This window comes from Populus alba, chromosome 1, assembly GCF_005239225.2.
Source record: "Populus alba chromosome 1, ASM523922v2, whole genome shotgun sequence".
In the NCBI taxonomy this organism is placed as follows: Eukaryota; Viridiplantae; Streptophyta; class Magnoliopsida; order Malpighiales; family Salicaceae; genus Populus; species Populus alba.
Window position 1 is genome coordinate 27,624,252 of NC_133284.1, and position 132,514 is coordinate 27,756,765.

At 34.1% G+C, this 132,514-nt stretch overlaps 10 protein-coding genes, 2 non-coding genes and 1 pseudogene across 21 annotated transcripts; 5 read left to right on the forward strand and 8 right to left on the reverse strand.

Moving 5' to 3' along the window:
- Positions 1–2,517: 2,517 nt before the first annotated feature.
- LOC118045623 (uncharacterized) lies at positions 2,518–8,196 on the reverse strand. The gene is made up of 7 exons (XM_035054300.2): positions 7,542–8,196; positions 7,042–7,088; positions 6,885–6,930; positions 5,284–5,361; positions 4,124–4,210; positions 3,868–3,947; positions 2,518–3,068 (listed from the first exon to the last, which is right to left on the reverse strand). Exons 1-7 carry the CDS (start codon positions 8,118–8,120, stop codon positions 2,960–2,962), a joined length of 1,026 nt encoding a protein of 341 aa, XP_034910191.1. The 5' UTR covers positions 8,121–8,196; the 3' UTR covers positions 2,518–2,959.
- An 8,444-nt stretch (positions 8,197–16,640) lies between these two features.
- Positions 16,641–17,831, forward strand: LOC118045625 (protein VACUOLELESS GAMETOPHYTES-like). Its single transcript, XM_035054303.2, has one exon. It carries the CDS (start codon positions 16,985–16,987, stop codon positions 17,555–17,557), a length of 573 nt encoding a protein of 190 aa, XP_034910194.1. The 5' UTR covers positions 16,641–16,984; the 3' UTR covers positions 17,558–17,831.
- Positions 17,832–17,869: 38 nt separating this feature from the next.
- Positions 17,870–38,060, reverse strand: LOC118045619 (callose synthase 2-like). Its single transcript, XM_035054294.2, is given in 43 exon segments — positions 17,870–18,471; positions 18,576–18,761; positions 19,161–19,211; positions 19,317–20,114; positions 20,204–20,433; positions 20,524–20,636; positions 21,166–21,249; positions 21,351–21,469; positions 21,553–21,672; positions 22,377–22,536; positions 22,645–22,834; positions 22,922–22,990; positions 23,129–23,254; positions 23,366–23,475; positions 24,100–24,251; positions 24,427–24,553; positions 24,639–24,736; positions 24,819–24,942; positions 25,047–25,207; positions 25,282–25,366; positions 25,460–25,568; positions 25,659–25,800; positions 26,767–26,853; positions 26,936–26,985; positions 27,067–27,148; positions 29,224–29,284; positions 29,384–29,436; positions 29,543–29,877; positions 30,668–30,785; positions 30,895–31,017; positions 32,060–32,153; positions 32,237–32,451; positions 33,484–33,610; positions 33,842–33,933; positions 34,024–34,116; positions 34,193–34,309; positions 34,411–34,521; positions 34,679–34,772; positions 34,870–34,991; positions 35,402–35,502; positions 35,868–36,097; positions 37,581–37,668; positions 37,772–38,060. Coding segments are annotated over 41 exon segments (5,865 nt in total). The 5' UTR covers positions 36,055–36,097; positions 37,581–37,668; positions 37,772–38,060; the 3' UTR covers positions 17,870–18,222.
- Positions 38,061–43,536: 5,476 nt separating this feature from the next.
- LOC118045626 (uncharacterized) lies at positions 43,537–45,874 on the forward strand. Its single transcript, XM_035054304.2, has 3 exons — positions 43,537–43,704; positions 45,284–45,391; positions 45,526–45,874. Exons 1-3 carry the CDS (start codon positions 43,642–43,644, stop codon positions 45,745–45,747), a joined length of 393 nt encoding a protein of 130 aa, XP_034910195.1. The 5' UTR covers positions 43,537–43,641; the 3' UTR covers positions 45,748–45,874.
- A 596-nt stretch (positions 45,875–46,470) lies between these two features.
- Positions 46,471–50,069, reverse strand: LOC118045627 (uncharacterized). Its single transcript, XM_035054306.2, has 3 exons — positions 49,883–50,069; positions 46,762–46,892; positions 46,471–46,660 (listed from the first exon to the last, which is right to left on the reverse strand). The coding sequence occupies exons 1-3, from the start codon at positions 50,008–50,010 to the stop codon at positions 46,548–46,550; spliced, it is 372 nt and encodes a 123-aa protein (XP_034910197.1). The 5' UTR covers positions 50,011–50,069; the 3' UTR covers positions 46,471–46,547.
- Positions 50,070–54,194: 4,125 nt separating this feature from the next.
- Positions 54,195–64,921, reverse strand: LOC118045628 (citrate synthase, mitochondrial). 10 transcript variants are annotated; one of them, XM_035054316.2, is made up of 20 exons: positions 64,784–64,921; positions 62,601–62,668; positions 62,431–62,505; positions 62,219–62,260; positions 61,974–62,039; positions 61,770–61,835; positions 58,392–58,505; positions 58,238–58,301; positions 57,948–58,030; positions 57,601–57,650; positions 57,444–57,521; positions 56,955–57,083; positions 56,786–56,828; positions 56,550–56,636; positions 55,544–55,645; positions 55,274–55,381; positions 55,106–55,156; positions 54,842–54,915; positions 54,679–54,730; positions 54,195–54,599 (listed from the first exon to the last, which is right to left on the reverse strand). In XM_035054316.2, the coding sequence occupies exons 2-20, from the start codon at positions 62,649–62,651 to the stop codon at positions 54,501–54,503; spliced, it is 1,434 nt and encodes a 477-aa protein (XP_034910207.1). In that variant the 5' UTR covers positions 62,652–62,668; positions 64,784–64,921; the 3' UTR covers positions 54,195–54,500. The 10 variants fall into 10 exon arrangements, with proteins under 10 accessions (XP_034910207.1, XP_034910199.1, XP_034910202.1 ...); XM_035054308.2 differs by having other exon boundaries at positions 62,431–62,523; XM_035054311.2 differs by having other exon boundaries at positions 62,431–62,508; positions 64,784–64,920.
- An 8,074-nt stretch (positions 64,922–72,995) lies between these two features.
- On the forward strand, positions 72,996–74,519 carry LOC118045630 (F-box/kelch-repeat protein SKIP25). The gene has a single exon (XM_035054319.2). It carries the CDS (start codon positions 73,067–73,069, stop codon positions 74,261–74,263), a length of 1,197 nt encoding a protein of 398 aa, XP_034910210.1. The 5' UTR covers positions 72,996–73,066; the 3' UTR covers positions 74,264–74,519.
- Positions 74,520–82,178: 7,659 nt separating this feature from the next.
- On the forward strand, positions 82,179–86,331 carry LOC118045699 (GTP 3',8-cyclase, mitochondrial-like; annotated as a pseudogene).
- Positions 86,332–93,556: 7,225 nt separating this feature from the next.
- LOC118045631 (uncharacterized) lies at positions 93,557–94,957 on the reverse strand. The gene is made up of 2 exons (XR_012171159.1): positions 94,059–94,957; positions 93,557–93,837 (listed from the first exon to the last, which is right to left on the reverse strand). It is a non-coding gene; the product is annotated as an uncharacterized protein (transcript).
- Positions 94,958–105,063: 10,106 nt separating this feature from the next.
- LOC118045632 (uncharacterized) lies at positions 105,064–107,628 on the reverse strand. The gene is made up of 2 exons (XM_035054322.2): positions 106,876–107,628; positions 105,064–105,298 (listed from the first exon to the last, which is right to left on the reverse strand). Coding segments are annotated over exons 1-2 (576 nt in total). The 5' UTR covers positions 107,451–107,628; the 3' UTR covers positions 105,064–105,297.
- Positions 107,629–107,798: 170 nt separating this feature from the next.
- Positions 107,799–107,880, forward strand: TRNAS-GCU (transfer RNA serine (anticodon GCU)). Its single transcript has one exon. It is a non-coding gene; the product is annotated as a tRNA-Ser (tRNA).
- A 2,008-nt stretch (positions 107,881–109,888) lies between these two features.
- Positions 109,889–110,685, reverse strand: LOC118045633 (uncharacterized). Its single transcript, XM_035054323.2, has one exon. It carries the CDS (start codon positions 110,589–110,591, stop codon positions 110,151–110,153), a length of 441 nt encoding a protein of 146 aa, XP_034910214.1. The 5' UTR covers positions 110,592–110,685; the 3' UTR covers positions 109,889–110,150.
- Positions 110,686–125,752: 15,067 nt separating this feature from the next.
- On the reverse strand, positions 125,753–127,670 carry LOC118045636 (AAA-ATPase At4g25835). The gene has a single exon (XM_035054324.2). It carries the CDS (start codon positions 127,487–127,489, stop codon positions 125,915–125,917), a length of 1,575 nt encoding a protein of 524 aa, XP_034910215.1. The 5' UTR covers positions 127,490–127,670; the 3' UTR covers positions 125,753–125,914.
- Positions 127,671–132,514: the final 4,844 nt, after the last annotated feature.

Genomic DNA, 132,514 nt, shown 5'->3' on the forward strand with positions numbered 1-132,514 from the left:
AAATGTGAAGACCATGCTCACTAGTGGATGTTCAAGATTTCTTTTCTATCCTATACATTTCAGAATTTCTAAAAGACTAACTATTTATTTAAAGGAAAAATCAAATTAAAATGGAACAGTAGCAGTGCCACCAGAGGCCGCCGCAGGGGATGGCGCAATGCTTCCATGTTGGACACGCAAAAGGCAATGATATGCGGGATGTTAAAGGCAAAACATGCAAGGCGTTGAAATCTGCAAAAAAGAAAATACTTTTTGACTCTGTGAATCCTTTCAAACCCCTCATTCTTATCCGTCGAATCCCTGCACTCGAAATAAAAATGATTATCTTAAAAGTAATTAAGGTGAAGTAAGAACATAGGTCATTAAAGACTAAAACAATTTTAAGAAAAGATTAATTAATGGGAGTAGTTGGGTGAAGTCATTGTAAGTATGATGATTATTGTTATGATAAGTTTATAATTATTATATATCATGACAAGATTGATGGAATTGTCTCGTAGGAATTTTGGTGCGTTTTGTGCTCTGCCTTTTGGGATGGCTCTTGGTGAGGCTTTGTGACTTTTTACCAACTTTGATTCCCATTTGCTTATTTCTCAAAGTTATTGAAGTCGCCTCGCAGCTAAACAAAATCAGGTAAATCAAAATTGTTATTGTTTTAATATATATATTAAAATACATATTATACTGAATCAATCAGATTTTTTCAGATTAATTCTCACTTAATTTAATTTAATTTAAAACTCGACCGGAATTGAATTCTAAAATAACTGATATAAAGGGATTTCTTGTGTGTGTATTATAGTAAAGCCTTTACAAGTGTTTTTTGTAAAGGTGTTTTTTCTTTGGGTTTTAAAAACTCTTGGATTTTTTCAACACCCTAATAAAAAAGAAAAGGTTGAATACATAAAACATCTAGAAAGCCATAAATTCAATGACCTTTCAACCAAAAATACAAGAAAAAGATTCACAAGAGTACTTGTAAACATGAAAAATCCCAAGTTATTCTAGTTGTTCAACAATAATCAGTAATTAATAGCTACACAACCTTTTGAAACTGGTAGATTTTAAATCAACAATAATCACAGAAAATCTTCCAACCAGCTAAAGTGGATGATGCTATAGCATCGTCGGTAATGGTTTGAGACCATGGCTGGATTCCATAAATAAAACAACTAATTAAACCATGAATGGATCGGATTCCATGCTAAAACACTCAGTATCTATGAAAAAAGTGGTGCCTTCAGATTTTTCCAACGATCCATTGAGCCATCTAGTTGCCTAGTTTTTTTTTTTTTTTTAATTTCTCTATGGCTGACGGAGTCCTGAGAGTCAGATTTTTAGTAAAAAGAAATATATCAAGAGTCCAAATGATAGTTTGGTCGGCTAGCTAGTCATGACTCCACAAGACCAAGTTGTAAGAAAATTCAATGGACCGTTCAAATTAGAAAAATACTCAGAATCCTTCAAATGACAAAGGAGTAATGACAACAAACAACATGTACATAATTAACTCCTAGCTCCTAAGGTCATAATTGCAACACTATAATGGGAGAGGCCAGTCGATGATGTTAATTTCTAGATTTATTCAAAGGGCCAATTACCATGAGATTTGATCATCATGGGTTGGACCAAAATGAGAAATAATGTTTTTAGTTTCAATAATGGAGGTATAACATGTTTGATACACCATGTGTGATGCTCCCCAAGATTCAAAACTTTGGCTATTGACTTGAATTCATGTGGGTTGAATCGTGTTGATTTATCTTTCTTACGTGTATTGCATGTAATCATGTTGATTTTGTCAAAACTAATTATGTTCATACAAAATAATTGCAACAAGTCAATTCTTGAGTGCTTAATCTCATGGCCACGAGATCTTTTCTTCCCAGTAATTTGTGTTTTTTTCTCGTGCAAACATCTTTAAACATGGCTCAAATTCAAAAAACACACGTTATGATTGTGTGCAAAAATACATGATATTTGTGTTCTAGACATTAAAGAGGTATTTGATATTATGGTAATGGTGGTATTTTAAAGTGTTTTTTTTTTTTTTTCTCATAAATATAATAAAAAAAAAATCAGTTTTTTGTGAAAAGGGCCACGTACTTGGGGGATTTCAATGCTATATAAGAGTAGTATGATGGCCAATGTATGGGATTTCAATGCTTAGTAGATGCATACATGCATAGATTTGATATTGAAAAGTACATACCTATATGCTTCTACACATTATTAACATTTCTTGGATTATCACTTCAAGCGAATTTAACAGCTCCTTTTATGTTACCAGGCCACAGCCTATAATTTTTCATGGGGGTAGGAGTGCTTGTAGAGGGGTAGGAGTGCTTGTAGAGGCCCATCGTCCGTCAATGGCTGCGAGACCAAAGAGAAACTCAATAATCAACATGGTACTTTTAGTTCAGGAGAATAGAGTTTGCTAATACAAAACATCGAGAAAAAAAACAAGAAAATTTCCAAAACATACACACAAGCCATTATATTTAGTAAAGCATCCCGTATTAAAATCACGATCTCATAGCTTGCAATATTCTTTTAAGTTTTTTTTCTTAAAAGGCACAGATATTAATATAGTTCATCAGAACACACGGAACACAGTTGAAGAACATGTTTGTTTTCATGAAACAAACCACCAAACGCAATTTACAACGATCGATTGGAAATGAGGCAACAATGAATATAACCATTCAGGGGAAATATTACATTTCTGATAACTCTTTCCAGCCCAAGGAGAAATAAAATTCATGTCTTTTTAGCTGTCCCAAGGGGATATTGCGTTTCTAATCTTTTTATATTGCCTTTGCTGGGATCTGGGTCACCACTCTCCGCCACTTAAGTGCTTCAATTTTCCCTTCTCTCAAGAAAACTGTTGTGTATTTACTGAGATTCAATGGGAGGGTGCAATAATATGTAAAATGTCTCGTTGTGCAGTATGGGTCGGTCAGTTCTCCGCAGGAGTATCATTTCTAAACTGTTCTACCTGTGGAGGGAGGAGTAAAGCAAGCCTACTTTTGTATCTTGCAATTCGTTTTAATCGCCCTTCCCTTAACCTACAACGCAAAAACAGTAAGTGTTTGTCATCATTTGCATAGTATGCTTAAGCAACCACACTGAAAACCTGCTTGCTTGGGAGGATCAGGAAATCCTGAACCATCTTGGAGGAAGTAATATACAAAACGATCCTTCTTAGGGAATATAAAATGCCATAAACGTTGAAATGCTGATTAAACAATTAAAGAAAATGGCAGCCAATGGATGGTATCGGCCAACTTCTGAGAATCTAACCATGGTAAACCAAAGAATATTAAAACTTCCTTGAGAGCAGTCAACTAAAAGATCACTTAAGCCTTTGTTGAGAAAGTTAAGTGTTTTTCTTTTCAAATACCTTGCTAAGCAATATAAATGGAAGGGATAATTACAAAAACCCTCTTATAGTTTGATCTGAATTTCACTTTCCCTGTGTACTTTTATAAATTACACTTTCCATCTTGTAGTTTACACTTTCAATAGCATTTTACATCCTCAACAATGCATTTTGTTTGATCCAGGATATAAAGTGTAATTTATAAAAGTAGAGGGAAAATGAAATTTAGATCAAACTATAGGAAGTATTTTGTAATTATCCCTAAATGGAACTAGAACTAGGACCAGCAACCATAATTATTGGTTCATGAACTTAGGATCAAGACAACTTTATTTGGTCGATGTGTTAAACAACTCAAGCTATCAATTTATTTTGGAAGATACGATTTTTCTTTTCAAGCAATGGCATCCCCAGCCTCATACAATAAAAGAATCCAGCAATTCAACAAAGATCAAAGATGGAACAATAAGTTCAGAGGAACTTACCGTGCTCTAACTTTTTTAGCATGCTTAATATGTCTCTTTAGGAGTTCTGCTGCTGATAAATGATCGACAGGGTCCTCATCCTGAAAGTAAACACGGGAAAAAGGAGGGGAACATAAATGCAAAGATGTCTTGTTTAATGGCCAACTTGATAATATATATTGATAGCAGTGCACAGAAGCCAGTAAGACTACAAAAAGACAGCAAATGAGTAATTAAATGATGTAGTATATGAGAGATGAGTAATCAGAAGACCAACCTTCTTCTCCTTTTCAACTTCTTCTTCACTTTCCTCCTTTGGCAAAAGAGGTCTTGGAAGAGGCTTTACACTATCTCCATAGTGAACCTACCCAATTCATAACAGAAATAAGAGAAGAATAATCTAAGTCTTCCAGTATAGAATGAAGGGTTTTTATGTAATTATTAGTAATTTAGCTTTTTATATTTAATTAGGAAATTTTATTAGTTTTATAACAAAAGATGATATTTTATTAGGATTCTTGTTTTCTATTTGAATTAGACTACTAGGGTTTCTTACTGTCTATATCTAAACCTCCTATTGCAATGTATTCAGACTTGGAAGTTGAGTACTGTTTCATTCTACTTTCTTCCAGCTCTCCTCGATGTTTTCTTTCATATTAGCCCTCTTTGTAGGGATTTACTCTCTTCTATAGGGAATTCTTCAACTTCTATCAATTATTAAACCCTTGTCCTGCATCAGTAAGCATGCACGTGGTCTATGCTTTGTAAGACCGACATGGTTCACAAAGTGATAAACAACCACAAGTATGTTTGAGCATGTATATCAGTATCCTGATTTTGTTTGCAGAGAGAAAAAAACACAAATGAGGATAAAAAACAATTTTGGAAAGTGAAGTGCACAATTTTTAAAGTCCAACCAGTCATTAGGGTTCATAATTTAAACATCTTCCCATGTCTTCTGTTCTATGTATACCAATGTGGAGTACTATTCATGAGAAACAAATGTCAATAAGTGACACATGCTTAAGAAAGAAACTCATATCAACCAAAAAGAAAATGATAAGAGAACTGGAAAACTAGCTTATATCCAGCTCAAAATGGTTTCCATGCAACCAGGTGGTGATAGCTGATGCCACAAAAAACTGATTTTGAGGTTCTAACATATAAGACTAGTAATTTTATTTGACTGTGGATATTATGTATTGTTCTTGATGGTGAAGACCAGGCATAAAGTAAAAGACACACCTAAAGGCACAAAAATAAAAGATACACCTAAAGCAGCAAAGGAGTTTCTCTTGTCACTGGCTCGCAGTAAAACAGCATATTAAAAGTTGTTAGGGATTAATTAACTAAGAGTGTCTTGGAAAAATACTTTAAAAATATGGCATTTTCTCAGAACATGCAAAATGGTAATCCCAACAAAAGTGTAATGCAAACCTCGCTTTCCTCAGGAAATCCATTTCTCAACCATGATCGGCAAAGAGAATAAAGAGGAGCTCCATCAGATATTCTTACCTACAGACAAAACACATCGGTAAGTAACAGCAATATGATGTCATCACAAAGATTCAACTTTAGTAGCATAGCACTAATCTACAGAATCTCCACAGACATTCCATAAAGGAAACTACCTTGTCTTATTAAATAATAATGATCAGTTAATATAATTTTCTATTAGTCTGAGGAGCAGGGAGCACCTCCTATTTTGTATAGCAGTAGGAGGTCTAAGCATACCAATTAACATAAAGAATTCATTGTGTACCTAGGACATCTCTAACTCAACAAAGGGAGGTAGAAAAAAATTGCTTTGAGAGAAGGAACTCTGTCAAGAGAAACAGGGCCAAGGGCCACCTTGGCAAATCAGAATCATTTTAATGCTGTCTCCTATATTATATTGGCACCCACTACCTCTCAATGATGGTCCATGGACCAAATAGTTTTCAAAACTCATTATAGCAAGAAAAACCGATGACTTGTTTTGATGAAAATCCTTATTTTGCTCCATTTTGTATCACAAATATATAAAACCTTACACAAGCAGACAAACTAAAGCTACACTATGATACTTCTACATGTTCTTATGGCCCTCAAATTCAACTTGCAGAAGCTGATGATGCAGGACTAGTTCTATGGGACAGTTTGTAATTGGCAGAAACTAGAGTTTAAGGTTTATAATAGGTGTTTTCGGGCTTTAGACAGGTCTGAAAGAAACAGAAAGTGAAAGAAAAACAGAATATAAACTACTAACCTCAAACCAGTAGTAATCATTCCTTGAATATGAACCTACGCGTCATCCCTAGGGTTTAACTAATCACTCCTTAATGAAAGGATCACACTCTCCATACATCAAGCAAAAAGGCAGCACTTCCTTCATAATAAATCTGCCATACTGAGATTGAAAGACTACAAGTTTATATAGGATGGAGTTATTACTAATCCTAATGGGACTTCGATTCAGATGCCTAAGAAAGATAACAAGTCCCCTTCTTTAATGACTAACTAGCACCAACATTTCCAGCAATCAGAAAAATTACATATTTGTCAACTAGAAGCAGCCTCTTCTGAAACTAAAAACAACCTGAAAAACTTAAACCAACTCCCATAACAAATAGTCTAAGCCTTTATTCTACCAAATACAGCTTGGATTGAATATCTCCTTTTGTCCCTTGCTTAAGCATGCACCCAGAGTCAAGTTTAGATCACTAGACTGCATCAGCTAACCCTCAGGTATGTTCTATAAATAATCAACAATCATTAAATATCTAAAAAACTGCAGCAATTTAAGGCTATTGCTTTAGGTAATCTAACATTATGAACTTCGAAAAGTAACAAGAACCATGATGTTGATATATGCATTACTTGCTTAACAAACATGCAAATCGTGCTCAGCTAAGAATCAACAAGACTATTTGGAGATGAGAGTGATCTCTCAAATCAATACATGTATATTTGCAAAATATTTATCTGAATTTACACATATAGTAAAGTATTTGTAACAAATGCTCCAAGTTCCATGAAAAGAAATGAGGTTTTCTTACTTTTCGATCTCTAACCACCATAAGATTGTCATCTCTGCTTCTATCCCTGCAAACACAAGAAAAAACTTTAAATGTTACTGCTTGCCCATATGTGCTGTGAAAGGCAAAATGCCATAAAGCATAACCCAATAACATTAACTTAACAAAAAAGAATCACCTCAAATTTTTATAGCCATTTGAATCGGAAACCGGAGATGGAGCAACCTAAAAGAAATAAAACAAGCAATAAACTAAAGATGCACGATACAATCAATAAGGACAATATCAGGGGAAGGTAAATTTTGGGTCTATACAAGAATACTTTTGACAATCAATAAGTTTCTAGCAAGACATAAATGCAGCAGCTATGCATAAAATCACTCAACACTGCTGTTACGCAAGAAACATAAACAAAAAGATACCAGTCATTCAATTGCATCAAAATCTCGACTCAACGCTTACAAGGTAAAATCCTTCCATTCAAAGTTAACCAATTCTTGAAATCCCACGTTCTACATCAACAATAATAATCCTACATGTTCACATTAGTGCAAACAATTCGAATTCGAGACCAAGATTAAACTTAAATCTTTAATAATTCTGCAAACGATGAGCATAAAAATCCAAATAAGAGAAAACCCATATCGTTTTTTACCAAAAAAAAATATAAAGATAAACCTTGAGTTGGCCGGTGACCGGAATTCCCTTTATAGGAGCAGCTACAGAGCCGACACCGAGACCAAGACCAACATAATTGTGATGCTGCAAATGAGTAGGGTGCTGCCTGCTCATCATCAAATGCTGCTGCTGCACATTATGAAGATGATGAAGATCCCCCAATTGTTGAGGATTTGGATGAGACCGTGAACTCGGGGACCCAACGCCTGCAGTAGGAGTATGGGGCCTGTAAGCAACCCCAGCTCCGCGTGGATGGTACGCGCCTTGGTTTGCTGGGGTCTGATCTTGTTGGGGGCGAACAGGTCTGGGAATGAACCCACGACCGGAGGAGGCAACTGGGTAGAGAACACCTTGATGATTGGGAGGTATTAGTGGATTTGGGGTTTGGGTTTGAGGTCTGATTACTGGGTAGATGTGTTGGTGGTGGATTTGGAATGGTGATTGGGGCCTCGGTGGGGTTGTTGTGGTGGGGGTGAAGGGGCGGGTTGTGCCGGCAGCGGCGGCGGTTGAGTTAGGAGTGGCTGTGGTCATGGTGGCGGGGAAATTGGAGGGTTTCTCTGTGTTTTTAGTTGTCGTCATTTTTTTGAAAATTGAAATTGAAAAGGAACGGTGCGCTTCGTTGGAGTTGGATATAAAAAAGAGACTATTCTAATCTTGATTGGTTACTGTGTTTATCTCTATTTTATATTATAATTATCTAATAATTACAGTTTGAATACCATTAAATTTCCTAGAGAGTTATCACTTAGATCTGAGTCTACTACAAGCAGGCCCAAACTATACTTTTTGAAACTCACTTATCCTGCACATCGATTCATGACTGAAATTAGGTTGGGTAAAAAAAAATTAAAAAAAAATAAGTCTTATTTACAGCTTTTTAATTAAGCTTGCACTAATCCACAAGCTTAATTGAGTCATCTGATGGACCCTAATGAGTTAAAGCTTAGCAAAGCTCAAACTCAACTCGTTTATACAGCAAGCTTTAAAACAGACTCACAAAACCTCTTTATATCTTAACAACTGAGTTCGATCCGAGCTTTTTGGCGAGCAAAGCTTAGCCGCTACGTTTGCAGCCCTGAACAGAGCTACGAAGATGGAAGAACTTGATGACATGAGCTACTCGTTTTTAAAGAGAAATCTCTCCTTTTCATTCCACACAATTTGGAAGTAGCTAGAGATCCTTGTTTTCTAGCTAGAAATTAAGTGACTTGTTCTTTGTTCTGATATAAGAATCAAGATTATACGTGTTCGGATTTAAACTTGATGAGAAATTGTTTCCTTGTTCTGCCCTCCATTCACAAATGAAGAAATAACTTCAGAAGCATGCGTGTTCTGTACACCCAGAAGGCACTTGAATACAGTAATGCTGCAGGTTTTTGGAAAGGATGCAGATAATGAAAATACTGCTGTGACCTGAATCTTGCAGTAGAAGCCATGGGAGCAATATATATAACCAGGTGTGCTTGTTAAAGCATTCAAGCAGTACCGTTCCCCACGTCAAAATGCACTGCCAAGATCAATGCCATCAAACTTGCTCTCACAGATGGCATTGTCTTCTTCCTTCTGTTATTATTTCTTTATTGATGAAAAGCGATAAGAGATCAAATCAAAAGAATTCAGTCAACATTTACAAATTCACAACATGCAAGCAAAGAACTACTGGAAAAGAATCCGGCACGCACCAGAATTCGTCTCTCTGTGAACACGAGCTTTCCTTATTGCCTTAGCTGGGATTGTTGTGCGGAATCCGGCGACCGGTGATGAACTGATTATTGCTCAACGGAGAGGTAAGCACACTGAGACACAATATTTTACGTGGTTCGGCAAAACTGCCTACATCCACGGGAGAGACAATATTATTTAGAGATTAGAGAAAGGATACAATAAATACATGGAGGAGGAGGATTACATCCACTCACTCATTGCTGCAATGGCAGCAGCTCCTCTTTCTCTCTTCCTCTCTATTGCACTCACAACTCTCTCATTTTGCTCTCTACACTTAGTGCCTATTTATAGGCAGGAATGGTGGCTTCTCTTCTTCATTTTCCAGCAGCTGCACATGGGTGTTACCATTTGTCAACAATGGTGGCTGCACCAGCAGCCCTCTTTGACTCTCACATGGCAGCCATCTTCTTTGACATAGGCAGCCACATAATTGGCAATATACCTAACAATCACCCCCTTTGCCATTCATGTGGGGCAATTGTCCGCTTGCTTCTTCAGCACAAGCTTGCATCTTGCAGCTCTTCCAAGCTTACCATTCTGAGAGCTTCTGTGGCCAAGTTTACAGGTACTCGCCAAACCTTTCAATCACCAGAGTCACCAAAGCACACCTTTTCTCACACAAAAGGATCACTACAACCAGATGGTCTGCCACTTCACATCTGAAGAGTGTTAACGCTTGTCTCTGGGACACAACATTCCCCTTCGAGCGTATCATCCATGCTCGGTCCGGAATGATTCATCAAGCCTTACACCAAGGCTTACAACACCCCCTCAAACGGATATTCCAAGTGCGACAGTCATTATTTGAGTATCTCAATATGATCACAAGCTCACCACTCTTCCAAGAGTCTACTCATCCAGGAGTTGTGCCTGCCCTCTGTTCCACCCTAGGAACCACGCCTTACTTCTCCATGAGTCTCTCGCTCTTAGTCGTAAGAGTCCAGGTAGCTCTCCACCTTTAACCATGGGGGCAGCCCATTAAAGGTTGATCCATATTTATCTCCATACTCTGAGTATTACAATGTCATTACCGAGCTCACCACCTTGACAAGAGTCAACTCGTTCCCGGAACCTGCGCATGCCCTTTACTCCTTCATAGCAGTCGCGTCTTAATGCTCCACAAGTTATCCACTTATTGTCCAAGGCAAATGTCTTCTAGCTCATTGATCTTTAGCATAGGGGCAATATCCATGAAAGTCAATTCTGCATTTGTCTTCATACTCATCATAGCCACTTCATTGGCTATCCATCTGTCCACTTATATCTAGCCATCACATCGGCTCTGGGGTGTTCTGAACTTGGGCTCCTATCCTGGCCCTCACACCTTCTCATGAGGTGTCTCCGCTCGTCGTCATGCGGCGGTTTGAACTGGGCTCACATCGTGGCCCACACCTTCCATCTGAGGTGTCTACGCCCGTTGTCTTGGGCGACCTGATCTTGGGCTCATTTCATAGCCCTCACACCTTCTCTCTAAGGTGTCTCCGCCCGCTGTCATGGGGCGGTCTCATCCTCCTTCATTGGGGATGACTCCAGTGGCTCCAAGATTCTCTACCACCATGTGGACTTGGGAGAGATTACTGCCACTGACTACATAGAAAGAGAAAGTTGTGGTATACTCCTCGCAATCCTCCACCTCGATTTCTATGTTTGGAGCTTCTATGCCTTTCTGCTTGACAGCTCCACCTACACCACTTCTCTTTGGTGTCTTCGCCTTTTATCATAGGCATTTGCACCCCCTCAATTAGGTGCCTCTGCAACAGCTCTCTTTCCATCCTTGCATGCATTGGAAAGGTCTTCGCCTGTTGTCTTCATCAAGAGCATAAAAGACTTCCTGTTGTACAAACTTTAACAGTCTCTGCTCTGAGCTTTATCTGGGAACACTTCTTCTCCTTGCACCTGTTGTCTCATTTCAGTACCTTGTTGGATCCCTCGGGTACTCTTGCACAATCTCCGTGTGCCCTCGTGCAATTTCTGTTCTCCAGATTTCTCCCTATTCCTTGCTTATGTTTGACAGCAGCTCATCCTGTCACAACACCTGTCCAAGTCAAAATAGGGTGCCAATCTTCATTCCTTTGCTGTATTTCTCTTCCATTATCAGGGTCTTCATCAATTCTCCCCTCGAGAAATCACAGTCACTGAATCTGCCTTCTTTGGAGAAATCACCACTCCATTAGATCCTTGATCATGCGGAACCCAACTGTTTCTTTGTGCCGTCATCCTGCTAGTCTTCAACCGTTTCATTACAAACTGCTATATATACGAAAATAGTACCGTATGGATAATCCTTCCACTAAGCAAGTTCCCAGGAAAGATTGGAGGGGTCACAACGGTCCCGCTTAAAACCCAATCTCCTAGACAGAACTTCTTAGGCCATATCTATCCATCGTATTGTCTCTTCGTATATACAACCATTTGCTAGCTTTGTTGCGGCTTTCCTTTACAGGTGATCTGGGATATACAGGTTTAATACATGATTTCTCAACATCTAGCGAGACTACTAGTGTTTAGATTCGTCAAGATTGGTCTTCATCAATTTCCACTCTACACCTCAAATCGTCCACATCTCGGGTGTCCTGAGTGTCCCAATTTTGCCTTCCATCAAGGCATTACATTTTTCCATTTAACAATTTAGCACATGTAATTGGGTAAACATGTGCACCTTCTTCTTCTTCTTCTCCATCGACCACCATGATGACCCTCAGATGCCTCCTGATCGGGCAATCTCTCTTCAATAATTCACCACTGCCATTTTCGGTCTCGAATCTCAACGATCGGACCGTACCATTGCATCCGGAATGATCAAATTAGTTGGAAACATGTCTTGAATCGTCCAAATCGCACTTCAGACGGCTAAGATTTGATCAAAACAATTCTGGCCTGATCAACGGCTCAGATTCAATCTCAGATCCGGTTGCACGTAGGATCAGCTACACTGGATCCTATCCCTCGGCTCGCGGCTCGGCTCAGTTCCAATTCGGCTCGGCTCAACTCATCTCGGCGTGGCTCGGCTCGCGGCTGATGACATGGCATGTGGGTCCCACTGTGCTGACGTGTCTGCTGGCATGGCATGCTGACTGTGTTTGCTGACGTCACCAATACATCATGCTGATGTCATCTTGGGTCATGCTTACTGTGCATGATGACGTCACAAAATACGTCATGATGACGTCATCCTTATCCGGGTCAGCCACGTGGGTCGGGTCGTCTGGTATTCAGGTCAGGTCAGCCCATCCGGGCGAAGAAGACGCGTGTGACGCGTGGCGCGCGTCTGCGCGCGTGGCCAGTCTCTTCGTCTGCGCGTGACGGCGCGTGTGGCCATGTCCGGCGTCCGATTTTGACGCGGTTTTCACCAGTGGCTTCGTCTCGTCCTCCTCTACACAGTGGTATGGTCAAAACACAATTTTGACAACTTGCATTTTTGAGCAAAAATCAAACACCACTTTAACCATATGCTCTGATACCAATTGTTGTGCGGAATCCGGCGACCGGTGATGAACTGATTATTGCTCAACGGAGGGGTAAGCACACTGAGACACAATATTTAACGTGGTTCGGCAAAACCGCCTACATCCACGGGAGAGACAATATTATTTAGAGATTAGAGAAAGGATACAATAAATACATGGAGGAGGAGGATTACATCCACTCACTCAACTCACTCATTGCTGCAATGGCAGCAGGGCTGCTGCCCATGGCAGCAGCTCCTCTTTCTCTCTTCCTCTCTATTGCACTCACAACTCTCTCATTTTGCTCTCTACACTTAGTGCCTATTTATAGGCAGGAATGGTGGCTTCTCTTCTTCATTTTCCAGCAGCTGCACATGGGTGTTACCATTTGTCAACAATGGTGGCTGCACCAGCAGCCCTCTTTGACTCTCACATGGCAGCCATCTTCTTTGACATAGGCAGCCACATAATTGGCAATATACCTAACAGGGATCTGGATCCACCGCCACCTCTCTCGGCCACTAAACTGCTTCAATTTTCCCTTCCCTTGAGAAAACTGCCGTGTGTATACGGAGACTCAACGGGAAAGAAGAGGAACGGTGGAAGATCAGATTCATGTCGAATACAGTTATAGTGGTACAAGGTGCATGAGCATGCTGACCCTGTGCCCTTCTGAAACTCATTTGAAGTACCAACCATCACCTTGACATTAACGTATCATCAATTTATAACTTGAGCATAGGAGATGATTCGTCGAAGATGATCAGAGAAGTGAAACAAAGAAAGACAACAAAGCTTTTCAAAACAAGGATAAATCAATATACGTGTTTACAAGAGGCAGCAAGCTTGCTGCGATGCTTGAAGCTTTACCACCACAAAATTAAGAAACACAGCTCCTTACGAATGACAAATTCAAATCCTAAACAGAGTATGAGGCAGCCCTCCCTGCCAGTAGACATGCAGAGCATCAGCAACAGAGTCTTTGAGCAGACTCTAAGATCAGGAACACGAAAAGAGTAATTTCTTCTGTGATACACATACGCACAACCAACGCTGACTTGATGCAGTTTTAGATAGTGAAGGAATGCAGTATTAAACTTTCGATGGTGCTATGGCAATCCTGTGCTCAATGTCACCGATTTAGCGGGTTGGTTCAGGTTTTATTTTGTTTTTAAAACTTTAAATTTTACTATTTAATATTGGATTGTTTGGTAATTGTCTTCATAATTTTATATAGTTTTATTCAATTTTTTTTGTTAATCAGTTTTTTTTCCTTTTAATTTGCTTTTATTATCATTTTTTTTTTACCTTTTATTGGCACAAATAATTATTTAATTAAACAAAAAAATCTATTTAAAAAAAAAGTTATTAAACATAACTAAATACAAGACCTGTGTTACAAGATTAAATATCTTAATCTTAGTTATATTTTTATTAAATATTAATTTATTTAATTAAATACATGTATAATCATTTCAGGTTATGATTAAGAACTTTTTGTATCCAAAAACATATTGAAAAAACATGCATATTCATATATTTTTTTTCTTAAAAATTATATGACCCATAGCGAGCACGACTCAAATAGCCAGGTAACAAAAACTAAAAGAGATGGTGATTTTATTATGCAACATCTTATAAAATACTATTCATTGCAATAGTATGTTTTTTAAAATTTTATCATTTAATATTTGATTTATTGAATATCAAACTTTATGATTTGTTGCAGTGTGCCTTCCATGTGGTTATTTAATTCTCATAACCCTTATCACGAGTTTGGTGGATTGATATGATTTTTTTTCTTTGTTTTTTATTAGTTTTTTTTTTCAACTTTATCTTTCAACATTTTGTTGACTAGGAATTAAGTTTTATGATTTGTTTTGGTTTATTTTCTAAGAGGTTATCTCGATCTCATGATCCGGATCACAAGTTTTACAAGTTAATGAGGTAGATCCATGAAACATTTAGATTGAGCTCTTTTGTCGTGTCCTTTTTCTATATTAATTTTTTTTTCAATTTTATTTTTCAAGAACAAGTTTATTTGGAATTAGGCTTTATAATGTATTTCGATTTGTTTTATATAGGGTTATCTTAGTCTCATAATCTAGGTTGCAAGTTTGGCAGGTTAACCAAAGTCGACTCGAATCATTTTCTTACTTACTTTATACGAGGTTATTTCGGTCTCATGAGTTTCGTTTGTTAAACCGAGTTGACTCAAGTCGTTCTTTTGTGTTCTTATTTTAATTATTTTTTTTTTTTCAATTCCAACCTTCAACATTGAGTTGTTTGGAAATTAAGATTTATAATTTATTTTAATTTATTTTTTATGGGGTTATCTTAGTCTCACGACCCAAGTTATAGATTTTGGCAAGTTAACTCGTGTTTTTTTTTTTCAATTACATGCTTTAACATTTGGTTAATTAGAAACTGGACTTCATAATTTATTTTAGTTTTTCTTTATATGAGATTATCATGATCTCATAACTCGAGTTACAGATTTGACAAATTATCACAAATAACCTGAGTTAATCCAATATTTCATTGCTTCAATATTAAGAAAAAAAAAGATATCGTTGTGAATTTCTTAGTCGAACTATATTTTTAATAATTATCCAGATTGTCTTAGAACCCGTCAAGTTAATAGGGTTAGTTTGTCAAAGAACCATCTTAACCCAAAAGCTTAAGCTGTTAGGTGAGGTCCCAGGATATGATTTATATTATTCTATAACACACCCCCTCAAGTGAAAGCCCTTTGGGCTTGAAACTTGCACAGGCCCACATTATCTTGTGCTTAATTTTTATCAAATAAATAGGGATGGTGAGATTCGAACTCGTGACCGCTTGGTCATTAAAGCTCTGATACAATGTCAAAGAACCATCTCAACCCAAAAGCTTAAGCTGTTAGGTGAGGTCCTAGAATATGATTTATATTATTCTCTAACATAGTTCTCAACTTCTCATACAATTTATTTATTTTTTTACAAGAAAACTATTAACAACACCTTAATATTTCTTTACATTAAAATCTTTATTGTTTTAATATTAAAAAAAAAAAGATATCTTTGTGAGTTTCTTAATCAAGCTATATTTTTAATAATAATCTAGCTTGTCTTAGAACGCGTTAAATTAATAAGGTTAATTCTTGTATGATTTAATTTTTTATATATAAAAAAACCATTAACAACACTTTAATATTTTTTTACATTAAAAAACAAAATTATGTTACCTGAAGCATAACAAAACATATAGTTTATACACCAAGAGAAACTTGAATGAAACATATTCGTATCCACTTGAAGAATAATATTGATGCTTTCCTCTACTTAGAGAGTCTAAGTAAAATTCTTTATATTTTCTTTGCCTAAGCCTAAGTGTTTTGATTCCTTTCTTGGTCAGTGATGTATAGGAATTAACTTCATTTCTGATCGATTACGCTTTCTTTATTCTTTCATTTGTCAATCTTTGCTCTCTTTTCTCTTTCTCCTTTTCATTTTGCTTTGTTGGCGCCATATAAATTTCTTGATATTCAATACTACGTGAAAAGGTGAGATATTGATGTTGCTAAAGAGTTAAATCATTTTAAAAATCACTTAATAGATTTTTAAATTAAAATAGTTCTTTCATTTAATACTCAGAGAATATTTATCAAGTGATAATTTTCCATCTCAATTCTTTTAACTAAATTAGAATTTTTTTAATTAATTATGTAGAGAGGGCAAACATTTTTTTATACCCCCCCCCCTGCGAAATTACTGGATTTAATACATTCTATTTGTTCTGACATGAAGAGAGAGAGATAGGATCGCATCAATCTTATTTCCTTTACAAGCAAAAAAGCTGGATTGCAGATCAATACATTTTTCTTTCGAAATAATGGCAGTATTCTAAGATTTCATGCATTAAGTTTTGGTCAGATATTCTTGAAGGAACGTGTCCACTGTAAAGGTGCAAGCTCAATTTCAGGGGAGTCAACTCAAAGAAAAATGAAAGCCAGCTAAGAACTTACAAATTATTATAAACTAATGTTTGAGCCTCAAATTGCTTGGCTTAAAATGGTGGCAGACCTAGAAGGAAAAGGAAATTAAAAAGAGGACTTGGAAATTAAAAAAAGGTGCATCCATTAAAGGGATCTTAAATGTATGCCTAGAGATCAACAAAGCAAACCGAGAAAGAAATAACTTGCTTACTCTCCTCCAACCACCATATATACATAGGTTTGTGAATGATGGATCATATATCAGAAGGTAACCTTCAGAAAAGAGGAGAGATATAATGGCAGCAAAACCATTGATCAGTCGCAAGAACTCTCTGCGTCCTTGTGTGAAGCATTTCAGCCATTCCCATCCATTACGTCCGGTTGATGTGAAAGAAGAAGAGGAAATTATTTGTTCAGGTTGTGAGCTAGACCTTTCAGGTTCTGCTTACAAGTGCACAAAGTCCACATGCGATTTCTTCCTTCACAAGTCCTGCTTTGAACTGCCGCGAGAGCTCGAACACACCTCTCACCCTCAACATTTACTTGTCCTTCTTTCTTCCCCTCCTGGCGATGATTCCAAGTTCACTTGTAATGCTTGTGGTGATTATGGTACTTCTTTTGCTTATCATTGCGCTACTTGCCAATTCAACTTCCATGTTGGGTGTGCTTTCTTGCCCAAAACCATGAAGCATGTAGACCACAACCACCCACTTACTCTTTTGTATTCCACTAATTTTCTGGACAAGGAGGGCCTAGTCTTCACCTGTGATGTCTGCAGGAAAGAAGTTTCTCAGACCAGCTGGGTCTACTACTGTCTGGATTGCGATTATGGTACTGACCTCCATTGCACAACTCCGGCTGAGTGTTGAAGAGAAGCCAAAAGGAAGCTCTAGATCATGCTTGAAAACTAGAAGCTGCTGCTGCCTCAGCATTTTTGTTGATGTGCTTGGATTGTTCCGTGCTTATCTTTATTAACCCTTTACATATTTGGCTTGATATTTATTTGATTGGTTTTTTCCTTATTTTCTAGCTTCGAATGAATGATTTACATTTTGTGGCTTATGATCCAAAGAAAGTTCACAAAAACCATGTAAAATAAAAATATCCATCCTGAATATATCTCATGTGTCATCAGTCCCTCAACCCATGTTGACCATTGCAAATGAAATAGTTGGAGTAGATTTGGTAACGAAATTTAACAAATGCAATTCACATTATGTTTCAATAATCCTCGTGGTAGGATTTACAACTTTTGACAGAACAAATATAACACTTTTACAGCTCTTGAAAGCTCTGTCAGCTCCGAAAGACCCTAGGAACAAGACACAAAACACTATAGGCATAATTCTGAACTGTCTTGGTATCTAGCCACACTGATACATACTGCGTATTAACATTTAACAGCCATTTCTGATCTACAGTAGAAATTGTAGACAGGAACTATTTGAAATGTAGCATATTTTCTCTTAGATGTGGTCATGCAAGTAGCATGGAGTTGTATATACACGTCCGCTGATGAGATCTTGGAGATGCATTACTCCTTGTTTCTAGAAGTGCGGTCTTTTCTCGGCCCACCAAGAATACGGGAGATCTGAAGACCTCGACTGAAAGCTTGGTTGAACAGCATTCGAGTTTGGAACTCGGAAACAAATGGGAACCAAGCCAAGAATGCAACGGGTGTGAACAGAAGCAAACCCATGACTATTTCATAACCACGAGCAAGTGTCCGGACCGATCCCCAGAAGCCAGCGCGCTGTATAAGTGGCTTGCAGGCCTGTGCAATCTGTAATAAAATGATCGACCAAAAAAAGCCGTGAAAAATAAATATCTTTTCCAGAACAGTATCCAACTAAAGCGATTTCTTACAAGGCACCATGATTTACTAACCAGCAGCAGTCCCCATCCAGAAGGCAAGAATGCAAGAATGCAGACTATGATATCCCGTATTGTCATGTGAGGGAGTGCTATCAAGGTGATGAATACGGAGATAAAAGTTATGAATATGAGACCCTTAATAAGCCGAAACAAGAGTTGGAAGTTTGCACTGAGCTGTTTTCTTCCTACAGCTACACCCTGTAAAATAATTCAACAGAATTATCAGTACTAGCCAGGTCGGGGAATTTAGTTTGCTTAATTTTATAGTTAAATGTGAAGCCCTAAACAGAGCCAGTAAAATTGGGGTGCAGTAAATAGAAAATAAAAAATCTTTGAATAACTAACGTCCAGCAAGCCAACTTTACAATCAATTGTACAACTTATGACGTGCAAATACGATTAGCATCAGGATATTTGGTTCTAACACTGCAGATATTCAAGGCAGAGGATTTGCGCAAACAGGTACCATAGGAAAATGATCCAAGTGAGAAAAAGGACATAATAATAATAATAATAATAATAATAATAAAAAAAAAAAAAAAAAAAAGAAGCTATTCTTAGATACATAATAGTAGGCTGAAGATCTTTGTGACTAACCTTCATTAAAAACAATACTAGAATGATCACAATCCATGAAACACCATAAACCTGTAAGCCAGAGGAAATTTAAGTTCAGAATAATTTTAATTATTTCTTCTTAAACGTCATAGAACACACAGACATGAAGAAGAAAAATGATGATAGACAGTATACCAGAAAACTTTTGGTCTTGTCAACAATACTGAGATGGTACACAAGGCCATACTGAAAGATGAAAAAGCGCAGTGACAACAGTATCTCCACAATGATGCCTCGCTTCCCAGAATAGCGGAGATGCTCTTGCTCCTTTTCCCACCAGGATTCCCAACTTTTTTCTGGATGAACACCAATCCCTCCACGGTTATTTATCCACTTATTCCAATCTGTATAGTCATCAAGAATCTTTTGCCACTCAAACCCTGATGGATTGAAAAGGAAAGGAGCAAAAAGCCATGTCCCCACCATGAACCACATTGATATAGTGATTAAAACATATGCAACTACACCTCTGTATGAACGCCCAAATATATGGAATACAAGGAGCAGAATCATCAATTCAATCCCTTTGACGAAATGGCTGCGAGAATACAACCTGTAGTTATCAGCAAACTTAGCATGGAACACTACAAAGCCACGGCCAGTAGCTCTGTATGCTGAACCTCCATGCAGCAATGTCCTTCCATAATAGTGAGTCTTTGTTCCAAGAGAAAATGTGAAAAATACAGGGGCCAATTGTAACTGCATCAATATGAAATCACTTAATGCATTACGAAATCCTTTCTCCAGACCAATTTCCATCATCATAGGCAAAGCCATCAAAAATCCAATTTGCACAAAAGACTGAGAAGCAAGAGCTACTTGAAGAGCCTTGTTGTCTCTAATAGCTCGTTGAGTACTTAAGCCTTTTTCGAGTCCACTGAGAACGAGATATAGGCGGCCATATAGAAACACATAGACAGTGAGTACAGTTAGCTGCCAAAGAAGAATCAGGGACTTTTGGATTAGTATAGAGAATGGTAATGCATATACCACGTGAGAAAGAATCTGCATTTCAGACATACCATGGTACTAAAATAGAAACCAATTGTGGTGAAGTAGCATGACAACATTCGGAAAAAATCAAAGCGATGTCCAAGCCTATATATGTCACGACTCAATGTCTGCTCACCATTCCCATTGGCTATCTTTGCCTCGAACATAGATATCTGGTTAAGGCCCACATCCCTCCCTTTACCAACTTGGATATATTCATGATGAGTAATATTGCCTTCACGTAATGTAGAATTGAAACCTGATGACAATTGAAAAAAGAAAATGATGGGTTGCAAAGCCAAAAAAAACATATACTCATTAGTGTAAAGTACATAAAATATCACAATGCCTGCAAATATGTCCTCGCTTAAATTGATGACTTTAGAAGCTTTGCTGACACCCCCTCTCGTCAAGTGAAATAGTCTATCAAAAACATCCGGGTGACCATAATGGAACCGTACTCTGGATGAGGAGCAGATATCATTAATTATAAAGGTAAGAAACAAAACAGACAGCAAAAGTCATACATACAAGATTAATAGTTATGTATGTAAAGTAATGAAAAGAGAGAAAATGTAACACCAGAATGCTATTGCCCTCTCTTTTACAGATGAAATTAAAAATGTGGCACATATATAAAGTATAAACACATGCTAGCAGCAGATATCTGCCAGCCTGAAAATTTAGAGGCTTCTCCATAGCCCAATCAACACTGTGTTAACAAAGCACAAAGACTGCACCATATCCAACCCAATCTCCCACCAAAAAAAAAAAATAATAAAAAAAAAAAAAAAACTATTATAGCTCTAGCAATATATATGTTTGGGAGTTAATAATAGGATGCTTCAGGTACTTCCTACAAACTGCAAACCATACAGTGGTCAATACACGGATAAAGTTCTTTTGCTGCATTGACATGATATTGTCCATTAATTTAATTAGTATATAAACCATAAACATGAGATTTTCTGAATTGAAGCTGGAATCTTACTTCAAAGGGCTAGCCAACAATCTCTGACCAATAGTCACAAAACTAGTCTCCTGATTTGACATAAACCATGCTAGAGATGAAACACTGCACAGATCAACCAAAACCTTTAGTGAATGCGGAAATTGAATCTTAATATTGCAGCAGCACAGCTATAGTTCATTTTCCAAGAAAAAACAGCACAGTACCTGCCAGTGAATATGTGCTCCCTAAGCCCAAGAATTGTCGGATATCTCACACCGTCATGCTTTTTAAGAAATTCTTGAAGCAAGTTCCTCACTTTGAAGGCTTCTTCCATGTAGTTATCCTATCGCATGGATACATATCAATTGAGTTTCTCTACAGATTGACTTTTCCATAATCTATTTTCTTTCTTACTGAATGGAGTACCTGGTTCATGTCTATTGTTTGCAAGGCTTCCCCGCGAGTGAAAATAATGGCATGGTTCTGATTTTCTGGCTTTCCCTCACCTAGCATTGCAGGCCCTGGAAGTTTTATCCGATAAATTACCTGCAGAATGAAATTCAACAGAGTAATTGCAGGAATCATGCTAATAATAATAAAATGCCTTCAGTTAAGTAAAGAAGAATCACACGATTCTCACACTCCACACCACAAATTTTCATGGACACACATACACCAGTTATATGAGTTTTATCATCGATGACACTCAAAATGCATGTCATAGTAGGTTTGGTCTTCAAGTGTTTGGGGTGGGGGTGAGAGGAGAAGAAATCATAAAAATCCCCATGTATTAATAATCTTTTTCAACTAACTTTTAGATCAAACCTTCTGAAAACAGAAGCAGCTTAAATGACTTCAACCGATTAAAGTTCACAATAATACTTGATGAATAGAATAAGACAGGAGTTATGAGGCTGTAGTAATCCTTTCCCCTTATTATGTTATATTAGACAATCATGTTCAATAAATAAATTGCAAAGAACAGTACACGGATTTGAAAACATTGCCTGCCTCACTGACACTGCATCAAACATTTTTCCGTTTTCTTCCTTGATCATAGAGTTTAGCATACAGTGAATACTTAATCAATAGAAAATAGTGTGACAGTAAATCAAATGTCTATCAAGCATTTCATGCATTATTTCATTTAAGAATAAAGCCAGCAGTAACTTTCTCAAACAATTAAATTAAATTAGATTCCTGAATATTATCAAATCTGAACAAGCTGTAAAACACACTAAGACTGGTACCTGGTCTAAATTTTGAACTGGCTCGGAAGAATCAATAGGTTTGGTTGGAGGAGCAACTTTCACGAGAGTTGAATAATAAACCTTCTCAACCATCTTTTTGGATTTATCTTTTCCAGTTTCTTCAACTTCATCAATATAAGCCACGCGAAGTGATGGATATCTGCCTCCAGGAAAACAATGAAATGATACAACCAGTTCCTCACAAATGCCAAAAGAAGTCAAAAGGATAATGTCAGAAAAATAGCCAAAGAAAAATTGGGAAACCTACGTTGTCATGAGCTTCAAAATGTCTTTGGCAAGAGAATGACCTGCACGTTTGTGCTTGCCATATTGTTGGCATGACACGACATATGTAAATTTCAAGTCAGCTATTGCTTGACATTGTTGCCAAGTTGAGTTATCACTCTTGGATGGTCCCTCACTATTTAATTCAGCAGCCTTGTAGCCCTTCATTAGTTCTGATACAAGCAACATTAAATAGGATTTGATTCAATGTTAAAGGGATGACATAATCTGACATTTACAATCAAGCTTTGGCCAAGTACCTTCATCATTTGCCATATCAAGGAATGCTTGAAGTTCCAAAGCTTTTCGGTAATACATCATTCCTCGTACTTATTTGTCAAAGATATCAGCAGAAAAGCATAGAATGCTTATTGTCAATATAATGTCAAAATAAGAATTCTGCTCTATGAATTCTCAAAAAGATACACAAACGCTGCAGGTCAGGGTGGCAGGAGAGAGGTTCCTACCTGTTTTTGTTAATGTTTGGCCTCTATATGATGCCCACAAACGGAGTTCTTCCTCCAATACATCATTTGCACGGAGTTCTTCCTCATTGTTACATCCGACCCGCTCGAGGAAGTTTTTCCATTCATCTGAGTTGAATCATAAATACATAAAGTATATTATTTTTCTGTACAAAATTTTACCAAGGACAATCAGTTGAAAAGAAAATAAGATTAGGAAAAAGAATAGATGATGTTAACCTGGAAAGATCTTTTGCAAGTAAAAAAGGATAGAAACACCATCATCATTTTGCTTTTCCAGAAGATTTATAGAGTAATTAACCTCTTCGTGGTAATAAGGAGTTAGGACACTAAAACAGAAGACAAATGTGTCACATTACACATGCAAGTAATAACAGTCATCTGCAAGCAACCGAGCAATAATGCAAAGAACAATACAGCAATGGTAAAACTTGGTTCTATAGTGCTTCAAGTTTCACAGCAGGTACCGTAGTTAAGAGACCCAGCCAGGCCAAGGAAACCCAGGTCAAAAGCAAAAAAACATTTCAATTTTTTTTTGTCTTAAACTTTGTTTCGAAACAATTTAAAAAAAAAAAAGGTTACAAATGACTTTGTTTCGAATGAAAAAAAAATTCCACAAGTCTCACCCAAGTTTGTCGGGTCACAAATTGACCCATCAGGTCAACTACATGGCTGGTCCAAAAGGAAACCCAGCCTAGACCAAGGCCTGGGTCAGCAAGTCACCGGGTCAACCCACCAGGCAAGGTTGGGTTTCATAACAATGGTAGGTACAAAGTTCATAAAAAAAATTTAAATAAAGAGGGGAAAGAAGAAGAAGATTCAGGTAATCACAGTGCCAATCCAAGTCTAGCTAAAACTTTGCATTTGACATTGCTAATGTATATGCCAGAGTCGATCATGAAAACAGAAGTTTAATTTATGCTGTAAAGAAGATGGATGTGAAGACAGCTTACGTGAACGAAAGCATATTTCGAACTTTAGGTGCACTGGGCATTTCCATGAACAATGAATTCGAGAAGAAAGAAATGCGCCTTCTAGCTTCCAAGTTAGATGGAACATCCATAGCAGACTCCTTCACAGTAAGCAATAGATGAAGCCTTCTGATCTATTGGAAATATCAAATTATACACATGAGATTAGAATGTCATCTGTAGTTGACTTGCCAAATTGAAAATGGAAGAAAGGAATTAGGTCAAATGAACCTGAGTGATATTTACAAGCTAAAAACTAGAGAAAACAAGCGCGGCCACATGGTGGACATACTAGCAAAAGGGGCTTACTCTTTCTTTCCAATCTTCTGTCTCTGGAACTGGAAACCCGAGTTTGCCGAGAAATGTATGTTGCTGATCAATTGGTGTCATTCCCTCATCATTTCCATAAGATCCACCATGGTTTGAATCCATCAAACTACAGCCGGAAATAATAAATGCATAACACAATTATACAAAAGTTAATAATGTATAGAAGAAACAGTTGCATTCAAATAATATACCTAGGAAGATCATCCTCCAGTATATCCCTGGTCACGACCTCTAGCATGTCAAGCAAGAGGATGACAACACGATTCTTGTCTTCCTTGTTATTGATTATCTGTAATATATACTGTTTCAGTTAGGAGGGGTATAGCTTGACCCAACAGATATACATACCAGTTTCTGTCAGAAAATGATACCAGAAAGTCAATTAGCTTCACAAATTGTTCATTGAGAATTGGTAGGGCACTCATATTTAATTCTTGTATCAGGGCGTCCTTTTCTATATATTCATCAACTCTGGTGAAGATATCTTCTATAACCCTGAACATAGCAAACAGTTAAGATGATAACCAAAATTATCTTGACTGAAAAACACAAGTCCTCCTTCCAATTTTGACTAATAATATACATAGCATTGAACTCACTTTTTTTCCCGATCTCCCTGAACCAAATAATTGATGATACTTTTAAAAGAAGCATAGCACTCACGAACTGCACAGTGCATATAATTGTCTGAAGCCAACCTACTTTTCAGTTCACGGTCATTTCGATTGCTGTCTTTTGCCATATCCAATGCTATTGGGATCTGTATGGTATGTAGGTTAGATTTATATGTCTGAGTGAGGCTAGAAAACTAAAATAATTCAGGAACAAATAAACCTTGCTAGCAAGCAAAAATGGAGGCCATTGAATGAGGTCTAGTTCACGATCAGCCCAATAGGGAACAAGCATCAAATTCATTTCCCTGCAGATTTGACAGTTATTAGAATCTATAATAACATTCACCCTAATTCTAAGAAAGGCAGCAAAATATTCCACTTGCAAGTCCTTACGATACCTATTATCTATCAAATCCTCCTCCCAGAAGCTAGTGATTATTTTATTCCACATTTGTGCAAACCTTGCTTCCTCCTTCTCTTTGTTGGACTTGTTGGATTCAGTCTGAACTAACAAGCCAATTGGTTAAGACTCTAATATGGGCATTTCAGATAATAAAATGGCGAAAGACATTGAAGATGTGGGTCTCTAGCACCTACAGGCGGAGTAAATCTACGAGAGAAAAATGGCTCTCAGTCCTCTCTTCTTGATAGTCTCAACCTTTTCAGGAGGAATCAAGCATTCATTAAAGGCCTCTGGTAATGATTCGAATCGATACCTCAACATTCCTAATGTCCGAATCTGCAAATGAAACAGAAATAATAATTATGGAATTTTACTAAAAAGTATGATCAAAGAGTATTTTTCTTAAATGCTGAACAAATGTTACCGACGCCTTTTCTTCATAGTGAACTGATTAAACACCCAAGGGATTAAGGCACCATTTGGTAGCGCACGTCGGGTGTTTTTGAGAAATGCTTTTCAAAGTGCATTTGGGTTTTAAAGGCATCAATTTGAAGCTTTTTTTGGTGATTTTCAATGATTTGGATGAATGAGAAAGTGACTTCTCTCAGCTCACTTGTTAACATGACCATGCAGTGATTGCTATAGAAGTCAAAACACCTTTCTTTAGTTGTGTAGGCTAATCAACTATTAAGCATTCCTAATATCAGTTTGAATACCAGTGAATCAATTTATCTAACGATCCACAAGTGCCTATATATTTTCTTTGAGTCAAATTTTCAAACAAACAACATTTACTGCATGTTTGGTAAATTCAGAGGTTTTCATGAAATTTTAGGTTTGGAATCCTTTTGAGTTTTAAGAATTGAATTTCAAATACAAATTAATCTCTAAAACTACTACAAAAGTAAATCAGAGACCAACCCCTCTGATTCAAAATTTCAAAGTAGACAAATTTAATATTAAAACTAACTTTCTCAAAATACTCATCTAGCCCTCTTATTTTTAAAGACATTTGAAGAAATAAAATAACAGCAATGAATTGAATTTTATCTTTTCCAAACATGTGAATTCAAATTATTTATCAGTTGAATTCAAATCAAACACTATTTCAATTGCAGTAGAGAATTCGCTCCAAACAACCTATTATTAGAGATAAGATCCCATCAATATGCTTTAAATGGGTATCAAACAATCCTTGCCTTCATGATCAAGAAATAATTTGCTGCACATACTTGGACATAGGAATACAGCCAAAAGTTCAAATATAAATACGATCTATAGAGCAAAGCTATCTTTACCAACCTCTCCAAGACGGCGAAACGCGCCATATATGCCTCCAAATATAGTTGAGTAGATGGCATACCAAATCTGAGTATCCATAAAATAGACCTAAAAAGGTATCACTTAGATCAAACAGTAATCTTGACAGTTAAAAAACAATTGCAGAGAGATGTCAATGGAACAAACGTACAAGAACAACAGGAGCCCACAAAGAAATCACGACACCAATATTACTCTTGGCTGCAAACAGATAATGATGGCATTATAAAACATTTTCATCATACAAGAACTAAGAAGAATGCATTTCACTCATGCTATTACCTCGAGGAAAAAACTCATGCCACTGGTAGGTTCTTATGTGAACCTTCATGATAGCTTTTGTTGGACCAACAAGTGGCTTAATCTGCAAAAAAGAAGGTTTGTTTGTAGAAACCCATTACTTGCCTCCCAAAATTCTTTCTTATCTCTTTACATTTTTTGTCAAATAGACTCTGTTGCGGGTAGGATAAAAAGCCTATAATTGCAAAAAAAAAATAAAAAAAAAATTGTTATTTTTGTCTGCGTGCGATGAAATATTTGAAATGGGGATTCAAAACCCGATGTGTATTAGACGTTAATCGACCACCATAAAAGTTAATAAATAGAAGAAAAAAAGTGTGGCTTGTGTGACCAAACGGGCCAACAATGAATTGGATGCCCCGTTCAAATTGTGATTTGCTTTAAAAAAAAGTAACAATTGTGATTTGCTTTAAAAAAAGTAACGTCACCGCCATTTTAGTCTTGTCTAACCCTAGCTTAAATGTGAAACAAAAAACTATCAAAAGACTAAATTGGAAAAAAAAAAAAAAAAAAACGAGGCATTGAAATGAAAAGACAACACACTATATCGACTAGGATTAACACGCGGAATTTACAACCCAAGTAATAGACATGACCATAATGAGTTAACTCGGTTGGATAATATGTCCTTTTTTTTTCCCTTCCTTTATTCTCTTCCCGGTTGAACCTTCATAGGGTCTTAATTGACCACAAATTGGATTAAATGTGGAAATAAATTGAAAAGTTATAAATGAATCGAAGCTAAAATTTTAAAAAATATCACATGGTATCGACCTCGGTCAACTTGAATTAACTGACAAAATTTAGAACCCAAATCAAAACATAATATCAATTAGGCATAATTTTTTAAGCTAAGCGATAAAAAAAGATGTAATTGCATTTTTTATTTTAAGTTAAATAAAACAAAATTCAATAATAACAAATAGTTCTAATGTATTTTTTAAAAAAAAATAAGGGAAAAATGCATTAAAAAAAAGCCCTAGATGTTGTGAATTAACCCATTGAATCCACGAACCGTGCCAAGAACTCAATCAGGTCTAATAAATTTTTTTCTTAATTTTTTCTTGCACCTAAACAAAGAATAAAAATAATTGAAAAAATATATAAAAAAAAAACTTGCCGAAAGAGCCTAGGCACACGAGCTTGGTGGCCCAACACATCTGGGTCGCTTAGGCCCACACACCTGAGCCTTATATTTTTTTTTTATGGGCTAGACGAAAAGTTTTTTTAAAAAACAAATCAAACGACATGTTACCTGTCTGTTAAGATTCCGGCCACCATAGTGGTGACCGAAAATCAGGGCATACCTAATTTTGTCCAAAAATCCCATTTTGTAACCCATTTTAACCAAAAAACAAAACATCTCATAAACACTAAAAAAAATGCTAAAAAAGGCCCCCCAAATCACAAAATCAAACCAGATTACATTTTTCTTCTTCAACTCTAATCTATTGTTTAGGTAATATTGAGGTTTAAAACAACCATTTTCAAGCTCCTTCATTAAATAGAACTCATTGACACCAATATCAACTAATTTGGTGGCCAAAATATGCAAAAACGACTCTCTTTATGCTAGAATCTAGCGAAACTTTATCTCCTTACAAAATCAGAGACTAAAATAATAAAAATAAAGTTTTGTATCAAAATTAAATTTAGAAAAATATAAGAAACCGAAAAGGTTGAATTTTGGAAATTGAGGGACTAAATTGTACTTTGTATGCCAACTTTAAACAAACCACCTATTTTTGGTGACTTTTCTAAGTTGGTCCTCTGTCTTTCAATTTTGTCCCTCGTCATCAAATTTGAAGTAATTGGCTATTAATTTTGCAATTAAAGGACACAATTGACGAAAAAGAATTAAAGGGACCAAAAATTAAAAGAAAAGGCATTGCTCCACTGTTGAAGGCCACCCTTCTGTTTTAGTTTATTTTGTTATTGGTTTTCATCAATTCATTAAGTCCAGGCAAGACTTCTTTTCTTTTGCTTTAGCTTTGTTTTTTAAGAAAGAAATTATTAAGTACACAATAGATGAAGATACTAATGTTGCATTAACTGAACATTGGATGCTGTTGCGTTAAGGGGGTTGATTTAACGTTCATTAAGTAGGATGGGAAAGAGTATAATGAGCAAGAGATGTACCTCTACGAAAAAACTGAAAGCTAATTTTGACACTAGTAGGAGAACCCAAAACATGGTGTACCTAGGGAAATAAAGCAAATAAAAGTTTCAGTAAGAGGAGAAAATAACTCAGTAGTCATGGAAGCCACAAGCATCCACAAGTCCAGATATTAACACTTACTTGAACAGTGAAAAAGCACTCTCATGCATTCCCCTTCCAACATAGAGCCGAGGCTGCAAGAAATCAGATTACATGCGAGAGATTGCAGGTATGTTCGTATATGTAAAACTTCCATAGAATGCAATTATCAATAAAGTTTTAAAGCAAAATTTTGCATACCTGTGACCACCACATCAGGAACAACACAATCTTATTGTTTGAACGTTCAAGAACCCTCCGAATTATTGGGAACACAAACAATAACACAGAGAGTATATTTGGAGACAAGTAAATTAGGATAGCCATGATGAACAAAGAAGGCGAACTTGGACTACTGCCAAACCATTTCTTAATGGTCTGTCCAAGTCCAGGAGGATTTTTCCAACTATACGCATAAGTTACTGGTAGAATTATGACCCATGCTGCAGCTGAAAGAACCTTTAAAACATATCTTATTTTCACATAAAATGGCATAGTCTTCCTTGCCTTCCACATCAGAATGATATCAATGACAGCTGAAAATAAAATAGAATCATCAATTTGTATTGATAAATGCATAAGTGCATGGTACAGAATGTAGCAGTGCTTTCTGATTACCATGGAATTCTAAGCTATAATCTTTAATCAAAAAGGCTATGTATTGACTAGTAACAGCAGATGCTTAAATTCTTGGAATTCGCAAAGTTAAGGCACATACCGTCAACATGGTCTAGATGGCTTATCATTTAAGGATAGAGAGTTGGGAAAAACTCTGTTACTGGCTTTCATTTTTATTCCTCTTTCTAAACATCATTATAACTCTTTTCAACCTGTATTTAATCTTTTGCTTATATGATTTTTAGTTTATGTTTTCATCAGAAAATACAGAGGTTTCAAAAAGGAGGTTTCCACGACATGGATACGAGAGGAAAGTGCGAGGTCGCGACTCTGCAAGACAAGCTTCTATATAAATGTCTAGATCATCACATTCACCTCTAAGAAACTTGCTCAAAATTTTTACTGAGCCATCCAAATTGGAATTAAATGACCAATTGAACTTTCACAGAAAACTGCCAAACCTTCAACCAGTATGCAGTCGTATTAAATACCATGTGACATCTTCCAAAGAGAATTAGAATTGGTGAATGGTGATATATAAGCTATACTTAAAACTAACTGGACATGCCAATGAGCTTCTAGCTCAATTGGCACCAATGCCTCTCTTTCTGTAACTATGGACATGAGATAAATGAATAGGTCTGTAAGCTCAACAAAATAATGAGCAATGCTCGAACACAAAGTCTTTAGGAGAACTTTTTTCTCTACCTTGTCCAAAATTTAGTATCGTAGAAGTGATGAAGATGCTCAAAACTTTCTTGAAAACGTCACCCTCAAATATGGAACTCAATTTTCCTGATCCATTCCAAGCAATGATGATCATTGCCTTAATTGAAGGGAACATGCAAAAAAAAAATCATTTGTTCAAGATATCATTAGAAAAGAAAAGTCTAAAAATATTCATTATATAACAGCCAAAACGCAGAGAGGTTTACCTGTAAACACAGAATAAAGAAGCTCCACATTCTATCAAAACTTCTGAAAATATGCCAAAATGATCTTATTTCAACAAAATTAACTTTTCCAATCCATCGATCCCCTGTAAGTGGTTTCTTAACCTGATAATCAGAAATAGAGAAATACCAACCATGAGAAGTGATATATCAGGACCAAAATTTTTCGACATGGCAATAGTCTTTATGTTTGCAAAGTTTTAATTTGTAAGAGATAATTTCTTTGAATCACAAATTCAATACAAATATGCTCCACTTTCAGAATGCTGCCAAGGATTGACTTTTGAAGTGAAAGAATGCGGTATATCCAATGAATTGAGCTAATCAGTAATTAAGTGCTTAGAGCCTAGAATATGTAATTTTAGAAGAGAGAGAAAGGAATCAAAGAGCAAATATAACTTCAAAAATCTGTCCATCCAAGGATATATGTCATAAATGGGTGTCAGCACTCAGAGACACATACTCTACTGTTCTTCCTATTCCTGATCTCTCATCCATGTTACTCCTCTCAGAGGCTAGACCAGAGATGCAAATCATGCTCCAATAAGATGCGGGAGCTTTCAACAAAAAGAAGAAGAAGAAGAGCCAAATTGGATATTCTGAAGCTTATTTAGCCTACTGTCTCTCCGTCATACCCTTACCAATGAGGTTTGCCAGCTGTGACCTCCCCCATCTTGAAGGATAAAGAAAGGGAAAACATCTCGGAGGCACACGCGGCATAGATGGTTGTTAATTCATTACAATTTGCCTTTTGCACAATCGTGTCTAGGAATGACGCCAAGTCAGATGAAATTGCTACCAATATGCAAACTGCATCTCTCGGTGTTGGTAATGAATAATATGTAAAGCATGTTTAAGTGTTGCAGATTTCAAGTATTAGACGAAACATAACTCATGGGTGTGCACCACATACCAAGCCCTGAAATTGAAGCTAGAGGCATTGTGTTGAAACGCACATTAGGCAAGGGTCAAGCCCTAAAGGTTTAAATGGTGGCCAAACATATGGATCATTTCACCATCTTTAATTGTAAAGTGCTAACATGAAGAAGGAATATGGGTTACCAAACACTGCAGTCATGAATTGAAAGCAGGGGAGGATGAAGAAAGGCAAACATACAAAAAACATAGGCCCAAAATTATAGCCTACCTCATCTTTTTCAGCTCGAAGCCCCAACACAGAGGGGCAAAAAAAATCAGCATCAGCACGCATGGGCCATCCTAATCGGAAACAATCAGCTGACCTACAATTCCAAACCAACTCACAATTTACAGCTTACAGCATTCACAGATTGGAAAGCCTGAGCAAGAGAATAAAGCATTATACCAAAAGTATTCATTCAAATCATCATAGTTTCTCCATTGAGAATGCTTTGAACTTCCATCTTTGCTCATTTTCGCTTCCCTTGCTATCGTGTCATATATAGGTTTTACTACTTTCCTTAGAAAAGCCTCATTTTCACCACCATAGGCTGGCTTTATATGCTCACCCGTCATTGGACTGACACTCCCAGCCAACATTCCATACAATTCAAATGCCATCTATAAATATTGAGTTCAATAAGTCAAAGCATCCTTAACCTTTAAATATTCCACTATTCAAAAAGAAAATCAAAACTCGTAAAAGAAAATGAAGTATAAAGTATCAAAATTTATTCACAAGTCAATGAGAAATACTGTTTGTCTCCAAATGCACATCAAATCATGAAAATTTGCTATCTACTCAATCTACTTGTCATGTTGTTGAGCCTTACAATGTTTTTTTATTACTTTTACTACATGAATACCCGAAAGAAGAAATCTCTTTTTGATTAATATTTGTTACTTCAATTAACTGCAAATTGAAGAACTCTTATAGTCACATAAAAAATGCATTGAATAGGTATCCCTATCTAGCACTTCCAGCTTCCCCAAAACTCAAAAACAGAGAACAAAGCAACAAATTAATAAGTTTCTTCTCCCTTCATTATCTCTTTATCTGTAGTCTATACAAGTCTTGCAAAGTACATTATTTTCTGATTATAACTCTTCCAACTTCTCATGATTTGCCAATGAGAATATTTCCTAAACTGTAGAAACTGTCTAAAAGATTAATCTTTTAGTAACACTGCAGTAAATAAATAGATAAATACATTGCATGCAAACATTCTACATTCTTCTTCGCATAAATAGGATTTCCAACGAAAGTATAATAAGAAGATTCTACATTCTATGGATGTACGCTTGTAGTCTCTAAACAAGTCAAATCTCCTTGAAACCTAGTTATTGCTTCTTATCTCAGCAACACAATCAGCATTCCAGGCAAATATTAAGACCGTTCTTGAGAGAACCTGGTTATTATACAAAAATATATAAAAATATATAGGTGATTTAGGATAACTTCTTTTTTTGCCAACTTCACATCCAGTAGGTTGCAAACTGAAAAAAAAAAAGCCTAACAGGGAAAATTTAAGGAGCTGTTTAGGTCTGACAGGTTTAAAAAAGAAAATCAAACATGAAATAGAAAAATATACTGAAACATTCTTCATTTAGGTGTGTCGTCATAAGAAGTTGAAAGCCAAATCTCTTGCATACATGATGATATATATAGCAAAGGCATTCTGGCATGAATCTCAAGTTTGCTGCTTCTCCCCATATAAGAAGATACAGACCCATATAGAGTAGTTTTCTCTGTTGCACTTCTTGTTGAATAGTCGGCAGCCTACCATTCAAAATAGCAGCACAACTAATCAAAACGGTAGGAATGAAAATGAAAGAACAAAAGAGAACATGAGAATGAGGTGCTCTGCACTTCCTGTAAGTGAACTGAAGAAAAAAATAAGAGCACCAAATCCATACTGGTTATAAGAAGACTTCAATTTCCCACTCAGCATTTCTAGAATAATGATGATAATGAAAATAAATTATGTGATTTTAAAGGTGGAAAGCTCACCAAAGGCTACTTTTGCGTCCTAAATACTTGCACCATTTTTTGTAGTTCTTAAACAGTTTCTTCATAATATCTGTCACAGCCATGTCATCCAACTAACAAGAAAAAAACGTACAGAAAGTTGATTGATGCATGAGAATATTTCCAAAGTAAGGAAAATAAACCATAAATGAGAAGTAAACAACCTTGGGTTGCTGATCAGGCTTTGGAAATTGCCGTATATGCACATTCGCAAGCAACAGAATCAAGTGCTCCCTTTGATTTGCCACATTATCTTTCTACATATCATCACTTTATTACAGCCAACCAAAGCACTCTTGGATATAACAGGAAGCAACCAAGTTAGTCACTCACCTGAAAGCCAAACATAGCCTGAAGCCAATCTAAAATGTCTTCGTTTCCTCTCTTCTTGTGCCCCTTTGGCCATGGAAGACCCCTGGTGTTTCGAAGTGCAAGAACAGTAGCTTTAATCTGTAAGTTACATAACCAACCAAGAGTTTTCATCAGTACTCAAAAAAGAGTAGCATAAAAATATGAAACAAAAGATTTCAGACAAGGAAGATGGAATTGACCTCAGGATATCTCATGATAACTTGATGTTCACTTTCGGGATCAAGAGGAAGAATATTATAGGGTACATAAATTCGGTTCTTTTCTTCAACTTCAGTCTGTGCTTCCAAAACCTACAATAGAAAACAAGGAAAGAAGAGAGCCCTTATACAAAATTTCCAATATATGATACAACTATTCACAAAATGAATGCTTCCAGATTCAAGTATATTTTTCTAAAAAAGATGGACAGATATTAAATGCCTCATAAGGAAAAATTATCAGCCTAACCTCATCATCTACTTCCACCGCCTCTGTCCGGTTGACAGCCCTCAAAACCTCAAATAGGACAGCAGCAGTTTGATAAGCTTTTGTAAGTTGGGCACTGAACTAGGAAGGTGAACTTGATATGAGAAAACAAAAAAGTACATCCAAGGCAAGTTAATTTACTAATAAATCAGGTCTGTACCAAAAAAACTTACCGATCAGCTTTATCAGCGGCATCTCGTAAAGCTTGTATATACTTCTGATAGTAATCCAGATAAAATCTCTGCATCTCTCGAGCATCACTTATCGTCTTTCCTTGCATGGTGGTGTCATTTTCCTGTTAGACCAAACACATAAATATAATTTCAAGTAATTCCAAATGGATCCTTCACAAAATATCGAAATGGTGTAAATTTAAAAAGCAGTTGGAAGGCTCCAAATTAGGGAGGATGGTGTGTAGATGAAAGACCGCAAACAATGGCTGCTGTAAACATTAATAAATCTTTTTGAAGCAATAGGAACACTTTCAAATAAAGCAAACCAAGAATTGTAAACTGTAACTTGAAGTCCATGTGACAAAAGAAATCCACAAGGTGCTTGGTTGAGAGAAATTTGTCTTGATATTACATACATGCTCAAGGAATTGTCCTTCACAAGATTACATTTCTTATCCTTAGGAGGAAAATACTAAGCCAAATCTGTCTTAATGAAAATTAGACCTGATAAGCGTGTGAAATGAGAGTTTACCCTTTCCAAACGTTGTAGAAGTGCAGTTTTAAACTGCCGAACACCACGCCCACTAGATGTAGGATCTAGTTTATGAGCTTTCTCAAAGGCATAGAACCGACCTATTCAAAAATGATAAACGGTATATGAGTAAATAACACTACTTATCTACCTAGTACCAAATATATACGTATACGTGTGTGGATAAGGAAATGCTGAAAAGCCAGAACTCTGAAGGAACTTGTTAACTCTATTCAATATGAAGTTCTCATTTCCTTCTTCGAACACATCCACATTTTGAAGCTTCTATTTCACAAATATGTCTACAGAATCATTAGAAGAAAAACAAAAAGAAAATCCTCCAGTTGGATGAAAGATCCTATACAAACAAGAGGATTCCAATGATGAGAGTTGATTTTATTCATGCTTAAAACGCAAATGAGCATGCTAACATGCACCAAACAAAAATAATATATTAATAACTTACAGAGATAAGCAACTCTAGGGTTGCTTCCCTCAACTTGATTAGCAACACGGAGAATTGGAGCAATCTCAACCAGAGAAGAAGGCACCACCTCACTATCCAACATGGACTCTCCTAGATTACCAGCAGTCTGAGTCCGCAGAATCTTCTTCTGCGGCGGTTGCTGATCAGACCCCCTTCTATTTGACATCTCTGATGCGTAGTAAAGATCAACTTAAAATGTCTTTGCTTACCTGCCATAAACCATCAAACATCAACAAGAGGAGGGGAGAGAAGGAGAGAAAGGGGGCTAAAACAGCTCACCCTGTTTGGTTTCTTTGTTACTTGCCAAAATCAAAACCTAGGAAATTCCATTATTCACATAAAACTTAATTCAATTATTAGACTTGGCTAAATATGTTTTATGTTTCCCTTTCTAAAACAAGACAATAAGAGACAATGCCCACAGTTTTGCTTTATTCCTTTTCCTTTCATCTGTTTATCTAGCAAGTTATCATTATCTTTTGATAAGCCAGATTAAATTAGACAAAAGCACCATGAGACCAGTAGGCCAGTATGGAGAAAGGAAACAAATATAATGGACAGCTATCTAAAGAAGCAAACAAACAGATAATGCCAGAAACAAACAAGAACCCAAATAAAGTGCAGAATCACATACTCCAGGAACCAGGAGGAAAAATGGATGTCAACAGGAAAAATTTCAAGACAAGGCTTCCAAGGTAACAACCAAACGTACTTTCTTAACACACATATATTCAGAGAAACTAGCAAGGAAACTTGGTCACAGAAAAACCAAGCCAATCATGAATGCAGCCAAGCACCTTTGCAAACAACACCTGAGTGGGACACATGAAAAGGAGCAAAAGACCAGGAAAATCAAAACAGCATAAGCATCCCCAAAGCAGCACCACATCAACCAAAATCACGGGATAGTGCAAATCTCCATAGAAAAGCATAAAAATGTTTAGCACCAAATGAGAGCAACGATAAATAAAACATTAGAGATACCAAAAACAGAGGACCCACCACCACAGACTCGAACAATCAAGAATTCCTCCCAAGTTCACCGAGCCTGGAACCAAACTCACTAACTAAACAAATCAGCTCCACCAAATACTAACTAAAACCACCACACAACACCACCCACAACGCAACACCCACCAAGTGTTATGTTTAGCTAAATAGGAATCCAGTCAATTCCTTGTCACTTGTTCTACTTTTGCAGCAATCAAACCATAGACAGTGAGAACGATTTTCTCGTTGTTTAAAAAAAAAAAATCTTTTCCTAACCATAGATATGGTTTCACCCTGGCAAAATCAAACCGGCCCTCTATTTAGTTGGTGATAAAACCAAGAAAATTCAAATACTGATGAGTGAAGCATAGGCTGAATTGGGAATCAGTTTTCTTCTCTATTCGTGTCTGTTGTAAAATATGCAATTTATAAAGCATGAGATGCTAAGTAAAACCCAACCAGCCCAACAGAACAAACAAAACAAGAACTGAATTCTTGTTCTTGAGAGTAAAGAAAGAACAACAAAAGCAGATAAAGATTACCACTTTAAATATGTTTTATGAACCAGAAGCAGGGAAAGAAAAACAACAAAAGAAACAAGAACTTCAATAGCTCTACTTCTTCCAAGAACAAGTTCCTTGCTAGGCAGTAAAAGTAACAGCAGGAAAAGAAACAAGAAAATCAGAGAAAGAGAAAGATTACCACTTTATTAACAGAAAGAGCCAAGAACCTCAGCAACTCTACTTGATGATCATCAAGCCAAAGATCTCACTCTCTTTTACCTTCTTGACTTTTCCAAGAAATCCAACCCATTAGAGCCAAAAAATAAAATCACAAAAACTAGATACTGGACAGTAAAAGAAACAAGAAAGGGAAAGAAAGAGAAAGATTACCATACAGAACCAAAAAACACTTCAGGAATTCTGCATGATCATCAACCCCAGGACTTCATTTTCTTAAACTGATTGCTTTACAAACACGTATATGTATCTGCACAGAACAGTCCAGCAAGAAAAAGAAAAGGAAGGATAGAAACTGCAGCAAAATATGAAGTTATGACAAAGAGGTGGAAACTACGAACGTGGGAGGGATAAGGGAAGAAGACAAGAAAGAAAGAAACTGCAACAAGTAGAGTGACTTTAGTCTACAGTACAGGCACTTTTTTTCAACTTTCTTTTCCAATAAGAAAATGCCACCCCACCATTTCTCTAGGCTATCTTCTCTCTTTCATGAATAAAATAATACAAGCAGCCGGTAGAGAATTGCTTTTTTTAAGCTTCGGTGGGTTAAACGTAAGATTTGTCCCTGTAATAGTTTTTTGGCTGGATCTTATCCCTGTACTAATTTATTTCTCAATCTAGTCCTTGTCTTTTTGCTTAGTTTAATTTAGTTATGCTTTTAAATTTTAATTTTTTTTGTTTCCTAAAAATCTCTTACACGTTTCTGCGAACATGTCAAGGCTTGAATCACTAACTACACTGCATAGGGAGGAACCCTATTAATAAATACTAACAAAAGAAGAACAGGGTGTGCAGGGATGGCGTTGAGAAATAAATTGATGCAAGGACTACATTAAAAAAAGTATAGGGATGAATCCACCCAAGTTTTGTCTTGAGTTTGACACCATTTGGCATTGCGTTCCAAACGGTGTTTCATTAAATTTAAAATTTTTTTTTTGTTTTGCTAAAATTAAGTGCGGTTTATATTTTTTAGATCGTTTTGATGTGCTGATGTCAAAAATAATTTTTAAAAAAATGAAAAAAATATCATTGGCATGTATTTCAGTACGAAAAGTTATTTGAAAAGCAACCACTATCACACTATCAAACACGCTCTTTATGATTTTTATTGGTGTTACAGTCGAAACTCGAAACTACGTTTTAAAAAGTATATTTATTTTAAAGAAATATTAAATATAGTAATTTTTTATATTTAAAAAAGATAAATAATTATAATTTATTAGTGTTATGGTTCAAACTGTGTTTTAAATAATACTTTTTTTAGTGATTTTTTATATTTTAAAAAAATAAATAAATAAATATTTTGATATATTTTTAAAAAACTTATAAAAGCAATAGCTTTGTTGTTTTTATTGTGAGACTGAATGCATGTGATTACATCTTCCAAGTCAAGCGTGTGTGTGTACGCGTGTGAGTGTTCTCTTGGTAAGGTTGTACCATGCAAGTATTATAAGTTATGATTATTATATTATTATAAATTATAAAAAAATACTAAAAAGCGTTGGTGAAATGTTACTCTCAACACCACTGTCCACACACTCATTAACATTGTTCACCATTAAAAAAAAAAATCTGTGGACAATCAAGTTTTTTTCTCCTGGTTAAATTTTTATTATATTTTTTTTTTTTTATAGTCAAATTTTTTTTATTATGTTATCTAAACAGTCCAATTGTTTTAAACAAATAAAACCATAAAAAATTAACTAAAAAAATCAAATTGAAAAAAAAAACCTAATTAGCTGATTAAAGAGCCTAAAATATTCTTACATGATTCAATGTTGATTCTAAAAATTTAAAATTAATTGACCTAAATCAGTTTGTCCTGCACTAAAAATACTCAAAAAAACAATATCATCAATCTTTGTCTCTTTATCATTTTAGTGTGTGTTTATGAGTGTGGTATTAATTATTTTTTAATATATATTTCACTGAAAAAAATATATCAAAGTAATTTTTTAAAAAAAATATTTTTGATATTAGGATATTAAAATAATGAAAATATATATTAAAAAATAATTTTAAACAAAAATATAGCTTTTCTCTTCTACTACTTATTTTTTTTCCAAAGTAATTTTATTAATGGCTTTACGTGGCGTTACCTTAGCAATATATATTCCATGCTGTTCTCATACCCTCAATTATTCAAGGCAAGGCTGATTGGACAGCTGCGAACGAAGATAAGAGTAGCTGACAGATTGGAATTTATTAAAGACGACGACAGGGGAGCACTGAGACCCCCACAACATATTCTTGATGCAGTAAACTACACTTATTTTCCAAGTGCTGTCAACTCTGTTAAAATCAAACAAGAAACGGAAAGAAGGGTATCTTGTTAGGTGTGGTTTAGTTTATTAGATTTTGAATATTTTTTAAAAGATTATTAGTCTCGAGTTTTTTAAATTTTAAAGTTACTAAAGTTTACATAATTATTAATTTTAAAAGTTATATGATTAATCGAAGTACATATAAACTGATCTGAATATTCATATTAATAATAAAAAAACAAAAAAAAAAAACAATTAAAAAAGATAAAGTTAGGTTTTGAATAACTTTATATGTTCACTAGTTCATTAGATTTTGAATATTATTTTAAAGGTTATTAGTTTGAGTTTTTAAAATTTTAAAAATTATTAAAGATTCATATGGTCAAAATTGTAAAATTAATCGAGGTGCACATAAAATGATCTTAATATTCACAACAATAATAATAATAAAATAAAAAAAGGAGGTTGGAAAGAGATACCAGGTAAGAAAGTTAGGTTTAATGCTACATCAAAGTTCAATTACATCAATAATTTCATCTGTTCATAGCCGAATGTGAAAGCTATCTTCTCCAATGAGAAAAAAATATTAATATTGTGTAACAAAAATAAAAAAAGGTTTCATTGTCAAGGCCGGTATTGAGCTTTAATGTTACAAGATTTAACTTGGAGGAAGATTTTTATTCTCTGCTTATTTAGTTTGATCAATGGTGTTTTCGGATCGGTTTACGCATAGACCAAAAACAACATGGCTTCCGAGCAGAAAATAAAAGGGTGGAACCGGCGGGAAAGAAGAAAAGGCAAACGGCCGGCACAGCAAGAGGATAACAAAGTTAAAAAGCAGTAATAGATATTTGATGACGAGTGCTGATTAAGGTAACAGCGTGGATCCAGCTACTTTTTAATAATAGACCTCGTACAGTAACACTCTCATGACTCGACAGTATTATAGTTTGTTTGTTACTGTAATTATAATTGGTTTTTAAATAATTATTTATACTAAAATATATGTTAGTAATTTTTTTTATTTTTAAAAAATTATTTTTAACATCAGTATATTAAAATTATTTGAAAATATTAAAAATATATTAATTTAAAATTAATAAAAAAAATATTTTTTTTTTAAAAAATAATATTAGAAGTAGGATCGGAGCCCGAGATAACATCATGTCTTTCTTGCTGGGATGGAAAGGTGCGGAAAGAAAGGAGGCTGTGTTTGTAATCCTCGCTGATGTAAGCATGCGCATGATCACAGCCTAAAAAATCAATTTTCAGAAATCTGCCAACTTTAGAACCTGCTTCCATTCCGCTTCCTCACAGCCCCCTCCAAAGGACACGTGTCCACGAAGGGCCATCTTCTTCGACACCAGAAGAACCCTTCCACCGACCTCCTTTTTATTTGGTAATGTGATTTTAATTATTTTTTAATGTATTATTTTATTTTAAAATATATTAAAATAATAATTTTTTATTATTTTTTAATATTAACGGATCAAAATATCTAAAAACACAAAAATATTTTAATTGTTAAATGAAAAAAATTTTAAAATTTTAAAAAGGTTAATGAGATTGTGTTTCCAAATAATACAACTCATCTTATTAAATTTACCATGCAAATAATGTGATTAGAATATTTTTTATATAAAAAAATAAAAGATATAAATTTTAAAAAATATTATTTCAATAAATAATATTTTAATATATTTACAAGATATATAGAAATAATAATTTTGTAGGAAAAATGGTAAAATGACATTTTGTTTAGCAATTTTGTTGGAACATGTTAAAATAATTTTTTTGGGTTTTTATTTAATATCTTTTTTAAAATATTTTTTTCTTTTGAAATATATTAAAATAATATATTTTATTTTTTAAATTTATTTTTTATATTAGCACATTAAAAAAATTAAAATATATAAAAAAAATTTAAAAAACTCTGGCACGTACGCTTCGACAGAATAATATGATAAGGTGTTTGAGGTTGAGGTATTCTTCTAAAACCAGAGCAGCTAAGAGTTTGAGCGGGGTCTTTTTGTCTTTTTAAGTTTGGACAATTGGATCAGTTGACCTGGAAGAAGACAAAGGCATCGACAGGCTAACCACATCGATGAGAACCAACACAATCAGGTTACCGGAATTTTATTCCGATTATCCAGGTCAATTGTTTTAAAATTAAAATAATATTATTTTAGTAAGGAAACTAACAAATTATAACTGGATTTTTAATCGAGTGAGTCACATAAAATTTTTTATTTCTTTGTTTTTTCTTAAACTCAGCTTGTTTTACTCTCAAATCAACGTATCAAATCAGGTCACATTTCAAAACTATATAATTAATTAACACGCAATGCACGCACACTCACGATTTTAAGAGGGGTCAGCATCAATTTAGTATTGTTCTCGATCATATACAAAGATGATGAATATGCTTAATCTAAAATCTCCAAAAGAATATATATATATATATATATCTTATCTATCCTAGATTCATTGTTCGATGTCTAACGCAACCGACACATGATTAATTAATTAAATCACTGTCCTGTCCTCATCAGCCTACTTGAAAAACAGCCATTGCTTTATCTAAAAGCTTTGTCGCGTTATCTTCTAAATATATATATTTTTCAATTGGATCCTTTTATCAATTTGTATTAACAGTAATTAGTTTCATTAATTGGATTGGGCAGGAGACGCTTTCATGCATGCTCCACCATTGCAACGGTTCTCTTTCAATTTTATTTAGCCTGGTTTATTTGTTGAAAAGTAACTATTTTTTAGAAAATGATTTTTTTAAAAAATAAATTTTAAAAAAATAAATTATTTTCTGATATTTGGTAGTGTCATGAAAAATAAATTGAGAAATATTTTTCAGTGTTTAGTCATGTCATGAAAAATAACTTATTAATATATATTTTTTAAATTTATTAAAATAATAAAGAATAAATCTTATGAATTAAAAGGTTTAATGAGAATGAAATTAAAAAAAATCTAATGTCATATATTATTTCAAATAAAATAAATAATAATTAAAATAATGAAGATCAAATCCAACATGTAAAAAAATTAAAAAATGATGAAATTAAAATAATAATAATTATAATTATAATTTCAAAAATTATTTCAAATTAAATAAGTAACAATCAAAATAACAAAAACCAAATTTGATAAATAAAAAATTTTAATTAAAAAAACAAATAATAATCATACAAATAAGAACTAAAGTTAATATAAAAATCAAATTAAATCAAATTTAAAGGGGTGAAATAGAAAAAAAGATTCAAAACAAAATATATAACAATCAAAAGTTTGAGGATCAAATGTGTTATAATCAGTAAATAATATGATATTTTTAATTTTTTTATAATTTTAAAAAGTATTTTCTGTTAAAAAAAAAAATCTTTTTTATAAACCAAGATAAATTTTTCTTTAACTAAAAATTATTTTTTGTTGATTAATTTTTTTAATGATAAATAAATATAAAAAAATTTAAAAATTAATGTTCAAAAAATCTCTTTCCACCGAACAAACAATTGCTGTGTTTTCTATCCAATAAAACGAAATTTCTTCTATATAAAAATTTAATTCAAGTCTATTATATACTTTATGCTTCGGCCTCTTCAGTGTAGAAATCAACCCTATTGCTTTTGGACCTAATTGATAATTATTGTATACATCAGGTACTAAATTTGAGGTTTTTCAAAAAAAAGAAACAAATTATACTGAAGAAAGCAGAGAGAGAGAGAGATAGAAGAAATCCAAAAAATGGCAGAAGAAGGGAAATCAGATGCACAGCTCTTTCAGCTCCTCTCCAATCTCCTCCAACAAGTAGGTTTCTTTTCTATTTTCACAGTGATTTTTTTCCTTATTTCTTCTATCAATTAATTTAATTATATGTTTTACTTTTCTTAATTCTTGTGTTGATAATTGTTTGATTTGGGGTGTTGAAGAATAGGAATTTGACACATGATTGAGCATCTGGGGATCAATGAAATTGGTTTTTTTTTTTTCATGATCTACTGAAATTTCTGATCTGGGTTTTCTCAAGTTGTGTCTTTTATTTCTGATTTGATGGTATTTGCTTGAGTTTGTTGACATTCACAAGGTGTATTCTAATTCTTGATTACGAAGAAGAAGAAAAAATCACTAAATATTGTTAATCTCATTACATTTCACCTATTTGATTCAGGAATTATTTGAGAATTATCCCAAGTTCTCGTTTTAGAGACATGTGCAAAATTTGATTTTGGTTTAGTTTTGTACATGTACTTGAAGAAATGATCTGTAAATCGTGTTCTTATAGTTACAAATATGCTTTTATCCAAGGATCTCTTGGAGGTTTACGCAACTGAATTGCCTTCAGAGAGCAATAAAGTGCTCAAGGAACGTCATAGAACGAAGCCTTACATAGGAGCAGGATTCCGTGGAATGTTCATAGTTACATGGGGTAGCAGCAGTTGATGCTTATTATGCAATAAGAAGCTGCATTTGATATGCTCCATGGAATGTACCAATGATGTGAACTTGTTTTTGTAATTCACGAAGGAAACAAAACCTTTTTCTTCCCAAAGCATTGTTTCATCAAAGCTTTAATTTCCATTGTTATCAGCACCCACTTTCCACCATATATCATGGCATGGTTTCTACCAAGAAGATGACCGAACCTGACGGTGTTCAAAAAGGCATGGGGGCAGCAAACTGTTGGTTGTGAAACATACAAAAATAGTTTAGGAGGTAGGTTTTGAAGGATCCAAGTCAAGGCAAATACCATTATTGAATGAATGTTGTGAGAGTTTCCGCACCATTTTTTCTGTTTATTTACTCTTTTCTTCCTCAACATCACTATCATCACTCTCTCAATCTTGTGATTCCTCCACTCCTGATCGAGAGCACACTGTTTTGTGACAGTTTTCCTAGTTTTTTTGTGGCCTCGAAGAGAAACCACATGGTTTGATTAAAACGCATTAATCGCCCAACACAAGCAGATGTATAGATCAATTGCATTGGTCGCTTGTAATTCCGGAGTTTGTATTTTGCACACACAGTGTCGGTTGTATTGTGGTGGGAAGCGTGCTTTATTAGCCTCTTTGAGCATGACTGTCTTACCCCTTCCACCTGCTGCTGAAAAGTTTAAGTTAACTGATCAGAAAGTCCAATTTCCCTCATGCAACTTGGTATTGTTTTCTCTTGTTAATTCGAGAGATGCCTATATAAAGAGCAGCCTCGTTTTTGTGATGGAGTTGAAGACGCAATGTATGATGATGACAGGCTTAAGGAGAATCTCTCTATGAGCTGGTCCCCAGTTACAAATAGGACACGGGGCACAACTAAATATTTATCTCTGGGTCTTATGAATCTTTGATGTTTTGTCAGTGTTTCTTTTCATTCACTGGTCTCGTTAATCTAGGTGGAAGCGCAATCAAACGAGGAAGAAGTTGAACTGCGCTCCAAAATTGAAGCACTTGGATTAGAGGTTGCAAAACTACCATCAAAGTCGACAAATAATCTTGATGAGGTACAATAAAGTCCTTGCTTTACTTCTTTCAGATGTTAAAAACCCCCACCCCCAAAAGCAATGTTCCCCTTCTAGAGTGTAACATAAATCTTTCAAGAGTTTGCTTAATGTGGGTGCTTTGATTTTATCAATAGCTGGAAATAGCGAGAGAGTTGGATAAATTATCAGCCAAGTTAGATGATGTGGATGAAATGATATCCTCGGCCCTGGCTTCAGATCCACAGGTGCAGTCACTCTTAAGTGACACTGCTGATGTATGGATGCCAGTTATTACTGCTAACGCTGATGAACGTCGGAATTTTACTGCGTCAGTTGGCAATGATAAATCCGAAGAGAAAGCAGAAACTCCCAAATAATTCTTGCAGGCCTGTTCTTATGATCTTAGTTTCTGCTTTCACTTCTGAAATGACACTGTTGTATGACCTTTTATGTTTCCCTATATTTCTAATACATTTTTATAATAATTTGCATTTTTTTGTGGAAGATTTTTTTTTTAATGTATTAACATATGTTTTTAATTATTTTTAACATCAAATCATAAAAAAAAAAACACTAAAAAAATATTAATTTAATATATTTTTTAATAAAAATATACTTTTAAAACACAACAAAATCTAACACTTTTAAAACCTCACTTAACCTTTCCTTTTAACAATAAAATATCATGCATTAGCTAATGTACTGTGGAGCAGATCTCTGGTACCAGAAGGACAAGTTAGCTCTCTGGATTATCACATTGCGCAGAAATATCGTCTTGTTGCTTGGTCGTCTTCCTCCTTGAATCGGTGCTATGACACCCGTTTCTCTTTTGTTCTTCTATAAGTCCATAGTGCCTCAACATTAGGCCCCTGTATAAGATGCTAGATATATTAAAGCTTCCCATTGATTGTTCTCTGTACATCAACTTAGCTGGGGTTGCAAGCTAGTTCCTTGACAGGAGGAAAAGGAAGTCTCAGGCTAGTTCGTAACAGCTACTTGACACTAAATGCATCGACTGTATTATTCTGTTATTGGGGTTTTTTCAAGTTTCAACTAATTGTTTGCTTCTTTTAAGAAAGAAAGAAAAAAAACTAGAGCACTTGTTTGAATCCAGGTGGAGTGATTGCAGACTTGCAGTTACAAGTACAAACTTTTTTGGGTCAACCTAGTTCTCCATTTACATGTCCAAACTCCTGACATACGTGGTTTCTTGTGTCCTTGTTGAGTAGAAGTCAACCTTCTGCTCCGAAATTGACCAGTACAATATTCGATCTACTTGGAAAGCGGCACCTTAACAAATAGACCAAACAGCCACATTATGACAGACCCAAAAACCCAACATAAGAGGGAAAAAACTAGGAATCCTGCCAAAATAGTTAGGAATGGAGGACCTCGGGCATCATCGCTGGATATTGTTCCGCCGGATTTCTCTTCACTGGAATCTCCGTCAGAAGGGCTGGAGTTTGAAGCAAACACAGTATATAACCTTGTCCTTAACTGCAATCTTGCGGCATCTCTGAACCTGGACCCAAAAGAAATTAAAATACTTGATATAAAGTGCAAAGGCATTGGTTTGACTTCACCAACTGATGTGCACACAAACATGTAAAACAAGTATCTCATTTGAAAAAGCTAAGAGCATAAGATATCTTGTCTTGGATACAATTCGGACAGTTTGCTAACTTTTCAAGCTATAATCAACATCTTAGCCTCACTGCTGCTTTCTTCATGCAGCTACTATGTGGTTCCATCATTTTGTAATTAAAGACTAATCCAAAAGAATTTGAAATTCATCACTTCATACATATGGGATAGTGATATAATCCACTCAACAACATACCAAACCATATCAAAGTAAGTCTTCATGAAGATATTAAAATAATCAAATGTCACTAGGCATTTTAACAAATGAGTTCATACCCCTTGATCAACCAAATAGGCCTTCTCCAAAAGGAGTTAACATGCCATTAAAAAAAAAAAAAAAACTATATCCACGTAGACTACATCCAAAAGGTCAGAGATATAGACGCAATCCAATCAACACTTTCATTTTTCTTCTCTTTACTGTATCTTCCGGCAACCAAACTGTGCGACTATAAACCAACTCTATTGGTTAACCCAAAACATAATTAGCATATAGAACAAAAAAGTATAATCAAATAGAACCTTGGAGGAGCTTGAGAAATTTGTAGTGTTGAAAAAGAGCAAGCCAAAAGAGCACATTAGTACTGTTACGGTATTCAACACAAACATATAACCCAGCAAGCACAGAGATATAAGGGCCATTGAAGACCTCAGCACTTAATCAGTGCCAAATTTAATCGGTATCAGCTTAAGCACATACTTGATAACAAGAACTAATGAGTTAGCCTAATACATGGTCTCAATGCAGAGGAGACGGTGACAAATATCATTCTCATACTAAGCACGGATATACAATCCAATAGTTTACGCGGCCATTTGGCCCCACGATTTAGCCACCGCACAACTAATAACGTGGAAAGAGTAGGTGGAGAAACTCATATGGAAAGTTATCCATGACCATAGCAAACATTATACATAAAAAAAATATATATATTAATTATTCGACACATATTTAGGAGAAAAAGTGTAAGGGAAGGGTGGTGTAACAATTTATTGGGACATTTAGAGCCATGATGTGGATTTCATGTTCACAAGCACATCATCCATGAATTGACACAAAGCATAGTAATTCCACAACAGTAAACAAATAAATTTACTTGAAAATTTTCTTCTCATGCATCTTAGAATCAGCATTATATTGTGATAATTATCAGTTGCTCCAAATAATACCAGGCGAGATGCCTAAAATAAGTATGTTTATAGTAACATTAATTAATCTGTTATGCAATTTTCAAATAAAATATAAAACTAAATCCAAAGTTTGTGATAAACACACATTCAATCCGCGGGCTTGAATGAGTGATTTTCTAGGATCACCTTTCCAAAGATGCAAGATTTTGTAATCCCTAGAGATGTCAAAATAATAATCATAAACCTTCAAATAAGTTTTCTATATAAGCTCTCGCTCAAGGCCACCAAACGCACCTCGTTCCATTTTCATCCTAGACATTTGCTTCTTTCTCAATGGAAAAGAAACAACACGAGAGCGCCCTTTTCAAGGTAAGTGATTACTATGCCTAAATGAAATTTAAATCATTTTCAGAATCCTCAATAGAGTTTGCTACTTCTTAATATGTTTTGCTTATTGTTAGTATCAGTGTGCATGGGGTAAGCAACCCCAAATGACTGCAACCAAAATTCGAAAGAGGGAAGAGTTGAAGGAACCCATGACGAAAGATTTTATCAGTATGATTAATGCTAATGACAGAAAGAAATGTGCCAACATATGTCCTAAAAGTAAGAAAGGAAAAGCTTTTGATCTGAATAAAAAACCACCAGAGAAGGACTGTGACGTAGCTTCAAGCTCTAATAATCGAGAATCAAACAAAGTTGAGCTACCTCTGTCAAACGACAATTTGGATCTGACATTGCGACTATGCTCTGTTCATGCTTTGCCCTGATCGACATCTTGCAAGAGTACATGACCAAATCTTTGAGGTTTTCGAATGATTTTTTTTCAATATTCAAACAATGGTAGTAAACACATCCAACTTTCTGAAATTCTCTTCCAATTGCTAATAATAATAGATTTCAAATTGTAATGGGGAAAAAGAAATTGTTCAGAGCATTACTTGCTTATTTAGCAATATGTATTTGTATTTTAAGAACACCAATAATTAATCAATTATATATATATATATATATATATATATATATATATAAAGCAAAAGAATAAGGAAGCCAAGATCTGATCCATTCATGCTGCCAATGTACGTGTCCTAAATTGCTAACATTTCCTATCAATTTCAAATGGTTAAATGCACGTCTAAAAGTAGCAGGATCAGATCTCACACTTACAGAAATGACTTGTGTATTCGCAATTCATTCAATAATTGTTCAACAAAATGAGTCATCAAAATCACATTGATTCCAATGCTACCTTTCAAACTCAATCAATAAGAACTAGTACTTTTCAATACCATTCCTTTTTTATATTCCAGCACTCACCATTCCCAAATCCTTTATAAGCACTTGCAAAATATTCAGTGTAGCTTTAGAAAATGACAATGTTGTCCTTCGAAAACACCAATATAAATTTCAAAGATCTGAACTTTCGTCCCTGAAAATGAAATCTGTTCCTTTTTTTTTTCTTTTTTTGAACCACCAGGATATACACTGATATACAGAATATAACTCTTCACTGCTGAAACCAAGTGCCTAAATCCAAGAAATAATGCATGCCCACAAGTGGGTTTCTACTTCAGACGCGCCAAACTACTCACTCTCTTATTTATCTAATGAGCAAAAGAAGAAAACCCAGGAGATATAAAATACTATAAAACAAAGAAACAGCTGCAAAAGCATTGATAGGCATGATGACTAAGAACGAAACAAAAAAAGAAGCAAACTTTTGGAGATTATGAACACCTGAAACTGAGAGGGGTTTGAGAGCGGTTGCTGCCAAGTTTGATAGAGTGAAAATGAGGTATGCAACTGCAACTATTTGGACCATGAAACCCATGAATCAGTTTGGGAGAAGAAAAGGAAGAAGCCATTTTTCTTCTCTTTTTACTATTTCCGATGGAAATATGATAATGGAATTATTCAGTGCCATAAAAAAAAATATTCGAGAGATTTGATGAAGGTAGAACAAATTATTCTTTAGTCCCTATATTTCAAGTGTGATTATATCTTACTACCTCGATAAATTAAAGAATTTAAGAAAAAAATAAAAAAAATAAAAATTGATTGAATTAAAATACACAAAGATAAAATAAATGAATAATTGACACCCAATTGATTAATTAAGCTTAGGATGCCCCATTAAACTGAAAGTGTGATCAATGGGGGAGTACTAGAAAATCAGCTGCCACAATCTCTCTAACAAACCCCTTCCATGCATATGAATTGATGCAACTCCTAATCACTCTCTAATTTGTTCTTTTGATTTTTTATAAGTTGAATGATTAACTAAATTCTATATCTTGGTTTTCAATATTTTCTCTTCCTAGCTTGAACAGATACTTAACAGCAAATTAAGCCCTCCATGGAAGAAGTACCTGATCCTCGACTTGGATTGACGTTGTCTTCCGATCTGATACAAGACCCTATACTTTGCTCATCTCCTTTCCTACGGAGGGTCAAAGAAGACAGCAATTTTATTGAAAATCGTCCCAGAAAGGTATTTGCCATGCCATATCATTAAATATTCTTGTTTGAAATAGACTTGACTCGTTTATTTATTTTAAAATACAGAAGGATAGAGCAGCTGTGGTCGGAGACGCTGTTTATTACATCAAACAACTTGTCCGAACAGTTGATGAACTCAAACAACTGGTGGGGAGAACGAAAATGAAGAAATGTGGGGTTGTCGACGTTAATACAAAGCCTACTGTTCTTGGATCACGGTATAATCATTCGTATGCAATAATATTAATAATGGATCAATATCATTTTCTAAGAAGCTTACTGAAGATACAGAGATAGATGTTCACATTATATAGTTGATGAAGTTATCATTAAGTCCTTCTCCGAAAGAAGAAGAACATTAATCATTGCTTCCTGTCTGCGTCCAAGGTTCTTGGTGAACATAAATAGATCTCCCCGGTTTGTTTCCGGTCACTACATTGGCTGCGATAACTATTATTTTCAGTTGAAAACCAAGGTCTGGAACGATTCGAACGAACATTAATTGCCATAACTATATATCAATTTGCTCTGATTGGATCTCGTGGCTTTTGTTGCCTCTGTTGCTTGGAGTTCATAGTAGATGCATACCTGCGTTCTAGCACCCGCTCTCTAAAGTCCATTCCACAAAACTTGTCTGCCCCACTTCGGGATGATGGCTTCAAACACCTAAAATTAATGCAAACACAGCGCATTAGCATCCCATTATAAGTGTTTTGTCCCAACTGAAACATTAAATAGAGGAAAATGACGATTTGCCAGGTGAACAAATTAAACTAATCATAAGTATATAGGGCGTGAAACATGCATGGTACTACAAGAGAAAATTTAGCAAGGGTTGTAATAGTAAATTCACGTTTTTATCATTCTTCAAATCAAGTCAGAAGACTAAATTCAAGGTAAAATAGTTTTTTTTATATGATCCATTTGTTATTTTTTTTAAATGAGGATATAAATATATTTTCATCTTTTTTTTTTAACAGTAAAAAACCTTCACACTAGTCTTAAAAGAAAATAGTCACATATTTCTTTGTCAGAGGCTTTTTTGAGATTTCATGTTTTTTGCACAATTTAATTACTACCGTACCCTTTATATTATAATTAATTAAGCCTTACTTTGGGGCATTTGTGTATTTTTATTATTATTAACACAATAAAATAATAAAATTAACCTTTTTTACATGAGTTTTTTTTTAAATTATAAGCAGGTTAGTTGAGAGGTAAATTAGTTTGAAGTAATTAAAAAATAAAATAAAAAAAGAAGTCGTTAAGCACGTGGGAGAGGCTGTTGTGCTTTGGTGGCGTGTGTGCCTTCATATGGTGACCAAAAAATTTCTTTAGTCATTTCATTAGGTTCCTCACAACGTCCTTTTCCATCCCAAGAAGCACGTGTTGCTTTTTGATGGATAAATCATCACCGGAAGTATTTTTTTTCTTTTCTCTCTTCGCCCTTGATATTTGCGCCTAACATTTAAAATTTTAAGGTAATTCTCTTGGTTGAGTATATTTATGTATCGGTCTTTATTTTTTTATTTGTTAATTTTTATCCTTTGATCTTTTTGTAATTTTTTGGTAATTATTTTTCAATTGCATCCTTGAATCTAAAATATTCAATTTGTTGATTTTTTAGATTTGGTCCTTATTCTTTTAATGGTTTTTTCTTTTAACTATTTTGTGGAATTTATTGTTCTTTTCAATTTAGCTCTTCAATTCAAAATTATCCACCCTCTTATTTTTTTTTTTTCAAATTTTAACCTCATTTTTTACTTTCTATTTTTTCTTTTGGTTTTTTTATGATTTATTTTTTTTTTAATTTTATCTTTTAATAATTGATTTTTTTTTTTAAATTAAGAATTGTGATTTTTTCCGGACATGGTGCTTTCAACCATAAGGCCCATGTCACAAGTTTTATAAGCATCCATGAGTTCCTATATTTACTTTTAGACTTTTTTTTCTTTTTTTGGTCTCTTTACTTGGCATTGGTTTTAAAAAGAATAGGCTTCATGATATTCTTTTTATTTTTATTTTTATAGAGTTATCTTGATTTTATGAGTGAGCCTATGGTTTTGACAGTTTAACCTAGGTGCTTTGTGCCTCTTTTTTTTTTCCTTTTAATAACTATTTTTTTTCCTTTTGGATCATTTTGTGTTATTGAATTTTTTTATCTCATATTTCAATATTTAATTCATTGAGAAATGATATTTGTGTTTTTTTCATATCTAATGCTTCCATCAAATGGCCTGGGACGTGGGTTTTATAAGATAACAAAGGTTGACATCTTCTTCTTTTTATTATTTTTTTTTTGTTTCATATCATAATTTGACATTAGTTTTTTAAAAATTCAATTTTGTGATTTTTTTTAATTTTGGTTTTGTTATAGGGTTATCTCGATTTCATAACTTGACATGTGGGTTTGGGGGGTTGACCTAGGTGGGCTCAAGCTTTTTTGGCTTATAATCACTATTTTTCTAATCCTTTTAATGTCATGATTCAACATTAAGTATTGTTTTTTTTTTAAAAAAAAAATTAGGTTTCATTATTTTCTTCATTTTACTTTTTGTCAGATTATTTCAATCTCATAATATAATTCATAGGTTAAGCAGGTTGACCCGAGTAGCTTCATGTTTTTTTTATACTTATAATTGCTATTTTTTTGTTTTTGCATGTTTTTTTTTTTTCAATTTATTCCTTCAACATTTGGTTAGTTGAAAATAAGACTTAGATGTTTTTCTGAGTTTATTTCTTCTTGTTAAAGGAATGAAGTTATTGATTTAACAAAAGTTGATATTATTTATTTATTTATTTTTCTTATTTTCCTTTTTCTTTCTTTTTTCAGCATTGTTATTTTTTTTTCTTCTTTAAAATATGATTTTATCAGTTGAACATAATTTTTTTTCTTTATTTTTTTATTCAACCAAAGCACAGGTTGGATGTGCGCATCTAACCATTGTTGAGGTGTGCATCAATGGGTCATGAAATGTACCGGATTTTTTTTCACCGTCTTGAATGGGTCATGAAATGTGGCGGCGGAGAGCTTATGGCTCGATGTTGAGCACTCCTGTACTTTCCATTAGTTCTAACCTACACTGGCGAAGTGTTTCCCCACTACACGTTTTAACCAAGGTGAGCATTCCACCTTATACATTACTGCTAATAGAAACCTCGAAAGGACAGGTTCATATTTCATGAGGAACCCATGCAGATGATTGCAGATAGTTGTAAACATGGTAGCTTGCATTAGATCGACATGAGAACCAACGCCACTCATTTATCCATTTCTCATCTTTGATTGCGTTTCGAGTGCACCGGCATTATATATTAAGCAAAAGCTTCAACACGATCAGATCCATCAAATGACCAAGGATCATATCAGGAGAAATGAGAATGTCAGATTTTCTCACGTCCAAAAATCCAAAAAAGGTGTCAAAGAAAGAGGCTTAGCTCTGCGGGGGCTGATTTAAAATCGAAAATAGAGAGGATTATGCTTACAACAAATCCAGCCAGAAGGCCAGGTGAGCGGACAGGGAAAACTAAGACGAAAAGGAGTGTCATGTGAGTCAAAAGGAAATGAGCAACACAGCACTATTTTATTCAATGGGCTCCATGAAGCTTTGATTCATGTTCATAACTTTACTCTCAACATGCTTCACTATAAAAAGTTGGTATCGATCAAAATGAAATTTGGGGTTGTCACCTAGTTGTAACTGAAAATTTTGCGGAAGAAACTCCGCACCTGAGTTCGAAACACCTGGAAATTTGACTACAATGGAACTCATTAACTTTACACCAGTCCTCTATCCAACACGAAACTCGTGTTTCTGATAAATTATTACTGGGGAAAACAGGATGGCATTCTTCTTCAGTTCAAAGGAACTTTCTTGCAGTGATTCTCAAGCAATTCCATTGTAACACTCTTTGGCCTCTCCAGCGGCAATCCAAGAGCTCGATCCCATATCAGCTGAGTGAACAAAAGCGTATCAGTAAAATCTAAGGCACAAAACAGGATCACAGAGAATGATAATGACTGTAGAACAAACCTGAGAGCAAATGCCAATACTCCTTGATACACCGAAAAGTACAGTATAGTACCTATCAAAAAGGAATTTAAAGGAGCGTTATCATCTTTCCTCATAAGTAATGTGGTTGTTATTGAAAAGTCAATGTGGTAATATATTATTCAAAGAAAAATAAATCGAATACCTAGCTTCAGTTAAACCGTAGTAGTTCAGCAACACCCCACTGTGAGCATCAACATTAGGCCATGGGTTTTTAACCTAAAAGCAGAAATAAAATCCATATTAGAATAAGAAGCCACTCCCAGATAAGATTGCAGGACCATCAGAATTTGCGAGCAATTGGATTCATGGACAAAAATACAGACGATATTCTTACTGCCTAAAGGACAGGAACATTATTCTATGTTATTTATGTTTTCAGCCTAGAGCAAAAGGATAAACAACTTGCCTTGCCCAGCTGGGTAAGAACTGGAGGTACAACTTCATATAGCTTAGAGACCTGTTAAGGTCAAATCTAAGTTAGCTAGTGAAAGAATTGTCCATGGGATTAAAAAAGCCATGAGTATTAAAAAGGCATGGCCTTGTTAATGTAACATGATCAGGATAAAGTGACAACCAGCTGGAACAATGGATCATCAGGTAAATGCTTCAATGCAAACTCCCTTTGACATGTATATCTTGGATCAGTTTTGCGTAGAACTCCATGACCAAATCCAGGAACAACCTGCAAAATAAGGGAGTGGTGAATGAAGAGAAATGTGTGAATTAAACACAACAAAAGCAGAAGCAGGACTATTGTGAAGTAACAATGTGAGAGGAACTAAGATATTTATAGATTTTGAAAAGCATCAGCCAACTGTTCTTATTTCAAAATGACATAAATTACCTTTCCACTATTTAATGTTTTCCAAACATAGTCTTTAAGTTGTTCTGTGGTTATATTCTCTCCACACTCTTCTACCACGGATTTGATCCAAAGGAGAACTTCCTGCAACCACAAAATTCTGATGAGCAAGAAGAGAAGCAATAACAATCATCTATGGCAGAAGAAAGTGAAGCCAGCATTCAAAGGAACTTTCTTTTTATAATAGATTACACAGTTGGTGATCTTGATGTTAGAAATAAATGTGAAAAACCCTACACAGATAGCAAGATAAACATTTTGGTTTATAAATCTAGTTATGGTACAAAGAAAAGAGGGGCAAACGAGAGCAACAAATGCCTGATATATTGGTTAAGTTTTATAAGATCTCCTCTTTTTTATATTACAAGTGATTTAGTCTCAATATCACTCATGGACTTCGTACTCACAATTTGCAAAAAGGTTTTTTTTTTCTTTCTATTTTTATATATGAATTGCTCCATCCAATGGTTTTCAGTGAAGTATTGCCTATAAATCAGAAACTCTTATTGCCAGACATGGTTTCCCACCCATTTGCATAGATATGTGACTGTGTTCGGGCATCTTTGCTTTTGCGGTTACTAAGGATATGTGACAGAGTTTGAGTGTCTATAGCCAATACCAAAACAATCAGAACTTCTAGAGAGCATTCTTCAGTCCAGATTTTTGCTTGTCTTAAGTTCAAAAATACAACGCAAGTTGGGTACCTTATAATCTAAGAGATCCATAACTTTTAAGTTGCATATTTAGAAATCAAGCTTATTGTCAACAATTAGAAATCTCTAGGGTAATATGATAGCGCCCACAGAAAGGAACAACCTAAGACTTTTGGTCCTTGTTCTCAATATATCTTCTTCAGCACAAACTAAAATGTTGATCCTACTCCAAAGCCCCAGAACAGAAGAAGAAAGGACATCAACGAAGAATTAGGTGAGAGAGAGAGAGAATAGAGAGTAAGCTGGGTCAGAAGATAGGACTTAAGCTGCCATACCTGATTTGCCAAGCCATGGAGTGGCCCAGCTAAACCATTCAATGCAGCTGCAAATGAAAGATAAGGATCTGAAAGTGCACTAGCAACCTGAACACAGCACAACATTGATTCAAGGAAAACCATATGCATCAGCATTTAACTGGATAAGAAGCCATACACAATACCCCTCCCTTCCCACCAAAACAAAGGGGGGTGAGTAGGTGAAGTCCTGAAAGTGCATAACTTGAGTAACTTACCAGGTGACCAGCATGAGCACTGACATTCCCACCTTCATGGTCACTGCATCACATTAAGAAAAGAAGAAAGAAAAATTAGCATGATAAAATGCTTCTCTGTTTACCACATGCATCACATGAAAGTCACTAGAATTTTCTTTAATCCGAGAAAAGAACAAGATATACAAACCTATGGATTGTAACATAAAGCCTCATAAGCTCTTGCATTTCAGGACTATCAAATCCCAACATATGTGAAAAATTTCCACCATAATCCAAAGAGTCATTCATAGGAATAACTTTCCCATCTTTGTAAATCCTTCAAGAAACACGAAAAGATCAAGGAAATCAAAATCAATTTCATGAAATGTAATATTATAAGCACAGTGAATTAAGTCCCGCATAAAACACCCAACTACCAGAAATTTGTGTTTGTGTGTGTGTGTGTGTGTGTGAGAGAGAGAGAGAGAGGAGAGATTTTGCATGCTCATAGATTTGCAAAAGTGGCTTAGGGATGAAAATATTCACAGAAAGTTCTTGCTCAGGAAAAAAATTTATCCCCACAATACAGGAGTAGCGAAAGTTTTCAAAACACTACATTCAACACCATGCCCCAGCCTTTTCTAATGCTATCAGGCACAATATGCAAGGTTGATTGCTGTATAAAATGCTCACTGACCTCCGATAAATATATGAAGCTACTATTGGCACACGAGCAATCAGACTAAGAGAATCCTCATACGTTGGCTCCCAGTACCTACGAATTTACATTGTTATAACACCAGTATAACTCATAGAACACTAATAAATGAGGAGAAAAATCGTAAAAACCTTACTTTGATTTATGAATCCCTTTTTCATAGGCTTTTTGAAATTCACTCTGAACCTGAAAGACCATCAACAAATACAATACAAGTCAACTAACAATATTTAATGTGTCTTCTTCCGGATAATATGTTAAATTATTCAGTTAATCTTTCCCCACTCCACAATTTTATCTCTTAGAGACTCAATTGGTCACGCATGACACAGATAAGCTCTCAAAAAGTCGTATTAGAAAATCAAAAACAATAATGGTCATTTTGAATTAGCTGAACTGTGATGATAAATACAATCTAAGCTATGATAAAAGAGGACAGAAGGTGGGCCACATATATATAAGGGTGTCAGAGCATTTCTCTACCTGTAGGGCCATAACACCAGTTGCAAACTGAGTCATTGGATGAGCAGTGACAGGTAGGGCATCAATGGCCTTAAAGACATAATCTGCAACCAAGAACAAGAGGTCAATCGCCATGCTAATCACGAATGCAAACAAAAGAATTAATATTTCCAGGTCAATAAACAGTTGAAAATCAATGAGAGGGATGCATTGAACAGGACCAGCTGCCACAAGAAATATACTGTGCCATCCAGCTGCTAAAAAACTTATTAGCGGTGCAGTTTCTAAAAAAAAAAAAAAAATCCAAGGACCTGGAACAGAGGCACGGTCACGCAATTCCTTTGATAAGGCACCGACTTGCTCTTTGGTTGGTACCTAAAACACAAGAAGAGAAGAAATGCTAAATGATGGTGAGAGAAAAAATTTTCCAGAGACGAGATTAAGATAACTTATGATTTTGTGTACCTTTCCCGTTAAAAGAAGCCAAAGAAGACCCTCTGGCAAAGGTTCTCCACCAGGCTTTGCAGCTGGCAACACTTTTTGGCATTCAGGAATTGACATGCCCCTAAAGCGAATTCCCTGAGAAACAATGCACAATAACTGAAATGTGATGCAGACCTAGAGTAGATTTTTTAAGTCTACTTATTTTGGAAAAAAAAATATTGGGCTTAATTTTATTATTCTAGTTTCCTATTTCTATCATGACTTATTTTATTGGGTGTCAGTAAATGACTACCCTAAGGAGACATTTAGTTTTCAATTGAAATAAAGACTTGGATTGTTTACAAGATTGGGCGTGCTCTTGATTTAGTCCCTTTAAGATCAAGATTGTCTCTCTTATTTGTGATTTTTTTGTTTCTATTCTACATCAATTTTCTTGTTTTGATGATTTTTCTCTCATCCCAAATCAATTCAGCACCCGCTGTGAAATCCATTTAAGGTTATTGTTCTTTCATAAGCAAAGGGAAAAAAAAAAAACACCAAGGAAAAGAATTGATTGTGCTGCAATTATTGGGGATTGAGATATAAATCAAGTGTATCAATTTTACAATGCTAGATTGGGCAAGCCAGGTCAGCAAAAGCAAATTAAAATTGGCAGCCACTACTTTTGCAACTTGGAGTGAATTTGGCAGCCACCAATTGCCTTCAACTTGTGGACACCAAGCAAAGGAAAAACTCTCAACCTAGTTGGGTTTGGACTTTTACTGATCATGGCAAAAACTTTTACTGAGATATAAATCAAGTGTATCAATATTTAGCTGACATTATTCTTCACCCCACCAACGACGTTACCTTTTTTCAGCTTGTGGAACAATCTTGGACAACATCCCCGGTTCATTAAGGAATTGTAGCAGTGTGAAATTTGCCAAGGCCTTTTTTCCGTCACTTTAAAATTTGATTAATATTTATATTTTTGGTTATTAGTAGATAGTCACACATCCTATTTTATTAAATTTTATTTAAACAAAAACAATTGGTACATTATTTAAATTGAGTTCATTATTTTTATTATTGCTTGTTAACATCAATTTTATCGTTCACATTATTTATTACAATTTTAGTATGTCTAGGCATATCATTTGTTTTTGCCTATTCTCATGACTAATACTAGAAGCATGGAAGTCTCCAAACATGCTGAACATGTTGATTCTTTGGACACTCAGGTCAAAACAAACTAATTACACTAAACTTAAAGCTGAAGTTGATCGTTTGACCATAGATTTTGGACATTTTTTGAAGCAGACAGGTAGACAACCTTGTGAGAGGGACTTGGATGAAACCCCTCAAACTAAGGGCTTGGATTAAACCCCTTGAATTGTTGGCTCTACTGAAGGGTAAACACACACCAAGACTATGAAATGTGTCTAATAAGAGTACCAATGGCAAACATGTGAGATTTCTCCTTGATAATAATCTCACACAAACCGATGACCTTAAGGACCTTTATAATGTTCATGAACTTGATAATGAGGACTTCAACACAAGTTTTCAGCAGCCTATAGGAAATCAAACTAGACACAACCCAAGGAATCTCAAGCAAGATGTCAATCTCGACAATGAAGGCTATCAAATGAATTTTCAACAGCCCCTTGAACCTCGATATAGACACAATACGAAAGGAAATAGAGATGTTCACCAAGGTTTAAACTATAGGGATTCACTTTCTCCAACTAGGAAAAGACAAGATGATCATATCAAATTCATACCAATAGAGTCAAAACTATTGTTCCTAATTTTGTTTGCAGTTATGGATCAATATAGTGAGTGGCATTGAATGAGTAATGTGCAATGTGTTCATTTTTCTAACATGAAGTTAGCATGGGTTGCTAGAAAGTATTGGTACAATATTGAATGAGAAATTGCAGTCATAAACTAGCTATTACACAGTGGGATGTTGTGAAACAAAAGTTAAAAGAGAAATATCTTCCTAACTATCACAGGGGTCAATTAATTGAACACGTGTAAACCTAAGACAATCCACTCTTAGTGTGTTTAAATATATGAAACAGTTTGATGACCTTCACTATAGTTGTGAGCTACACGAGGAAACTTTTCTCTCTTAGGAGATTTATCAAAGGATTTCAAGGGGATATAAAGAAAATACTTCTTTTCTACATTCTCTGAAAAACACTGAGGCTTACCATAAGGCTCTCGAGATAGAAAAATATAATAAGCTTTTTTCTTCACCAAGAATGTCACAATCAACAGAATCTCATCCATCCAAGTTTGTTACTCAACCTAGCTTTAAAGATAATAGGGTTAGGCAAAAAGATGTTTTTTTTCAAAAATTCAAAACAATACTTTTTCTAATGCTCGCTCTTAACAGTCAATCTAGTGGTTCTTGTCAGTATTTCCTCCATTCATTGTCATCACTGTCATATTAGAGGTTATATAGTAGCTAATTGCCCAAATCTCACCTTAGCTTTAAAGCATGGATAATGACAAACCTGAGTGTGAGGACCAAGTTGTGGATCCTATATTGTTTTCAAGAGATGAGGATGGTTGTGAAGATGATTTGGAGGCAGACGGCCAACAAATAAATGTTCTTACGTGTGTTTTATCTATTGCTTTGGGTGATGTGATTGGAAACCTACTAGCATTTTCCACACATATATTAAGAGTGATGTTTGATCATCTTGTAAGTTGGTGATTGATAGAGGAAGTTTCATGAATGTGGTTTCAAATGCGGCTATAGTAAGGTTGGGCTTGATGATTGTAAAACATCCTAATCCTTTTCAAGTAGCTTGGGCTAGTAAGACCATTTTACCTGTCACTGAAAGATGTCTTGTTCCAATTCAAACAGGTGACTATAAAGATAAGATTTACCGTGATGTTTTACCCATGGATGTCGCTCGTATTCTTTTAGGTCATCTTTGATTTTACAATCTTGATGTTATTAAACATGGTAGAGAAAACAGTTACTCTTTCAAGTACAAGAGTAAGAACGTTATTTTCAGACTTGCAAAACCTCAAAAGAAAGATGGCAAAGGTAAGTCTAAGCCCTCCCCTCAAGTTCCCATGAAGAAACCAAGTCGTAATCATACTTCAGTTAAGAAGGACCTCCATGTTTTGACTAAACAAAAGTTTGAAAAGGCAGTTTTGAATAGTAAGTGTTGGTTAGAAGTCAAAGCTAGAGAAGTTCCTTCAGATTCTTTTGATTTTAAACTTGAAACCCCTCATGAAGTGTTGGGGATTTTTTGTTTCTATTCTACATCAATTCTCTAGTTTTGATGATTTTTCTCTTGTCCTACATCAAAATTACAAAAACTTTGCGAACAAATTGTTTAAAATAAGAGAAATAGAATAGTTTATGATGATTGATTAATTAATATTTATCCATACCTCATCTGGGTCAAGTAATGAAGTCTCCCACAGTAATCCAGTCATTCCTCTCATCCCCCCGAGCACCTTACCAATTCAGTGAACAAATAATTCAATCAGAAGTTACACAACAAATAACAAGTAACTGTTATATTAATAGAAATTAAACAGAATTGTGACTTATTGATCTAAAAACAAACAGCAAAAGCTCAGAACTATAATTACCATGTCAACAGTAATATTTCCCAATTGAACCTTTCCATACTCTGACTTAAGCTTCTTCAGGCGCTCCTGCAACGAAATGAAAAATAAAAAAACTAAGGATACTTGTAGCAATCTGCAATAACTAGCTTCATCATATTTTGTACCAAAACTTGTTGAGAAAAAGTTAATTGAGTGTAAGGTGCAAGCACCAAAAAGTTGAGGTATAAGAGCAATTATCATTGCTATTTAAACGAGGAAATACATGCCTGTTGTTCTGGGATCAATTCCTTCAGCTGAGAATGAAGGTCCTAAAAATTCAAGAGAGAGAGAGCATAAGAATCACTATAAAAGAAAACAAAGCAAATCAAATAACATATTGCAACAGAAACCACATTGGTCCGCGTCAAAAACATCAAAACCCTAAACACCATCTCGATGATTTTTAAGATATGGAGGAGAGAGAAGAAAAGATGAGTACAAGATCAGAAGAGACGGTCTGCGTTTGAATCCATCTGAAAGAATTGCTGAGGTTTGACTGTTTCTGAACCTGATGCTGCTGTATCAATCCAATCTAATCAAATCAAATCATCCTTCTATCCAAAAATAAATAAATAAAGGATTGTAAAGAGAGAGAACAGCAGAAGTTACAGCGTGTGAACGAAGCCTGGAAAGAAGAGGAACGCTTCGAAAGAAAACCATGGCGAGCAATCAATCACCTACACAGTCAGTCAATGAATCAAAAAAGGTTCAGGTTTTGACTAAATGAAGAGTTGATCAAAAACTACTCAATCGAACGATCAAAGTAATACCCAATAATTGAAACGGAAGTGCAGAGAAATAAAGGGAAAAAAATACTGAAATGAAGGATGGAGAGAATGTTAATCGTAGAGGATCAACTTTAGATTTATGAAATGCCTTCGCCGTTGTTTAGTCTTATTGAAAATTAAACCTTCACTTGATTGAATATTCCATTCAAATTTCATGAGTTAATACCGATATTTTTTCCCTATTTTGTTTTGTTGACCAACCAACAAGTCAAACCCTAATTTTAGTTTTTTCTTTCTTTCTCCAAACGTTGTGAAATACTGAGATTTGTTTTATTTCATTGACACGAGAGATTCATCTACTGATTAATGAGTTTTTATTTGTTTTTAATTTTCTTAGATTTAATTAAAAAAAACGATATAAAACAAACGTTAGTTGTGTGTTTTTTAAAATGATATAACCCTAATTTAATTTCTTATAATAATTATAATTGCCTGGCCATTTGCCCTTTGGACAAATCATACATGAGCGTGCCACGTATTCAAATGTCAAAGAGGTATCGAATTTTGACCAGGCACTTTTCATAAGCGGGTGGTGGGCTATTTACGTTATATTTGGATAAATAAAAGTTGAAGTCAATCACATCAGCAAAAACACTGCACGTTTCCGCATAACTGGTTGGCAAGGGATTGTTGCCCTCGCTTTGATTGGATTAAAAAAAGAAAAAAAAAAAAAAAAGAAGAAGAAATGCCAGGTGTAAGATGCTTATTCTGGCTAAACTGAAGCAAAACTCGCCTGGAGCACATATTGTTGCCTGGTGGGTGAACGCTGATGCTCATGTGCCAGAGAATAAATCTCAGAGACGCACATATTCTTCTCCTCTTAACTTTCCTTTCTTTCTTTCGGCAGTCATTGTTAATCTTTTCTTTTCTAGAAGATATAAAGTTATTAAATTGAGTTCAGATCATGGATATAAAATCCGACCGGGTTATTGACCTGGGAAAATAACCGGGTCATGAATTCGATAGGTTAACTTGAATCAACCCGGATCTAGAATCAAGTCATAACGTTAATATATGGTTATTTTAGCATAAAATATCACATTAACATATAGTGTTAATATACTAGAATAATTAATTAACATCAATAAATTAAGAGGTGCATTTGTCTTCGAAATGATTTTTTAAATTCAAAAACTTAATTATCGGAAAGGGAATACTTATGAACAAACACAAAATCAGCTCAAGATTTTGTGGAAAGGACTTAGAGCATGAATTGATAATACTAATGTTTGCAAAGGTTAAAAAAAGACTGAAAACAGATTCAAAGATTGTCTGATTAAAATAAATAAATGCATGAACAAGTTCTCTACAAAAAAGATCCAAGAAATGGTAAAGTCAGAGCCTTAAAATGCAGAGCCACATAACTGTGATGTTTCAATGGTTAGATTCAAAAGTTACGGTTTCTAACATCAAAGTGCAATTATAGAAAGAAATTCGATTCTAGTTGACATTATTCAGTTCCCAAACCGAAACAGAATAATATGAACTTCCCGAAGCTTTTAGCGGTCCATCTTTGATATGCTTCCTATTCTACAAGTGAATCCCCAAGATATATGCAAACAGCTACCTCTTCCACAACAGGGTTCAGACAAAATACATTGATGCTATAACGAAAAAACAAAGAAAAAGGTAAAAACCCAGAAACCATTACCAATAGTAACTCCATAATCACTACAATATTAACATAGATTTCAATCATCTTCCTTGTTTTTTCTTTATGTTTAAATGAACTGAGCTTGATTTACTTGCAAGTTGTAACAGCTCTTCCAGTGTTGAATCATGCCTGCAGGCAATCAACTATGGACCCAAAACAAACTAGTGGTGATCTAAAGGATGGTTGTCAGATGAATACTTTTTTCAATTATTTGTTCCAATCCGAAGACGAGCTTAAAAAGCATGGAAAAAAGAGGGAATCATTCAAAATCTGCAGCAATTGTACGCAATAAGAAATCTCAACAAAGAAAAAAACATAAAAAAGTAAGTAGTGTAAGGAAGATAGAGCACCTGTGATTATAACTCTCTGTTGGTTGTTATTGTTCTGCAAAAGATAACAGAGAAGGAAATGAGGGGAGGGCTGCTCTTCTCTGGAAACTAGGGCAGGGACTAATTAATTAGTTCTTCAACTTTCGTTTTGCTACCAGCGAACTCAGAGAACAGTTAATATATATTTAGTGTGTGTGTGTGTGTGTGTGTGTGGGGTCTCGCATCGTGCTGGCAAAGCACTTGGCATTAAAAAAAATATCAGTGAAAGTGACGCGCCTTTCTCATTCGTCTTTTAAGATTTAAAAAAAAAAATCACTTCATTTTCGGAAACCAAGATTAAAAATGTTGGGGCTCAAGCGATGCTTGGGTTCGTCCTTATAGATCGGGCTGGTTTTGGTCTGACCTGGGCTGATTGATGTCTGTTCTTTTATTATTCGAAAGTCCAGCTTAGATACAACCGAGGTCGAACAGCATTATCCCTTCCAAAATTGTTGATTATTAAGGGAGGGCCGAGAGTATAATTGTGGTTATTTTTTAAAGTATTTTTATGTTAAAATATATTAAAATAATATTTTTTATTTTTAAAAAATTAATTTTAAAATCAGCGTATCAAAACGATTCAAAAGATAAAAAAAATAATTTTTAACATAAAATTTGAATTTTTTTGAAAAAATAGGCTAACTCGCGTTTCCAAACGCTCTCTATATATGAAACACTCTTGAGAACAAATGATCCCAAGACACATCAATTTTTTTGACAAAAGCGGTACTACAACTTTTAAGAGTATTTTTTCATACCGAAATACATCAAAATGATATTTTTTTTTATTTTTAAAAAATTAATTTTTAGATCAGCACATCAAAACGATCCAAAACATTAAAAAAATTAATTTTTAACAAAAAAAATTATTTTTAAAAAAAACACGGGCTAACCCGCGTTTCCTAACGCTCTCTAAATATGAAACACTCTTGCGAACAAATTATCCCAAGACACATAAATTTTCTTGACAAAAGTAGTATTACAACTTTTAAGAGTATTTTTCATACTAAAATGCATTAAAATGATTTTTTTTTATTCATTAAAAATTAATTTTTAGATCAGCACATCAAAATGATCCAAAACATAAAAAAAAAAATTAGTTTTTAACAAAAAAAATTGAATTTTTTTCAAAACATTGGCTAAATCGCATTTCCAGACGCTCTCTGAATATGAAACACGCTTGCAAACAAATGATCCCAAGACACATCAATTTTCTTGACAAAAGGAGTGCTAGAACTTTTAAAAGTGTATTTGTTTTTATATTTTAAAAAAAAATTATTGCTTCAAATTATTTTTTTATATAATCATGGATTTTTTTGATATATTAATGACAAGAATAAATTTTAAAAAAAAATAAAAATATATTATTTTAATATATTTTTAAATAAAAAAAATAAAAAATAATTATTATAATCTCAAGTACTAAATAGAAGCTTTGAAGTTGTGGTATGAAATATGAATAAAATAGATTTAGAATTTCCTTTTGGTAACTTTCTTAGAAAAAAAATAAAATTACAAGAAGCTAAAAAATAATAATGGGAGTGAAGGCCTTAAAGTTGGGATTCCGCAATCACGTGTTTTTCAAGCTCTCACAATCCCTCGTAGAATTCAACATGCGGCGAGACAAATTCAATCAACCATCCATCCTCTGTTTTTCGTGCCAAATCTCGAGAGAGAGAGAGAGAGAGAGAGAGAGAGAGATTTTTTTCCAGAATTAAATCTCTCGAAAACCCCCCCAAATTAAATCTTTAAAGTAAAGTTATTAAATCTAAATATATGGCAGTACTTAGAAAATAAATTATTCAAGTTAATATAAATTCATCCAGAATTAATTCAAAATACTATTATTTTATGAAGAATTTTTAATTAAAAAATAATAAAGCATATTCATTTAAAAAAAAATGAAGCTTTAATCAGATAATAAATTAAATCATTAAGTTAATCAAATCACATCAATCAACTTTTAACAATTTAATTTAAAACTTAACATGATTTAAAAGTTGAATCAACAAGTTATTAAGTTAACGTATTAAATCAAGTTGAATTTAATAATCATCTAATATTGTCATGTGTGAAAAAATAAAGATTAGATTAGGAATATTTAAGATTATGTTATTGGTTAATTTTTAAAGATTTTTTAACTCGGAAATATATTAAAATAATATTTTATTATTATTTAAAAAAAAATTATTTATGAAATTAATATATCAAGATGATGAATAAGTAATAAAAAATATAATTTAAAATAAATAAAAAATTTATTTTTTTAAAAAAATACTTTTAAAATAAAAAAACAAAAGTGTTGTTTCACGCGCGGTGTATCATCTCTGCGTCTGTGCTATCATTTTTTCAGTGCATGAAGAACGGACAGCCACACATTCAGGCTACCATCTTGTGGTTCCAACTGGCTTCACTTTACCTCTTTTCTAGGAATGCCCGGGAGCCGTCCATGTCTTCTCAGCCACTAACTTTAGGTTTTATTTATTTTTGTATTTTAATAATATTTAAAAATAAATAATTTTTTTTATTTGAAATTAATAATTTTTTTTAGTATTTTAAAATATTTTAACGCGTTAATATAAAAAATATTTTTTAAAAATAAAAAAATTTAAAAAAACAATCACAATTAAACCTTGCGTTTGCTTACAAGCTCAACAAGGCTGCTAGCCACAGGACCCCTGCCTGCGTTCATTTCCTCAGCGTCAATGCCTGTCATCCTTCAAAGGTTACCAAAGAAACAAGGAATATTAATTAGAAGTGTCTTGCTTTGTTTCTTTTCCCCTCCTTGAAGTATCTATAATATTTATAGATGAAAATGGAAGTGGTGATTTGTGATGTATTTGTGACTTGTCAAGGGTGTTTCCTGTACTTGAATTTTTTTAAATGAAAACTAGATAGTTGGTTTGATAAACGACAGGTTGGATCAATTTATTTTTAATGTAAAAGAAAACAACCAGACAAGGTTAACATTTTTCTAATAAAAAATAAATAAATTGAATGACAGTTGGCTAGATATAATACAATCAACTCGATGAGTTCAAATATAATATGAATAACTAGTAAAAATATAAATTGGGTAAAAAAACCAAGATAATATTTAAAAAAAAAATAGTAATGATGTTAGTTTAAATTTAATAAAATTAGTATCTTTGTGTTTGGTATTAATTCATGACATGCTTAAAGAATCGTAAATTTATGATTTTCTACCATTTGATAATAAATATAAAACTAATCATTTAAATTTATGAGACTTAACTTAATATTTTAATTTTTTTAGTTAAAAATAATTCTTTCACAAAACATATAAAATCAAAATCTGTTCCGCTTTTTTCTTTTTATTCTCAAAAAGTAGAAATCAACGTGATCACCAAATCATACAAATTTCTTATACAAAAAAATGTACTACTTTATATACACGATTGGCCGAATCAATTTTTTTTAAAATATTATTTATATATTGTTAACATTTTTTTTAGTAAAAATAAAAATGTAATTCATATAAAAATTAATTTGATGTAATCTAATTAACTTAATGGATTTAAAAATAATCTTAATAATTGAAAAAAAAAACATAATTTATCTTAAAAAAATCATAACAATATTATTTAAAAATAATATTAAAATAAAAATAATCACTACCACAATTTCTAATGATTTAATATTTACCAAAAGCTTTATATGCTAGATGATGTTTTAAAACTAAATTTTATATGAATTCCTTAAAATGATTTTTTAAATGAAATATAGTTAATCTGGAAATGCGCATAAATTTATGATTATAAGAAGTAGAAACTTTTAATTTTATTAAAAACATAAGGTGGTATAATTTTAATGCATGATCATTTGGTCATTAATATATAATACTATATTATATAATATCATAATTAAAAAGCGTGACGTCACAAAAATAGTTTTATCTAAACTTTTTAAATTCTAGAACATATACCGACAATGTAAAGTCATGCCTTTCCAAAAGAAAAATAAAGAAAGATTTTGTCGTTTAAGAAGACAAATCTCTCCGCTTTTGGTCATGAAAAAAAAAATCTCTTATAATTTATTGAGGGTTATGAAAAGAAAGCCGATGGGAAGCTGATGTCATGGAGGCAGCTTTGAGAATTGGGCACCGAAGTAGGAGGCAAACGCGTGTCCTTTGGGATTGCACGTGACAAAAAAGGCCCTCTTCGGGGTCACCCAAGAAGACGACAAAATCACCTTTTTCAGAAATTTTTGGTGCCGGTCTTGCAATGCCATAAATTCTAAAATAATATTAGATTTGTATTTTTTAGGTATTTGATGTATTCTGATATTAAAAATAATAAAAAAATTTATTTTATTGCATTTTTAATTAATTTGAAAAATTTAGTACAAAAACTAGACATAAACCAATCACTTCTTAGAATTATGTGTCTCGATATTTTGTACTATCTCATCACGAGGTTTCAAAAATTTAATTAAAAAGTTAAGAGTTAAAAAATAAAATATTTAATGCTTTGGATCGGTCACGAGCAAATCAAAAGTTGTATATTTAATTAAAGCTAATTTTATTCCAAACAATTGCATATTTGCGATAATATTTAGCATTTTAAGAAATAATTAGGGTAAAATATATTTCCATGTGAATTTTATAAGAAATTTTACAGAGTAAGAGAGGCCTGCCCTTGATTTGTTTTCGAGATCCTACCGCGCCTTGGATTTCTTGGTCCTACTGGAATTGACATCGATCATTTTTGAGGCGTACGTCACCTCACGGGAAATAATATCTCGATCAGTCACGAGGCAATGCTTTCATGCATAGCTGTTATGTCCGGACTCCGGAGTGTCTTGCAGTTGCACGTTTAATAATGTATTTTTTTTATTTAAAAATATATAAAAAAATATTATTTTTTATTTTTTTAAAATTATTTTTGGTATTAACATGTTAAAATGATATTTTTTATATATTTTAAAAAAATTTAAATTTTATTTTATTTTTTTTATTTTTTAAATTAATATTTTTTTATGTTTTCATATTATTTTAATATATTGGTGTCAAAAATAATTTTTTAAAAATAAAAAAATATTATTTTAATATATTTTTAAATAGAAATTATTTTAAAAATAACTGTTACACTTTTTAAAAGTCTTCCCAAAACTGGAATTGGAAAATAGAAAAATCACTTGCCATCACAGCCTATAAATTGACAGGGAGGTTGATTTATATCCAACGTCATTTATTTATTTATAGTGACATGGTTTTTTCAGTTATATTTAAATTAGTTTAATTTAATCTGATTTATTTAGTTTCAGCTTTACAAAATCAAAATTAAACCAAATGTTTTTATTTTCTAGTCAATTTAATTAATTTTTTCATAATTTAATTTTCTCAGTTTTTTTTTTGTTATTTTTCATAAATTATAAGATATAAATTGTAATTTTCAAGAGAATAAAAGTAAAGTGAGGAAATGATTAATATGTAAGAGAATTAGGGTAATCTTTTTTATTATTAATATTTTTAAAAACAATTTGATTTGATTCAGTTAAATTATTGTTTTCGTGATGGAATTTTTCTCTCATGGAATAATAATTCTTGTGGATGAGAAATCTACGATCCGATTGATTCAAGAGGGGTATGGCAATGGAAGTTGAGTATTATAAAAAAAAATCTTTCGATCTTGACAAGTGAAGTAACGGATAGCTTTCATTGTGATCTATCAATAATAACTATTCAAGACATTGATAGTAATGGATAATTATCCTTTAATTAGTTATGGATTTTTTAAAATAAAATATAGTTAAATTAACAAATAGTATTTGTTTATTAATTATATTTTCATTATAGATTTGATAGATATTGATGACATTGAAGATGACGTTGATGAGCATGGTGACATTTTGAAATGTTTTTATGAAATTGACTTACTTCATTGACATTTCATCCAGGATTTGCTTATTTAAATATCTAAAAATTTAATATGTTTATTCCATCAAATTATTTTATTTTTTTAATCATAAATTATGGTTATTATCATTTACCTATTTAAGAATTTAAATCTGGTTTTAAATATGAATATTTAAATTATGTTTATGATTGTTGTTATTTGACTATTTAAAATATTAAGCTTAGTTTATATTTTGTTGATTTTTTTTATAGTATGATAGTGATTTTTTTTAAAAGGTCTTTTTTGAAATGAATTAAAATAATATATTTTTTATTTTTAAAATTTTATTTTTAAGTAAAATATTTAAAAAATATTAATTTAAAATAAAGAAAGAAAAAGTTTTTTTTTTTTTAAAATATATGGTTGGAAAGATGGGATAACTCTGTTCCTAAACGGTCCTTTTCCTCTTGACCTCCAGACTTTTCTAGAAACGTCCTCAAGTGGGGAAGAAAGAAGGGATTTTGAGAGACATTAGAGAATCTAACTAAAATTGAAAAAGTCTATATTTCTGTACAGCCACGCAGTAGTTTACCGTGTCCCTTTTTATTGCTAAAGTCCAACTAAGCCCATGTGGTCTCCCCCCATCGGCTTGCATTGAATGCCTGCTGATACCTTTCTTGGTGGATGGTGTGGCCGCCGTACCCCCCTCCCTCCCTCCCTCCCGCGCTTGCATGCCAGCCCAGCTACTACATTTTCAATTCCTCCCTGCATTTGCGTTTTATTTTAAGCAGCTCTGACGAGCTCTTTGAACTTCATCTCCTTTGACACACTTTAAAAAAAAAAAAAAAAAAGAGTATGGTTGTGATTATTTTTTTTTAAAATATTTTTTATTTTAAAATATATTAAAATAATATTTATTTATTTTTTAAATTATTTTTGATATTAATATATTAAAATTAAGACTGAAAATTTTCAGTTTGGTCTGGTTAATGTAGTAGCCCAAGCTACTACATTTTCAGTTCCTCCCTGCATTTGCGTTTTATTTTAAGCAGCTCTGATGAGCCCTTTGGACTTCATCTCCTTTACCACACTTAAAAAAAAAAATTTGTTATAATTATTTTTTTACAAAATATTTTTTATTTTAAAATATATTAAAATAATATTATTTATTTTTTAAAAATTATTTTTGATATCAACACATTAAAATTAGAGCTGAGAATTTTCAGTTCGGTCTGGGTTTTAACTAAAATAAACAACCAAATAAAAAAAATTTAAAAGTTTTTGAACCAAACCAAACCTAAAAACAATTCAAACCGATTAATTTTGGTTTGGTCTCTTTTTTTTTTTCTTATTATTATTCCAGTTGAGACTATCTTTATTTTTATTTTTCAAACTGAACTAAAGCATCTTCAGCACAAACACAACACAAACAAGGAACAAAACAAAATAATGTTTTTAGAATTAAACTGATTAAATCCACATCTAACCCCTCAAAAGGATAGATCCTAATAAATCATGGCCTCTACTCTTTCTTGGTGTAGGCTCGGACGACAAGAGCCAAGCCTATGATCAGGAGTGGCATTGCAAGATCTTAGTCAAAAACCCATGCTTCTCATCTTTAGGGTTTGTGCCTCCCAAACTTGGTGCTACGTAGAGATGTTTTGTTGGGATTGTTGTTATATCTACCTCACCAATGACATACTTACATTTTTCCCTATAAAATAAATGAGAAAGTTCATACAAGTAACTTGAATAAGAAGTGGAATACTTAGAGAGATTGGACAAGAATAAAAAAAATTCAAGAAACCTAGAAGAATCCATTACTAGTCCTTTAGAGGAGAGGGAGAGACCCAAATTGACACAGGACTGAGAATGCATAGAAGAGAAGAAGACAGATTTGAGAGATGAGAGACAAAGAGCAGGGAGGGGGGCAACTGAGAAGTGAGAATGCATTTAGGTTTAGGGTTAAAAAAACATACTATTTATACTTGTTTTTTTTTTTAAATGCTAGTTTGGTTGAACTAGTTTGATTTGGTTCAGTTTAATCGATTTCAGATTTTAGAAACCGAAATCAAAACCGAACCGAACCAGAATTTTTTATTTATTTTCTAATTGGTTAATTCGATTTTTCAGTTATTTTTTTTGTTTTCTTGGTTTAATCAGTTATTCAATTTTTTTGTTCATTTCTAATCAAAATAATATGAAAATATAAAAAACATATTAATATGAGAAAAAAAAATATTTTTTTTTTAAATCAATTCAAAAATACAATGCAATCATTATCTTTTCTTTAAAGAAAAGTAAAGCCAAAAGACAAATTTATTTAAAAAAAAAAACCCTAAAAACTTAAAAGCCTAACATTAAAGCTCTTCCTCGAGCACAATTCTTTCCCCTTCCATTCCAATCCATGGCCAATTCCATCCAAACTTTCACCACTGACACCGCCACCAAACACCCCTCCAAACGTAGAAAGCTAACCACAGACCAACACCAGAACCACCAAGAACAGCCTCTCATACCAGGTCTTCCTGACCACGTAGCCCAACTTTGCCTCTCCCTTGTCCACCCTTCTACACTTTACTCTGTTTGCCACTCATGGCGTCGCCTAATCTACTCCCTTTCTTGTCCTCCTTTTCTATCTCTCTACGCGGTTTTATCATCAACAAATATAAATCACCGCCTTTCCAATAACAATCCAATCCAATCCTTCAACTTTGACCCCATTTCATCTAAATGGGATTCTCTCCCTCCTCCACCACGAGACCCACCACTGCATCTCCTTCTCCGCCACCCTTGCTTCATCTCCCGTGACCTTCCTATCCAATCCATCTCTGCCTGTGGTCGCTTGATACTTATTGCTGCTACTTCTCACAATTTTTCCCCAGCTCTCTCTCGCCCTCTTGTTTTTAATCCACTCTCAGGCGTATGGGGCTTTGGCCCCCCACTCACCACACCTCGCCGCTGGTGTGCTGCAGGCTCAGCTAAGGACACGGTCTATGTGGCGAGTGGGATCGGATCCCAGTTCAACACGGAAGTGTCCAAGTCAGTAGAGAAGTGGGATTTGCAAAGCGAGAAAGTCGGGATCTCCACCATCGCCAATAAAACAATTACATGGAAATGGGAAAAGGTTAAAGAACTAAAAGATGGGAGATTTTGTAGGGATGCTATCGATGCAGTGGGGTGGAGAGGGAAACTTTGTATGGTGAACATGAAAGGAGATGCACCTAAAGAAGGGCTTGTTTATGACACTGAGAAAGACGCATGGGAGAACATGCCAGAGGGTATGCTTGCAGGGTGGAGAGGACCCGTGGCATCCATGGATGAAGAGACTATGTTTATGGTGGATGAAGCCAGGGGTGTGCTTAGAAAGTATGATCCAGAAGAGGATTATTGGGAGCATATGATGGAGTCAGAAAGGCTTGTTGGAGCACAGAAGATTGCTGCTGGTGGCGGTAGAGTTTGTGTTATTCGCGGCTGTAGAACTGAGATTGTGGTGCTAGATGTGGCGGCGCTTCCGGTGAAACTATGGGTGGTGAAAACGCCACCGGGATTTGAAGCCTTGGCAATTCATATTTTGCCAAGGATGAGCCGGCCAGATTTTTGATTTCCTGGTATTGCCATGGTTTTTATTTTTATTTTTTAAAAATCTTATATGATCTGTGATCTTATGTTGCGTCTTGGCCTAATTTTCTGCTCATTGTTGTACTGCAATTTTTTTATCATTCTTTTAATCTCAGTTTATTCTGATTGAAAGTGCAAATTTGTCGTTTCTATGATCAATACAGTACTGATGCTGATCCCAGCAAGGTTTCGTTTGCCCAGAGTACAATTTGCTTGCCCACTTCAACCACCGCTGTTAAAAATATTCTGAGAAAAACATTTTTTTAAAATTTTTTATTGCAAAAGAAATGCTAAAAACTAAGTTAACAAAAAAGAAGAAGTTTTTGTACCCTTTAACTTCACGAAGAGAGAAATATTTTCCATATACTATTGATTTACAATATATTATTATGTAATTACTTCAATTCATTATCATCATATTATCTTAATCACTATTAACCAATTTTATTATTATTTTACTATAATTCTTCAACACCCTTAAATTTCAAAATCACTTTTGAAAAAAATTATTAATAACTATCACCACTACAATCCCTATATCACAAAATACATTAATAACTTTTATTATTCTATTATCATTAATCTAAAAAACATATTTTATAAAAAAAACATTTTATTTGATATATTAATCAAACAACGGATATAACTTATTTTTTTTAAAAAAAAGTTTTTGCAAAACAAATGTATCCTTGGAAGGATAAACATAGCAAGAACATGTTTAGCAAAGATTTTAACGATGGCCTTATTATAACAGCAACGTCAAATAATAATTGTTTGTAAGTAGATTATAGTTTTGGCGCGTTTATGAACTTGTTTTCTTGATCAGAGTTTTCTAATTTCATCTTTATTATTTATCGAAGTTCTTATATGTAGAATTAATTTTCTTAGTAACATTTTCTAATTTTATATTCACAATTAATGCAGCTAGAATGCTCTTTTTTTTTTTTTTCAGTGAAAAAAAAAGCTTATTTGCAAGTACTGTTGCCCAATTTATAGTAAAATAATGGTTAGAATTTATACTGTTGGATCGCATACGTACATACAAGTGATTTCAAACCATGCTCGACAAAGATCGACCTGTTCATAAATGTTAACGGAGACATTTTCCCCGTTATAATGAAAAAGTTGTGACATATACCGTGTTAAGGCTGAACTAGCAGCCTTAATATAGCAAGTTCTAGGCTAATGAAAGTTGCACTTAAGTTCTTGGCCTAGCGGTTGAATAAACTTGTTTTTTTTCTCTGTATTTTGGGTTCAAACCTTATCGTGCATGCCTGTCACCCCCGTGGTGCCTTACATGCTCACTGGGTTTGCAGGATGTTCAGTGAGCCGTGAGATTAGTCGTGCTGCGCGCAAGCTGGCCCGGATACCAACGTAAAAAAAAAAAAAATGAAGTTAGAGTCTTTAAACAAACGATACTCTTGTTGTTTTTGTAGTAAATAGATGTATTTATGTGCCCCCTTAAGATTTGATAATAATATGAGTCAAGTTCCTAATGAAAATTAAGTGGCTGTTTAGTATTATAGTTACAGGTAAAGTTTACCTGCAGTTATAACTTTTACCGTTTGATAACATTCTCACCATAATTTTTTAATGATGGATCCCACCATTAACTATGGTGCAACTACATGTTACAAGAAGCAGCTCTCGGCTGCTTCTTGTAATGGGAAAATGGATGAACAGTTGAGCCATGCTCTACTGTTCATCCATTTTCTTTTATGAATAGTGAAACTAATCCGGTCGGACCGGTCCGGTTCAAAGCTAAAAATGCATTGAACCGGGTGCGATCCAAGAAAATATATATTTTTTATTTTTAATTGTGTTTTATTCAAAAAACTAGTGTTAAATATTATTTAATGATCACATAAATTAGACAGAGATCACTTGATGATGCCGCATTTACAGAATTTGATCGCAATCTCAATTTTATACGTGATGGAATTGTAGATAGTTTAATGGAACAATAAAAAATATTTCATATAAAATATCATTTATTTCATGATGTAATATCAATAGTTAAATCTATAATATTTAAATTAAAAACTATTAATATTAATATATATATTTTTAAAATTATTTTATAATCTTAATTTCAAAAACATTATTAACCAAACACATTAAACTACTTTTTATTTAATTTTAATTTCAATCACAGTTTTAATCAAACATTTATTTTTTCAAACTAATTTTAACTAAAAATATTTTTTATAAAATATTTTTTTAAAAATCATAACCACAATATCAAATACGCTGGAAAAATCATCGATGCATCTGAATTTTAGAACAAGAACAGAGCATTAGAACAAGAGAATAATAGCAGGTAAAGCACTTTTAAAGCTAGCTCTGGGGACGGGACAGAGGGACCGGCAGTAGCAGTCGACGGTGGGAGAATGCAGCAGTAGAATATTGCATGCTTGAGAAGGAGAAAAGGCAATTTTTCATAACCACTCACTCGACAGCTTTTCCGTCCACCGCCCCCACACCAGCAACTACAACTTTTCTGATTCATATCTACCTTGTGATTTCTCTTTGTTTTGATTGCTGAAGTCAAGGCATGCCTTTATGCGGGGTCCCCAGTTGGCTTTGAATATTAATCGCTGCAGCCCCGGTTGTGTAGGTCATCCTCACCTTTCCACAAAAACAAGACACGTACTACTTCAGCTTTACAGATCCTGGATAACATGCGCGTCAGTCCATGTCTTTCTTCTCAATTTCATTTTGTTTTGTCTGAAATTATTAAAATATTTCTTATTAATTTAAAAAACAAAATAAAATAAAAATAATTTTTATTTTATTTTAAATCTTGATCCATTTCAGATTTTTCAGTTAAATTTCAGAAACTGAAACATTCCATCCCTGGAAGACAAGGGTTTTTTGCAGTCCACTGAACAGCTTCCTGCTATCTATTGACCGTCAAAGCACGAGCCTTTTATGCATTAATTCCTTCATGGCAAGTTACTACTTTTAGGGTCATTTTTACAGTGTGGTCGTCGTTCATAAATACAATCCATAAAAAAATATAATAAATAGATATCACTCGCATAGTTACCTCTCATCCTCTTTCTTTTCAATTCTCTCCTTCAAACCTAAGATACTTATAATTTTTACTTTTATTTTGTCTCTGTCATCAATGATATTGGCTTTTCATGTGTCACTGATTTAGCTTTCGACTAGTTTAGCGTGAAACAATGGTTTTTTTACCTTAAGCTCGCCTGTGACTGCCCTGCTCTCCCAAGTCAGTTTGGCAAGCGGTTGAACTTGAAGCTTCTTTCCAATCATCTACCAAGGTGAGATCCCAAGGTTTGACACGCTTTTAGAAGGAAGAAGTTTATTTTTGACCATGTGTGCAAAATGTAACCTAATGCTACTTTTTTTGTTTTGTTTTAGTGTTTACTAGTTACATGACCCGTACGATACCGCGCGTCAATGTTTTTTTTTGCATAAAACATATCAAAAAAAGTTAAGATTTAAAAATATTAAGTCTTTTTATAAAGCTATACTCAAGAATTTTTGATTTGATTGCAATGCTTGACCCAAGAGTAATATTTATAATATTAATAATAACATTAAACTTGCATGACCCAAGTTTAAGTGGGTTTGACTGCAATACCATACCTAATAGTCTTGGATGCGGGTTTGACTATTAGGTCATGTCATAAAAGTGCGAGAATTAAATAGATTATTTAAAAAGATCAAAATAAAAAACAAAAACCAACAAGAAGAAAAAACTAATGAAGAAAAAAGAAATCTAAATTAACTGGGTTAACCCTTCAAAACAGGTTAATTTGTCAAACCTTGGATTCGTGTCGTGAAAGTTTGATAATTAAATAGAAAAAAAAAATGACGGGTTAACTCAGAATTAACTGGGTTAACATATCAAACTAGGTTAATCCGTCAAACTTGGAATAAGTGTCATGAAAGTTTGATAACTAAATAAAAAAATTAAACATTAAAAAACTAAATTAAACAGAAAAATTATTGAAAAAGGAAAAAAAACAAAAAAAAAAGGGCATCAGCTTTTTCACCGTGCACTGCATTGTGCAATCCACAGTCAAAGGCATAAAAACGACAACAAATAATAATAATAAAAAAACTAAAGGCATCAGCCGATAACTAAATAGAAAAAAAATTTAATGTTAATGAATTAAATTAAAAAAAATATTAATTAAAAATAAAAGAAAAAAAAATTATAAGAAGAAAAAAACTAATGAAGAAAAAGAAAAAAAATATAAATTAACTGGTTTAACCCGTCAAACCTGAGATTCGTATCATGAAAGTCTAATAACTAAATAGAAAAAAAATTTTAATATCAACAAACAAAATAAAAAAAATTAATAAAAAAAGAAGAAGAAGGCATCGACTTTTTCATTGTGAACTACACTATGCAGTCCACAGTAAAAGACATAAAAAAAAAGAAAAAAAAGCAAAAAAAAATAAAAATAAAGACATCAACCTTTTCATTGTGGATTGCATACAATATCAAAAGATGAAATCAAAAGAAAAAAGCTAACAAAAAAAAAGAAAAAAAATCTAAATCAACTAGGTTAACTCGCCAAATTAGATTAACGAAAAGAAAAAGTATTAGTTAAACAAAAGAAAATTATTAACCAGATTAATATTTTAAAAATGAAATGAACAAAGAAAATTTTGAAAAAAATCATAACAAAAAAAACCAAAAGGAAAAAAAAAACATGTTGGGAAACACTGTAGCAATCTATAGTGTTTCATAAGGAAATCTAATAAAATCGATAAAGATAATTTTGAAAAAAATCATAACAAAAAAAATCATGTGGTGGAACACTATAGTAATCTATAGTGTCTTAAAGAAAAAAATTACGAAGCTGCATTCTCAACCAGCTCAATATAGAAAAAATAAAATTGACAAAGACATTTCTAGAAAAAAAACAGAAAAAAAACCATGTGGGAAAACATTATAGCAATTCATAGTGTTTTAAAGAAAAAAAAACTACAAAGCTAAATTTTCAATCAGTTTCATATTAAATAAAATAAAATAAATAATTCTGAAAAAAAAACACAAAAAAATGAAAAAAAGGAAGAAGATAATTTTGGGAAAAAAAAGCAAAAAAAAAAAAAAAACAAGTGGGAAAAGTTAAAGCTGAATTCTTATCCAGCTCAATATTAAAAAAAATTTCGAGAAAGATAATTTCGAAAAACAAATATGAAAAAACATTGTAGCAAAACAAAAATAATATGAGGAAACATTGTAACAATTCATATTGTTTTAAAGAAAAAACTACGAAGCAAAATTGATAAATATCATTTTGAAAAAAAAAAATTCATAAAAAAAAGAAGAAAAAAAGCCATGTAGAGAAACATTGTAGTAATCCATAATTTGTTTTTTAAAAAAAACTATAAAGTTAAATTTTCAACTAATTTAATATAAAAAAAATCGATAAAGATAATTTTAAAAAACAAAAAAGAAGAAGATAATCTTGGGAAAAAAAGAAAAAAAACATGTAAAGCCAAAAAAGAGAAAAAGAAAGATAAAAAACAAAAAACAAAATAAAAAATGTAACTTTTCCCACATCTTTTAAAGTTTTAGTTAATTATAATTATAATAATTGCTAGTTTTTGGTTCATCTTCTCATGGTATTCGCAGTGAACTCTTCAAAATGGAACTTGACTCTATTATTTTCATCAGTTGATTTAACGGTTCCCTTTTCTTTTCCTCTCAGTTCTTAAACATGAATTCTATACACGGAATCAGAACCTTAATTACCATTTGTTCCAATTCATTCATATAATGTGTCCTTGAAAACAATCTAGAACCCGCTGGAATCTATCTTTGACAATCAAAGCCGGCGGACCTGCTGAGTTCATAACCTGGACTCTGTTGGAAATCTTGAATAATGGACATGGTTTGCTCCAATTGTGTCTGTGTTTTTGTTTGGATATCATCACACTAGTTCTGGTATTGGACTGAGCTTCTGATTAGAAGGTCTTTGCTCTTTATACTTGCTTCTTGGTATCATTGGACATCACCACGTCACAATTTTGATTGTTAGATTTGTTTTTTAATTTTATTTTTTTTTTAATTTATCAAATTTAATTTTTATTTGTTTTATTTTAGATAATTTTTAAAATTAATTCTTTTATAATTTCATCCTCATTTAGCTTAATTAATTATTAGATTTGATTTTTTATTTATTTTACTTGCACAAATTTTTTAAATTGATATTTATTTATTTTAGTTTTTAATATTTAATTAGTTGTGAATTAAGCTTTTTAGTTGAGTATGGTTGTATGATTTCACGAGATGCGAGTTTAGAAAATTAACTCAGCTTTAGGAGATTAACCTGACTTTGCTTGTTTTTTTCCCCCTTTATTTAAACTATTTTTTTTTAAATTTTATTCTTTAATATTTATTTATTTTTTAAATTCCATATCTAATTCTTTTACAATTTTTTAATTTAATTTTAAATTTAATTCAACCTGAGGTCAAGCAAGACTCAATTAAGACTCAACAAGGAAGATAATAAAAGAAGAAAAAAGAAAGACATAGTTTATCTGTCCTAACTCATTATAATCGTGTTCATTATCTAGATAGTTAATTTCATGAGTTAACCAGAGTTTATTTAATTTGTTATTATCTTTTCATTTTGTTTTTTAATTTTTAATTTTTATGTTTTAATCTTTTAACAACCTATTATTTAACATTTAAACTAAGGTTAGCTAGATGTTAAAACTATGACAACATGGAATTTGTTTTAATTAAATCACCATTTGAATGGGGGTAATGAGCTTACTCTTGACTTGCTAGATTGACAATAATTTTTTTTTTCTTGTTCTTGTTCCCATGGCCTTAGCAGTCAAAATCACTTTTGCATGAAAAGCACTCAGCGGCGTGTGTATACCCAGAATTGAAAACTCCAGATAAAGACAAATAAATAAATAAATAAGTCAAGCATCGTGCATTGGATGACTAGTCAATTAAAACGAAACCAGATGGTTCGGCCATGTACATCACAACAATTATGGGTTCTTGCATAAAAAAATAAATTGTAATAAGGATTTTAAATTTTATCATCTTCGTTTAATCTAATAAAATTAAATATAAGTTATTAATGTAACTATATAAATTTTAAATTCAAATAACTTATATAAAAAAGTATATTGTAAAATAGTAGAAATCCAATTTTAAAACTTCTCTCCATAAAAAAGCTTCTAAGTGGCAAATATTCTGGCATTGAAAAATAAGAATTCAATTATGAAGAGTGTAATTTATTCATAAAGTTTTAGATTTGTTTTATAAAAATTATCAGTTCGAGTTTTACAAATTTCAGAGCTACTAGAGACTTACATGATCGTTAACTTCATGAGCCGTAGAATTAATCGATGCACGCGCAAACTGATGAGGACATCGACATTAATAAAAAAACATGAATTCTAGGAATTTGAAAATATTAAGATAATTATTTTTTAAAGTGATTTTTTATTTGAAAATATATTAAAATAATTTTTTATTTTTTAAAAATTATTTTTGATATTAATACATTAAAATAATATAAAATATTAAAAAAAATAATTAAAAATTAAAAAAAATTATTATATTTTAAAACTTTTAAAATACAAAAACCATTCTAATAACTTCATCAAAATCATGTGGATGTCTGGATATAAAAACAAAATAAATAGATATTTAACTGTAACAATTATCCTACGTTGAATAATTAAAAAAAAAACACACACAAACATAAATGGCTAAAGCCCTCAGTGCTGTTGAATGACGAACTGGCTAAAGTACTCAGATCGAAAGCATTCACTGAGCTTGGATCCATTGCATTTTCTTTCTTAGACAAGCAAGCCAAGAGTCGACGAAAGATCACCTCTCGTAGAAGCAATTGAAGTGTCTAGCGTCTCGAAGAGTAGATTTAAGCTGCTCTTGGGTTTGAAGAATTCCAGTCCCTCCATGGTATGTAGCCATTTTCTATTCCTTTTCTTTTCTTTTCACTCTTACTTTTTCATTAAGATTCTGCGTGACTGGACATACTTGTAGCATCCTATTTATGTTTAGTTCACATTTTTTGGGGTGTTTGCTTTTTTAGAATATCTGTGAAAGCAAAGAGTGTTGTGTCCGCTAGTAATAATGTCTTTTCTCATGGGGATGGGACTAATTGATGCTTCGATGCAATGTCCAAAACTAGCTCCTCGCTGCTGCTTGCATTTAGTGAACCATATAAGATGATTTGAAGTTGTTTTCATTTGATCACAATGCTACTTAGTGAAGCCCGTGAATTTTTTTTTCAAATTTTTAATCTTTCCTTTTGTTTGTTCTAGCAGAACATCTTCAATTTTTCTCTCATCATGTTTTAGACATGCTACGCCATTAATGCCAGTCTCCTAATTTTTTCGTTCATAATACACGCGGAAAAACCATTGCTCTGTAACTACTAAGGGGAATTATAGTAAAAAAACTGTTCTTTCTCAACAAACTTCCATCGTAGTGTCTTTTTTATGATTGTTAACCTTGGGAGATTTGGCTTTAGGATGGTCTTTCTTCACGTCAAGGTTGATGACAGTATACGACTACTGTTATCTGATCACTTTTCATAGTCATTAGGTTATTCCACAAGCCTTTTGATGTTCAATTATTTGATGTATACCCAAATACAACTCTGAAAGTGTTTACACTAATCTCTATCATCTCAAGAAGGTATGTTGATCAATTATGTGCTTGTTGCACCTGGTTGTGTTTACACCTTGAGCATGCTTGATGATTTTCAGTATTTTGATTGCTACTCTAGTTAACATGCAAGTTTAAAATGGTAACGATGTTCAGAATTCACTTGTAGGTTGATTGTGAGGTTGGATCTTATTCTGCATCCAGAAAGAGCAAATGTCAAGGTTCTTTTAGCGGCCATCTTAATGGTTCCTTGACAAAGGCGTATACAACTTCATGTGCTAAGTTGTCAGAAGATCCACAGAGCACTAATCTTACTTCTGAAATGTTAATTGATTCATTTGGGAGGATGCACACTTACTTGAGGATCTCCTTGACAGATCGTCGCAATCCACATTGTCGATACTGTATGCCAACTGAGGGTGTGGAGCTCACTCCTAGCCCTCAATTACTATTGCAGAATGAGATTGTTCATTTGGCAAATCTCTTTGTAAGCTCTGGAGTAGATAAAATTCGTTTGACTGGTGGTGAGCCAACCATTAGAAAAGGTATTGAAGACATGCTTACAGCTGTCTAACTTGAAAGGACTAAAGCCATTGGCCATGGCAGCCAATGGAATCACTCTTGCGAGAAAACTTCCAAAGCTGAAAGAATGCGGGCTTACTTCTGTAAATATCAGCTTAGACACATTGGTCCCGGCAAAATTTGAATTTTTGACCAGGCGGAAAGGGTATGAAAGAGTTGTGGATTCAATTAATACTGCTGTGGACTGCGGGTACAATCCAGCAAAAGTATATATCATCTTTGCAATTCTGTTGGTCTTTGCTTTCTCTCCTAATTATGCTCTCTTCATATTCAATATCTTAACATGTACAATTCTTTTATTGACTGCTGCAATGATAGGTTCACTATTAGTCACATATTTATTTATTTACCATCAGGGCTTCCACTGACTCTAAACTAAACTAGTTTTTTTTTTTTTTTCCTGTCTTTGTTGGTTGAAATTAGGTGAATTGTGTGGTGATGCGTGGGTTTAACGATGATGAGATTTGTGATTTTGTGGGGTTGACACGTGACAAACCAATTAATGTTCGGTTTATTGAGTTCATGCCTTTTGATGAAAATGTTTGGAATGTCAAGAAACGTGTTCCTTACCCAGAAATGCTGGATAGAGTGGTAAGTAGAACTCTGACAGGTCTGTGAGGAAATTTTATAGTTTCCCCTTATCAATTCTTTTGGCAACTCCTTTTAACTGAACAGGGGAAGCTGTTTCCTGGCCTAAAGAGACTGCAGGATCACCCTGCTGATACAGCCAAGAACTTCAGGATGGCTGGGCATATTGGAACGGTTTCTTTTATCACCTCAATGATTGAGCATTTCTGTGCTGGTTGCAATGGATTGCGACTTTTAGCTGATGGAAACTTTAAAGTATGCCTCTTTGGTCCTTCAGAGGTGAACCACATTCTTCCATGCCATAGCGATTTATTGCTCAACTTCTCTTTTCTTCAAGTTATAGAACCAGATCATATAATTGCTATTGCTTCATCTTCAGGTGTGTGTGCTTATTATTACGTCTGCCAAACCTGATTAACTTTTCAATATGGTCATGCTTGTCTTTTTTATTTTTCTCATGCACTCCTGGGCATAAGAACCGATTTACACACTTACTGAATTTGGAATACATAACACAAATTTATTATCAGACTGTCTATTGGTTTGACTTGCCAGTGTCAGATAGAAAGACTATAAGCTTCATTTTCTTGCAGTTTCCATATTTAGCTGAGCATGTGGGATTTTTAGGTACAAGTTCAGTCAATTAGGTAGATTACAATTCAGCTTTTGGGGTTTGCTACAGATATCATCTTTGTTTCTGCTAAAATGCTGGATGCCATGTTTCTTCAGAACCTATTTCACAGTTCTTACATCCTTAATCTTGTCCTGTCTTAATTTGAATCTTCCAAGTTCATTTTTGTGTCGCAGATTATTCCAAATGACTTAACTATTGTCATCTAATGTAGAAATATTTACATTTATTTTTCTTCCTTTCAGTTGCCACAGATCCATCACAGCATTCACTTTTAGATGACTGTCATACCACGGCACATATTGCTACTCTACTCTAGTGTACACAATATTATCTGCAAGTTGACTAACATGGTGCCAATTGAGTAGGAGTGCTTGTAACATTCTTTGTATTAAGGATCTTCTCTTTTTCTTTCTGTTAACCATCGAACAGAAAGCCTTAGTTCTTCTATCCCACTTGCTCGGGCAGCATCCTCTTTCTTTTCTTCTTGTGGTTTTTGCAGCGTTTACATTGAATTTGGTTAAATTGAGTTATCTCATTGCAGACTTTTTCTTCGCGTGTTTCATAATTATGTGGCTCAACCTAAAATTGTCTCCGTCCATCTTGGTTCCCATTGACTGACATAAAATGCAGGCAAAACCATTTAACAAGAGAACATTTTGTATGAGATCAGAGTTGTGCTATCATAACAAAATGGTTAAAAAAAAAAAAAAAAGAGAAAGAAAGAAAGAAAAACCTGTAAGATTTAAACTCCATGCATCCTTGGGGTTCATACAAGCTCAGAAATTACAATATTTTGTTTTGATTTCTAATGGTTATTTGTCCTTTTCAGGTTAGCTTGGGAGATCCCCTTCGTCGAGGTGCTGAAGAACGTGAGCTGAGGGAAATAATTGGAGCAGCGGTATGCAATTTGTAGTCTTGTCAGCGTTTTCTAATATAGATAGATGTTGTAGATCATCATTAGGATTAAAATTCCCTGCACTGCCCTAAGTTGCGATTGCAGTTACTTCCCTGGTCCAGTGTTACTCCATTCTGGGCTTTAGTTTTGGGACTAATGCACATGAATTTTTATTAATTTTTAGCAACTTGTCTCGTATGAATGAATTTTAAAAGAATTCATTTGAAATGAAAATACCAATACTTAAATCAATGCATGCCTTAATTCTAGTGAAAAATATGCATCTTTTTTCATTAAATGATTAAAAGTTTACCAATCTAGCTTAACTCATGTAGAAACCAAGAGATTTTTGCAGTATTGTGTTTAAAAATAAATATGCTTTGTTATTAAGCTTTTGTTGCTTGTCTCGTTGAATTTATCTTGTTTGCTTCAGATCAAGAAGAATAGAGCTTCACATGCTGGGATGTTTGACATTGCAAAAACGGTGAAGAGGCCAATGGCCCAATGATACATTAAGTGGCTAAGGCCTGGCATGTCCACAGATCCCTTTTGTGAATGCTAATGTTGAATTTTCTATAGATTGTTCCTGTTTAGTGTTCATCCAGATGGAAATGTTTCCTGCATTATTTAGTCAGATCGGTCCAACTCCTCCATTGTCGGTGAATTTTTTTCTCTTTTAAAGTTGCTTTCAACCTCAAAAAACTAACATATCTTATGGTGTTTATTTAATTAGAAGAATATTAGGCTTGCTCACACCTTACGTGGGAGGTGAACTGGTGCTCTCACGGACAAAATACTTCCAACTAAAAATCTACTTACAGGTAAGATCCTAAGCATGAGAGTGCGGTTCTGCAGTGCACTCTTAATATAGTACAGAGATTTGGTGGTTTTGGGAAAAACTAAGTACCTAGTCTGCTCTTCAAGCTTCCCTCGGGATTTCACCATGACAGTGTCCACTCAACGAGTTGGAGAAATTTTACAAAAATCTTAGCCAGCTCACTTGAGTTGTTGTTACAAATCTGAAACTTCCCTCGAGTTTTTCCACCTACTCTTATACAGCATGTGTGAATCTTGCAAGCCTGCGCTCAACTCATCAAGATATCACCTGTTACCCCTGTTTTCTCTCTGGACAAACCCATGGTTGAAGCATTTTCTCTGGTTAGTTTAGTTACTTAAGGCAGTGAAGCATAGGTGCATAAATGAGAGCGAATCTTTATAAATTATGTTTCTATTTACCCTCTCTTTATGCTTAGGACCACTTTATCTTATGAAGATGCAGCGAAAAGCATAGCAGCTGATTGCCCTTCTAAAAGTCCGCAATGAACACTCATTCTAAAGCTAAAATAGAGTTTCACTTTCGAAACACAATTAACAATTCCTTTCAGGTTTGGTGAGGCGATGCGGAGCAGAAACGACTCATTTAGTTGATGTCATTGCATTGAGATGAAAAACACATTGCTGGCTAACCATGAGCCATCACCACCCCCAAAAATTCGAAATCAGTGGGCAAGGCGTGATCAAAATTCATCCAAGACCTCAGAAGAACTTTTGGGCATTGTACCTGAATGTTGTAATGATTACATTTACAATCATGGTGACAAATGTTTTTTTCTGTCATGTTTGTGCCTTGCCTGTACGATCGGCTTTTCTTTAAATGAAGTAGAGGCTCTGATTCATTGAGCAAGCCATGCATTATTTTACACTGATCATGTAATCATACACAGAGAATACTATGGATAAAACATCATATTGGACCACCGTTTAGGAAAAAAACAGAAAGACCTTGTTATTTAATCATACACATGATATAAGCCATTGATTTTAGTGAATCGGTTAGGTCTTATCTGTTAAGAAAAATATTTATTATGTTTTATTTGTCCAGAATAGAATAATATTTTTAGTTTAACTTATATATATTATCTTTGTATTTAATTTAAAACAATAAATTTAGAATATAGTGATTAATAAAAACCCTAGCTTCCTTCTCTCTTACTTTTATATTTTTTGCGTGAGTTAATTTGGATTGTTTTAACATGGCATTAGAGCTGGGGTTTGGGGCAAAGCCCGGAGATAGATGGTATTTATTCAGTTTTTACAAATTTGATATTTCATCTTCTATTCATTTTCTGTAATTTGGTATTTGCGTTCTATTTCTATATTTTTATTTTGTTTTAGAGTAATCGTATAACTTTGAGAAAATATTTGTTCAGCTTCTGCGATATCTGTTTGGTTTCTACAATCTTGTATTTTGTTTTTCGCTGCTTTTGTGTTATGTTTTTCTTTGTTTGTTGATTATGACTACTGAAAGAGATGATTCATTTTAGTTTATTAGTGTGAGGTTGGATGGAAATAACAATTTGTATTTGAGTTATGTAATGAAAAATTTTCTTAAGGGTAAAAAGATGTGAGATATGTTAGTGGAACTTCTGTGATACCTAAGAATACTGAGGAGAATAATGTACTTTGATAGATGTATGAGAAGCAAATAATGCAAATATTATTACTTGAATTAACAATTCTGTTAAGCATTCCATAAGTATGTAGTTTGTAAAGTATAAGACAACTAAAAATGTTTGAGATCATTTACAAAGGTTATCAACGCAATTAAATTTTGCAAAACAGTATTAATTAGAGAATGACGTACGAGCTCTTTACCAGAAGAATACGAGTATTCAGGAGTTTTATTATGCTATGACAGATTTTTGGGATCGATTGACTCTTACATAATTGAAAGAATTAAAGGTATGCAGTGCCTGTATTGATCGTAAATAGTATTAACGATTGATACAATTTTTAACAGCACTTCGTAGTAATTTTGAAAGACTTAAAGATTCAATTCTATATTGTTCTTTATTGTCTTCTATCAACTCTGTTGTCAGTGAGTTATTGGTTGAAGAAATACATCTTCAGTCTTATTCTAAAAAGATAATTTTTTCTGTTTTGAATCCTTATGTACTAGCAATATCTTCTAAGCCATTCTTTAATCATCCAAATAAGCCTTACACAAGGGCTGTCTTCGATGAGTGTAGTTTCTGTAAGCATAAAGGTCATTGAAAGACTTAGTGTTCCAAGTTGAGACAACAGAAACAAGTTTGGAAGATTGACAACTAGTCATAATCCAATGCTCATAGACCACCTTAGAGTTTTAAACCACCACACCACAACACTGTAGCAGTAGTTTCATCAGGCTTTGTCATCGATCTTAGTACTTTAGCTGAGCAATTTTATAAGTTTCTCTCCTTATAGCCATAAAAAATATATGTTTCTTCTTCAGTAAGTCAGTTACCTTATAGTTCCTCAGGTATGTCATATTTTGAATAGGTCTTGGATTTTGGTGCTTCATATTATATGTCTCCAGATTCTTCATCTTTTACTTATGTGTCCCCTTCGCCCTCTATTCTTGTTATGACTGCTGATGACACTCTCATACCCTTAACAAATGTTGGTTTTGTTGTCACACCTTACTTGTCTCTCTCTAATGTTTATCTTATTCTGGAACTCAAATTGAATCTCGCCTTTATTGGTCAGTTATGTGATTCTGGTGATTATTTAGTCATTTCCCTATTTTTGTTGTTGTTGTGTACTGCAATGTCAGAAGTTGATTGGAACATACCGCATGGAGAATTGACTATATATTTTGGATGAGTTAAAAGTTATAGTTGTTGCTGTTACTATTACTGTTGATTTGTTTTATTTTCATTTGAGTCCTTCATCTTCTAGTTTTTATTTATGACATTCTCGTTTAAGTCATGTTTCTTATTCTTGTTGAAGATTTTTGGCATCCACAGAAGCTTTAAGAAATTTGCAAACTTGTGATATTTCTAGTTGTAGTGGATATAAACTGGCAATTTTTTTTGCTTTACCTTTTAATTGAAGTATTCATGTTTCTTCTTTCCAATTTGACTTGATTTATTCTGCTGTATAAGAACCTTTTCCTATTGCCATAAAAAAGGGGTCTCGATATCATGTTTCTTTTATTGATAATCCTACTCATTGTTGTTGGTTTATTTAATAAAAGTTACTCGTTTTGAATTCTTTAAGATATACACAATATTTTAAGCTCTTGTCAAAACTCAACATTTTACTGTTATCAAATGCTTTAGGCGTGATTTGGGTGTGGAATACATCTCTTATAAATTTTGTGATTTGCTTGCCTTAGATGAAATCATTCACCAAACTTCATGTATAGATACTCATGAGCAAAATAGAGTTGCTAAAAGAAAACATAGGCATATTGTGGAAACTGCTTGTTCTCTCTTGTTATCTGCTTCTGTTCCTCGTGAGTTTTGGGAAGAAGTTGTCCATACTACTACAAGTTTGATTAATACAATCTCATCTTCTTATATTTTAGGCTTTTTTTTTATTTTAAAAAGTTATATTAGTATACCTCCATCTTTAGAGTTTTTGATTGTATTTGTTTCGTTCTTTGTCCTCATGTAGAATGTAGTAAGTTGTTCTCTTGATAAGATATTTGTGTTTTCTTGGTTATAGTGAAGGTGAAAAGAGGTATCGTTGTTTTGATTCAATAATTCAGAAACTTTATGTGACTTATCATGTTTTCTTTTTTAAACATATACTTTTCTTTTCTATTCCATCCATTACTCATATCTTGACTAGATTTGTTCTTATTTGTATATATCTTTTTTTTAGGATTTTGATAGTTTATCATCTCAAGTTCCTAGTACTTCAGATACCTCTATCCATGTTTGATCAATTTGTACTTATAATTTTGCAAGTATTGACACTTTACTCTCCAGCACACCTGAAGCTATATTCTCATCTACAACCCCTCAAGCTTCATCTAAGATTGTGGATCCACTTTTACGTCAATCCACATATATTTGTAAGTCCACGAAGCTACCAGATTTTGCTTTGTTATTCTTCATCATATACTTTCTTTTTAGCTTTTATTCATTGTCTCTTTGAGCCCTCTTTCTATAAAGAGGTAATTATTTTTTATCCTTTTTGGCAGCAAGCTATGGATGAGGAACTTTCTATTTTGCATATGATAAATACTTGGGATTTGGTTTCTCTACCTCTTGGTAAGAGTGTTGTTGGTTGTTATTGGATGTATAAGATCAAGACTAATTCTGATAGATCTATTGAGTGATACAAACCTAGGTTGGTTGCAAAATGATACTCTCAACAGTATGATATGGATTATGAGGAGATATTTGCCCTTGTTGAAAAAATAATTACTATTCATACTTTTATTGCCATAGCTTTGGTTTGTCAGTGGTATATCTCTTATCTTGATGTTAAAAATGCCTTCTTGAATAGAGGAAGTTTATATGATGCCCATTCCTTGTGTTTCACATGACTTTGGGTATGTTTATAAGCTCAAGAAAGTGTTATATGGTCTCAAACAAGCACCTCGTACTTGGTTTGAGAACTTCTTTGTTGTGATCTCTTCTTTTAGCTTTATTTCTAGTAGTCATGATTCTGTTTTTTTATTAAGTGCACAGATGTATGTCTTATCATTCTATCTTTCTATGTTGATGACATGATTATTACTAGTGTGATATTGATGATATTTCAATTTTGAAGATAAAGTTGGTTAGACAGTTTGAAATGAAAGATTTGTGTTATCTTTGATATTTCCTAGGTATTGAGGTAACTTACTCACCTATAGTTTATCTTTTTTCTCAATCAAATATGTTGCAGATATTCTTGAGCGGCCTAGACTTACTGATAACAAGACTGTAGATACTCCCATTGAGGTTAACACAATGTATTCTTCTTCTGATGATTTACCTTTGACAAATCCTAATTTATACTGTACTATTATTGAGAGCTTAATATATCTCATTATTACTCGTGTAGATATTGCATATGTTGTTTATATTATTAGTTAGTTTGTTGTTTCTTCTACTACTGTTCACTAGGCAACTGTTCTTTGTATTTTACGATATCTTCAGAGTACAGTCTTTCAGAGTCTTTTACTTCTATCCACCTCTTCCTTGTAGCTGCATACATACTCTGATGCTGATCATGATAGTGATCCCACATATTACAAGTTTGTTCCCGGTTTCTATATCTTTTTAGGTGATTCTCTCATTTCTTGAAAGAGCAAGAAACAATATATTGTTTCTTAATTTTCAACTGAAGCAGAATATCGTGCTATGACATCTACTATCAAAGAGATTGTTTGGTTACATTGGTTACTTATGGATATAAGAGTTTTCCTTTCTCATCCTGCTCCTATATATTGTGACAACTAGAGTTTTATTCAGATTGCTCACAATTTGGTTTTTTCATAAACGAACTAAACATATTGAGATCGATTGTCATCTTACTCGTCATTATTTTAAGCATGACACCATTACTTTGCCTTTTGAATTCTTCTTATTTGCAGATTGTAGATTTCTTTACCAATTCACATTTCATTTCTCATTGTTGTTTTCTAGTTGGCAAACTCTCAATACTTGTAGCTGCCGTATCATGAGTTTGAGGGGAAATATTAAGAAATATATTTATTTTGTTTTATTTGTTAAGGATAGAGTAGTATTTTTAGTTTAGTCTAATCACTTTATATTTAGATTAAAACAATAACTTCATAATAAAATTATCAATGAAAACCCTAACCTCCTTTCCTCTTAAGTTTGTATTTTTTTTGTGTTAATTTGGATTGCTTTAACATTATCAACGTCATCATTTTTTTCTTCTTCTAATTTACCTGCTTCTTTGCAGTTGTATGAACAAACAACCGGACCTCCTCAGAGTGTAATGTGAATTATATGTGTGTAAAGGATGATAATCTAGCATCCTGAAAGATATGGCATTATTGCTGGTCAAATATTGTAGGGATCTCCAGTTTCCCATCTTCTCATCAAAATCTCAAGTCAATGGACGCTATGGGATCATTGTTCTCAGCATAGCTTGGAGCAGTTTCCTTCTAATGTTCTTCTTTTCACATTGTTTTCTTTGGTTATTTTAATACAATCCGGATCAATGAAAGTCAGTAAAAAACAGCATGATGCCATTTCTAAACAAACACGAAAGAGAAACAACATAACGAGCTAATTAGATTATGAGCTTGTCAGACTAAATAGACATTTCTTCTGAATTTTCTGGTCTATGATTGTCCATGTGTGATAATAGTATAAGACAAACGGAAGTTAATCATATTGAGTGTAGTATAAGATTTCACAAAGAAGCACACATCACCGTAATATATCTTGCAATTTGGGGCGGCTAGATATTTTATTGAAGAAACATGGAAGGTGTTCAATTAGCTGCTGCTTTCAAGATTTATTTGTTGAGGAAGTTGACAGAGGCAGGTGTTGACTTTGTGTCTTGTCTGAAACTTTGGATTTTCTCCTCTCGAGTTTGTAAAACTCAAAAGGATTAAAATTGAAAGTTACTGGATATGCTCTTTCAACGGAATTCTTGGTGCCTGCGTTTATTTTTCACTGTAAAATTGATCGAATGGTTCAAGATTTATATTTCGAGCAAGAATGGATAGAACTCCGTTGATAAACAAGCTTAAGCAATATGCGAAATGACACCAGATGAATCTTGATTTGTAATATGAATATTGTTGTCTTATCAGCAAGGCCAACCATGATTACCCAACATTATAGAATGAACTCTCGGTTATCCAACAGTGAACATTTTAATTCATATGATAATACAGAAAAACAAGGAGGAGGAGAAGAGAGGATAGGGTTTTAGGGAGCCTCCCTGAACGCCTCTCCACTTCACATCAAACTGAAAGCAAAATCTTAGGCAAAAATGCCAAAGCAAGCATGTGATTCCATGTCTAGGAAGAAACAACTAAAAACCAGGGTTGTAGCTATCGCCTCAAAGCCTTCCCAGTTTTTCAAACTCAAGGAAAAAATGAAAAAATTAATGGAGAATAGTCATCAGCAAAAATGACAAAGCAAGCATGCAATTCCAATTAATTAAGTCCAGTTTCTCAGTGCAATGCATGGAATATAAAAGATCAGCAATATATATATACGTTTCAATGCGTACATGGTCGAGATCAGATCATAAAGTCAACAATGCAAAGGCATATAAACCAGAAGAAGAAGAAGAAGAAGAAGAAGAAAAGAAACCCCCAATGAACCCAGTTCTTGAAGTCAATCCTCCATAGAGCTGTTTCGCTAAGCAAACCCCATGAAACAGAAACCTGGAGAAACCATGTAAGAAGATCGAGGAAGTCCAAGCAAGCCCCATACTATGACGAAATCAATCAGGCGCCATCCATACCTGCAAACCCATCAAAGAAACAATATCTAATTTCATCTCAACTTTTCTGGCAAGAGAGAGTCATTGACTGACGGAACAAAGAAACACAAAATAAAACCGGCGCCCATGCCCTCAAACTAAACTAATCCACCTTTTTGCCAAGAAAGGTGCGTGTCTTCATAACCATCCATTTCATGAGAAGATTGTGAATTAGGTGTTGTCAAAGAAAAGTTGTTACTCACATCAGGTACAAAACCTTTCAAATCTCCAAACCCATCAAGGAGATTAAAGTTACTCGAACAATTCTGAGCCCCCAACGTTTCATTTGCTTCCACCTCCACCCTGAGTTTCTCTCCTCTCATCAAACTAGGCAATCCTAGATCTGGCAGCTGCTGCATCGCTTTCTTGCTTGACTCGCATATTGAGGAACCGGTCTTCTTTCTCTTGCCTAGAGCACTGCTTCTTGCTTTCTTCTTGATCATGCCTTCACTTCCACAAGGTTGACCAGTGAGTCTTTGAACAAGCTCTCTAAAATTTGCAACATCGGTCTTTATAACTTTTGGTGCAAATACGTGAATTATGCGAACTTTGGGCTCGATCAACTGTGATATTACATGTGACTCTCTGTGCATGCCTAGCTTGGAAGAAGCTGATGAACTAGGGTTACATGAGCGTGGCCTTACTATGCCTTCCATGGCTTCACACACACACTACGAAGTTACAATTAATAAAGCAAGAAAGAAGGCTAGGAGAAGAGAGAAGGGGGCTTGTAGCATACAGCTAGCTAGCTAGGTTCAGATGAAATTAACGTGTCCGTTGTTTTTTGCAGGGAATAAACGGAGGCTTAAATAGAAGAGAGGCCGGGCAATTGACTTGATTAAAAAAAAAAAAGGATTTTTGGTAATTAATTAATGGTCGATAAGGCTGTCGTCTTTTTGGATATTCATAGAATCACAAATATAGAATTACAAGGGTCAATGAAATAAACCATCCAGCAACTGGCATTGATTTGCCTTTGCCTTCGCCTTCCTGCAGCTAGCCATGTACAAAATACGTATATACTAGTCCATGTACTATATAATACATTAATTATCTCAATTCCCATCATATTACAGCCCACAGAATTTTTGGGGGTTCATTATAAGACGCTATTACCTTGCCAGAACTTTTTTTTTTTCTTCATAAAAGCAATAACCCTCTCTTGACATTCGAACTCTTAGTGACAAGAGAAACACAGAATGTCGAAGGAAGGATCGGTTCAAACAAATTTAATGATTTAATTTTCTAATTTTTTGATTATCGATCAATTAAAATTAACAACACTATAAAAAAACCTTAAGAGACAGACCACTTTATAGTAAAGTATATTTTTTTCTCTGATTTGTGATTTTAAATTTTAAAACCAGCTCCTTGAATATATTAAATCAATATGATATATAATTTAATTGAGAAAACAATTGTTTTAAATATTGATGTCAAACCTGATTTAACTTGATAGATTAACTTAAGATCAAATTATCTTATTTTTTTGGCCAATGCAAAAAATTTTCAAATCAAAATTAACTTGGTCGACTTAATGGGTGAACTTGCAAACCGGAAAATACCTAGTAAAAAACCAAGTGAAAAACCCAATGATATAGTTTTTTTTTTTTAAATACTTAACCTTGACCAACACACTTAATCCTTGACCAGACCTTATGTCGGGTAGAACCCGGATCAAGTTCAGTAACCATGGTTGATACTACAAATTGACTGGGATATCTAACAAGAACAATAAGCGTGTAAGAAAATTGTCAAATTAGGGAAGGTGCTAGCAAGGCTGGTGAGGTGAGGTCCTGAGAGAGAGTAACCGCTTGATGTGTGCTCGTGGATGTGCACGTGAAGGTGGCAGTGCAGAGACCTTACAAATATTGCAAAAGTCTCTGCTGTGTACTGAGAATCAAATCGGAGACGACGACACACACAAGACTCGTGCATGAGAAACCCACATGCTCATAGAGTCATGATCCTGCAGAGATCATACCATGGCTGACACCAAGATTTGCCACAGGAAATTCATGATCCTTTCTACTTTTCCTCATAATTGTCTCTTCTATCACCTCTATGGATCGGGCTTAGGAATCCATCCCCTTAGGATTATGTAGTTATATCGCCATGGCATCATTATAATTCCTTTCGGGTCAAGAAACTGGGGTTTATTCCGACCAAAAACAAGCTCTGCATGTACACCTCTCTATGTTCTTACGCTTCATGCGTGAATTTATCTCTCTTATATATGTATTAGAGGGATTTCTCAATTGATATATATACTTCAGTTATAAAACTCGTTGCTACCCTGTTTTTGTTTTCGTTTTAAGAAAAAACTGACAGTTTAATTTCAAGAAGAAACAAGTAATAAAAAAAAAAGCGTTGACACATGAACAATACGATAAAATTAATTAATTAAATGTGTGTTTCAACAAGGTTATTGCCAAAGTTTTGTAGTCACGATGATGGGGATGACAGAGCTGCAAAAATGCTGCCAACACATCGATTTGACTAAGCAATGAGTAGAAAGAAAAATTCTGAACCAGCCAAATCGATCTCCCGTCATCCAAGCTGCTTGGTACTATTCAAAGAGCAGTTCGAGTGTTCTTTTCTAATTTGGAAGGATTAACTTCAAACTATAATTAAGTAGAAAATTAAAATGTTATTAATTTCCACTACCTTGTCGATTACCCATTTATATACCAATACTTGAGCAAGTTATTCTTCGGATAGATTACCCTACTATTTTAAATTAAGATATAGTTATATATTTGATATTAATCAATTAATTTTATCTAATTATTATTCACGCATCAACCACATTTCTTGTCACTCGTCCTCTCTTCTAACTTTCAATTTTCTTAAATTATTTTTTTAAAAACTATATTTTTTTTGTTTTTTTTTTTTAAATTGAAAGGTTTGACTTGCCTTGTCAAGTCCTTCACTTTTCTGAAAAAATTTGCCTTAACTTATAAATTCACCATGCAAGTTTTGCCTGCATGGATATAATTTAAGGCATCAACATAAATATTTATATCTCAATCTATCTATTTTCTAATAGGTAAATATTTTCTTAGTTTCATCATAAAAGTTTATTCGATCAATTTGTTCATCTATAAAATTATTATTAATAGACTTCATTAATATACCACAAATCACTAATAAGAGTTTTTTGAATAGATTATTTTCATTCATGAGTCCATTGGTAAAACTCATGTAGATAGATTATGAGTTAATTACTTGTTTTCTGTTATGATGTTTTAAAATCCAAAATATTAGAGAAGTTATTTTTGTGATATTTGAATGATCGATGATTATGTGTTCATGTCCATCTTCTATTCTCCATAACCGAGGATTCCAGGGGTTGGTGACAAGGACTAGATTTCCTATAAAATAGTTTATTTTTAGGGATTTTATAGGAACCTTTCGATAATTAAGTCAATGACTTTATTATAAAGAGATGTAGTGAATGAGCATTAAAATTTAAGAACAAGAAAGTTTATACTTAATTTATGCATGATAAATGATGAGAATAAGTTGTAAGAGAGTGCAGATGAAAATTTTTTTTCTTGTGTAATTCAAAGAGTATTTATAACCTTGAATTTTTCTTTTTCTTACTTGAGAGGTTGTAGGTCTTTTTCTTTTTCATATCAAAGTTTGATATCTCGCTAGATCTATAGAAGCTTGGGCCTAACGCATAGTCGAGTTCAAGAAGGTTAGGCTTGATATCTTTCCAGACCCATTGATGTTTAGACATGGCATGCAGCCGAGCCCAATAAGGATTGAAATTGATATTCTACCAAATTAACCCCAATGCTACGGGTCTTAATATCTGCAGAGTTTTTATAATAATTTTTTTTTTCTCTTTATCCTTTCTAGGGATTTTATGAGAAAAATGATTTTTAGTATGAAGTTAGTACATCTATCACTTCAATTATACAAAAATTTCGATTGATTAACTTTTTCATGGTCCCTCTTATTTATATGTTCCAGTCACATATGCCACAATTGGATAGAGATTATTTGAATTAACAATACCACTAAGGCAACAACGGTTAACTCTCAAAGATTATAAATTAAGGCCGTCAACTAGATTTCGTCATGTATTTAAATTGTTTAATTCAGTGATTAAAATTCGTTTTTGAAGGCATCATGCATGATGATTAAATCCTTTATGTGTGTGTCTATACACACACACACACTCTCTCTCTCTCTCTGGTTGTTTAATGAGGAGGTAAGAAATACCAGCAGACAGTTTTCTTCACCCATTGTATTATGTCGTGCTAGAGATTGACTTGATTTTTTTTTTTTTTAAATATTGGAACAGATATTAAATAGTTAATTCACTAAACTTGTAATCTAAATTCGGGATTCAATTATAAACCTAGTTTTTGATATGATAAAAAAAGAAATAAGATTTTATTTTTGTTAATATTACTGAGAAATTAATTAAGCAAAGTTCAAGTTCAAAATTAACTAGTTAGCTGGATTAGCAAAATTAATTAAGACACAAGTTTGGATTTAAGAATTATTTGACATTGAAACAAGGTGTGAGTTTTTGACTGCTAATGGAGAGAACCAGCAGGAGGTTGATTTGTATATATCAATATGATGGATGCGTAATTATAAGGTGCTATATTATTAATAAGTTGGTTTAAATTATGCAAAAAACCCAGAAGGGCAAAAGATCTCGCACACTGTTAAGTTGTCTTTTTAGTCTAACAACCGATTACAACTAGTGGAAGGCCTCGCACAATGTTTTGTCATGGATTCTCGGCCTCTGCTTGCTACAAAAAGTTTCCAAAATATTTTATCACAACTCATTGGATCATCATGACTATTAAAAATTGTTACTACTTTTCTAAAAAGAGTTTGACTTTACAAGTTGGAGTTTTTATATAGCTAAAAAGTCTTGGAAAATCAAGATAAATTGCAAGACTTTTTCTTGTTTTTTTATACATATTTCATTTGAGGTACGCAAATAATAATAATAATAATAATAATAATAATAATAATAATAATAATAATAATAATAATCAAATATTGGGATTTTTGTGAAATGATGTCTTCTACTTCTTCTTCTTCTTCTTCTTCTTCTTCTGTTTAATTGATTAGCCACGCAACTTATTTATGCAAGTTTAGAAACAAATTAATGGACATTAAAAAGATAATCTAGGCAAAGTTTGGAAACAAGTACGAACCCTACATTGCCTCCAATTCTTCTACGTTTCTCCTCCTTTTCTTCTAAATATCTTGATTTTAAAAACTAGCTAGCTAGCCTGATTTGAATTCTGTTTGACTTTGAGCAAGTAATATTACAAGCTGATAATACTAAATTTATACCAAAGGCTTAGAAAAGTATTTTAGCCTTAGTATATATAGAAGCGTGGCAACTATCACAAGTTGCAAAATGCTTGTTTTCACATATCCTTCCCCGGACGTAAACTTCACCAAAAACTTGGAGGTCACTGTCTACAATACGTGATTTAACATTCAACATAATTGTTTAAATGGTTTGCAGCTCTATTTGGCTTCTTTTGTTATTTTCCTTTTCTTGTACAAGAAGTGTTTGCAGTTATGAATGGACTGAGTTCACTAGAATTTATAAAAATAAGTATTTTAAATTTTTAAAATTAAAATAAGATTGTTTTAATATTTTTATGAGTTACATCTAGTTTTGACTTAATCAATTCGGATAGTTCTAAATTAACTTTCTTATAACACAGTTCAGATTAAAGAAGGGATCAATCGAGTTCTAGATTAACTTATCTAAATTGGTTTAATAACTTTGGGCTTTTATATTGTTACCATGATATGTGTACATGATCTATTACTTAAAATAGAACACCCTTCTAGAAGGAAAAATAGATATTTCAAAAGAAAAAAACATTATACATACACGATACTACAAATAGAAACGATAATAGGTACCATTGGTCAAGTTTCTCTATTTTTAATTATAGGAACTCGTCACCCATTGAATAATAAATTTAGATATTCATATTATATTTATTGGGTTTTAGGTATCTATATAAGTATTTATTATTTGACTATTATTTAATATTCAATAAAAAAAAATAATATATATTTGAAGTATTTATATTTAAATGATAAATACTATACATGTATGTGTAGTATGTGTAGTGTATCATATCAGTATTAAGATATGTAAATATTATATGTATTGGATAAAAAAAATATATAACGTTCTATATATATTCGGTTAAGTGTGAGTAGAATTTCAAGCTGAATTTAACATTATTTATTACTTATTGAATAAAATAATTATCTAAAAAAAATTCATTCAATTAAGTTGGTTCAGCATGGAAAACAAGGATGTGATCAGTTATTACTATCAACGAATAAATTTGAGGACACGGTCTTGATATTATTTTTTCCATTTTAATTTAAATGTCTAACCAACTTGATTGAAGCTTGATTATTTCGAAAGACTTGGTAGTAAAAATTACGGATGCTTAAATGATTTCTTTTGTATTTAAAATAATTGGTTTCTTATCGAGTGCTCCGCACGTGATTCATGTTAATTACTTATAATTTATAAATAAGATAATATATTGCCTTAAAATTAACAATTAAAGAAAACCACAATCTGAAACAAACTCCATCTTTGAATAAAAATCTATATAATAATCTTTGAATAATCTATATAATTTTAATTTCCAAGTTCCGAAAAGAAAATTCTTAAAACCATTAACTTGCTGGGAAACTTTTGGGTTGGGCTACCTAGACTGACCGATGCATCTTAACATGCTTCATTTAGTATTTTTTTTCTTTAAAGCATGAGATTATATAATGTTCGCTACTATATCATTTTCTCGCATGTGTCCCCCTTAATTAATTATTTACCAAGGAATCTGCAGCACTATAAAATTTAATTTAAGACTGTTGAGATTCTAAACAAACAAATAAAGAAATAATACTTTTGAGATCTGCACATTTTCTTTCTTTTGTACCTAGGAGGAAAGTGAAAGGAAATTAAAGGAGAGGATATACCAAAAAAAGAAAGAAATATTGATAATGAATTAATAAGGTGACACATGGAATATGGATAAAGAAAGATTGTGATATTATAGTAAAATGTTACATTTTAATATGATAGTTTTGGTGAAATGTAAATTGATATATGGTAAATAATGCAAGGAAATATTGAAAGAAATTAATGGTAATATGGTTAAGTATATAACATTTGAGATTGAAAAGATATTGATACGTTGCCTCTCTTTTTGAAAACTATGAAAGTTTCCAAGCGTGGGAGTGATTGTAGTTGGAGGGGATTGACTTGCTAGAGGTGTATATAGGTCGTTATCATCTTATTTGAATTTTAAATTTATTAATTGGTATTATAACAAATACCTTATTTGATTGATGTGAAACTGATACAGGACAGGTTACTGTTGTTACAGGATAGCTCAACACTGCAGATGAAGAGCTGGCCAGCTTGCCATGAACTGAATTACAACTTGTGGCATTATTTCCCTGAACGAATTGCCAGCAAGACTTTTCTTATTTTTACGTAGATTCCTAGTAGTCTTGGCACTTGGTGCCTTTATAATTTCTGTTTTAGTTTAAGATGAATTTAAGGATACAAGTCCTGTTTTTGTAAGGGGTTTTCTTGTAACCCTTTATTTTTCTATTCATTTCCGTAAGTTATTATTTGAGTGGGATTAGGATATATATATATAAAAGCAGCCAGCCACTCAAAAACACACTTGCACTTGAGATCTTGACTTAGTGATGGAAAGAGCTTGTTCCTTTCCACCTCACCAGAGTTCAAATCTCATTATGAATGCCTGTCATCCCTGCGATGCCTTACATGTTCACTGGGTTTGTAGGATATTTAGTGGACCGTGGGATTAGTCGTGGTGCGCGCAAGCTGGTCCAGATATTCATGTAAATCAAAAAAAAAAAAAAACACACTTTTGATTTGGAATAAGAACACTCTTTCAGAAACATACTTGTTACTCGTGGATTTGGTACTTATTATTATTCGTGGATTCAAGTAGACTATATTAAAAAGACGGTGTTTTTTTTATACGCTTTTGCTATGTTAGAAACGATGGTTGGAAATGTAAAGTAAAGAAAGGAATAATGTCGCGAATGTAATGATTGATTGGAGTTTATAAAGGGATAGCTAAATTATTGGCAACCAAATAGGTTTGACAGATTGATTAATATCTGTAAGGGAATAGCTGAATTATTGACAACTACAAAAGAATAACTGAAATGTAGATAACCAAATGAGTTTGCTGAAATTATAGTGTTCGTGAGGGAAGCTAGAATTACTCTGGCAACAATGTAGAATAGTTGAAAATATTGAATGTTAATTTAAAAGATATGGGTTAATGGTGTTGATTTGATCAAAATATTAGGAAAATAATGTAGATATATATAGTTGGCAAAATGTATTGTTTATTATTATTATTATTATTAAATCTTTTGTTATTATTTGTGCAGTTACAAATTCTTCACATTACAAGTTCTTCACAAGGCAAGCGGAGATTTATGTTTTAGTATAATAAAATTTATAGCTTGATAATAAAGAAATGTAATTAATAATATACTTTATATCTTTTGGAGATGTATGCAATTAAGTTTCAGGCTGGATGTTGTAAGCTTTTGAATATGATTAATTACTTGAATATGATATGTTGACTAATATATATTAATGAAGTAATTTAAGTAGATGAATTGTATGTTTAAATACATGTTTCGTAATAACTTATGTTTTAAATTCATTCACTTGCTATTTGCTATATAATATGATTGTTTGATACTAAGAAAGAATATATGTATGTTGTTGGAATGTTAAAAATGAAATTGAGATGAGATGTGATTCATGATGGTGGGGTCAAATATAAGATTGGAAATTAAATGTGTGATTAGAGTAAATATCAATAATTTAGTATGTTTAAAAATAATAAAAAAAAAACTATATCAAATTTTCTGCAAGGATATATGAAAATATAAAAATAAAACCTAAAAAAAAAAAAGATTTTCTTTTTGTCAAAGAGTTGAGAATAACCATAATATATATGATATTTAAACATGAGGATGTTTATTCATGGTTTTTATTAGGTTAGGTCAGGTTATTTTTTTATTTTTTATTCAACTCATATTAGTTTAAATTTCAAATTGATTAAGTTTTGGATTGATATATTAAGTCAATCCAGTTTAATGATTAGATTAAAAAAGATTTAATGTTCATCTCAATGAGAACTAAAAAAAAAAAAGAATCTTAACTAGCTAGGAATGATTCATATCTAGCTAGGAAGACATTGAATCCTTTTTGCCTCATCCCTCCCTTCTAGCTTGTTCCTATATTCATCTTCTTCCTTTTACTCCACCACCTCCTCTTCAATTATATATAATACTAAACATAATTTTAAAGCATCAAATAGCTTGATCACAAAAAACATAACTTAAAGTACGCATTCTATAGAAAATTAACTAATTCCAAACTTCAAACTGTATATTCTTGATATGAACATTGATACAATACAGAAAAATGAACCAATAAATTAAAGAATCGCTCAAATCCTCATACATGCAATATATTAAACACAATTTTGCACAACTAATAAAATTATAATTTTAGCTATAATCACAACACGTATATTTTGATCGAAACCCAGTATATATATGAAGCTAGCTAGCCTAATCAATTAATTAATCAGCAAAACAAGACCTTCGATCTTTAGACCTCTCAACAGTAGGGGATTGCATTGGCGTGGTCTTTGAAGAAGCAGGAGACAACTCACCACCAGCAGGTAAGTCTTGTAGAGCAGCAAGAATCCGCTGGATGCTAACAGAGCGAGCTATCTTGAAGCTAGAAGATCTCCTCTCCCTATGTGTCTTGGAGAAAATATTGGATGATATTGAAAGGATGAGATAAACCAATGCTTGGACTGCAACAAACACCCCCACCTTCAATAACATGTCCCCTGTTCTGCTTTCCATCATCATATTATTTCTTTCGTTTGGTCTCAGTGTACACACAATTGAATAGCTTGCCGAATCCTTTACTCCAATTTCAGCTCATAAAACCACGCATATATATAGTGAGAGGCATCAGCCTTCAGCCTTGCTCGGAGGCTTACTGTTTCAAACTTTGAATCATTGGGCAGGTAGTCTTCTTGTTCATATATAAAAATATAATCTTTAATCCTTTCCACGCATGGATACGTGTAGGATGATAACAACTTGATGTTCACACAATTGTAAGGACAGGGTCCTACCCTCTGTATTCCGTGCCCAGACAGCAACTTATTGGCCGAAACTTACCGCCTCAAAGGCATTGCGTGGAAGTTTCCAGGTAGGGTTTACTACGGGACCTGGTCAATCTTGATTTATAGAACTGTATACATGGTCTCCAATTAAAGCCCTTAAACATTCACCGGTCAACATCACCAGCCACGCAAGAACATTAGCTATTACTAATTCTTTTGTTTTTGGTATGGTAGGGATATAATTACTATTGTTCAATGGAAAAGTAAACATGTAATCCTGCTAACTATTCAGAGTTCAGTGAACGTGATTAGGCTTAGTTTCACGTGCATTTAATGGTTCAAATTAATAAATGCTTGATTTCATTTCTTAAAGAACTGATCAAACTTTATATAGATGGGCCATGAAGAATGATGATTAGATTACTTATACAACACGAGTGAGCTTTCTGCTGTTATATCAAAATCTCTATAAAGAAAGAAAGGACGTGTTCCAAGGCAGAAGGTGTTTGCTTCGAAGGCAGTATGCGGCTCCACAACGCTCCGTGTTGGCCATTTGCTGCACGTGACACATTATTTTCAATTCTTAGCCAAAAGCTGGCACCTAAACTACTGGATTTGCCCCCACAAGCACCTTGATGCTACGCAAATACAAATCAGTTTTGATTGTAATTGTATATAAAAGGTTACTTTTTTTCCAGAATCTGATGATCACGATCTTTTACTGAAAAGGGATCAAATGATTATGAGACCTTTTAACGGCCGAAACAAATATTAGGTAGACTTTCGAAGTTTGTAGTTAGTGCCAACTTTTTTTTATTGTTGTTTGTTCCTCATTAAGATAAAATGATGAAGAGCCAACTAAGCTCCCTTTTGCAACGCTTTCGAAGGACGAAAGTTGGTAAAATCCGGCAATTGGATATTATATCTGAACTATTTTTGAACTTGAAGCATTCCCAAGATGAAGAAAACATGATAGGACGAAGAAAAATCAATTCAACCACGCTGTATTTCTGGCCAAAATCCAATCCCAAACAAGGTATTAACTTTACAATATCCATAGTGGAAGTCTGAAGGGGAGAAGGAGATGCACAACCATCACAAGTTCTTTGTGTAACACAATCGTTCACTGTTGATTTACACTTCACTCGATCAATTCCAAACCAAAAACCCAAAATCCCCAGAAGCATTTATTTACCTGCATTCAAATTCTGAAATGGACATGTATTAGTTAGTTAATGACCAATACCAAGTCTCAGCCTGATATAAAGAAACAGTGTACCATATATGCAAAAATTAACTAACTAGCTTGCTAACAAGACCTGGTTATCCCAATTTTGCAGGGACACCATGCCAGAGCTAGACATCCTAGCAAAGATCTCCTAATCTATATTATGCCCTGCCAAAATGGTTTGTTCGTTGTTAGGAATCAACAAATAATCATAGCAGTCTCTGTATCCATTAACTCTTTCGCAGATTAATAGCACAATTCTCTGACTGCCAACTTTTACAAGGCACAATCCTTTGACAGGCTAAGCTGGAGCTTCATAGATGATAATTCTAAGGAATTTACTGCACATAAGGTAAAACCTACAAAGAGTATTTGTCCTTAACAGAGACTGCGTATTAATTATGAGAATTTGAAGCACCATTAGATTTACAGTAAATAAAGTATCTCGTCATCCATCCTCATCCAAAACTTTACTTCTCATGGTCTGGATTTCATTGGTACAAGTTCTGAAAATTCTCTCTATACATTAAAATTTGTTGCAAATCTATATATTTCATCCGAGGATACAGCTGGATGATTTAGTTTTCTGGTCATTCTTTTATCTCACCCAACTAGAATATTATGATCTGGAATCAAGTTATATCCAAGAAAATGATTAGCGAAATCAAATTCCATACATACAAATCTAGCTTAAAACCAGTCCCTCAGGGCTTAGCTTTCTAGCTTGGTATGATTTTAATTGCGTTATAGTCTATCTTCCCAAATTCCATGAATACCACCCTGTATGTCATCTATCTTCAATGAGAATGCATTACAGGAAATTGACCAGGCAGTATGCTCAATCATAATGGGAGAAGAAGCTTCACTCTATTCTCATCCACAACACGGTTTCATAGACTTTTGTCCAGGACTAAGTTCATTAGAACCGAGCAAGAACATTAATATGAGGAAACAAATTACTTTCACATGGTTGAAAACAGACACAAAATCTGTTCAACATATATATGCCAAGAACAAGTAGCAAGACAAAATTTAGCAAGCTATCATTTCTGAAATTTAGTAACTAGGAAGTATTGCCATCAATTTGATATATGTCAATTTAATCAGAAGCATTTAGAAGGACTTTGAATTCACATGAAACAATTTTTTGATTGACCTAAAATAGGGACAGCAAGTAAAAAGACAGCAGACAGCATATTCCTATTGAATTGTTAGAGATAGCAGAAATTGTGTGAGGTTAGCAGTTAGACACAGTCAATCCAAGATCAATGCAACGTTGAAATTATGTTTCCATACCCATAACCTAATAAAACAACTTTAGACAATCCTAATTACTGCTACTCAAATCAGCAAATCAACAAAATTCAGAAGCACAAATTCAATTTCATAAAGAAACAAAACCAATGTGAAGAAAAACATGCAACAGTCAATAAAAATCCAAGCATTCACCCCTAAAATCTAAGCAACCCACATAATTCTGACATGAAAAAATGTATCCCACCAGTTTTTTTTATATATAAAAAAACAACTTCAAAATTAAAGAAATTGAAAGATTACCAAAAGTGTGGAGGAAGAGAGGCGGACAAAACCCCGACATGAGCATGATTAGCATCATGATGAGGATGATCAGGAGACCAAGTTTCCAAATTCTCCTCTCTGACAACTGGCGTTTGTAACTGGAAGCGACAGAGAGGACAAGAGTTGTGGTTAGAAAGCCAGGGGAGAATGCAGCCTGGATGGTACAGGTGACTGCAGGGCAGCTGCTTGGCCTCAACATCAATCAAGAACTGATCTTTACACACTGCACACACAAGCATTGGATCCATTTCTAGCATGCAAGAAGTGATTTTTATGGTGGGGATGATAGAGTCAATAGTGGCGTTTGTATTATCATCTTCACAATCGCAATGGCTATTGGTGTTGAGATGTTGAAGGAAGTTGAGGAAGGAGGGGCTGTCAAGGAGGAAAGTGGTGGTGTCAGCGGTGGTCGAGGTGGGAATGGGGTCCATGAGTTCAAGAAAGTCATGGTGGCAGTGAGGACAAAGAGGAGTGGTGGTGGTGAGAAGGTGGATGCTGAGGTCACATTCATGACACCAGTAGGTTTGCCATTCATTTGTTGGGGTGGAAGACATTGTTGGTGTACTTTTTTTGTTGCTCTGATCAGTGTGACCTAGCTTTTGGCGTTGCAATCTCTACTTGGCTAGGCTGATTCCCTGAACAATAATGGGGTAATAAAAAAGAGGAAAGAAGGGAGTGGGGGGGGTTGTGAGATGTGGATGTGAATCTGAAGGATAACTTGTTACTTGTTTGCTTCTAGGTTGGAGTTTGGAGGATGGAAAGGAAACGAGGAGGTTAGGTGGGGTCTATCTATGTGATATTGTGATGTGATGTCCTCTTGTGGCCTTGGGTAGCTGCCCTTTCTTGTCATCTTAGCTACATTTCTCTCTCATTTACTACATTCTAATATTACGATCATTGACGTCGCTTTGGCCGAGTGGTTAAGGCGTGTGCCTGCTAAGTACATGGGGTTTCCCCGCGAGAGTTCGAATCTCTCAGGCGACGTTTTGTTTTTTTTCCCCGTACTCTTTCTAACATCAATGAAAATTGTCAGGAAATCCACAACTATTATAATTTAGTTAACAGGTGGAGATTTCAGTAAAGTAAAACTGAAGACAAATACAAGCCTGCAATTATGGCTGCTCTCAGGCGACGTTTTGTTTTTTTTCCCCGTCTCTTTCTAACATCAATGAAAATTGTCAGGAAATCCACAACTATTATAATTTAGTTAACAGGTGGAGATTTCAGTAAAGTAAAACTGAAGACAAATACAAGCCTGCAATTATGGCTGCTGGCACAAGATGTTGCCTACAGACTACACCTCAGGTGAAGATTGTGAGTCCTTAAGGTTCTTTGAACTTTGTCGATTCCACTGATTGGTGATTTGCAGAATCTGCTGTTTTTGAAACTGTTGGATGAACCATCTTTATTTATTTTTGCAATGTCTTGTGGGTTTCATTTGCATATTTGGATTATATCTTATTAGGTTTTGAAGCAAATGCTACAAAAGAATAAGAATTTTCATATCTTTGCCAAGAATCTGCTTATGTGGAATGAGAGTAGAAGGGTGTCTTGGTAGTCTTGAAAGGTGGAATTGTATGTGCTTGTACACACAGATACATATGTTTTCCCATAGCAACCCTATAGCCCAGTGGACAGCAGTCTGGGATTTAGCGCTGAGCGATAGTGATTAGTAATTAGCAAGCCAGGGGACGTCCGAGATTCTATTTTGTGCAAAAATATGTAGGCTTTTTTTTTTTTTTTTTTTTTTTTTTTCTTTTTTTATGGGATTGATTGCTTGTACAGAGAAATAATGATCCGACTTCTATTTTGTATTTCAATGCAGTGCTGCAGATTTACAATAGCTTGAGAGACCTATAGAGTGTGTGGCTCAGAAATTGTCATGGCTAGTATGGTCAAGCAAATGCAATTGAAATTCAACCATATTGATGTTAGGTTTTTCAGTATTGCTATACTAGCTGTATGGTTGTGCGGTGCGGCAAGACATTGTGATGGTCAGGAAGACTGTTCCTCCATTTCTGCCTCTGCTCCGGACCTGCTGCTGCTAATTTAGATAGTCATGGGTTTGAAGATGATACAACGTCAACGGAGTCCTAGTTTTAAGCACAAGTGGAGAAGCCAGAGGTAAATCTTTACCTAGAAGAACCTAGCAATTATCTAAATACTGAAATTGATGTCTCACAATATTGGCTTTCATCTTCAGTAACAGATTCAGGGCTACCAGGAACTCTCACAATTTCTTAGCCAGCTAAGTTTGCTTTTGTTATTGTAAACTCTGTGTTCCGACTATATTCTATGGACTATACATTCTGGTTGTCTAAAATCTGGTCTAGGAAAGCAGGCAATTTGGGGAAGTTAACTATTAGTGTAAAGATAGATATATCTGTATGATACTTGCTTGTGAGTGAGGTGATTTGAACAGTGTCATTTCACTATTGATGCTGTTGATGAGTCTTCTTTAGCACATTGCAGAATCTGGTGGTTTCTTTTTTCAAATGCCCTGTAAAGGTCAAATAAGGAACACTTGAGATTTTGATGCAATTGGCATATATACTTGGTGGAGAATAAGCATATCAATGGAATCATGTTCTGTTCTCTCTAGTTTCTTGGTAGGAAAGACCATATTCTTGAGGACTGAAGTGGATGCCATGATGTGTAGATGAGAAGATGACATTCAACAAAATGAAATGAAATTGTTCTGTTCAGTACAGGGGATCCTTTCAAAGCTTCTATCTCAACAAATTGTATGCAAAACACTTGAGAAATGCCTTCAAACTGGATTAAGTTGGCAAGTTAAGGTGCAAAATCAAATCATAGATTGCAGCCATAAACTAATTGAGGCCCTGGAATTTTATGCCTCATCCCAGTTTCTGAAGCTCGGATTACATCTAATCAGCCTGTAGATCCCATATTGTAATTGAAAAGTAAAACTCAGACAAGATCGCCATTTCTTAAATAGGAACAAAAATTTATTGCAAATCAAAGAGGCATAGACAGTAACACACAAATTTTATTGAAGGGGGCATTGACATTGGATTCGAAAATTAACACATCTAGAGCTCAGCAGAGAGAGAGAGAGAGAGAGAAGAGAAGAAGGCTATTGAGGGAGAGCTTAGAGGCCTCAAGATCGGCATCTTTCTTGATAAAAACCCTGGTCGCCATCTTCAAGAGGGCAGAGACAGTAACGCATACTACACACATATTTTATTAAGGGTTTCAAAATTAACACAACTAGATCTCAGCAGAGAGAGAGTTTATGGTCCAGCCGAAGAAGGCTGTTGAGAGAGCTTAGAGGCCTCAAGATCAGCAGCTTGCTTGATAAAACCCTGGTCATCATCTTCAAGAGCCATCTGAATAGGACTAGACCCCAACCCATCAGCAATAGCAAGCATGATCTTCTTCAACTCTGACCTGTACTCTTCACGATCAACACTTCCACTCTGATCACAATCAAACTTGTCAAAGATGGAGTCATACAGATTTGTGAGCTCCTCAGGTGCTGTGGCCACGTCCACTCCAAAGTGGGTTTCGATCAAACGCAAGGTTTCGAAGGCCTTGCGGAGTTCAGAGCGGGACAAGACTCCGTCGTTGTTGAGGTCAAGCTTCGTAAATGCCTCGTCCACACTCTTATTGAACTGAGCCTCGTCGTTAACAAAGTCACGTACTGTTGATCCATCTATGATCACCACTCCCATTTTTCGTTGATATTTTTTCCGCTCCCCTTTCTCTGTTGAAGGAATGAAGAAAGGACTGGGATGAGATTTCGGTGGCAATTATTAACTGTTCAAGGGAGACCTTAGATTAGTTCCAATCTTATATATACTCATTCTCAATTGAGTCCAATTCTATGAATTTTATCAATTTGATCCTCAACGTTTTCTTAAAAAATATCAGTTGGTCTTTCTTACGATTTCCATCAAAATTTCTTCCAATTGACTCCCATTTCAGTAAAATGTTACTATTTATAATTTTTTTCTGTTCAATTGCGTTAAGTCAACGCTGCTTTAGTGTATAAAATATGCATATTAGATCTAAATTATCAATAGAAATTGATAAAAGGATGCAATTGAGAAAAATAAGCAATCTTCAAAACCTAATGGACAAAATCTAGCAGTTTGGGATCCAATTTAATACACGTATATATAGGCTTAAGGCTTTTCTTGGGAAATTTCAAATTGACCATTCTCAATTTTACCAAAAGAAAAAAGAAATTGTTAATTGGACTCCTAAAAGTTCAGATACTTGTTCAATTAGGCATGCAGGTCAATTTTTCCATCTTTTCCAGGACACTAAAAGGAGGACTCAATTGAGAAATATGTAAATAGATTGGGGGAGACCATTGAGATATTCCTTTTGTTTTCTTTTTCATGGCCGGTGCCTTTTTTTCTGATTTTCCGGGATGCAAAGTCAGGTGGCAAAAACATGAGGCTACAATTGTATACGACGGACAGATGGTGTCCTACCGTCATGATGTGCTGCTGGTGCCGCGGGTTTCCCAAATCCACTTGCTATGCTTTCAACTCTATTCTTGATTTTTTTTAGGACAGCTTGCAATTTTTTTTTGTTTTTACACCTGAAATATGAAAAAAAAAATAAAAAAAACCTATTGACCCGAATAGGCTTGGGATCCATTATACAAATGGACCAAGTCCTCCTCACATGTCCTGGTGAGAGCCCATCGGCCCAATGGGACATGTGGTGACAAAAGAGCAAATAAATAAATAAATGAAATGAAAATATGTAATGATTTAAGGCCATTAAACAGGAACAAAGAAAACTGGAAGAACAGGAGGATTGAGATGAGGTCCGGGCTGCAATTATAGATTCCTTTTCCAGTTCTGAATAATTTGATGGTGCTGAAATTGAAATTCTGCAGAAAATGTGAAAGTTGCTTGAGATACACGGAATATTGGATGGTACCTGCCTGCTGTTGAAGGTGGTGATGCAGCTGCTGGAAGACAACTAGTATTTCCTTGCCTTGAAGTGTTTGTTGTTCATGATGAGTTATGCCATGTTGAACACAAGCATGCTTGTGAGACTTTGAGCTTCAAGACTGAAACATTCATATCGATATTTTTTTTATATTTTTGATTTTTTTTATTGATTTTGTTTTTTTAGAACTTGCTCTGATTCTCATAAATTTTGTTTAATAAATTTCGTTTTGTTGGACGATTAATTTTTCAATAGAAAAGGTTAATGTAGCTTTAATGTTTTTAAAGTTAAAAATGGCTAGAGAGAGTGTTTAATATTTTATGTTTGATTTTGAGTATTTTTGCTCCATTGGTTTCGAAAGCTTTTAAGGTATCGAAGATTTTCTATTTTGAACCAAGCCATATTACAACCCTTGAAAAGCCCTTATGATTTATGAAATGCATGTAATCTAAATGGTGGAGAGTGAGATGATATGCAAGCTTATGGTAGATCATTTTCATTAGAATGAACTTGAGTGAAATACTAACCTTTCAAATAAACACATGAGAATTGAGTGATTGAACCTGTAAGGTTTGCTATTTGGTTATTTTATTTTAAAATAAAAATGCTTGATAAAACAATTTTAAATTGATTGGAATGTCATTCATGATATATTATGATGATTTGAGAGTTTTATTGTTTTTTATTGATGACATTATATTTTTTACAATGAAAAAGTAAATTTTGTCAAAGGACTTGCAAAAGATAAGAGTCGGGGAATTTGATTAGTGCAAGACATACATATAATTTTATTCATTTTAGATTATAATTTTTAATGTGTTTTGATCTTATTTGAGCTTATTGGAAATTATTTTATAAGTTTGGCGTACCTAAGAGACTTTGAGAATTAATTATTAGAAGATAAGAAATTTTGCATTTTATGTTTTGAACCTTACTTCTTATGACAAGTTGTTTTCCAAGTTAGAGTCTTCGAATGTGATCGTAGGCTTAATCTAAGTTTAAGTATACATATCAAACTTTTCAAGAAGGTGTTATAGGCAAAAATCCAAGTTTGTTTGGACATCTAAATAGACGTGTAAAAATTGGGTCGAAATCCTATTTATAATAGGATTCTCTGTTTTCACACTAAACATTTAGATGGACATATCTTGAACTTTAGATATCAAAATCAGATCATTCAAAACCCCAAACTCATTTACACATTCAAGTACAACATTTATTAAGAGCTCCATGTCATACAAAATCATTTTCAAGATGAAAATTCTAATGCAGATGAAGAACGAGTTTTATCTCCTAATTTAATGAGAAACTAACAGTTTGGGAGTCTTACCATTAAGAAGAAATTTGATGGCATCATATAGATTTTCTCTACAACCTATGGCCTCTTAATCTTTACCCATGATATTTTATAATAAAGGCTATCTATTGAGATACAAAAACACCAAGAGATCAATGTAAGAAGGACTTTCAAGAAGTCATATAGATTTTTTAGTTGTTGAAATTTTCACAAAAGACTTAGCTACTGGAATTTCCTAGAGGATAAGCAACTAAATCTTGAGTTCAGTTCAAGAGAAATAGACTTCATCTCCATTAGCAGTTATGAGAAGTAACGTTAATTCTTTTATATTCAAGTACTTATTTATCATTATTTTAGAATTATGCTATTAATTTCTTTTCATGGTAATTGAATTGTTTTGAGATAGTACATGTGCTTTCTAGTTTCTTTCGATCTATAATTGTTGTCAGGAACAAGAATAAGAAGTAAAAGAATTAACTTGATTGGTACAACTTTCACCTTAATTTGTTAAAAAAAAATAAACTAAGTTAAATTATTTAAGCTTTTGAATATTTGTTTAGAATAAATTTAATACAATTTTCTTCTAAGGCTACTGCCGAGTGAATGATAATTGCTTTTCATTATTAAATTATCTTGATGATAAGAAATTGATTAGAAAATTTTATATAATTAATTTACTCATAATCTCCCTGACCTCTTTTAACTTTAAAGAATATCGAATTTATTTGCTTAACTTGTAAGGATATTTATTTTACTTCGATGATCAATAGATTTACAGGAAAGGATATTTAAATCATTGAACTAAATTAACAACATATCAATCCATTATATTCATTTTCAAAATCTTCTTTAAATTTTGATTCAAATCACCCTTTGTTCTTTTTTATTTCGGTATCTTATAAGAAAATTGTACAAAAATTTTCTTGGGTTCCACTTGATTTTCATAATCATACTATAAAATTATTTTGTTATTAATAATAAAATTAGAATTATATTTTGGAGGTCTCGACTACTACCGAACAATTAGAGTTTACCTCACCAGAAATTGCTAATTGGTCCTTTCTCATAGGAGCTGGAGGAATTTCCTGGCTCCCTTGAAAACTTACTCATGATGGGATGGGATGATAAACTGAAGAGCGTTGTACCTCATAAGCTTCAACACCTCACTTCCCTTAAGAAATTGGAGAGGAATTTTTACCCTTAATTCTCTTCAATTTACTAATGAATTATCTATGTTTTATATGTTTATTTAATTCTCATGTTTTATCTTCCCATTGAATTTACTAATGAATTAGAACAGAAGAAAGAAGAAGATGATAGCTTAGCTATCTTTCCTGTGTAGCAAGGTATGGCCAAAACTCATTGCAGATTCTTTCTCAAGCTGCTAACTACTTGCCTACTAAGTACACTGCTTTTCTTTTCTTTTTCTCTGGCATCTAATTAATTGTATGTAGCCAGTGTTCACAGAGTTGGCTTCTTTCATAGCTTCTATATAAATGTCCAAAATTTAAATTTTTTGCCTTTCTGCTTAATTAACGCAAGGCATGACCTTTTTGGCAATCCCTGTTTCCATATGTAAGAAAATAATTGCTTGCTTTTATTTACACCTACCTTTCTGTTCATAATTAACGCAAGGCATGACTTTTTTGGCTTTCTTCGAGTGCAAATGTGCTGCTCTGATATAGCAGATTCCATTTCTAATTCCTGTGTTAAAGGTTGCTTCCGTTATTGTAGAAAAATTGACTGCGCAGCTTACACTAGAGATATCTATTTCTGATATTTTGTTTATGGTTACGTTGTCTTTTATTGTTTTGTTTAGTTGCTTTTCCAGCTGTTCTGCTCAATTTTAAATCACAGGAGAGGAGTTAAGCACAGTAGTTGCTTCTGAAATAATAAACTTATTTTATTATTTTTAAATTTTTTTGCAATTCATTGGTGTGATTCAGTTTAGCAAGCTCATAGACAAGTAAAACACCTGCCTGATTCATTGTCTGCACTTCTAGACTTTTGTTTCATTTTCCTAATGCCAATTTGGTTGTGAAGGTCCTGCGTGATGGTTTATTTGCTTTTTAATCTTTCTTTTTTCTTTTTTTGAACCTGATTGAATGATCACACGTTGGTTTAGGGATTCTAAAGGAAGGATAATACTTGCAGCTTTCAAGAAAGTGGATAATCAGGCATGTGCACAGATTGCAGAAGTCCAAGCTATTATACATAGATTAGCATAGGCAGGAGCTGTTGGTTTGCAAGTACAGATGTGAAACTTGACAGATTCTTGGTTATTTCGCAAAATGACAAGCCGTGTTAGTCTGCACTGCTTGTAATCCACCTTATATGATGATGTTGATATTGTGGACCTAGGGATATGATTTTTTGAAACAGTTGTAGTTGTGACAGCCTCTTGTCACTAAGAGAAGAACCCAACTTTGTAGTCTATTTATTGATTTACTGGAACAGTTTGAGTGGACTACAGTCCCATGAGGTTTCCTCCATACTGCGGGTTTTCCACGTAAAATTATCGTGTCTTGTTTTTTTGATTGCTTGTCTTGGATTGTGTTACTGTTGTATATTTTGATTCATTTTTGGGCTTGTGCTTGTTTATGCCTGTTGAGCAAACATTTACCGAAGCTAGTGATTCTGCGTGGCTCAGGATTTCTGGTATCCCACAAATCAAGATGGATCTCCACTTTATACAAAGAAGTTTCACATTGTTGTAACCTATTTTTGGATCCCCAAATAAATGAAATAAAATAAATAGCCAAAGAAGGTTAGAAAAATAACAGGAGGCAGAAGCGCTCAGCAAATGGTCAGAAAAATCGGTCAAGGAGGTTAAAAATACAAAGATGGATTTTTGACAGTTTATTCTTGAAGGATGAGAGCCATGTTGAGAAGGAAATTTGAATTTTTTGGAGAAAAGCCCAAATTTGGAAGTTTATGGACTTAATTGGATTTTTATTTGAATTTATAGAGGATTTGATTGCAAGAAAATTGATTTTTAAGTCAATTTGGGCTTTAATTAGAAGAAATTTAAGTTCTGGGGCCAAAATATATTTTTTAGGAATTTATTGGGTCAAATCAGGGGCTTAATTGCATAAATATTGAAGTTTAATGGCCAATTAGGGGTTTAATTGTGAAAATCCGAAACCAGGGACCAATTTGGAAAATGTGCCTTAAATTACTGTTCACTTTCTTCCTCAAAAAGCTGCTTGAGTGGCTGCTTTCCAGGCGCGTTTTCCGGCTCGTGTGGCCTCCAAATCCGACACAACATACACCAACATGTCCACATGCAACCCCTTTATCCCGGAGAATGATCAGGTCGGGTCGAAAAAGTCATAAACGGCTCCGGTGAGTGGCTCAAAGTGGCCACCTCGGGCAGTTCACAGCCTGGAGCTGCCAAATTTGGCAGCTCGAGGTGCACACTTTGAGCCAACGGTTGAGATGCTTCCCAACTGAATCAAGGGCTGAAATTTTTCCCCAACGTAGACAAGATTGCCCTCTTCCACAGCCTATAAATAGAGTCGGATTTGATGATCTGAGGGTTGAAAAATTCAGGTCCAAAGTCAGCCAAAAACCAGCATTTTCGCCCAATTTCTGCAGATTTTTCTTCTTCTTCTTTCTTCCTCTGCAACAGGAAACCGACGCCGTCTTCCTCCAACTCCACCGCTGCAACCACCGGCTGAACCACCTCATCGCAGCAGCCACAACCTCTTCGGCCAAGTGAGCCCCTCTTCCTTTCCTCCTCCTTCCTTTTCCTTTCCTCCTTTTTCTTCTTCTTCTTCCTCCTTTTCTTCTTCTTCCTCCCTGTCTACTGTTCACTGCGTGAACAGTAGGCGTGAAATATAATTCACGTCCTACTGTTCACGCAGGACGTGAATTATATATATATGTGTGTGTGTGTATTATTATATTATATATTATAATATATTATATTATATATGTATATATATATGTATATTTTTTCTTTAAAAAAATATATTTTGAAAAATCTTAAAAAATATTGTTGATTTTTCTGCATGTTTTTGTCAAAGTGGTTTAATGTTGGTTTGTATTTTTATACCGTAAAGATACAAAACCAGTGTTAAAAATACCCGGTTTTCGTCAAAATATCAAAGATTTTCAGAATAAAAAATGTTTTTGCTTTCAAAAAAATTCTAAAAAGTCCCTAAAAATGTTGTTGATTTTTCTGCATATTTTTATCAAAGTGGATTAATATTGGGTTGTATTTTTATACCGTAAGAATACAAACCCAGTATTAAAATACCCGATTTTTGTTAAAGCATCAAAAAATAAATATTTTCCAAAAAAAGGTTTTGTTTTCATGCATACGGCCTAGTCTCTCCAATATATATATATATAAATATTATAACATCATATTTTCACACAACAAAGAAAATTTTCAAAACAATATATGTATTAGCATGCATTTTGGCTTTAATAACCAGTTTATTTAAGCCATGAGAACTAGGCCAATATTTCAAAAATTCAAAAAATCTTTTTTTTTTGTTTTCTTTTAGTATTTGGGATTATGAATTTATACGTAAAACGTATTCCTAAATATTATTAATGAAATTTTGGTATGGACGTTAGAACGGTTAGGATTTTACCCGATAAGATAAAACCTTTCTTACCGAGGAGGATTTTTCTTGAACCATAGACAGACCAACAACTAGGAAAACACGAAAATACCTTAGTTTTTATCAGACAATAAAACAATGCAGCTTACCTTAGGTAGGGCGTATTTGGGGTGCTAATACCTTCCCTTTACGCAACCAGTCCCCGTACCCGATCTCTGAGACCAGTTAGGGTTCCTAGTGACCAAAATACTAGGTGGCGACTCCCATTCCATTTTCTACCAATAAAAGACAATATTTTTGTTGTATCCCCATAGATATAGATAGATTTACATTATAGATTAAGAAAATGGAAAAACACATGTATGATTTTCGCCGCGACGCCGCACACGTGCGACAGAATGGCGACTCCACTGGGGACCTTGTAGACTAAGCTTTGTTTTTGTCTGATTTGTTTGTGTTTTCATGTGTTTGTTTTTAATATGCCTTTCCATTTATTTGCATATTTGTTTTTATTTTACGCGTATTATTTATGCATTGTATAAAATTATCTCATGCATCACTTGCTTTTATTTTGAAAAGCACACACAAGCTTTAAGTTAAGTGGGGAATTAGCGATTTACCCTAAGACTATCGGTCAGGGTTTAAATGCGTGAAACACCCAACTCATATCCGAGTGCCTGCTTGGTAATGGCGGACATACGTGTCTTAGCTATTCCTTGCAACGCCCCCATACTGTCTTTACGAAGAACGTCACTGGGCAGATATGAGAACCTTCAAGACTAGATAGAAAAAAACTACCCACTCTCACTTGATAAATAGAGTTTGTCCTTAGGTTATGTATCTTTGTTTGCAATGTTATACTCATCACACATCACTTGTGCATCACATTTTCATCACGCATTTTATCATATGCATTACAGATCGTGAAACATAGGTCCCACACCCAGAGTCCATCAAACCCGTTTAACATCAAGAATGGAGAATGAAGAGAGGGCCATCCTAGAATCCCGCTACCAAAGTGAATTGGAAGCCGTAAGGAATGAAGTGTCTCGAATGACCAATCTACTTGAGCAACTTTTAAGAACCAAGAACGGGGAGGGAACATCTACCCAACCACCTATAGGAGCACCGTCAGTTCATGTCCTGGGGGTATCTCAGAACTTGGGGGCAGATTCAGTGACGGGGCAGCACTTTGCACCTGCCATTCCCGTTCAGCCCCCTCAAGCTCACATCACTGTAGATTTGACAGCAGATGGGCCTTCCGATAATAGGTCCACTGGATTTATGAACGATGACAAGATATCAGCCTTGGAAGAAAGGTTAAGAGCAGTCGAGGGAAATGACTGGTTTAACCCCATGCGAGCGTCTGAAATATGCTTGGTACCAAACATCATGATACCAAAAGATTTTAGGATACCGGAGTTTATAAAGTACACTGGGTTGGAATGCCCAAACACTCACCTTCGATCTTATTGCAATAAGATGGCTGAGGTGATTCATGACGATAAGTTACTGATCTACTTTTTCCAAGACAGTCTATCGGGGTCGGCGCTAAGTTGGTACATGAGGCTGGATAATGCCAAGATCAAGAAATGGAAGGATTTAGTTGAGGCTTTCCTTAAGCAATACAAGTTCAATTTGGAAATTGCTCCAGATCGAACGAGCCTTATGTCAATGGAAAAGAGAAGCCAAGAATCAGTAAGGGCTTATGCGCAAAGGTGGAGGGACGAGGCCATGCATGTGCAACCCCCTTTGATAGAAACGGAGATGGTGACTTTGTTCGCCAACACATTCAAGGCACCCTACTATGAGCATTTAATGGGTAGCTCATCTCAACATTTTTATGATGCTGTACGCATAGCGGAAAGAATAGAGCAAGGGATTAAAGCTGGACGCATAATTGAGCCATTGGAGACAAAGGGTTTTTTTCGAAAGAAAATTGAAAGGTCCCGTTAACAACTTCGAAGGTGGGTCCAATGACAAGATAACGGATTCATATAACCCACAAATACCTACCTCTCATGTGGCCCACATAAACTTTAACAAACCTTTTTCCCCTAATCGAACAAATGGTCAGTCAAACACCCAAAACAACCACCAAAGACCAAACACAAGATACATTTCAGAACAACTACCGCCATTACCCATGCCTCTGAAGGACATATATGGCAAACTACTGAGCATTGGAAAAATAGCTCCTATCCCTACATTACCACTACAACCACCATTCCCCATCTGGTATAAGCCCGAGTTGACTTGCGAGTACCATGCTGGTATTCCCGGGCATTGTCTTGAAACGTGCTATGGTTTCAAGAACAAGTTGTTGAAGCTCATCAAGATAAGATGGGTGTCATTTGAAGACACACCCAATATCAGTTCAAATCCATTGCCTGGTCATGACAAAAGTGATAGAGGATAAAGGGTTGGAAAACCTTGGTCAAGAATCATCAATAATGAAGAAGGCAAGATTGAAGGAGAAGACAAGGAAACACAAGTGGGGAAGGAAGATGAAGCATTGCCTCGGTTGACTTTCCACACACTAGAAGAAGTTTCAGAACGGGTTGACCCAAGAACTTCTCGTAGTTTTCAAAATGTAAAACAACTTTATTTGCCTTAGCATGTTTTTGTCATTTGCTTTTGTCATTGCTTTTATTTTCTCTAATGGGCAATCAGGGCTCATGTTGTCAGCCAGATTTTGTGTTTGTCTTTGAGCCTACCTTTTCTTTAAATAAATGATGAGATTATGCACTTTTTGAACAAGTTTGAGTGGTTACAAATAAAGTATCATAAAAGGGTTTAATATGAAATTTAAGAAAAGCTACCCTTGAAATACAACCTCACCTCTGGATAACATAATGAATTGATACATCACCTGTAAATTTTCTTTCAAGATAAAAATAGAGTTTATCAATCTAACAATGTGCATTTTTTTAAAAAAAAAAAAAATTATTGTCCTTTCACTCTCTAAAGAGTTTTTTGTTGGTGGTTTTGTTTTGAGTTGAAATGAATTTCTTCTCTATATAAAAGCCCAGACTAGGATCGCACCCCTACACTGGGGGCAAGACGAGATGTTTTATGAAAAGTTTTACGAAAGCCTATAGATTTGAAAACCAAGCTAAAGCATTTGACAAAAGCATGACAAAGAGGCAAATACAAGTCATACATTTTGAGAAAAGGACTACTTGAAGAAAGTCAAAGACTTCTTCTCCAAGAATATGATAGGCAACACGAGAGATAAATCCAGCATACGACTTCAAAAGCAAGTTAATGTTAAGAGGGAGTCTCATGAATTAGAAGAAGAGGCTGGGACCTATGTTTCAAAACCAGGTACGAATGCATGCATTGCATCTAATCATAAATCATTGCATGTATGTTTTTTGGATCGTTACAGGAGGAGATCTTAGCGCATTCCAACAAGATTATGGACGAAGAAAGAATCATTGAGTTGATTCTAGAACAACAAGAAGAGAAGATAATGGTTTTCAAACCCTGCCAGCAAGAAGAACGACATCGATAGCATTCGGTAAAAAAGGAATCACCAAATGGGATTCCAAGTTGTTGAGATCGACAGAAGGGATCTCGTATTTCGATGGAGGTCGCTAGAAGGGACCTCAAATTTCAGCTTTTGTATAAAAGGAATCGCCAGATGTGATTCCAAGTTGTTGAGATCGCCATAAGGGATCTCGTATTTCGATGGAGGTCGCCAGAAGGGACCTCATATTTCAGCTTTAAATAAAAGGAATCACCAGATGGGATTCCAAGTTGTTTGAGATCGCCAGAAGGGGTCTCGTTTTCGATATTCATCAATGGAGGTCGCCAGAAGGGACCTCAAATTTTAGCTTTGGTATAAAAGGAATCGCCAGATGGGATTCCAAGTTGTTTGGCTAAAAGAGATCGCCAGAAGGGATATCATATTTCGATGAAGGTCGCTAGAAGGGACCTAATATTTCAGCTTTGAATAAAAGGAATCGCCAGATGGGATTCCAAGTTATTTGAGATCGCCAGAAGGGATCTCGTACTTCGATATTCATCAAGGAAGGTCGCCAGAAGGGACCTCATATTGAAACCATTTCTTAGAAAAGCATGGAGTTTACTAAGAATTCTTCCCCCTGGGTAGGTTACCCATACAATGAGACCATTATTTTTCCTGGGTAGGTCACCCATACAATGAGACCATCATTTTTCTTGGGTAGGTCACCCATACAATGAGACCATCATTTTTTTCGTGGGTAGGTCACCCATACAATGAGACCATCATTTTTCCTGGGTAGGTCACCCATACAATGAGACCATCATTTTTCCTGGGTAGGTCACCCATACAATGAGACCATCATTTTTTTCTTGGGTAGGTCACCCATACAATGAGACCATCATTTTTCTTGGGTAGGTCACCCATACAATGAGACCATCATTTTTCCTGGGTAGGTCACCCATACAATGAGACCATCATTTTTCTTGGGTAGGTCACCCATACAATGAGACCATTATTTTTCTTTTTTTACCTGGGTAGGTCACCCATAACAATGAGGCCATTCTTCCCCCTGGGTAGGTCACCCATAATAATGAGACCACTCTTTCCCTTTTCCACTCGGGCAGGTCACCCATAATAATGAGACCACACACGTATTTTTGTATTTGGTTATGGGTAAAGGAATCGTCAGATGAGATTTCAAGTTGATTGCGATCGCCAGAAGGGATCTCACATTTCGATATTGGTCAAAGGAGGTCGCCAGAAGGGACTTCATATTTTAGCCTTGGTTAAGAAGAATCGCCAGAGGGGATTCCAAGTTTTTGGGGTTAAAGGAGATCGCCAGAAGGGGTCTCGAGATGACTAAATTTTGATCATAGTTTTGGGTTGAGGAGGATTGCTGTAAAGACAAAGTTTCAGAGCAATCGAGCTCCGGCCAGATCAGTTTCAGGAGCTCAGTTTTGGTTTATCTTTATAAAACTTACTGCGCAAAACCTCTGCTCCGTAAGCTTTATAAAGAGGGGGCATCTGTTGTAACCTATTTTTGGATCCCCAAATAAATGAAATAAAATAAATAGCCAAAGGAGGTTAGAAAAATAACAGGAGGCAGAAGCGCTCAGCAAATGGTCAGAAAAATCGGTCAAGGAGGTTAAAAATACAAAGATGGATTTTTGACAGTTTATTCTTGAAGGATGAGAGCCATGTTGAGAAGGAAATTTGAATTTTTTGGAGAAAAGCCCAAATTTGGAAGTTTATGGACTTAATTGGATTTTTATTTGAATTTATAGAGGATTTGATTGCAAGAAAATTGATTTTTAAGTCAATTTGGGCTTTAATTAGAAGAAATTTAAGTTCTGGGGCCAAAATATATTTTTTAGGAATTTATTGGGTCAAATCAGGGGCTTAATTGCATAAATATTGAAGTTTAATGGCCAATTAGGGGTTTAATTGTGAAAATCCGAAACCAGGGACCAATTTGGAAAATGTGCCTTAAATTACTGTTCACTTTCTTCCTCAAAAAGCTGCTTGAGTGGCTGCTTTCCAGGCGCGTTTTCCGGCTCGTGTGGCCTCCAAATCCGACACAACATACACCAACATGTCCACATGCAACCCCTTTATCCCGGAGAATGATCAGGTCGGGTCGAAAAAGTCATAAACGGCTCCGGTGAGTGGCTCAAAGTGGCCACCTCGGGCAGTTCACAGCCTGGAGCTGCCAAATTTGGCAGCTCGAGGTGCACACTTTGAGCCAACGGTTGAGATGCTTCCCAACTGAATCAAGGGCTGAAATTTTTCCCCAACGTAGACAAGATTGCCCTCTTCCACAGCCTATAAATAGAGTCGGATTTGATGATCTGAGGGTTGAAAAATTCAGGTCCAAAGTCAGCCAAAAACCAGCATTTTCGCCCAATTTCTGCAGATTTTTCTTCTTCTTCTTTCTTCCTCTGCAACAGGAAACCGACGCCGTCTTCCTCCAACTCCACCGCTGCAACCACCGGCTGAACCACCTCATCGCAGCAGCCACAACCTCTTCGGCCAAGTGAGCCCCTCTTCCTTTCCTCCTCCTTCCTTTTCCTTTCCTCCTTTTTCTTCTTCTTCTTCCTCCTTTTCTTCTTCTTCCTCCCTGTCTACTGTTCACTGCGTGAACAGTAGGCGTGAAATATAATTCACGTCCTACTGTTCACGCAGGACGTGAATTATATATATATGTGTGTGTGTGTATTATTATATTATATATTATAATATATTATATTATATATGTATATATATATGTATATTTTTTCTTTAAAAAAATATATTTTGAAAAATCTTAAAAAATATTGTTGATTTTTCTGCATGTTTTTGTCAAAGTGGTTTAATGTTGGTTTGTATTTTTATACCGTAAAGATACAAAACCAGTGTTAAAAATACCCGGTTTTCGTCAAAATATCAAAGATTTTCAGAATAAAAAATGTTTTTGCTTTCAAAAAAATTCTAAAAAGTCCCTAAAAATGTTGTTGATTTTTCTGCATATTTTTATCAAAGTGGATTAATATTGGGTTGTATTTTTATACCGTAAGAATACAAACCCAGTATTAAAATACCCGATTTTTGTTAAAGCATCAAAAAATAAATATTTTCCAAAAAAAGGTTTTGTTTTCATGCATACGGCCTAGTCTCTCCAATATATATATATAATAAATATTATAACATCATATTTTCACACAACAAAGAAAATTTTCAAAACAATATATGTATTAGCATGCATTTTGGCTTTAATAACCAGTTTATTTAAGCCATGAGAACTAGGCCAATATTTCAAAAATTCAAAAAATCTTTTTTTTTTGTTTTCTTTTAGTATTTGGGATTATGAATTTATACGTAAAACGTATTCCTAAATATTATTAATGAAATTTTGGTATGGACGTTAGAACGGTTAGGATTTTACCCGATAAGATAAAACCTTTCTTACCGAGGAGGATTTTTCTTGAACCATAGACAGACCAACAACTAGGAAAACACGAAAATACCTTAGTTTTTATCAGACAATAAAACAATGCAGCTTACCTTAGGTAGGGCGTATTTGGGGTGCTAATACCTTCCCTTTACGCAACCAGTCCCCGTACCCGATCTCTGAGACCAGTTAGGGTTCCTAGTGACCAAAATACTAGGTGGCGACTCCCATTCCATTTTCTACCAATAAAAGACAATATTTTTGTTGTATCCCCATAGATATAGATAGATTTACATTATAGATTAAGAAAATGGAAAAACACATGTATGATTTTCGCCGCGACGCCGCACACGTGCGACACACATCATCAAGTTCTATTTTTTTCTACAAGAAGTTCTAAAGACTCATTTTTTATGCCGCTTTATTATCTATTGTTTTGGGTTACAACTTCATCTGGTGTATCTCTTTTATGGTCTCAGTGAATGATGAACAACAACATGTCTCAGTGTTATCTTAGTTGATTTTTGTAATCTATCTCCAATTAATAATCTGATTTTTTTGGTAACCTGATTTTCTTGGTTTTAATCACTCTCAATCGGATGTTTTTAATCTTATCAGTGTTATGCCAAAATTCTAGCTCAATCTTCTGGAAATCTTGTGCCAATGCTTGGAAAACTGGTTCAAAAGAATTTCAATTCGTTCAGCAATGAAACTTGATTCTGATATCAGTTGTGTCAGAGGATTTAAGGCTTTCAATAGGCAGCATGCAGCAACTTCTATTTTCTGATATGTAGAAAGTCTCAGCAACTACACATGCGAGCCATTCTGATAAATTTACCTCTAATGCTTTTAGTAATAAAGTCACGGCTATTGCTACTTGTAGATATCTTGCATGGGATAGAGAACATGGTGGCGGAATATCTTCCTAAAGTGACTCAAATTCAATGAACAGTTGCATTATTTTTGCTCTGTCTAAAGGCAAGTGTTCTGGACTGTGCAGGATGTTGTCATCGTCAATGCAATTCATTTTCTTCCGTTTCTTCTTGCATGTATGTTTCAATCTCTTCACACTCATAGGGTGGAGTCCATTTGTAAGCTTAAACTACTAATATGAGTTGAGAAAGACATCTTCTTGGCATTGACTGAGCAGGACATTTAAAATAAAAAGATCACATAAAAGCTGTGTTCTGAAGGTATTAACTTACTGATTAGATTATATGGAGGTATACAGTAGAAGAATTAATTTACTTAATTATTAGCCGACAGATTAGTTTCAATTTTCAAAAGTTTTATAACAGAAGAGTACATCAAAACTCTCACACACCCCTTCTACCAGAGTCAGACTTGGTCAAAGATCTCAATCTAACAAGAAACTTTGCCTTCCTCTTCTTTCCATTAGTCTTCCCCGGAGATGAGTCCCAATTCTCCGGTGACCCCACCGTTAACACACTCTGAGGGGACCTTGTCAAGGCCGCCATATCTTCATACTCTATACTGGTATTTAGATGTTCAGTGCTGCCAGTACTCAAAATTTTGGCTTGCATTGCAGACACCACTTCTTTTATTGCTAAATCAACATTGTTCCCTCTATTCCGCAGCAATATCTCCCCTATCTGAGCAGGAGTGAGCGCGCCACCTGACCGTATACAGCTCTCTACCACATCAAACGAAGAATGCCACTCTATCCCAAGATAGTTCATAGCCAATGCCTTGAATGCATGCATCCCACAGGTGCCTAAGCTAACGTGCACGTCCATCCGCCCGCATCGAACCAATGCAGGATCCACATTTTCTCGATGATTGGTTGTGAACACTATTATCCTCTCCTCCCCACAACAAGACCATAATCCATCTGTGAAGTTGAGGAGACCTGATAAGGTAACACGCCCACTCTCCTCTAATAACTGATCATTGCCTGTACCCAGGTCCTTATTATAACCTGATGAGGATGATCTTTTCCTTCTTGTTGCAGTAGCAGTAGTGGCCTTCATCATTCTATCAGCAGTCAGATCAAGGGAGCAGTCTATGTCCTCAATGACAATTATTGATCGATTACTAGTCTGGATTAGTAGAGCTCTGAGCTCTGAGTTGTCAGTGACTTTGGTGAGTTCAAGATCATAAACATCATAGCACAAATAATTAGCCATTGCAGCTATCAGACTTGATTTGCCCGACCCTGGTGGACCATAAAGCAAGTATCCCCTCTTCCATGCCCGTCCAACTCTGTGATAAAACTCTCTGCCACTAGCAAATGCCTTCAAGTCCTCCATCATCTGCTTCTTCAAGTGAGGCTCCAGAGCCAGCGTTTCGAAAGTGGATGGATGACGGAAAGGAACTGAGACCCAGCCTGACTCGTATGAAGCATTGCCATTGTTAGTATACAGCCTCCTTTCTCTTGACACTCGCTCAAACTCTTCAGCACGTGATGTCACGTGCTGGATATAAGGCGACAGCAGCAAATGCCGGAGTCGCTTTGGGAGCTTGAGAGTGAAGCTACGTTTCTCTTCTAATGAGTCCTGGACAGTGTCCACATGGTGTGTCCAAGAAAGAGAATGGCCATTGAAGGAGTCGTGGATGGTATGATTGGGAGCTATAGTGAAGGAAATGCAATTGGATGACTTGGAACGGGAGAGGGTGAAGCGTCGGCAGGTGGAGGCAGTGGCAGAGGAATTGACAGAGTTGAGATAGAGGTTGACATGGCGATAGAGATCATTGATGTCAACACCACAGTAGCCATTAAATTCAGGGATGTCAAAGTATGAATATGGGGAGATGAAGTCCTGGAGGGACTCATAGAGGGAGTGAAGAAGGGAGAGGAGTTGTGTAGGTAAGATGTTTTGAAGAACTGTGAGAAGGCCTAAGAGTGACCAAAGTTGTGACAATATCTCCATGTTTGTCTGTTGTATGTTTTTTGGGTTGGTGAATTGTGATTTTGTCTCTGCCTAGCTATATGCAATGTTTGAGGAGGTTCGGCATTTATATCATGGAAGATGACAAATGGGAGGAGGTGGGGATTGTTGATTGATGATTATGTTGGGTATATAGTGTATGTATATGGTTTTGAGTAAGATATATGCAACCTTATGGAATAAACTCTAAAAAGAGACATATGAAGGCAAAGACAGTGAGTGTTGAGAGGTCTGGAAAAAGCAGCAGCAAAGATAAAGCTAAAGGTGAAGCCGGCCAGTCTTCTTTTGCTTTTGTTTTTCCATGTAAGCTGCAATAGCACTAATAGACGCGCTAGCTAGAGTAGAAAGAAAGAAAGTAGAGAAGAGGCACCCTAGGGCATGGAGTGTGCATGTAAGCACACGAGAAGATAGATTGCTTTTGCTTTTGCTTTTGCTCCCCTCTTTACCAATCATCTTTTGCTTTTTCCTTCTCTTAATATATATGGGGTTCGCTTAGGTCAGAGAATGTTCTTGGGAATAATAATTACACTCATCATGATCAGAGAATATATACATGATAATTGTGCGATTGGTGACAGCATATAGTTTACATATATGCTATTCATGATGTTTCACATTTACACTGTATTACATAGCTCTCCCATTCAATCAATCAACTTGGTTCTCTTTTCTTAATCTGACTTTCTTTTCTCTATACATGCATGATCACTGGAATATTGAGAAATGTGTTATCTACCTTGAGAGGCTAAGGTTTGTCGTGGCTAGCCACTGAATTTTGGATGATTGAAAAAACAAAATAGTAGAATTGTATAGATAAAAAAAACCCGATTTAGCTCAAGAGTGCTCATCATGTCATAAGTTGGATAGGTGAACTCAGATTAATAAGGTTAATTTAAAACAACATTGTTTCATTAAAAATATAATTTAAATATCATGTTTTAAAAAAACAATTGAAAAGTCAAATTGGATCTCACTTAGATTTTGATAAGGTCACGGGTTAACTTACTAGGTTGACCAGGTTAATTTCTAAGTTTGATATTAAACTCAACTCAAGTTAATAATGTCAAATAATCAATTCAACCTAATAGTTTTAGTTGTTAATTAAAGTTTTAAAATATAATTTATATTATTCTCTAACACACTATTTCAAGTAAAAACCTTTTAGATTTGAATCTTGTACGGACTCACTCTACCTTGTGCATAATTTTTTATCAAATAAATGAAGATAGTGAAATTTGAACCCATGATCGCTTGGTCATTAAGGCTTTAATATCATGTCAAATAATCATCTCAACCCAAAAATTTAAGCTTTTAAATAAAATTTCAAGATATAATTTATATTATTTTCTAACAAATAAATAACTAAATTGACCTGTTAGATAGGCTTGGTTGCACACTTGATAATGAGCTATGACTAATTTCAGGTCCGATCTTGATGAAAGTGAAGCTGAGAGGTCTAGCTAGGTGAGAACAATAGAAAGGGAAATAGGACCATATTGCAAAAATTAATGCTGCAACTTTTATATCCTTTTATATTCAGAAAATTAGCTTTGAAGATGAGGAGTAAAGTTTCTTGGGAAATCCCAGGAATAAAATTTCACATGAAAGGGAATGTGGAAAAGTTGTAGAAATTTCATTGTTAATTTGTTCGAAATTATAAAGATCCATTTGGATAGTCCACTTAATCTAAAAGGAGTACTCCGTTGGATCTTATATAATCATCTTGATCATGCAGGCCCTGTTTCCTCATGTCATCAGTAGGTTTTTCATGGCATTATAGAATTATAGAACGCGTGATTTAACCAAAGTTATGCTGGTAAATGCACGATCCAATTCCAAGCTGGGAGAGAAAGAATTAATCACTGTTTTATTTTCTTCACTTTTTTTGTTGTGAAAAGAAGAGTGGCGGTGGATAATGAGCGGATCGAACATATTCTATTCCGCTCCACTCGAAAATTTCTGAAAACTTTGAATGCTTTAATTTGCTTTTAAGCAAAGTTTGATTTACAGTTCTTTTGCCAAAATTTGGTCCAAAAATACTTTGAAGAAAGTGAGGGAATGCTCGCCCTTCAGATTGCAATCTAGCGGTGATATACCGCTGTCCTACATGTGTTTTGGTTACACTTTTAGGTTTTTTAAGCTATGAAAAATGGTTGAGATTTGTTAAAGGAGAAAACAAAGCAAAAGGGAAAAAAGAAAAAAAGGGTTTTTGTAAACATGAAAAGCCACAACCAGCAAGCATGGAGGGCTTGGAGAAAACTCGGAAAGCTGTGTTTCTAGCTAGCTAGGAGAATCAATTAAGAATAAAGCCATGGATTATAAAGGCTCCACCTCCAATGTCAAACATCAAGTGGCTAGGATTCCATCAACCAAGAATTCTATATATATATATATATATGCACACTATCAGTGTAGCAAAGCATAGTTAAGATATTGACCAAACAGTAGAGGTGTCCATGCACTGTAATTAATTTCTTTTAAACATGAGTTAATTTGCATTGCTTTCCTTGTCTAAATCTCATGTTTTTAGGGTTGTTTTAACGTATATTTTGCTTCTCTATATATGATGCAGGATGGTTTGCTAAGATAACTACTTGTTGTGATGATGGATGACGATAGTTCTTCCCATGAAAATCATCAAAGATCATTAACGACCAGTCAAGAGGCATTGACAGTTGGGATTCTTGATGTCCTAGACTAGGACTGTACTTTATTAACAATTAGTGGAGACACGGTGCGTGGACAAAAGCAGTGCTTTATTAACAAAAGAAGAAAAAAGAGATAAAGAAGCTTTGGAATGGCAACTTATCCACCTCAAATTGCGCACTCACACATGATGAGAAGAAGAAGAAGAAGAAGAAGAAGAAGAAGAAGAAGAAGAAGAAGAAGAAGAAGCAGCAGCAGCTAGCTGGATTGGGTTTTGAATTTCATTATAATTTATATCCCCACAACTAAGAAGAAGAAGAAGAAGAAGAAGAAGCAGCAGCAGCTAACTAGACTGGGTATTGAACTTCATTATAATTTATATATATCCCCACAACTTTATTGGGATATCAATACAGATAAAGGGCTATACGAGAGGTTTTTTTTCTAAAATGAATAGCATTTAATAATAATAAAAAAATTCGTAATTATTTTTATGGCAAGTGATAACATCATATGCCATTTAAAGTTTATAATCAAATATTTTTTTGTATGTAATTTTTCGTAAATTAAGAAGCCCGTTTATTCTTAAGAAGCCCGTATGAATAAACAACCGATTAAAAGGAGATTGACATGAAAAATCAATTAAAATACCCCCTTTTCATTTTTAATTTAAGTTTTTTTTTTTTTTTGGTGCGTGTGTGTTAGCTTCACAAGTAGAGATGGCATAAACTAAAAGGGGAAGGTTGGATTTTCACATGACATTAATCATCTAATTACATCATTTATAAGATAATCCTGCAGGTAGTCACTGTTTGAGCACTAAAAAATGGGATAAAAAAAAGAAGAAAAATGAAAGCATATTTGGATTAACTTGATCTGACCTCGTAAAAAACTTAGGTTACTAGTGATAAAACACAAGTCAAATTGTCTTATTTGAAAAACAAATTTAGTCAAAATGAGGTTTTTTTATTTTTTTTTTAATAAAGAAAATTGGGTTAGTCTGGTTAACCCTTCTAACCCATTACTTGAACTTTGTTTCGAGTCGACTCTAAATCAAATTTTAAAACTATGGCAATAACTATTTTAACCCATATATTGACTTAGGTCAACCCATGTTGACCCTTCCGACCTGTAACTTTGGGTTCTAGCCCAATTGACGCCCAAGATGAATTTTAAAATTATAATAATAATAATTTTTATTTTTACATTAACCTGTATCAACCTAAGTTGACCCTCCTAATTTATGATCTAGGCTCTGCCCTAGGTTAATCTCAAATCAAGTTTTAAAACTATGATAATAACTATTTTTATTTTATATTGACCTTTCTAACACGTGACTCGGGCCTTATCTTGAGTCAATCCCCGAGTCAAGTTTTAAAATTATAATAATAATCTTTTTTGTTTTTATGTTGACCCAGGTCAACTTTCAATCTCACTCATGATTTGGGTCTTGCCTTGGACCATTTCCAGAATCGGGTTTCAAAACATGGATAAATTTAATTTTATATTTTGGAAAATCCACAACTTTGTTTGTTATTATTATTGTTTTTTTATTTTTTTTTATTTTCCATTTTTAAAATTTTAAAAACAACTTTTAAACATAGAAAATAAAGAATAACGGTAGAAGAATTAACAATTAGGAAACAAATGATAGAATTTGGCATGCTTGTATGTAAAAATCTTGAAATAAATTTTAGAAAAGAAAAAAGAAAAAAATAGCTATGTACCAATCAAGCACTAAGATAATATTTGATTACTATCCCGAGATAAAAGATACGGAGATAGAAGAGACAAGATAGAAAAGAAAACAGAGATAGAATTGTGTTTGGTAGTGATATACAAAATAAAATAATTGTTTCTGTATTTTGTTTGGTTATGGTGGACAAGACATAGTAAAATATTAAAAAATATATTTTATTTTTAATATGTATTTTTATCAAACTTACATATTTAAAAATAAAAAACAATTAGATTTTTTTTTTGCTTTAGTTATAAAACCAAGACTACTTGACCGATTGACCCAGGACATGGATTATTCTGAGTTTAAGAAAAAATAAAGGAATGATTGACTTGACTTGACTCGATCAAAATTTTAGGTTAACCAAGGATAAATCACGAGTCAAATTGTTTTATTTAATATACAAATTTAGTCAAAATAAGGTTTCTTTGATTTTTTTTTTTTTAAGAAAACTAGGTTAGTTGGATTAATCTTTCCGACCTGTGACATGAACCTTGCCTCAAGTCGACTCTCTAGTTAGGTTTTAAGACTATGACAATTATCACTTTTACTTATATATTGACTTAGGTCAACCCATGTTGTCCCTCCTGACCCGTAACTTGAAACTTGCCCCAGTCGACCTC

Coding starts and splice junctions, on each gene's coding strand:
- LOC118045625 (XM_035054303.2), top strand. CDS start 16,985: ATGGCAGCAAAACCATTGATCAGTCGCAAGAACTCTCTGCGTCCTTGT.
- LOC118045626 (XM_035054304.2), top strand. CDS start 43,642: ATGGCAGAAGAAGGGAAATCAGATGCACAGCTCTTTCAGCTCCTCTCC. Junction 43,705..45,283: donor TCTCCAATCTCCTCCAACAA/GTAGGTTTCTTT, acceptor TCGTTAATCTAG/GTGGAAGCGCAATCAAACGA. Junction 45,392..45,525: donor CGACAAATAATCTTGATGAG/GTACAATAAAGT, acceptor TTTTATCAATAG/CTGGAAATAGCGAGAGAGTT.
- LOC118045628 (XM_035054308.2), bottom strand. CDS start 62,651: ATGGTTTTCTTTCGAAGCGTTCCTCTTCTTTCCAGGCTTCGTTCACAC. Junction 58,506..61,769: donor CATTACTTGACCCAGATGAG/GTATGGATAAAT, acceptor ATTGTTTCTCAG/GGAATTCGCTTTAGGGGCAT. Junction 56,637..56,785: donor GTGCTCATGCTGGTCACCTG/GTAAGTTACTCA, acceptor TGCTGTGTTCAG/GTTGCTAGTGCACTTTCAGA.
- LOC118045633 (XM_035054323.2), bottom strand. CDS start 110,591: ATGGGAGTGGTGATCATAGATGGATCAACAGTACGTGACTTTGTTAAC.
- LOC118045632 (XM_035054322.2), bottom strand. CDS start 107,450: ATGTCTTCCACCCCAACAAATGAATGGCAAACCTACTGGTGTCATGAA.
- LOC118045627 (XM_035054306.2), bottom strand. CDS start 50,010: ATGGCTTCTTCCTTTTCTTCTCCCAAACTGATTCATGGGTTTCATGGT. Junction 46,893..49,882: donor CAAACCCCTCTCAGTTTCAG/GTGTTCATAATC, acceptor TTTTGGGTCCAG/GTTCAGAGATGCCGCAAGAT. Junction 46,661..46,761: donor ATCCAGCGATGATGCCCGAG/GTCCTCCATTCC, acceptor CTATTTGTTAAG/GTGCCGCTTTCCAAGTAGAT.
- LOC118045630 (XM_035054319.2), top strand. CDS start 73,067: ATGGCCAATTCCATCCAAACTTTCACCACTGACACCGCCACCAAACAC.
- LOC118045623 (XM_035054300.2), bottom strand. CDS start 8,120: ATGACGACAACTAAAAACACAGAGAAACCCTCCAATTTCCCCGCCACC. Junction 6,931..7,041: donor AATGGCTATAAAAATTTGAG/GTGATTCTTTTT, acceptor TTGTGTTTGCAG/GGATAGAAGCAGAGATGACA. Junction 3,069..3,867: donor GCTAAAAAAGTTAGAGCACG/GTAAGTTCCTCT, acceptor TTTGCGTTGTAG/GTTAAGGGAAGGGCGATTAA.
- LOC118045636 (XM_035054324.2), bottom strand. CDS start 127,489: ATGGAGATATTGTCACAACTTTGGTCACTCTTAGGCCTTCTCACAGTT.